Source organism: Podarcis muralis, chromosome 2 (assembly GCF_964188315.1).
Source record: "Podarcis muralis chromosome 2, rPodMur119.hap1.1, whole genome shotgun sequence".
Lineage (NCBI taxonomy): Eukaryota > Metazoa > Chordata > Lepidosauria > Squamata > Lacertidae > Podarcis > Podarcis muralis.
The window spans coordinates 668548-775254 of record NC_135656.1 but is presented as its reverse complement, the minus strand read 5'-3'; the positions used below and the strand labels follow the sequence as shown (position 1 = coordinate 775254).

General features: G+C 45.4%; 1 protein-coding gene and 1 long non-coding RNA gene across 2 annotated transcripts; both read right to left on the bottom strand.

Annotated features, from left to right (window-relative positions):
• Positions 1 to 10589: 10589 nt before the first annotated feature.
• Positions 10590 to 17496, bottom strand: LOC144326854 (uncharacterized). Its single transcript, XR_013391728.1, has 3 exons — positions 14077 to 17496; positions 11840 to 13782; positions 10590 to 10729 (listed from the first exon to the last, which is right to left on the bottom strand). It is a non-coding gene; the product is annotated as an uncharacterized LOC144326854 (long non-coding RNA).
• Positions 17497 to 25550: 8054 nt separating this feature from the next.
• Positions 25551 to 106504, bottom strand: GMIP (GEM interacting protein). The gene is made up of 21 exons (XM_028721151.2): positions 106224 to 106504; positions 95693 to 95786; positions 92558 to 92633; positions 91168 to 91231; positions 89252 to 89377; positions 88565 to 88629; positions 84954 to 85064; positions 84677 to 84757; positions 71907 to 72083; positions 69815 to 69952; positions 61793 to 61983; positions 49957 to 50084; positions 48155 to 48241; positions 45179 to 45271; positions 41206 to 41366; positions 40137 to 40325; positions 39168 to 39305; positions 36619 to 36815; positions 34452 to 34740; positions 31291 to 31402; positions 25551 to 26681 (listed from the first exon to the last, which is right to left on the bottom strand). Exons 1-21 carry the CDS (start codon positions 106243 to 106245, stop codon positions 26287 to 26289), a joined length of 2934 nt encoding a protein of 977 aa, XP_028576984.2. The 5' UTR covers positions 106246 to 106504; the 3' UTR covers positions 25551 to 26286.
• Between the last annotated feature and the right edge of the window lie 203 nt (positions 106505 to 106707).

The following is a 106707-nucleotide window of genomic DNA, read 5'->3' as shown; positions in this document are numbered from 1 at the left end:
TCCAGATAGTGGTTCTCAGGCACAGAGCATTTCTTTTGCCCACTGGTTCCTTGTTGGTTCATTGCACACTTACACTGAGGCAAGTGCAGCTGGCATCTCCCTCCACTTCTTACCCTGGAGACACAGGATGGGTAAATGGGAACTGGCCTTCCCATCATGCCTGCAGTTTAACCTTTCCAAGGATTGAGAATGTTGCTCCCTCAGCCTCTCTCTTGCCTCCTTAGCTGGTCATCACTTAGCATGGGTTTGATAGGGTTGCCTCCTTACTGTTGTCTTTACTTGAAGGTGACTGATTTTTGCATCCAGAGAGAGCCTGCTGCAGCTCTGCTCATGTCCCCCACTACCACCTTTCTTCTTCTTTACTATCACATTTCTCTGTTGCTATTCAGCTCCTGGTAGAAACCGCAGCAGGAGTTTTTATTCTCCAGCTTACAAGTTTTCCCGTTGCTGTCCCATCCCCCACCCTTTAACAAGCCAGTGAATTATGGCCCTCCTCCTGGCCAAAAATCTCTCCAGGGCAGGCAGGAAGTGGAATGGGGCTTTTCCATGAGGCCTTGAAGATGCTGGGGCTCCCCTCTCCGCTTCCCCACCTCCTCCCCATTTTAGCCAGCTGTAGCAGAGAGAGTAATTTAAAACCAGCTTTCTTTAATCACTGCCACATGTGTGAGGCTCCGCCATTCATCTTGCCTTTGCAGGGTGTGAGTCACTCAGCTCCAGTGGGGGCTGACATGAAGAAGAGCTTCCTGAAAACAATAGCAATAACCAGAAGAGTGGCAGGCTTGCAGGTAGACCAGGGTAGGCTCCCAGATGGAAGGAGGGCCAGGGAGAAGATGCTCTGGCTTCCTAAGCACCAGCAAAACAATTATGTTTAGCCCCTTTATACTCTACCTTTCTTCTGTCTTCTCAAGGCAGTTCATGTGGTCTCTCATCCAGACCCAGACCAGACCTAGACCCACTTGGTTGTAGCAAGATGGTTGCTTCAGATGCTTTCAGACCATCCCTGAGAAAGAATGAGATACAGATGCTTAGCAACATACGAAGCACCCAATCCCTAGATGTCCAGGTTCTGATTTGGGATTCCTCAGCCCTCTGGTGCCTCATAGGGAATATGCTGCAGAACAAATAGTGACCTGTCCATGTTTAGATGAAAAGGACAAGGATAACAAGACATTCTGATGCCTGAGATGGAAAATCCTAATTGATCTTGCCTGCACTCACAGGGCCTGGAAAAGTTCTCCCAGGCAAGTCCTGTTGAAACCAGTGCAAGCTGCGCAAGAGCATGGTGGCTTATTTCAGTGAAGCTTGTGCAGGAGAACTTCTCCATGGACTATATCGCACAGTTGGGTCACCTCAGTCTGCTACTCTTCTGGGCCTTCAAAATCTGCAGCCTGAGTTGGCCAACTCCCCTTGCCCAGCAGAAGGTCTGAGTGGGACAGTTGTGATTAACTGACAGATCACTCAGTGTTTACTTTATGACCTCCCTTCCCACCGTATGGTGCCCAATGTGGCTTGCAACCAGCATCAGCCCCATCATAAAAATAGACTGAACCCATTTTGTTAGTGAGGTGAGCATTCCTAAGTTATGGCTGCTCAGTGCCCATCCCAAGGAGGTGGAGGATGCATTGTTGGCAGAGATGCTGAACCTCAGGCAAAGGGGGTTGGAGATCCTTAGCCTTTCCCCAGACTAATCCCCTCTCCAACCCTGTCTTGCCCCCTCCTTGATTGCTAAGCTTTAGCTGGGTGGAATATGTCCTTAGACGCCGACAATGCTACTTGTTCACCTGGAGGGGGAGACAGAGAAGGGTAGGGCTGTGTGCAGAAAATAACCTGCTGGACAAAGGTAAAATCTGCAGCCATTGCTCTGCCCACTTTTGCCTCTGACCCTGCCCACCCCTGGCATGTGCCCCTCCCTCAAAAAAAGTTGGCCTACAGGAGAATGTGGCCCTTGGGCCGAAAAGCATTGCCCACCCACCCACCCATGCCATGGATCACTTGATTGCGTGAGCCTGATGCCCCGGCTGGCCTTGCACTTGCTGCAAGCCAAGACCCTCTTGGTCAGGACACACAGCACTGCAAGGGGCTCCGCCTGCTCCCCTGCGGCAATGAGGCACATCCACCCTGAGCACATCCACCGAGTTCTTCCACACCAACATCCACATGGCTCCCTCTGCTTAGTTCACAGCCGTAACTGGAGGGCACTGCAGATTGTCTCAGGACAGTGACAACCATGTGCTGAAAGGCCCTGAATTCGGGGGCGGGGGGGGGGGGGCGGGCGGGGGGATGCTAGAGTGGCATGAATGAGCATGGGAAGGGGAGCAGAGTCTGTCAAGGATTAAGGCTGCAATCCTATCCAGGGTTTCTTAGGAATAAGCTCAGTTGGACTCAGTGACACTTTGCATCAGAAGACTGTACACACCCATAGGATTGGGTTGCACACACAGTGGTACCTCGGGTTAAGAACTTAATTCTTTCCAGAGGTCCGTTCTTAACCTGAAACGGTTCTCAACCTGAGACACCACTTTAGCTAATGGGGCCTCCCGCTGCCACTGCGCGATTTCTGTTCTCATCCTGAAGCAAAGTTCTTAACCCGAGGTACTATTTCTGGGTTAGTGGAGTCTGTAACCTGAAGCGTCTGTAACCTGAAGCATCTGTAACTCAAGGTACCACTGTATTGTACTGCCAAATGAGGCACCTCTCTATGCACTAGATGTCGTTTGGGCTTCGGTTTGATCCATGCTCAATGTTCTCCCTATTTTCAAAAAGGGGAAAAGAGAGGACCCAAATAATTATCGCCCAGTCAGTCTGACATCAATACCAGGGAAGATTCTGGAGCAGATCATTAAGCAAACAGTCTGTGAGCACCTAGAAAGGAAGGCTGTGATCACCAATAGTCAGCATGGATTTCTGAAAAATAAGTCATGTCAGACTAACCTGATCTCGTTTTTTGACAGAATTACAAGCCTGGTAGATGAAGGGAACACAGTGGATGTAGCCTACCTTGATTTCAGCAAGGCATTCGACAAGGTGCCCCGTGATATTCTTGTAAAGAAGCTGGTAAAATGCGGTCTTGACTATGCTACCACTCAGTGGATTTGTAACTGGCTGACAGACCGAACCCAAAGGGTGCTCACCAATGGTTCCTCTTCATCCTGGAGAAGAGTGACTAGTGGGGTGCCACAGGGTTCTGTCTTGGGCCCGGTCTTATTCAACATCTTTATCAACGACTTGGATGATGGACTCAAGGGCATCCTGATCAAATTTGCAGATGACACCAAACTGGGAGGGGTGGCTAACACCCCAGAGGACAGGATCACACTTCAAAACGACCTTGACAGATTAGAGAACTGGGCCAAAACAAACAAGATGAACTTTAACAGGGAGAAATGTAAAGTATTGCACTTGGGCAAAAAAAATGAGAGGCGCAAATACAAGATGGGTGACACCTGGCTTGAGAGCAGTACATGTGAAAAGGATCTAGGAGTCTTGGTTGACCACAAACTTGACATGAGCCAACAGTGTGACGCGGCAGCTAAAAAAGCCAATGCAATTCTGGGCTGCATCAATAGGAGTATAGCATCTAGATCAAGGGAAGTAATAGTGCCACTGTATTCTGCTCTGGTCAGACCTCACCTGGAGTACTGTGTCCAGTTTTGGGCACCACAGTTCAAGAAGGACACTGACAAACTGGAACATGTCCAGAGGAGGGCAACCAAAATGGTCAAAGGTCTGGAAACGATGCCTTATGAGGAACGGCTAAGGGAGCTGGGCATGTTTAGCCTGGAGAAGAGGAGGTTAAGGGGTGATATGATAGCCATATTCAAATATATAAAAGGATGTCATATGGAGGAGGGAGAAAGGTTGTTTTCTGCTGCTCCAGAGAAGCGGACATGGAGCAATGGATCCAAACTACAAGAAAGAAGATTCCACCTAAACATTAGGAAGAACCTCCTGACAGTAAGAGCTGTTTGACAGTGGAATTTGCTGCCAAGGAGTGTGGTGGAGCCTCCTTCTTTGGAGGTCTTTAAGCAGAGGCTTGACAACCATATGTCAGGAGTGCTCTGATGGTGTTTCCTGCTTGGCAGGGGGTTGGACTCGATGGCCCTTATGGTCTATTCCAACTCTATGATTCTCTGTGGCTACTGCCTGCTTGAGTTCAGTCTGATCACCTCTCCTTGGCTTTGTTGACTATCTGAATCCACCCATGCTGAGGGCTGGAATTTCAGGGGGCGTGCTCAGAAGACGGCCCCTCCCAGGTCCGGCTTCTAGAAGACTACAAGGAAAACATGACTTGACTAAACCTGGGAGGAGTCAGAAATGGGGCTCCTGGGTTTTCTAAAGGACTCGCTATCTTTCTCCCCATAATTAAAGCACTGCCCAGCTGCCAAGAGCACTTGGGGATGGGAAGCCTTCCTGGTTGCAACTGAGGATAAGAGGCTTTCGAGAAGTTTTGGGGGTTTTTGACTGCAGGAAATACCTCCATCCCAGACTAGAAAATTCCAGTTATACCTGATCACTCGCATTGCACTGGCATGTGGTATAAGCAAGCATCTCTGTTAAAAAGGCATCTATGTTTTGATCTCAACACAAACACACACACACACACACACACACACACACACACACACCCTGGGCAGACTGCAACCATTGAAAAAGGACAGTTCCTCATTTTTAAAGGCAACTTGTTTGATTAGATCCTGGTTCTGCCTCCCACACAGGCAAGCTGACTGTAAACACATTTCCTTTGCAGTAAGTGCTGTCTGTTTCCCTGGACCTTGGATTGCATCCCTAAGGAGCTTTCCCTAGAGAGCCCAGTTTACTTCCTTCTCTGGAGCTCATCCAATTTCACTCTGCACAGTTTGCATTCTTGCGCTTGAATCATTCCTGTAGCTCTCCTCTGCACAACAAGCTTTGAAGATCTTACAACAACATATGAAAAACATGAAAAACTGCCCTGTTGGACCAAGTCAAGGTCCATCTTGCCCAGCGTGGTGTGCCTGATTCCTCCCCCACTGTGTGAAAACCAGTGTCTGGTGTTCTAAGGTAAACTGTTCCTATACAGGGAGGTTCCATTGAGGCTAAGAGTAGACCTAACGTCCTTTAAAAGTTGCAGTGAGAGGAGAGTAGTGAGAACTGCAATGTACACTACACCATGTTGTGTTGTGGGGTCTACATTGTGAGATTATGGCATGGAGGGTATTTGCAGTATGCTGGCTCCTCCAAATGTGATATTTCATTTGCTCTAGTGGCTATCATAATTTTCTTCCATTTACACCCCAACTTTCCTTCACTGTGGAACCCAAGGTAATGCGAATTGGGCTTCCAAGGTGGTCTTCCTTCCAGGCACTAACCAGACTCAGACCTTGCATGTCTAAGAGCATGTTGAGCATCCTTGCAGGCTGAAGGTGGGCGATATCTTTGCAATCAGCTGCTGAAGGAAGCTGGCAGTTCTTTCTCACTTGTCACTTCAAAGGCAGGCCTAGCATCTTGACTTCATGACATGCCAATTGCTAGGAGGGTGGGATCAGAGATCATTCACATGCCCTTCCCCAGGGAACTGACTCTGATTCCAACTCCTCTGTTTATGAGGTTGCTTCTTTTTTGCCCATTTTCTGCAAATACATCTGAGTTAACTGCAGCCAGCTTGCCTTGTGACATTTTCTGTCTTTCAATAGCACTGTGCTGGGAATGACTGCAGTACTGCTTGCAGTTTGGGGATACAGTGGGCTCTTCTCCATATGGATTAGTTTCTAAAGCCAGTTCCTATCTGCAGGGCAGCCCAGGTATGTTAGAATATGGCCACAGAGTATGGACCAAGAACAGGGCCGGATTGAGGTTTGATGAGGCCCTCAGCTCCTGAAGGTAATGGGGCCCTTTATATGTCCAGCTGTCCTTTGGCAACAACAAATTGTCCCTTTTTTTTGTGTTGAATATATGCTATATGGTAATTTATGGCCCTAATACAGTGGTACCTCAGGTTAAGAACTTCTGGAGGTCCATTCTTAACCTGAAACTTCTTAACCTGAGGTACCACTTTAGCTAATGGGGCCTCCCACTGCCGCCATGCCGCTGCTGCACGATTTCTGTTCTTATCCTGAAGCAAAGCTATTTTTTTTAAAATAATTTTTATTAACCGACCAATCACATCAAATCAAACCAAATTACATAAATTACAAAGCCGAATTTAAAATTTTTCTTGGGGGTACCCATATTTCAAGTTCCGAATGGGATCCAATCATCTTCTTGCTTCTTATTACTGCTTTAATGTCCACAAATCTGACCATATGATGTTCACAGTACTATCCAGTCCTTTCTTATTGTTTTCCAAATCTCTTCTTATTATTTTCATATATTTTTCCTTTCTCTTTGTGACCTCTGATAGTCTCCACAAGCGGGTTAAAACAGTTTGTAATCCTGTGTGGATATTTTTTTTAATCCAAGAGCCATATCCAGACGTTTTCCGTATAACATCACTTCCATAAATCAGTCTTAGCGTCGTTAATCTTCACAAATCTGTCGCCTTTCTCAACCTCTGAGGAGATTCACCAGGAAAGCAGTCTGAAAACAAACCCATTCCTCCTCCCGGTTATAAATCGGCAAAACCTGCCAAGGTGGCGACTCTGTATTTTTTGCTGCGACATTCCAAAAGCTCTTGTTCTTTACTCAATCTCCATAAAGCATACTTTTGGTTAAAATTCATTTCTACACAGTCCTTAATCATCCTGCTTGGGTCAGTTAACCGACGGTTCTAACGAGGAGGGGTTCGTGGTTAATCACATAGAAGAAAAGAAAAAAAGGTTCCCCCCCCCAATCCAGTCCCGTTGCCGACATACCCAGCCTTTGATGTATCTTCTTCGTAAAATATTCCTGTTGCTCCAACCCGTCGTCTTCTTTCACAGAGGTCCCTTCTGTTAGCAGTCTTCACTCCCCTTCTCCTGAAGCAAAGTTCTTAGCCCAAGGTACTATTTCTGGGTTAGTGGAGTCTGTAACCTGAAGCATATGTAACCTGAGGTACCACTGTAGGTATCTAAAGCCACTTGCGCATAACAAAATATGTATTTTATCAAAGTAATTGTTGAACTGAAACCAGTGATATTTTAGGGAGCAGGTGAGCAGGCGGGGCCCATTACTTACATCATAGGAGCCTACATGTACATCCAGTTTTTACCCCTTTAAATTTTTGGGGGGCCCTTGGCACTAAACTATAGCTTATGGCACTGACCAAGAGGCATTAGATGTGAAGGAGTATAATGAATCTCTGACTGTGACAAATGAAAAGCAGCCCTAGGAGGCTATAATTTTTGGTGGGGTAGTTGTGGGGAGGATACAGCTATTTGTCCCTTTCCCTGCCAGTTGTATCTTCATTCAGAACTGTCCCCCAGCTGCTTTTCTTCCATGGGGTTCCCAATGCTGGTATGCATTTGTAGCCATGGGAGAGGAAGCGCAGGTAGGGAGGCGGCCTTGACTGGGAAACCATGGCTGCCTGGGAAAGGACTAATTATTCAGAGTGGTGCCCTGTAGACTTGAGGACTACACTTCCCATCACTAGCCCTAACCAGCATGGCCAGTGCTCAGGAATGATGGGGACCACATTGGCTACCCCTGGATTAAGCAGCCCCTGTCCTCTCACTGCTCCCTCCTGCCACTGTGTGCAAAAACCATATACTTCTTTTTTCAAAACCCCCCAAAAACATCAGATGACACACATCAGGACATCTAGCAGGGCTTGGACAGGAGACTTTCCTAGTGGATGATGGGGATCAAGCCTCTTATTAATCGGTGTGTGTGCAGCTGCCATTTATCGCTTCTGCCCCAGGCACCAAAATGGGCCCCAGTGATCCCATTGGACTGTCTTCCATGTTTTGCGCCTCAAGCATGGATTGGCAATAAAATCCAACTCACTTGATTCTTGGGCTTTGCAGTTCTCCCTCGTTGGCACATAAAAGCGATGCATAGTGTTGGTGATTCCCAAGAAGTCTGCTGCTTTTGCACACAGGAGAGTAGATAAACACAGCATCTTGCATGGGTCAATATTAGTTCCTGGCACAAAACAAGCCCCCATTGCAGCCCTAATAAAGGTGCCTGTGTGCCTGAGGAAGGATCAATAACTTGCCTTATCACCAAGTCAACAAGGGGCCTTCAGACTTCACAGCTGATCGAAACTCTGATTGGGTGAAACATGCTGACCTCTGGTGGAATTAGAACTTGGTTCAATCGCACTCCTTGCAGCAGGGCCTGAGTGACCAGCTGAGCTGCCCTGGCACTGTCAATGTGTGACAGAAGGGCAGGCGCCTCCAGTCTGCGAAGACGCAGAGGAAATGAGACCTACCAAAATGGGGTCAGGACCCATGGCTGTGTCTGTGCGCACTTTGCCCTGCCGCTGCAACCTGCTTTTGATCCAGTGGCAGCTGATGGCTGAGGCTCCTTTCTCACAAACAGCAGATAAGAGGGCAGACCTCTTTTTCTGGAGTGAACCACTTCAGGGCCAAAGGGCACCTGGGAGGTTAAAGGCATTTTGGCATCTAACCTGCAGGCTTAAAACAAAATGAAAAAAGCATCAGCTGTGAGGTAGGTGATAATTAATGGGATCAAAGTAGGTGTGGAGAAGGATTTAAGCTATTGTCGCCTCCTGAGGGGGTGTGTGCCTCATCTGAAGCCTGGGATTTGCTTTGGCTTCAGGGAGGCATTTTCCCCACATCCCCAAAGTAAGTACAGTGGTACCTCTGGTTACGAACTTAATTCATTCTGGAGGTCTGTTCTTAACGTGAAACTGTTCTTAAACTGAGGTACCACTTTAGTTTAACAGGGCCTCCCGCTGCCACCGCACGATTCTCCTTTCCCTTCCTCCCCCACAACAAACACTCTGTGAGGTGAGTGGGGCTGAGAGACTTCAAAGAAGTGTGACTGGCCCAAGGTCACCCAGCAGCTGCAGGTGGAGGAGCGGAGACGCGAACCCGGTTCCCCAGATTACGTGACTACCGCTCTTAACCACTACACCACACTGGCTCTCGAGGGAAATGAATTTAGCCCAGCCATGCTAAGGATGCTGATTGACTACTGAAGAGAAGAATATTAATGTTAGAAAGAATAAGATGTAACTACAATTCATTCATCCTAGGGATGCGGGTGGTGCTGTGGGTTAAACCACAGAGCCTAGGGCTTGCCGATCAGAAGGTCGGTGGTTCGAATCCCCGCGACGGGTTGAGCTCCCGTTGCTTGGTCCCTGCTCTTGCCAACCTAGCAGTTTGAAAGCACATCAAAGTGCAAGTGGATAAATAGGTACCGCTCCAGCGGGAAGGTAAATGGCATTTCCGTGCGCTGCTCTGGTTCGCCAGAAGCGGCTTAGTCATGCTAGCCACATGAATCGGAAGCTGTACGCCAACTCCCTCGGCCAATAAAGCAAAATAAGCACCGCAAACCCAGAGTCGGTCACGACTGGACCTAATGGTCAGGGGTCCCTTTACCTTTACCTTTACAATTCATTCTTATATGCTGTCTTCCTATGCTGAATTGATTACTCAGTTGGAGACATTGATTTTTTTAAAAAATTGCTTGATAAAAAAGTGCTCTCAAGTCTTTGACTTTCCCTTTCCCCTTTCTCAGATGTAAGGGGATTCTTCTCCTAGATAGAGCCTGGAGCCCTTGGATTGTATGCTCCCAACTCTTTCCTCTGAAGTTGGATCACCTGACGTCATGGTGATGCCAGGTGTCTGTCAAAATGGTCCACAGGGAGGGTGGTGGCTCAAGATCTGGCCCCTCAGCCAGATCCTTTTCCAAACCCCTTCTATCCACCCCTCCTTGACAGAAAGCCCCATTGAGCACAGAGGGAATTTCTTCTGAGTAAACATGCTTTGGCTTGGACTCTATAAGTCATAGGATTAAGACCAGCTGATGCATTTTGAATTGGGTCGGAATGGGTCACAACAGCAGGAGGAGAGGCTTCCCCAGGTACCACTCCCCCCCCCCTGCCCACCGCAGGGGTTGTGAACTTGGCTAGGTGCAGATGCGGACAGGATTCTTCCAGCATCCTTCACAGCTACGTAGGAGGCAGTTCAGCAAGGGAAACCAGCAGGACAAGCTGAAGCTGCTGAAATTCCCTTTTTGCCTGGCTATTAAAGGTCTTTTATTGCACCTGGTCTTACTACAGGGCAACTTGGTTACAGTGAAGTTTTTTTGTTTGTTTTTTAAGGGGGACAGTTTTACACGAACCCTCCGGGACAGACTCTTTGTCTCTCTAGCCCAGCTATGTCTGTTTGGACTGGCAGAGGCTTTTGCTATCAGCTGTCACTTGATCCTTTTTAAATAGAGTTGCCAGGAATTGAACCAGGGATTTTTTGAATGCAAAACATCTTGCTCTACTGTTGACCTAAGTTCCTCCCCAGATGAGGCCTCCTTTCTCAGAGATACCACTGGGTTCATAATATGTGGTAGCATCATAACCCCGTGGCAGGTTATTCTGTCCTACTGATGCTGAATAACCCCTAGTTCTCCTTCCATGGGTTCTACCCCCATTTTATCCCTAAAACAGTCTGGTGAGGTAGGTAAGGCTGAGAGAGTGAGAGTATGACTGGCCCAAGGTCACCCAAATGCGCTCTAGAGCTAAATGAGGATTTGAACCTAAGTCCTTGTCTGGCACACTGACCTTATCCGATGATTCAAGCAGTCATGTTCTGAGTCTTGTGGCTCCTTTAGGGCAAGGGACAGAAACTTTTCCTGGATTTGTTTGGTTATGCTATGACAAATAAATGCCTTTATTTATTAAAAAAAATACTTGTACATCACAATGTCATTTAAAAATCATTTTATAACAGTAAAAATACACACCCTACATTTTAAAATTACAGAGCAGCAGCTAATAACTATTGAAAATGTTTTTCTTAATTGTCTGCAAGAGTCTGACGATAGAAAGGTTTTATGGCAAACATGTAAAGGTTAATGTACAAGGCACCTGCCAAATCTCTCTGGGAAGAGGATTTCATAGGACTGGGCTGATGACATTGAAGGTTTCAGTTTGTCAATAGAGTCTCAACAACCACTGAGGCTCCTAGAGATGATCTCAGTGGTTAGGCTGGGATAGAAGAGATCTAGTAGTCCCTAAGATATCCTAGAGCTCAGGGCTTTGTAGATGTATTAATCTTTAAGTACTGTAAGTATTGTGATGGTTTCTTTTTTCTTTTTTCTTTCTGTTTTGCTGCAGAATGTCTAATGGAATTAGTTAGTTATTAAATTGACTGCTTGTCCACACTTTTGTGGAAATCAAAAGCAGTGTGGAGGCCGGGTGGGGGGTGGAGAGGAGGAGAGGCCCAGCCCAAGAGAGCAATGCTGCTGAAACAGCCAAGGTTCAGCTGAAAACATAATGTATGAACCCCAGGACAGGACCCAGGAGAAGCTGCCAGCCGTTCCCTGCAAGGAATGTGGGCAGGTACTACCCTGTTCTGTGGCCCACACTGCAGAGCACAGTCCTCTCCTTGAAGGGTTGCTGGGTCCAAGTCTGCTTTAAAGATAAAAGATAAGAAGGGAGAGCCTTGAAGCTGCCCATAAAGAGAACCCGCATGTCAGATTGAGCAGGTCACCTGGAACACAGTCTTCCCCAGCGTGATGGGATGCATGTTATTTCTGTTTAGATGATACACATTACTTCAAAGTGTGCATTAAGCCATATAAATTAGCAGATGCAAATTTGATGTAAAATGCTCTTAGAGTCAGGCCTTTGTTTCCCTTTCAGACTTAGCTGCAGGACTGACAGTCTAGTGTTCTCTTACACACACATGCACACGCACACACACACACACACACACACACACACACACACACACACACAGAGTGTGTACACCCCACCTACCTCGGGATCTCCTCTGGCTGCGCATGATTTCCAGCTGTTTGGTTTCTGGGGCAAGATGTTGCCCTAGCTTCCATTACAAAAGGGGATAGTACTTCACAGGCCTTGCAGAACTATTCACTTAACAAAAGGAAGGGTTTGATCATTTTAGTTGTCCTTTTCTGCAGGTCCCAGTCTGGAGGCAGTGAAGACCCTGAGGACATTCAGCCACAAGGCAGTTCAGTTGGGTGGCATCAACAAACAGAAGAAGAAATACTTCGTCAGAAAAGAGGTCACAGATTTGTCTGAAATGTGTATATGCTAATTGCAAATTGGGAAATAATTAACAGGGAAAAAATTTCACCCATATGTGCCTGATCCAGGTGCTGTCTTCTTGTGTTGTGCTGTCCAGGTGTTTGCTTCTTTATCTTTAATGTGGAGCACGTAGCCTTTCAAACAGAGGATATTTCCAAAGAGAGAGCTGTCCTCTGAAACCCCTTCCGAGAGAGGACTGTGAGGAGGACACAGGGCCTCCCCAAACACCAACCAAGGCTTGGTTGGTGTGTGTGTGTGTGTGTGTGTGTGTGTGTGTGTGTGTGTATCGCGCTTCATCTGTAGATCTCAGGGCGGCTCAGCATATAAAAATACAATATAAAAAAACAAAATGCATAAAACAAGAATAACAAAACTGTACAAACCAATATCCCCCCCACAACCACATCTAAAAGTGTTTTAAGATGTTAATCAGCCCAAGACCTGATGGAAGGGGAATGTTTTCGCCTGATACCTAAAGGTGTACAGTGAAGGCTCCAGGCAAACCTCCCTGGGGAGAGCATTCCTCCAATGGGAGGCACACAAAGAAGGGCCTCAGAAGATGATCTTGGGGTCCGGGTAGGCTTGGCAATGAGATAGGCTTTTCCTCTGGGATCTTGGGCAGACAGGTACCATGTGAGGCATTCCTTTAGATACTGGGACACCTGGAGTCTGCATTCAGAGGCAGCAGCTGCATCTGACCTAAAAGACTGAGGATGGTGCAAAAGTTGTTGTTGTTGTTAGCAGCTATATTTTTACAGATGTCTACTGAGAAGGTCCATAAAAAGCAACTGTCCCAAAAAGGAATGATTGTGAAAATAAGAAATAGTTTGGGGGCCAAAAATTTTGCCTTGCTCAGGGCACCATATTACCAAAGTCCACCTCTTACTGGAGCCCTTTTGGGGTGATGGCAGCAGAGAGATGGGCAATACTACTTATGGGAAACGCACGGAAACACCGTTTAGCAAGATGAGCACCACACCCCATAGTGGCCTTTGACTGGACTTATGTGTCCAGGGATCATTTACCTTTTTTTTTTTAAACTACTTATGGAATGCTCTGCTAGGAAAGCTGCTGCATGCAGGTGGGGGTTCCAAAATCCCACAGTCATTTCCACAGATTTGGCAACAGCTCCACTTACAAATCTGGCACCTTTCCTTCCAGGAGAATGAGCCTGGCAAACTCTAATATGGAGCCAGAGCTGACACTAAGGCCTGGCACTCCCAGGAACAGGATTGTCAGATCCCATGAGTTGATGGGTTTCTGCAGAAGCCATCGCCTGTCATTCTGCCACAGATTTAGAAAACGCCCTTGGCTGTTGTTTGCTTCAGCGAAAACAAGTTGAGAGTGTGCTGAAGAGCAGATTTGGAGAGGATCAAGTTAGACGTCCTTTTCAACCAGCTGTTTGTGGTCGCTCCTTGCTCTATCATTTATTTTAAAAAAAGAACTTGCAAAGCTGCAATTCTGGCTTTGCTTAGGCAGCAGGTTTCAGATCGTTAGCAACAAGGGCCCTGGAGATGCACTGGCTTCACAGACAACACTTTCAGAACAAATTTACCTTTCTCCGTACGTGTCAGATTAATGAATGCCGTTGACTTGTTTCTTGCTGCCGAGCAAAGGAGAGTGGCTGTTTGTCACAGGGAGACGCAGGGCTGCTGGAAGGCAAAAATCCATTTCAGAAATAAAAATGCAAAAGACGATTTGAAAGCAGAATGAAATCCTTCTCACAAGAGCTGAATGATCTTGTGTGTGTGTTTAGATTGGCTTCTATTGGGCAGAGAAAAGAAAGTCTTTTAATCAAGGATACTTACAAGGATACTACAAAATAAAATGAATTATTATGAATGGCATCATTCAGATGTATGAGAGACCAGCAAGCATTCAGTGTGTTTCTGTGGCACAAGGGTCAGATGAACCGCACATTAAGAGTTTCAGTGCTGAGTTCCTACCTGTAGCTGAAAACCCAAAGAGATAAAGTTTGAGTTGCAGCAAGACTGATGGGACCAGAATTGAAGTGAAGCCCTTGAGCACAGTCAGAGCGGTCCTCCGGGGGCAGAGTCAAGTCAGCTGAGGAGTCCTTCAAAGGAAGGCTGGAACAAGGATGGAGGCAGGCAGATGAGGGAGATGGCAAACAACTACAGAGCATGTGAGAAGGGAGAAAGAGGAGGAACCAAAACAAGCCAAGCCAGAGTCTGGCTGTGGCTGAAGCAAAGGGAAAACTTGACTTGAACCCTTTATAACCAAGCCAGGTTGTGAGGGATCAGTGGAGTTGCCTGGGGCTCCAGGCTGGATTGTGGCTGGAATATGATTTATTCATAGGCCTCAGTAGATACGAAAGTCGCTTACGCTTCTAACACCCCCTTTGCTCTTTTACATGGATTTGCAGGGGCTTCTTCGCCTTGCGTTACCCGCAGACATGCTTTGGGCCTAAGCAAAGGAGGGGCCTGGCTCTTTCCACCATGGGGGCCAGCGCTGCAGATTTGCCTGGAGGGCTGTTCTGCAGGAGACAACTTTGAAGGCCGTGAGTGGCGTCCGCAGCTGAGCCGAGCCAAGCGAGCATCTCAGTGTCCCATCATGCATTTTGGGAGGGAGGGAGACGTATTTATGCTTTAGCCCTCTGGCCACCGGATGCCACACACGGCCTGTTGTTTTTCTTTTACAGACATTAAGCAGAAAGGCACGCTAAATGACTTTTTAGGGCTCTGCAGGCGTCCGACTCTAAAGCTGATAGAGAGGGGGAGGGAAAGGCGGCTTTTGCAGACATAATTCTTGCAAAAGCGAACAGGCATGTGGAGTCTGGTGCCTCTTATTGTTTCTTTTCTCCCTCCCAACAAAATGGGAAGCCTCCACCCCACTGGATCTCAGCCATGGCCTGAGTGGTTTGAAGCTATGTGGGTCGAAGGGAGCCTGTTTGGGGAGGGCTGTATCCACCTAATTTTTGTTTTCATTGACAATAGCAAATGGAGCCAGAGAAAATGAACTCTCAATTGAAAAGAACTGTCCCGCATGTTACAATTTCACAAACACCACACTTCACCTCAAGGTGACTGCTGAGTCTCCACACAAAGCCATGGATCATGGGCTCCCTCATTTGAGCTGTCCAACACGGGCTTAATGGATGCAGTTACATCCACACCATCCATCCAAGAATGCTGGGAAGCAAAGTTTGTTAGGAATGCCAGGAACTGTAGTTCTGTGAGGAGTAAATTGCATTTCCCAGTCTCCAGTCTCCAAGGAAGGCGGCAGGAGCAGGAGCAAGCGCTGCATTCCTTGGAGGCTGGATCTGCTGCCCCTGCGGATCCTGCTGCCTGAGGCAGCCGCCTCACTTTGCTTCCTGGGTGGCTTTGCCCCTCGATTCTCCTGACTGCACCAAATGGCTCTGAATTCCTTGCCGCACAAGCCAGCTGCAAAGGAAACAAACAAACTGAAGGCTGCTTGCAGTGAGCTGTTTAGCCCTGAACCTTGAACAATGGCAAAGGGCTTGTTGCCAGAAGCATTTGTTTGGATATAGTCATAAAAGGACTGAGGATTATCTTCCCCAAGGCTGATATATCAAAGGTGGAGAGGAGGAGGAAGAATCTGTGTGCAAACTGCAGTATTCCCCTCCCCTGGTCTTGGAAATGCCCAATTTGTTGTACATGGCGCGTAATCCAGATGGACTTTGGGTGCTTCCATTCCATCATAATGCTCCCGATACATTATTTTCTGTTGTGTTGCCATTGATTTTGTTCCACTTCACCCCACACTTCCTGATTCAATGCTGGTCCCTTTGCCCTCTCACAAACTCTGTCTCCACAGTCATTCTTGAAAAGGCTAGAGCTGAGTGATGCAGGATTGGTATGTGGTCTCTGACCAAGTTCTTCTTTTTAATCTGACTTTCAAGTTTTGTGGAAATCCATATTGTGATGATTCATGCAGCATTGATCCTGGATCTTCTGTTCCACCTCAAATGTCAAGAAGTACCAAAACCTCCCGGTTGCTCCAAATAACCCAGCTGCAGCAGCTACTACTGCCAGCTAGAGCCATTCTTTGCACAAAACCAAGAACTTGCTGACTTGCCTGCCCCCCCCCCACAAGCCACAGACCCAGAGCATGATGTTTGCTCAGAGGAGTTTGAGATGCTGCTTTCCCCACCAAAGTGTAAATAAATGCTCCCTTCGTATGCACCATTATTAAAGGTACAGGAGCCCTCTTCTCTAATAATAATAATAATAAAATTTTATTTATAATTGTATTTTATTTATACTGCTTATGGCTCCTGTATTGCAGGAATGGGGAAATCTGTGGTCCTCCATCTGTTGCCTGACCAAAGGCTCCCCACCTCTGCCTCTGGGGCTACAGCTTCTTTCTTTGGGAAGCAAACCCCATCTGATACTTTAAAGAGGGACCTGAGGATGCTGTGCCTCCAAGCAAGTGAAGAGTACCCAAATATCGGGGGTCGGGGGTCGGCTGTGGCCGCATTGTCCCTGGCTTCTGTATCTTTTAAGTTGTGCAGTGACTGCAGTCTTTTAAAAATACAGTTAAAATTGGCATTTTCCACACTGCTACAGCAGGGGAAGAAACCAGATGACATTTTTTTCCTCACAGCCAACTTTGATTCAGGAAAAACTCAGAATGGATATTTATTTGACCTGGCTCCCTAGAAACACACAGCAAGATTGGGAGGAGGCAGACTGCCCCAAACACGAATCCAAATATTAAAAGGCGCCTACTTCCACATGGGCGCACTGTGGCCAAAAACTTAACACCTCCATGACTGACCGAACCCAAAGGGTGCTCATCAATGGTTCCTCTTCATCCTGGAGAAGAGTGACTAGTGGGGTGCCACAGGGTTCTGTCTTGGGCCCGGTCTTATTCAACATCTTTATCAACGACTTGGATGATGGACTCAAGGGCATCCTGATCAAATTTGCAGATGACACCAAACTGGGAGGGGTGGCTAACACCCCAGAGGACAGGATCACACTTCAAAACGACCTTGACAGATTAGAGAACTGGGCCAAAACAAACAAGATGAACTTTATCAGGGAGAAATGTAAAGTATTGCACTTGGGCAAAAAAAATGAGAGGCACAAATACAAGATGGGGGACACCTGGCTTGTACTGTGTACTTTTCACAGTACATGTGAAAAGGATCTAGGAGTCTTGGTTGACCACAAACTTGACATGAGCCAACAGTGTGACGTGGCAGCTAAAAAAGCCAATGCAATTCTGGGCTGCATCAATAGGAGTATAGCATCTAGATCAAGGGAAGTAATAGTGCCACTGTATTCTGCTCTGGTCAGACCTCACCTGGAGTACTGTGTCCAGTTCTGGGCACCACAGTTCAAGAAGGACACTGACAAACTGGAACTTGTCCAGAGGAGGGCAACCAAAATGGTCAAAGGCCTGGAAACGACGCCTTATGAGGAACGGCTAAGGGAGCTGGGCATGTTTAGCCTGGAGAAGAGGAGGTTAAGGGGTCATATGATAGCCATGTTCAAATATATAAAAGGATGTCATATAGAGGAGGGAGAAAGGTTGTTTTCTGCTGCTCCAGAGAAGCGGACACGGAGCAATGGATCCAAACTACAAGAAAGAAGATTCCACCTAAACATTAGGAAGAACTTCCTGACAGTAAGAGCTGTTCGACAGTGGAATTTGCTGCCAAGGAGTGTGGTGGAGTCTCCTTCTTTGGAGGTCTTTAAGCAGAGGCTTGACAACCATATGTCAGGAGTGCTCTGATGGTGTTTCCTGCTTGGCAGGGAGTCGGACTCGATGGCCCTTGTGGTCTCTTCCAACTCTATGATTCTATGATTCTATGATTCCATCACCCAATCAGAGAGATGGGGGAATGACCAGTGCAAAATGAGAACATTTCCCTCTGAAAGGAAGGGGTGGGTGGGCACACATTGAACAACTAGAAGTTTGTTATAAAATCAAGCAAAGTTATGTTACGACTCTTGCAAAGCAATAATTCATTTAAGTGCTTATCCAACACTTCCTCTCTCTCTCTCTCTCTCTCTCTCTCTCTCTCTCTCTCTCTCTCTCACACACACACACACACACACACACACACACACACACTTTCCCTCAGGGAAAACTGCTCTTTAACAGTTAGAGAAAACACCCTGGATTGCCACATGTTCCCAGAGGAGCCCTCAGTTAAGCTCCTATAGGACTACTTCCCGAGAGGCCTAACTCCTCACCCAGCAGCTTTAATTTGCCCAAAAGTTGTGAGGGTAACTTCACCATGCCTCTCCTCTAAGGTAGGCCATAGTTTTACTTTCAGGAGTGTCAGGTGAGTGGGGGAAGAATGCTTCACAAGTATGTGTGCCCCAGTATGGAAGAGTTTACAGCCTTGAAATAACGGAGTTAAAACGAAAAAGCAAACCCTGTACATTAATCTAACTTTCTTAATCAGGGAGTGCAGGCACATAAGCCCAAACAAAGCATGATGTGTGAGGTGAACATGTTTTTCTTGTACAAAAAACAGCCCAGTTTGGATTTAGGACCCACCCTGGCGCAAAGCAGGATTTAGCCTTTCTCTGGCACCAATTCCTCAAGGCACCTCACCTCAAGCTGCAATTGACCACCGAGGAGAAATGATACAGGCACTTCCTTGCTGAACTGACTATACAAATGGGCAGGGGAAGAAGAAAGGGCATTCCCCGAAGATAAAGTTGCTTCTCCATGTCTTTCCTTTAAGTGTCTAAGAAACATACCAGGAGGACCTCATATGATCCTGATCCATGCCCTTCCCTTCTGGTGCCTTTAACCCTGGGCTGCACATCAGTAGGAACTGCCAGTCAAACAGTCTTAAGTTTTGTCTTAAGGTTGGTTGGAGAGGCCCAAACAGCTGCTCTCCTCTCCCCACCCCTGAACTGGCACTCAAGGCAACGGTGTCCTTTGCCCTGTTGGTGGCTGACGCTCAACCAGGGTTAACCATGATAAATTCAGGTATTAACATTACATACAGGTTTAGCAGAGAATTTAAGAGATTGGGAGTCTAAGCAATCACAGGACTCTTCTACTTCCCCCCTTTTAATATTATATATACCGTATTTTTCGCTCTATAACACGCACCCGACCATAACACGCACATAGTTTTTAGAGGAGGAAAATCCGTAGGCATGCCACCCGTAGGCATTCCCTCCATAACACGCACAGACATTTCCCCTTACTTTCTAGGAGGAAAAAAGTGAGTGTTATGGTGCAAAAAATACGGTAACTGCTAGGAAGGAATTTGTAACATTATCTTGATCCAACGTGAAGCCAGTTAAGTGTGAAACATGGAGATGGCCTGGGAGACACCCTGACAGAATGGAAAATATATGTACACACCCCACCCTCTGACTTTAGAGTTCTTGTGAGTCTGGGGCAGCTCCAGTTCAAGAAATAATTTTTAAGTCTACAGCCCTCCCTCCGGTGGTAAATGTGTGGTGGTCAACGTAACAAAGTTTGTTCAAAGTTGAAGGAAATCCATGCTATCTTGGCCAAGACATTGAGGGGAGCAACCAATGCCCCAATATTTACTACTTGTTGATTTACATTTCTAGCCTGCTATATCCTTCAGGAAATGTGAGATAATAAGACCATTTGTTTCAGCACATTCACAGTATCACTACGCTCAACAGACAGTACCACACTTCTAAAAGATGAAGAAGCGATGGCATTGCACTGGAAAGAACATTACCAGCATACCATACCAGCCTAAGTGGCCCAGAGTGCCTTCCTTCAGCTTTGGCTGGTGGCCCAGCTACACCCCTATCTGGACAGGGATAGCCTAACTACTGTTGTCAGGCAAGTCTTTAGCATATACACCACCAGGGTGCAAAGATCCTCCCAGTGCCCCCAAATTTAGTTGTGAGCGCCGTCGTTGAGTCTGACAAGCACCACCATTGTGAATGACAAGCACCACCACTGGAGCAGCACGTCTTTGGTAAAAGAGTGCACAAAGTCGAAAGTCCTTTAGTGAAACAGTAGGTATACATTTTGGTAATACCTAGGTATATACAGTATGTATTTTTTCTAGCTTGATCAAAATTATTATTTCATAATAGGTAGATAGTTAAGAGCTTAGGTGGCTTCAGCGGCGGGCGCCTGGCACCCCCCAGAATTTGGCGCCTGGGTGCCCCGCACTCCCAGGTAAAAACGGCCCTGACTGTTGTCTATGCTCTGGTAACCTCAAGGTTAGATTTACTGCAGTGGTTCTACGTAGGGCTGTCTCTGAAGATGGTTCGGAAACTCCAGTTAGTGCAGAATTCAGTGGCCAGGTTGCTCACTGGAGCAAGATGGTTTGAGCATATCACACCGATCCTGGTCTGACTGCACTGGCTACTGATTAGTTTCCGGGCCCAATTCAAAGTGCTGGTTTTGACCCATGAAGCCTCAAATGGCTCAGGACCACAATACCTCAAGGATCGCCTCTCCCCATATGAACCTCCCTGGACGCTGAGATCATCTTCTGAGGCCTTTTGTCATGTGCCTCCTCCTCAAGAGGTCCGGAGGGTGGTGACACGAGAATGGGCCTTCTCTGCAGTGGCTCCCCATCTGTGAAATGCTCTCCCCAGGGAAGTTCATTTTTGGGGGGAGGGTTATTGGGTTGTTGTTTTTATTTTGATTATGTATTTTGTGGTTTTATATTTAGATTTTATTCTGTGAACTGCCCTGAGACCTCCGGGTATAGGGTGGTATATAAATTCAATCAATCATCATCATCTCCTTAATCACAACTCCCCTGTAGCTGCTGAGGTCCTCTCACAAATCCCGCAAAAACAAATGATAGATGGCCCTGCAATATCTCCAAATCTGGGAGAGCTATGTGCAGCTATTAACGAAATGAAAAACAACAAAGCCAGTGGACCTGATGGGATACCTGCCAAAGTTTTCAAAGTGGGCCGGATTAAATTTACACAACCACTTCACAAGCTCATCAAAGAAATCTGGGAGAGGAGATCCCGGCAGACTTTATGGATGCCAGAGTTATCAATCTTTTTTAAAAAAAGGTGATAGAACTGCAGAAATTATTGAGACATCTCTTTATTAGCTGCAGCCTGCAAACCTCTTGCAAGGATCTTAGCAAACTGTCTCTTAACAATATCTGGGGCGACCTTTCCTAAATCCCAAAATGGTTTTAGACCTTCTAGGACAGGCATCCCCAACCTGCGCCCCTCCAGATGTTTTGGCCTACAACTCCCATGATTCCTAGCTAACAGGACCAGTGGTGATTGGTAGTCCAAAAATCTGGAGGGCCAAAGGTTGGGGATGCCTGTTCTAGGGGGCAGTAGGCATGATTTTCACTGCTCGACAGCTTCAAGAAAAATGCAGCTAGCAAAACCAACCCCTGTATATGGCGTTTATTGACCTTACTAAGGCCTTTGACACTGTAAATCGTAATGCCCTATGGACTGTTCTTCTGGAAATCGACTACCCAGATATATTTGTGAACACCCTTTGGCTCCTCCATGATAATATGACAGCAACTATTGCGGATAACACTTGCTCTCAAAGTGAACCATTCACAGTGGAATTGGGCATTAAACAGGGATGTGTTATCGCCCTTCATTGCCATGATCCTACACATTGTCGAAGCGAAACCTCCCACCAGGGTAGAAATCATATATCAAACAGATGGAAAGTTCTTTAATCTGAGTAGGCTGAAAGCAAAGAGTAAAGTTACTGTAACTTCCATCGGAGAGCTTCAATATGCTGATGACAACGTTGTGTGTGCACACTCAGAGGATGACCTCCAAACCATCCTAAATATCTTCGCAGAAGCTTACAAAAAGCTTGGCCTGTTGCTCAAAATCCAAAAAACCAAAGTGCTGCACCAACAAGCACAAAACAACCCTTCCGCAGCACCACAGATCCAACTCAATGGTGTAACTTTGGAAAGTGTCAATCACTTCTCCTACCTGGGCAGTTATCCTTCCACAAGGACTGACATTGATGCTGAAATCCAGCATCGCCTGAGCTCTGTGAGCGCAGCTATCTCCTGATTGAAGTGCAGAGCATTTGAGTAGTGGGACATTTGCAGGGAAACCAAAGCTATCGTACTACCAAGCTTACTGTATGCTTGTCAAACATGGACCACTTATAAATGCCATCTCTGACTCCTTGAAAGATTTCATCAATGGTGTCTCCAAAATTTTTTACACATCACTTGGAAAGACAGGCGAACTAAGATCAGCAGTGTTGAAGCAATGATTCTTCAACATCAACTTCATTGGACTGGTCATGTTGTTTGGATGCCTCACTATCGTCTTCCAAAGCAACTACTCTATTCTGAACCCAAGAATGGAAAGCAAAATACCGATGGACAACAAAAGAGGTTTAAAGATGCTCTCAAGGCACATCTAAAAGAATGTAACATAAGCACTGATAACTGGGCAACGCTGGCCTGTGAGCCTTTACCGAAGGTGTCATGGGCTTTGAAGAAGCGTGAACTCAGGGCAAAAGGGAGAAATGTGTTAAGAGGAAGGCACTCTTGGCAAACCCTCATCCTGATCAACTCCCACCTGGAAACCTGTGTCTCCACTGTGGAAGGACGTGTGGATCCAGAACTGGCCTCCACAGTCACTTATGGACTCACTGTTAAAACCGTGTTCATGGAAGACCATCTTAGTCGTCTACAAGTGATCTCCTGAGAAGAAAATGATGTTTGCATTAATTGATAAATATGTGTAATGCTAGCTATGCGTAGATGTGTAGCTGGCTGTGGCACCATTGCACCCTGACTGCATGTGGATTTAGACTGAAGATGCAGGACCGTGTGTGTGTGTGGGGAATGGCTGTTTTGAGATCTGCCTTGAGACCGGCATGACTTCAGCCCAAGGTTGCTTCCTGCCACTTTGTGGTGGTACCACTTTGTGGTACTCACAAGCCACCTCCTTTCTTCTCCTGCCTCCTGTTACCAGAATCCAGTGCCCCGTTTCTATTCCCAGTTACCACCACCTGCAGCTACACGATTACGCCTTGAGAAAGATCTGTCCCGTCTCTTTTCCTCTCCCTGCCCCCCCTTTCTTTCGTTCATTGCCACCGGTTTCAAATAAAGGCATCTGCCTGCCCCCTTTTCATCTCGTCGCCTACGGGCAAGATTGAAAGGAATCAGCTGTCCCACTTCAACATCCTTGCTCCACAGCGCCCCTAGTGGCTGGCTTCCTGGTACTGCAGCTATGGAACATTCTGCAAGACTAAGAGCGACAAAGGAGCGAGCTCTCGAAACCAGAGCTTTCACTAGGAACTGCTCAGCTAAGAAAATGTCGCATCTCTCTTCGAAAAATTATTTTTCTTCCTGTAACCTTGTGTAAAATCGCTTGTAAAGGTATGATTTTGTTCCTAAACTGTAGACCAAGTGTGCTACGCCTTGCATCGTGGGAATCCTACTGCCACCCATAATCCCTAAAGTCAGGCAGGCAGACTCTCCAGGGGAAACCCCACCTTTAAGGGCTCTGGCAACTGTTTAAGGATTACCCCTCTTATCCAGGGGCTTCTGCATAATGGGGACCTCTGGGCGCTGCATTGTTGCCTTAATGGGTCACAGGAAAAACCTGTTTCTAGCCCAAACTCCAGAATGTAGCTTCTCCGCCTGGAGGTGTGATGCATCTGTGACACTGACCCCATGGGACTTGGATGTTTGGGAAAGAAGAAGACTTAATTTTTTCTCCTCAATGTAAAGTTATAAAAAAAACATGCACACTTTCTCCAACTTTGGTTGACCAATACACTGACCAAAGGCTTAATAGCCCGCTTTGCAGTGCATTACACCTGGTTGTCTCTTCTTGTTTCTTCTCTGCTCTGACCGAGGAACCTAGCATCCAGCCGGGAGTCGCCTCAGGTGCTCTCTGGCAATTGCTTCACTTGTGGCAAATTTCCCATTCTGCTAGCATTACATTCTGTGTCAGAAATGGCATGTAGCCAGCAGGCGCATACAAAGGCATGTACTTCAGGGCTGGAAGTCCCAACTGGTAGCAGGTTCCCCTTCACATGAAGTAGCTTGCCAGCGTGCAACCAAGGCTTGAACCTTTACTTTACCTTTTGACCTGGGGGACAGACAAGGCAGACATGGATCTGCCCACTCCTTCACTGCCCACTTCTGCCATCCACAGAGGTCACGCAGAGAGCCAGTGTGGTGTAGTGGTTAAGAGCGGTAGTCTCATAATCTGGGGAACCGGGTTCGCGTCTCCGCTCCTCCACATGCAGCTGCTGGGTGACCTTGGGCCAGTCACACTTCTTTGAAGTCTCTCAGCCCCACTCACCTCACAGCGTGTTTGTTGTGGGGGAGGAAGGGAAAGGAGAATGTTAGCCGCTTTGAGACTCCTGAAGGGGAGTGAAAGGCGGGATATCAAATCCAAACTCTTCCTCTTCTTCTTCTTCACCTGCTGTGGTGAGAGAACTCAAAGCAGGCAAGGAGGGGGGCTTACTACACTCCCTTACTACACTCCTTTGCTCTTTCCAGGCATTGTCCACACTTTAAAGCTCTATGCCCGAGTGGTCTTTTTTCTTTTTGGTCTGGAGCTCTGCCCACCAAAACCCACTCTTTAAAGTTCAACCAGAGCAAATGGAAATCCACAGAAAACCTGACTTGATGTTTGCTTCAACTGAGCGTGAAAGAGCGGGTTTTTGCAGGCAAAGCTGGGAGGGGAGAGAGAGAGAGAGAACCACCATGCTGGGACATGGAGCTTTTAAGCATGGACTTGTGCCTGGAAAGAGAGGAGCTAAAGGTAAGTGTGTCTGAGCCCTAAGCATGGAGGACAGAACTGGGGAAGAAATGGTGGGAGGAGTCGCAGTCGCCTTGTTGTCTCCTACTCCATGGATGGCAGAAACATGCAGTAAATGCAACTTCCTGCAAAGAACTGAACAAAGGAATTCCATAATCTATGAAGCAGCCAAAGCTGCACAGAGAACCTAAATATAGATGAGCGCGATCAGGCTGATGTTGAAACATCCTAGCAGCACCTTCTCCACCCACCTCTGCAGCAGGCAGCCTCCCAAGGACAGTAGCTGTCCTGCCTCCATGTGTCCTCTGCCAGTCACGCTTCCCTCCTCACTTATAGCATTACAACTTACCTTTGCCCCAAACTCTGCAATTCTAGGCAGGCACAGAAGAAGAAAAGGCACAGAAAATGAAACTGCAAAGCATTGCTTCCTGAGAATCTGTTCTCTTTTGTAAAAAAAACCAAAAAAAAAACCACACACACACACACACACACACACACAAAAACCAGAACAAAAACAGTTTGTAGCTCTGAAGACTGCAAAGATGGGTTTGGATTTTTTGGGCAATACCCCCTGAAAGCTCAGAAGCAAGAGAGGTAGCTGTTACAAGATTTCCAAAGCTCAGGCAGTGGGGCTCCACTGCCCCCTCGGTATGAACAGCAGCAGTAGAATAAATAATGCACAAAAGTAAGAAATAAAAATAATAGAAGTATGCAAAGTAAGAGAAGTTATGAAACTTTGCTTAATTTGCAAAATTTATATAGGTCACGGAACTCACCTTTCTCAATATTTTGGTATCTTTAAACCTGCCGAATATAGCCCTGCATGTGGCAGTCTGGTCTGGTTGAGCCCCCCCATCATGTAGTCTCAGCGTAATGTCATCACCTTTTCAAACCATACCCAGCCCAGGTGGAAAAACCACCCCTGAACCACCCTGGATTTTACTTGAACAGTCATGCCCTGCCCCCAAACACCCCAAATGTGTTTTATCCCCAACACGACCCCTGGAAAAACAGCCACCCCATGCTGACAAACGACTCCCCTGGGACCTCAAGCAACATCCTGCTATGCCTTAGGCTCTGCCCTTGACTCTTCTTCCCACCAAATGCTCCTGGCTGCCCCCTGGAAGTCGCCCTTCAGCATCAGCCCCATTTCGAGAGACTGCACCAATGGCTTTGTAGCTTACAGCAACCCAGCAGCTCCACACTGGCTCCTCGCCTCCATTGCAAAGCAAGAAATGCAACAGTTAAATCTGGAGGGGGCATCATCCCTCCTAGGTTTCTGTGAGATACACCCAGGGCTGTTTCTTCCCCAGTTCTCAAGTGTACTCTTAGGTGAACAGCAGTTTTTCCTGCTTTTGCAAAGTTAGGGTCTAGTTATTCCAAATTGTTCCTGGAACTAGAATTCAAGCCCTTTGTCTGGTTTGCTTCCTAAAAAATTAAAACAAAAACATTTAAGGCTCAAGATTCAGTCCTGCTTCCTCCCAATGCATCCACAGGCTCTCCCTCCAGTGGGTTTTCCAGCACTGCAGGACAGCAGTCTTGGCTCCCATTCTGAGTCTGGAACTTGGAGACAATCCTGGCAGTCTCCGGAGTGATCTCAAAGTGCTTGCGCTGCCCTCGAGTGTCTGGTGAGTTGCTGCGGCTGTTTGTACCTTGCTCCAGGAGACGGCTTCCTGCCTCTGAGCCAGCCATGGTAGCAGCCAGCAGGGGCAGACTGGACACTATGGGGGTGACAGTGCGAGGGTGCTTCACAGGCATCCGGCTGAAGCGCCCCCTGGTCTGTGGGCTGACATTGGCAGCTTCAGGGTCAAGTATAGCATCATTCTGTTTGGTGCCATCACTGCTGTTCAACTCTGAGTGAGGAGAAGAGACATTATGGAGAATTAGGGAAGCAGACCACCTATTGAATGTATCATCCCAGGAAGCAACATATCTTAACTTGAAAGATGTCCCAAATCTAAGGATTTAGATATCTTATGGCTAAAAATAAAGGAGGAATTCAAACAGAGTGAAATACATATGGAGAAAAAGCTAGGAGAGATGCATGAGTTGAGAGACAAGAAAATAGAGGGAGTAGTAGGCGAACTGTCTAGTAAAATTAAAGACTTAACAATTCGATCAAAGACTATGGAAGAAACAAACAAAAAAATACAAAAAGAAATGAAAGAACAAAGGAAGGAGACAGATAGGATAAAAGATGAAATAGATGAAAAGATGAAACTGAATAGAAATCAAGATCAAGTTCTGGATAATTTAGCGATGATTGAAATGAAACAGAAACAGCTAAACCTAAAGTTTAGAGGAGTAGGAGAAGAAGCAAATGAGAACATTAAAGAAAAAATGACTAAAGAACTAGCGAAATGGTTGGAATTGAAAGCAGAAGAGGTTGCATATACGATGGAAAATGCTTTTAGAATAAAAATGAGGTCTAAACAAGTAAAATCAAAAAATCAGAAAAGAAAAAACGTAACCAAGGGAAACTGCCAAGATCCTTTAATAACCTGGAGGAAAATTTAGATTTAATAGACATCTGGAGATACAAACACCCAATAGAGAAGCAATTCACCTTCTTTTCAGAACCACATAAGAGTTGGGGCAGAATTGATCAAATTTGGGTCTCAAGAGAACTAACATTAAGAACTCTGAAATGTGAAATCCAACCTAGAACTCTCTCTGATCATAATTCGATAGTTTTTGAAATAAAAGGTGTATCACAGGGCGGGTTCAGGTGGAGAATGAATGAATATCTACTGGAGAGTGAAGAAATTATTGAAAAGGCCAAAGTCACCTTAAAAGACTATTTCAGTTTGAATCTTAATAAAGAAACAAACATAGATGTAGTCTGGGATGCCAGCAAGGCGTTCCTAAGAGGTTTTCTCATCCAGCAAAACAGTTATAAGAGGAAAGTAAGAGAACAAAAGAAAGAGGAAATCCTCAGTCAGTTAAGAGAATGTGAGAAAAAATTAACAACAAATCCGAAAGACGAACAAAACATACAAATAATAAAAATATTACAAACACAGTATTCAATGCTAACAAGTCAAGAAGTTGAATGGAAAATTAAGTCAACTTCGAATCAGCTAACAAAACAGGTAAATTATTAGCTTGGCAATTGCGAAGAAGGCAAAAACAAAATGTGATAAATAAGATAAAAATAGAGGAGCAATTGATAGAAGACCCAAAAGAAATAAAGGAAAACTTCCTCAAATTTGAAAATTTTCCTCAAATTTTATGAGAAATTGTATAAAAAGGAAGATGAAGAGATAACCCGAATAGAAAAATATTTAGAAGACTACAGCGGGAAAACTATAACAGAGGAAGAAAGAACTCAATTAAATAAACCCATAGAAGCAGAAGAGATCCAGGGTGTGATAAAGAAGATGAAACCAGGGAAAAGATGAAAATTTGGGAAAAGATGAAAGAGAAAAATTAGAGATACAGAATGGAATCAAGGTGGTTAAAAAAATAAAATATTTGGGAATTTGGCTAACTACAAAAAACATAAACTTAATTCAGGACAATTATTTTACAACATGGAAGGAAATTAAAAAAGATCTAGATACGTGGAACAGAGTAAAACTTTTGTGGTCGGGAAGGATGGCGGCAATAAAAATGAACATACTCCCAAAAATGTTATTTTTATTCCAAAACATTCCAGTGATTAAAGGTTCCACAATGTTTAAAGATTGGCAAAAAACTTTTTCGAAATTTATATGGCAAGGGAAAAGACCGAGAATTAGATTCAAATTACTCACAGATCGGAAAGAAAGAGGGGGATTCTCGGTGCCAAACCTGAAATTATATTTCGAAGCCTCCTGCCTTTGCTGGATCAAAGATTGGATTAATTTGGAAAACACTGACCTGCTAGACCTAGAAGGCTTCAACAACAGATTCGGTTGGCATGCCTATTTGTGGCTAAATAAAGAAAAGGTACATAAAGGTTTTTCAAACCATATTATCAGAGGGCCACTACATGAAGTTTGGGAGAAAAATAAAAAACTTTTGGAATGGAAAACACCCTGGTGGCTATCACCAATTGACATCCTTACAACCAAAAAAGCAAACATGGAAGGAGAAAGACTGACTTATGAAGACCTACTGATAAGATCAGAAAGCGGCTGGAAATTGAGAACATATGAGGAGTTGAAAGATAAATTAACAGGCTGGCTGCAATTTCATCAAATAAATGCAGTATGGAAGGAAGATAAAAAAGTAGGGATAAATGAGAAAAAAATCTAAATTTCAGATAGAAATAATTGACGGTAAAACCAAGTTATTATCTAAAATGTATAACATATTTTTAGAATGGGACACTAAAGATGAAGAAATAAAGGAGGTCATGACAAAATGGGCAATGGACTTGGGACACAATATAGAATATGATAAGTGGTTGAAATTATGGAGCAGTGGAATGAAATTCACGGCATGCGTTACGCTTAGAGAAAATTTGGAAAAAATGATGTATAGGTGGTACATCACACCGGCAAAACTAGGGAAAATGTACAAAACAGGAAATAAGGCTTGCTGGAAGTGTAAAATCAAAGAAGGCAATTTCTACCATATGTGGTGGACCTGCGAAGAAATGAAGAAGTTCTGGGAACTTGTTTATAATGAGTTAAAAAAAATATTTAAATACACTTTCCCTAAAAGACCAGAAGCCTTCTTACTAGGAATAATTGGGGATGAAATTAAAAAAGAAGATAAGACACTATTCCAATACGCAACAGTAGCGACTAGAATATTAATAGCACAAAATTGGAAAAGCCCAAACACTCCAACTATCAGAGATTGGCAAACAAAATTATTTGAATATGTTGAACTAGCAAAAATGACGCAAAAAAATAGAAACCAAAAAAACCAAAAAGTTTATTAGTGACTGGAATAAATTTATGGTATACATTGAAAGAAACTATAGGAACTTAAAAACTACAGAAGGTTTGATATAAATCTTACGATGCGCAAACCATTAACAATTAAAGCTGCAGAAAAAAGAAAGAAGTTTTATTAAGAAGCCCGAAATCGGGAGGGAAGGAGGTCAATAGGCATGTAGAGGAAAGATTTAAAGATATAAAGATATAAAGATTTAAGGAAAAAGACAAAGAATTGTAATGGAAACTGATGCTATTTTTGTGTTATGCATGGATATTTCTTTTGAAATTGTTGATTTGTTTTTTCTTTTGGTTATTTAAGTGAAATTCAATAAAAATAATTTTTTTAAAAAAGAAAGATGTCCCAAAGCAATGCTTATTAAAAGTTAATGACGAGGAAAGCTCCTCTTTGATCACTTCCTTTGTTGGGCTTCCCCAAGCACTGGAGTTGAGGTGGAGAGACACTGGGAGGAAAATGGTGGTTTTGATCCATGGCAGAGATTTAAATAAAGCAGGGATGATGGGACAAGGAGTTGTTTTTTAAAAAAACAGAATAAAACCTAGTTTTATGATGGAAAAATAGCAGAGATGGATGCAACACAGAAGCTAACACAACAGAGCCTTTCTAAACTTCCTTCTTGCTGTACTCAAACCTTGTTTTAAACTGCCATCCCCCCCCCGCAGTGTCACTTCTGCCTGCTCTATTCAAACCTCTGCCATTATTTAAAATCACCAGTGTTCCTCCATCCCTGCTTTATTGAAACCTCTGCCATTGTTTAAAACAACCACTTTTTCCCTCTCTGTGTGACTTTACAGCCCTGTTTCACTCATTTCTCTGCCATTGTTTAAAACTGCAATTTTCCTCTCAGTGTCTCTTTATCTCCCTTTACTCAAAACTTCTGTCATTGTTTAGAACAGTCCCTTCCCCCTGCTTTTGGTGTATCTCCCTGTATCTCCAGTACTCAAACTTCTCCCTTTCCAATTCCTTAGCTGCCTCATGTGAGAGATATAAAATATGCAATGCTCTAAAATACTCCATAGTACTTTCATACAATGTTTTGACAATGAAGGTCCTTTAGTCAAACCTCTGCTGTGGTTTAAAATCACCATTTTTCTTTCAGTTCTCTCTATCTCTGCTTTACTCAAATGTCTGCCATTTCTTTAACCACTTCCCCCCTCTCACTGTCTCTCCCTTCCTACTCCTATGCCATGACCTCTGCTGTTGCGCAACCTGCCTTCACTTTTGCACCCCCACAGCACCATGACTTCACGCCAAACCAGGAGTGATGTGGCAATACAAATCCTCCTATGGGGGGTCATACCTTTCTTATTATATCGAGATATATCATTTGGGTTTGGCCATTCTAATACTAGAGCAGGCAAAATTTAGAATGCAGTGGCTTCTCGAAATTTTGATATAGAAACATTATCTAGAGAGACAGGGTGTCTGGAAGTTATGAGGGAGACATTGTGGATCTTAATGGTTTGGAGGAAGAGTGGGGCACTGTTGAACCTGAAGAATACTATATTCTCTCCCCAAAATAGGAACCAATATTCTTTAAATGCCTGATCAGGATCTAGGAAAGAACTTTACCTATAGTTTCCCCACTTTCAGGAAAGTGGGTTTGCTCCATACACTGCTTCTGCCTGGCAGGATCCACAGCAGTGCTATTGTCTTCATCCAGATACGGCTTAGAGGAGGACTTCTGTTGGAAGGAAAAGCCATGTTTGTGAATCTGTGTATTGTGCTCCCCATATAGCCACACCTGTATGAAGGTGTGGCTGCTGCAAGAAAAGCAAACTTGCTAAAGGACTTTCAAAAAGTTAGAATCAGAGTCAGAGGGAAAGAATCCCATTACTGTGTATGTATATAATCATTTAATTACAGAATTTCATTTAAAAGTTTTAAATTCAAGTGCCACATTTTTTTAAAAAATGTGTGTGGGGGAGTATTTTCATTATTTTATAAATATTTTTGTTTCAGAATGTTCCCTGTTGAAACATCCAATGCTCACATTTTGTTTTCAGAATTTGATACTGGTCACTGCCATTTGTCGTACCATGTGCTTTTGAAATGTCAAAAAATGGATCTATTCTGATAAAGTTGAAATGTTGGCAAAATTTCGCTCCCCCCACCCCCATACACTGCTTGGCAATTTATTTTTTAAAATTGAGATCCTTGTAAAATGTAGAACATTGGTGTCTCCATCGCAGTTTGCACCACAGAGGTCAACCACATGCAGACTGACAAGCTCAGAAGAAAAGATGGAGGCAACAGAATATGAGAAATGAGGGATCCTTGTATGCCCAGTAATCATAAGGCCTGTTACTCATATTGGCAGTAGTCTTAGAACCAAGGTATGTGCTGAGCAGAAGCACATGGATTGTACTGCGCCAAACTACAGATCAGGGACTGCATTTTGACCACAAACTTGACATGAGCCAACAGTGTGACGCGGCAGCTAAAAAAGCCAATGCAATTCTGGGCTGCATCAATAGGAGTATAGCATCTAGATCAAGGGAAGTAATAGTGCCACTGTATTCTGCTCTGGTCAGACCTCACCTGGAGTACTGTGTCCAGTTCTGGGCACCACAGTTCAAGAAGGACACTGACAAACTGGAACGTGTCCAGAGGAGGGCAACCAAAATGGTCAAAGGCCTGGAAACGATGCCTTATGAGGAACGGCTAAGGGAGCTGGGCATGTTTAGCCTGGAGAAGAGGAGGTTAAGGGGTGATATGATAGCCATGTTCAAATATATAAAAGGATGTCACATAGAGGAGGGAGAAAGGTTGTTTTCTGCTGCTCCAGAGAAGCGGACACGGAGCAATGGATCCAAACTACAAGAAAGAAGATTCCACCTAAACATCAGGAAGAACTTCCTGACAGTAAGAGCTGTTCGACAGTGGAATTTGCTGCCAAGGAGTGTGGTGGAGTCTCCTTCTTTGGAGGTCTTTAAGCAGAGGCTTGACAACCATATGTCAGGAGTGCTCTGATGGTGTTTCCTGCTTGGCAGGGGGTTGGACTCGATGGCCCTTGTGGTCTCTTCCAACTCTATGATTCTATGATTCTATGATTTTGAATTTTCTCCCATAAAACACTGCTTGCATATATAAAGCTTAGGAGAAGAGTTCTAGGCTAATTTTTCCCTTGACATGTTAGGTTTTCATGTGCAAAAGGTCATGCATATGTGACTCAAACATGCAATTCCTTTACCTGTAGCAAAAAGGGGTTCAGTCCAAAACAAAACCATCATGTGATTCTTCCACAGCTCAGCTCTTATAGTAAATTCAGAAATGGTCCACATTACCTAGTACCATCAACCTTGACTAGTAACAGCTTGATATGTCTCAAAAAAAAAAGTAAAATAAAAATCACCTGAGATCCTTTAGCTATAGAAACCAATGGTAGCTGTCAGTGAGGTGCCCTGGCTCTCCCAGCTTCCAAGCACCGTATGCCGCATGCACTTATGGAAGGAGCTTGGCCCTGGGCAATACAGTGGAGCCAGTCCATTGCTCTTGCCCTTCTGTGCCTGCACAGTGCTGAGCTCCCTGGGCCTCAGCTGCCTCCCTCCAGGAAGCTGGGAGAGCAGCAGCATCTCAGCCCACCAACAGCGACTGGATACCAAGGACGGAATATGTGGCCACATGTAGGGAAGGCATTTGTACTATAACCTGGCTATTTTCACCACTGTCCTGACCTTAGCAGCTACAGGACAACAACATGGTATGATCATTTTTCTCCTGACCTGGATACAGTCATGTTGTCCCACCAATGTCAAATACTCCTTTTATACATGATGATTTCTATATTGAATCTGGCATCCTGTGTTTTTGCAATTACTGTATTTTTCCATGTATAAGACAATGTTTTTGGCTAATTTTTAAAGTAATAAATTGGGGTTTGGCTTATACAGAGATGGGGGACGCGGGTGGTGCTGTGGGTAAAACCTCAGTGCCTAGGACTTGCCGATCGCATGGTTGGCGGTTCGAATCCCCGCGGTGGGGTGAGCTCCCGTCTTTCAGTCCCAGCTCCTGCCCACCTAGCAGTTCGAAAGCACCCCTAAGTGCAAGTAGATAAATAGGTACCGCTTTATAGCGGGAAGGTAAACGGCGTTTCCGTGTGCTGCGCTGGTGCTGGCTCGCCAGAGCAGCTTCGTCACGCTGGCCACGTGACCCGGAAGTGTCTCTGGACAGCGCTGGCCCCCGGCCTCTTAAGTGAGATGGGCGCACAACCCTAGAGTCGGACACGACTGGCCCGTACGGGCAGGTGTACCTTTACCTTATACAGAGATGGTGAATGCACAGGAGTTTTCAGAAACACTACTTACCTTCCTGCGGCTGCCATGAAAAAGCTGCCAGAACCAGTTCTGCCAGCCATCACAGGCTGATTGCCGGGAGGATCTTTAAATTTTCTAGCAAATGTCTGGGTTGGATTGTGTGTTTGGCGGGGGGACTGGGGGTTACACTTTGCCCACTTGGCCAAAAAAAGCTCAACAACCTTCTGCTGCCACCAATCATCCAGATTTTCACTTCTAGAGATATGGCAACCCTAAAATATCGATTTCTTAATTTTGGGTTCAAAAAAATAGGGGTCGTCTTCTACATGGGAACATCTTATACACAGAAAAATACGGTACTTCCCCTATTCTTAGCACCACCATTTTGAGGGGTGCCCATGGAAGTATATCTGTAGAGGCAATGTGGTAGGGAAATGAAGGGAAGCATGTGCTTGGGAATACCGCCCCCACTCCTACCTCAGAAGGTGCATCAACATCTCTTTCGCTGCTTGAAAGAGCTTCATTGGTAATTGCTTCTTTCAAAGAGTTTTCACGTTCACAAAGCACAGATGGAGGCAGGTCATCCATCCCAAAAATCCTTTCGTAGTTGAGGATGAGAAACTCAATCAGCTGGGACTGGTACCCTGAGTCCACGAGGCACGACATGGAAACTTCATTGCTCAAGGGAGGGTGGATTAGTGTGGGCCCAAATATGATCCCCAGGTTGTTGGGAGACATCTTGTTATCCTCATATCTCTCAGCCACTCTTGAGGGGGGAGGAGAGAGAATGAATCATCAAAGGTCTGAACCTAAACATTTTCCAGAAATGGGAGACACTGAGGTGCTTAGGCTACATTTTCAGTAAGGTAGGTAGTCATTTTCATGTTGTGACTTTGTGGATTCAGGGCTTCTCCACTTCATTCTGAAAAGGATCTCCATGGTTGGCATGCATGGGATGGGTCCTTCATCACTGGTGCCATTCAATAGGGGCTGTGACACTTAGGCAACTGCATTCCACATGGTACAGCAATGATGATAACGTCAGAGAAGGGATCACATTTTCCCAGCAGTGAAATCTGAAGAAGTGTATCTGAAGAAGTGTGCATGCACACGAAAGCTCATACCAAGAACTAACTTAGTTGGTCTTTAAGGTGCTACTGGAAGGAATTTTTTTATTTTCCCAGCAGTATAATATTGCTGCTTGAGTACTGGAAAAATACAATACCCCTTCAGGAGTGCTACCTTGAGGGAAGAGCCTAGACCCTACATAAAACATGAATAACCATTATAGCTTTATACTATTGGTGCAAAAGTAGTTGTGCTAACCTATCACCTGAGGTTCCCCTCACCTTGCAAGGATTTACTCTGGAGTTACCCTCTTCTCTTTACAATCTTCTGTTTTGTAGAAACACAGGAATCTTCCTTATACAAAGTCAGATTATTTGTCCATCTAGCCTAATATTGTCTACTTTGACTGGCAGCAGCTCTCCAGGGCTCCAGGCAGAGATCTTTTCCATCATCTGCTCCCCAATTGTTTGAACTAGAGATGCTGGGGATTGAAAACATGCGTTCTGCACATGAGCCTAGCCAGGATTTTTGTTGTGGGGGCAGTCAAAGTTGTTGAGCCCCCCTTGGCTATGCCCATGGTTCGGCAACTGAGCTGTGAATCTCCCTGCATAAGAATTCCCAAATCATTAGTTGCAGAACTTTAGCAAGATGGAGAGGTTTTTGTATGAGGTTTGGGGCTGACTGGGTCTCATGTGAATGGACTAAGTGGTCTGAATCCTATTCCATGACTGATCTTCTTATAGAGCAACCCCGGGGAAGCTTCTGAGGAACTTCAAGGATCACTGGATTCAGGTTGACCACCATTTCCCTAGAAGAAGATGCCACTAAGGTTGTGTGACATATGTTTGCATCAATGCGCAGCTCTGCCCTTAAGGAAGATGCAAACAGGTTTTTGTGGCTTGTGGAAGCTATTCTCAATTTTTGAATTTTAAAAGCATCTGGGGATGGAAAACATAAATTTCATACAGCACTATAGCTTCGGGGGTGGGGGCTAGCTAGGTTTTTTGCCCTGGGTGAAGCCTCCAGAGGGGCGCCATTGAGGCTCCCAGTCTACGTGTGTGTGAACATAAATGCACATGGGGTGTCAAACTGGGTCTGACTTGCGTGAAATAAAGTCTAGCTTTGCCCCTGGTTTTATATGTTCTACTGGTAGCCTGAGCAGGACACCCAAGTATCATGCAGATAAACACAGGCAGTGGCGTAGGGAGCCCCAATGAGACCTGGGGTGGGTGGGCGCACACTGCTTCATAGGGCCCTGGGCTTTCTAGGTATGAGTGGCTTTGTGTTTGCCCTGCAGCTTTCCCCTGCAAAACACTCTTTATTGCTGAATTGGAAGAAATGGCAATCTGCAGAAAACCCAGTTGCCATTTGGTCCATTTCAGAAGGAAACAGCAGGTTTTCCCAGGGGAAAGTGGCAGGGCAAACAGAGGTGTGGACCAATGGATCTGTATTGAAACTGGATACTTAACTCTTAAGGATATTTATACCCCACTTTAGAGCTTTGCAAAGAGCATCCAAAGCGGCCCTTATTCCTACAAGAAAAGAGCTCAGGAGTCACTGCTGGTCTCCCTGTTACCTGTAGAGGTGAGCAATGAGGTGCCGTAATGTGTTATAATTTGTTGGTAGCAGTTTGCGCAGTAAATCCTTTGTACTCTTGATGGGATCTGCCAAGGTCTTGGCATCAGCCCCTGTTTTGTATTCCATTCTCTGCACGCTCCTGGAGAGAGCCATGAAATCATCATACAGCTCGTACGGGAGCACAGGACTGGAAAGCTGTAAGAAGAAGGGAGGAGAAGATTTAGAAACACCCCCCCTTTACATGCGACTGCAAACGTTTTTCAGAGAAATGAGCGAACCACTTCCAGCAGAAGGTAAAAGCTCTTGTTTTCAAATATACCTTCCTTTTATTTTAATTGTATTGTTTTATTGTGTCATCGTTTGCTGTCCTGGGCTCCTTTGGAAGAGCGAGATAGAAAATAATTAATTGATCATCACAATCTTGTAAAAAATGCTGGTCTCCCAGGAGAAGAGCCTTCCTCCCTCAGCCACAGATCTACCATAGCATCTGGAGAGCCTACAGGCTGCTTTCGATAGTACAAAGAACAATGGAAAATAGAGAGCAGAGCAGATGCAACAGAACCATGGGCAGTCATGGGATGCCCTAACTACTCCAGGCAGGGGTCACTGACATTTTGGGGGGCCATTTGAAAATTGTTTTGGTCACCATAAACCCACACCCACATGCACAAACACTTCAACCAAACCATAGAGATGGGAAGGGAAATTGATTCAGTTTGCATTTAAAGAAGAAGATACCTAATTCACACACTGTGAAAAAATGCAGGTACTGGAACAGAGCCATGCTTCAAAATTCACACTTTTCAGTAATTAGCAGCACAGTTCTCCAGCCCAGCACAAAAATACATATAGTTGAGAAAAATGTGCACAAAACTGCCTATATTAGAGAAAGTCACATGCAAAAATGCATTATATTAGAGGAAACAGCACAGCTCTGGGGGGAAATGTGCATAGTAGAAGTAAGATGGTATACAAGCACATGCATATGAGGAGAAGTTTGCCCAAACTTATGATTTTTATGAGGACTTTAAATTTTTTTTAAAAATTGCAAAGAAATGTGGAATTGTGGAGAACTGAATGTTGGAAAAATGTGAAACCGAAATTGCCCATTTTGCCCATTTCTACTAAGCACACACCACAACCTATTCTACTGGCTACAACAGAATGCTTCTTTCGAGCCTAATTTCAGTGAAAGCTGAGGATCCTGGCGACCCCTGAATTAAGGGTTACTGTGCACATACGCAAGAAATAAAAATACATAATAAAACTAGTTAGAAATATCAGGGAATAAAGGAACAGAAGGAGCAGAATAACTACAGATTGGGGCACGTGCTGTGCAACTCATGAGCAAGCAAGAAGGAGCAGCAATGCCACAATAAACAAGACTAATGTAGAGTGTCTAGGACTTGCCGATCAGAAGGTCGGCGGTTCGAATCCCTGCGACGAGGTGAGCTCCCGTTGCTCGGTCCCTGCTCCTGCCAACCTAGCAGTTTGAAAGCACCTCAAAGTGCAAGTAGATAAATAGGTACCGCTCCGGCGGGAAGGTAAATGGCATTTCCGTGCGCTGCTCTGGTTCGCCAGAAGCATCTTAGTCCTGCTGGCCACATGACCCGGAAGCTGGACACCGGCTCCCTCAGCCAATAAAGTGAGATGAGCGCCGCAACCCCAGAGTCAGTCACGACTGGACCTAATGGCCAGGGGTCCCTTTACCTTTAATGTAGAGTGTGTGGGAGTTTTGTAGTCAAACCTAACAATGCATACCTGTGCTAGTTAGTATGTGAAGGGGTTAAGGACTACAGAGTTCAAAATTACTAGAGTAGACTCTGTGATGTCACATCCCCTTTCCTCCAAGGAGGGAGGAACTAAAGGTTTCATATTCCTTCCCCTCTCCCTTTAAACGGTGTAAGTTGAGCAGATGTCTGAGCCTGGGACTTCAGACTCAGTCCACATGTTTGAGAATCACTTCTGCATTTTGTAAGCAAGAATACCTTACTTGTGTTGTTTCTGCTGTAGCACTGAACAACGCATGAGTGAGACCTGTGATTACTGAAAAAAAGCATTTAAACTTACTAAAAGTTGTGGTCTATTAAGCTCAAGAGGGGCAGAGGCAGGGGAGAACTGTAAGCACTCATATGGGGACATTTAAAAGTCTAACGACCTATACAGTATTTCCCATGCTTTGTAAACGCAGTCTAGATCTGTGTTTTAAACTCTGCTGGGGGCTGCTTTGGCTGAAGTCAAGCCCCACACCCTATTTCTGAATTCATGCAGTCAGCTGTTTTTCTTTGTAGTTCCCCACACATCTGGGACTTCAGGATTAATTGGTATTCACCAGTTATTTCCCAACAGATTGAACCCAGTTGCATGTTTATTTTTTTATATTACATTTGTTTCCACCTTTAGATAAAATAGCACACACACTCGAAAAGGGTTGGGGATGTGTAGCTTGATGAGTTCCCAGAGTCTGCTAAAGACATAAACTTTGGGAAACCACTCTCAGGTTTAGAGAAATGAAATTCTAAGGATGTCTCCCCCTCCATTTCTTACCTCCTTAAGGAAATGTTTAAGGACTCCAGTGATGTCATGAGGTGAATGATCCGAGAGCTCCACCAGCCTCCAGCCACTCTCAAAGGCCTGACACAGCCTCTCCACCCGTGATTTGGCTCCACTGATGCGGTAAATGCCCTGCGTCAAGGACAAAAAAGAGACTGGGCCTGAGGCCACCACACATGATGTATGTGTCAGAAAGGGACCTGGGATTTCTCTCTGACTCAGCAGGGAGGCAGAGGTGTGTGTGCACGAGACTGGACTGCTAGCACATGAAACTGGGAAATCCACATGGACTGAAACTCCGAGGCAGCTCTTGAAGGCCATAAGCAGGCGCCTTAGCTCACCAGGAAGTTAGTGCTACCGCGCAGAGTGAAAGAAAGAGTCTAGGGATGCCTCACAACTCTCTGACACCCCCCTCGCTGTTTCCACCCCCCACTTTCTGCACCTTCCCTGAACTGCTGCAATACAGACATGCAAAGAAGCAGGCAACCTGTCTTTTCTTCATAGGTAAGCACCTAGATCCTGCCACAGCACAGTCTGCTCCTCATTAGAGGTGAAGCTGTTCATCACCTTAAAAATTCCCAATAACTGGGAGCTCCCACCACTGTCTCCTTCTTACTGTGATAGGAGAATGGCGGATATAAAATTCTGCACCAGCAGAAAAGCTCAATTCTTCACCAGAAATCCTGTTCTGGTCCCTGCTTATTTGTGGGATTTCACCAGGCATGACTCACACATTTCTTTAGGATTAATGTCTAGAAATTTTTTTGCTCTGGTTTGCTGCACTTGCACAGAACTGGGGAATACAAATGAGCCAATCATAGTCTAATAATGACTCAATTAATTCAGCCTTTATGTTTGGTCAGCAGACATATGTTTATGTCTTTATGTTTTGCTGCTCACTCTGGGTTCTGAGAGGTATGGAGTTTGAGCACTGATGGATTTCTGCATGCAGGGACAAGTTACCTGCACTCCCAGGGCACGTCTTTCTATTTCTGAGGTACACTTTGCCACAATGAATGGCACTTCTTCTGGGAAATCCCGTGACACTTGAAGGAAGTCGATCCCAAAGAGCGATGCCCGTGCCGGCAGTTTCTGGTGACCACAGCTGATGAGGAGGCTCTCCAGGCATTTCTTGTGACAGGTCAGGCAGCACTGCAAATGGCCCAAAGATCCCGTGTTACTCTGGCTGAACTCTTTCCCAGCCCCAAAGGGGCCCCTTGCTAATTTCTCACATCTCAGTACTCTGAGGCAGGTGTAATGCACCAACAGCAGAGGAAAAGCATTTCCATTTGTGTTTCATTCTCTTTTCCAGGTTCCACATCCAGACATAGGGGGAGTCAGAGCACAAACTCCACCTTCTTTTACATGTCTCATTCACATTGGCAATAAAATCTCATTGAAAAACATTCATCAAGTGGAGTTAACTTCACACAAGTGGAGTGTATGAGGATATGGCGAATGTTCAGGACAGTCTGTCTCAGGGCAAAACACGGAACTAGATTAGTAGATTTACAGCAACATCCTATTTATGTTCATACAGAAGTAGTGCTAAGTATACATACAGTGGCGGAGGAAGCCGCTTGGGCACTGTGGGGCCTCTAGAGTCTGCCTGCCTCCTCCCACTCAGCTGCCCTGCAGCTGGGGGGGGGGGGAGGCAGCGGGTGGACCTTTTGGGCAGTGCTGAGCCTGCGGGTGCTCAAGCCACCGCGTCTCTCTCAGGAAAGACACATGGCTCGGGCGCCCTACAGGCCCCGCAATGAGTGCTGCCTGGCATTTTGTCACCCACCTCAGTGGTGACACCCGGGGTGCACCACACACCCCACACCCCACTTCCTCTCCCCTTGTATACATACGATCGCAACCAAAATCCTAATTATTTCCAGACTTAAAAGTCTAAGAATCTGCCTCAGGGCTTTATGCTGTAAGCTGGGGCCAATTTGTGTGCCTCTCCCTTTCCAGTGCCCAAGTGCCAGCCTGCCTGAGATCTGAACCTCTTGTTGCAGCAAAGCAGTTCCCTTTAATGCTCACTGACCTCTTCACATTCTACGCCTTTGACCACCACGTTCTCACATTCTCTGCATTTTGAAGGGCCCCTCAGCTTCCGCAGATGGTGGCTCTGAGCAGCGCTGGACAGGTTGATGTTCTTAAAGTGGTAATGGGACAAGCCATTTTCAGAGGCAGCATCAGTGAGATCTGAAAAGAGGGTCAGGCATGTGACTATTGTCCTCTGTTAGACTGCAGACATGGCTTCTAGATTAACAGTTAAACATGCACCTTCTACACAGAGAACAGATAGCAGAGGGTGGGAAGGACTAGAATACACAAACCAGTTACAGATAGGTAGCCGTGTTGGTCTGCCATAGTCAAAACAAAAAAAATTCCTTCCAGTAGCACCTTAAAGACCAACTAAGTTAGTTCTTGGTATGAGCTTTCGTGTGCATGCACACTTCTTCAGATACACTGAAACAGAAGTTGCCAGATCCTTCTATATAGTGAGAAGGTGGGGAGGGGTATTACTCAGAAGGGTGGTGGGAATGGGTGATTGGCAGATAGCTGTGATGAGCCTGTTGACGACTCTTAACGACTGCAATAGGTCTTACAGAAAAAAGCAAGGGGTGAGAAGGTGAAAAATGGCTTTGTCATGTATAATGAGATAAGAATCCAATGTCTTTGTTCAGACCAGGTTTCTCCATGGTTTTAAGTTTGGTAATGAGTTGCAATTCAGCAGCTTCTCTTTCCAGTCTATTTCTGAAATTCCTTTGTAGTAAAACAGCTACTTTGAGATCTTGTATAGAATGTCCTGGGAGATTGAAGTGTTCTCCTACTGGTTTCTCTGTTTTGTGATTCTTGATGTCAGATTTATGTCCGTTTATTCTTTGGCGTAAGGTTTGGCCTGTTTGTCCAATATAGAGAGCTGAAGGACACTGTTGGCATTTGATGGCATACACAATGTTAGACGATGAGCAATTAAATAGTCCCGAGATGGTATGTGTGATGTTGTTGGGGCCAGTAATGGTGTTGTCCGGGTGTATGTGGCAGCAAAGTTGGCATCTGGGTTTATTGCAGGCTCTGGTGCCAGTGTCCGTGTTAAGTCTGGTTGTAGTATTATTGTGGGTTAGGAGTTGTTTAAGATTGGGTGGCTGTCTGTAGGCAATGAAAGGTCTTCCTCCCAGAGCTTGAGAAAGAGAACTGTCATTGTCCAGGAGAGGTTGTAGATCTCTGATGATGCGTTGTACTGTTTTAACTTGGGAGCTGTATGTGATGACTAGAGGTGTTCTGTTATTTTCTTTTTTGGGTCTGTCTTGCAGCAAGTTCTCTCTGGGTATCAGTCTGGCTCTGTTGATCTGTTGTCTAACTTCATCTGCTGGGTATTTTAGTTCTAAAAAGGTTTGCTGTAGATCTCTTAGGTGAGAGTCTCTGTCTGTAGAATTGGAACAGATACGGCTGTAACGTAGTGCCTGGCTATAAACAATGGACTGTTTGGTATGTTTGGGATGGTAGCTAGAGGCATGTAGATATGTTTGTCGGTCAGTTGGTTTACGGTATAAGGTGGTGTCTATGTGCCCATCCTGTATTTTTATAGTAGTGTCCAAAAAATGTATTTCTTGCATAGATTGATTCATTGTTAGGTTGATTGTGGGGTGAAAATCATTGAATTTCTGGTGGAAGGTGTCCAGGGTCTGTTGACCATGTGTCCAGATGATAAAAATATCGTCAATGTATCGCAGGTACAAGAGAGGTTTGAGTGGGTAGGAGTTTAGGAAACATTGTTCTAAATCTGCCATGAAGATGTTGGCATACTGTGGGGCCATGCGGGTGCCCATAGCTGTGCCGCTGATCTGAAGGAACAGGTCATCACCGAATTTGAAGTTGTTGTGGGTAAGGACAAATTGGCAGAGTTTGGTGGCAAAGTCCGCTGTGGTTTTATCTGAAATGGTGTTCCTTATAGCTTGTAAACCATCGTTGTGTGGGATGTTGGTATACAGAGATTCCACATCCATAGTAGCTAGTATAGTATTGTTGGGAAGATCATTTAAAGATTGTATTTTCCTCAGAAAATCTGTGGTGTCACGTACATAGCTGGGAGCACTGACATAGTTGGTGGCGCATAGACACCACCTTATACCGTAAACCAACTGACCGACAAACATATCTACATGCCTCTAGCTACCATCCCAAACATACCAAACAGTCCATTGTTTATAGCCAGGCACTACGTTACAGCCGTATCTGTTCCAATTCTACAGACAGAGACTCTCACCTAAGAGATCTACAGCAAACCTTTTTAGAACTAAAATACCCAGCAGATGAAGTTAGACAACAGATCAACAGAGCCAGACTGATACCCAGAGAGAACTTGCTGCAAGACAGACCCAAAAAAGAAAATAACAGAACACCTCTAGTCATCACATACAGCTCCCAAGTTAAAACAGTACAACGCATCATCAGAGATCTACAACCTCTCCTGGACAATGACAGTTCTCTTTCTCAAGCTCTGGGAGGAAGACCTTTCATTGCCTACAGACAGCCACCCAATCTTAAACAACTCCTAACCCACAATAATACTACAACCAGACTTAACACGGACACTGGCACCAGAGCCTGCAATAAACCCAGATGCCAACTTTGCTGCCACATACACCCGGACAACACCATTACTGGCCCCAACAACATCACACATACCATCTCGGGACTATTTAATTGCTCATCGTCTAACATTGTGTATGCCATCAAATGCCAACAGTGTCCTTCAGCTCTCTATATTGGACAAACAGACCAAACCTTACGCCAAAGAATAAACGGACATAAATCTGACATCAAGAATCACAAAACAGAGAAACCAGTAGGAGAACACTTCAATCTCCCAGGACATTCTATACAAGATCTCAAAGTAGCTGTTTTACTACAAAGGAATTTCAGAAATAGACTGGAAAGAGAAGCTGCTGAATTGCAACTCATTACCAAACTTAAAACCATGGAGAAACCTGGTCTGAACAAAGACATTGGATTCTTATCTCATTATACATGACAAAGCCATTTTTCACCTTCTCACCCCTTGCTTTTTCCTGTAAGACCTATTGCAGTCGTTAAGAGTCGTCAACAGGCTCATCACAGCTATCTGCCAATCACCCATTCCCACCACCCTTCTGAGTAATACCCCTCCCCACCTTCTCACTATATAGAAGGATCTGGCAACTTCTGTTTCAGTGTATCTGAAGAAGTGTGCATGCACACGAAAGCTCATACCAAGAACTAACTTAGTTGGTCTTTAAGGTGCTACTGGAAGGAATTTTTTTTGTTTAGAATACACAAAGGAAGGTTTCTTCAAACTCAGGCTAAGGCTCTCAAGTGCCAGGGGGCTGGGAAAGCTGGAGAAGGTAAAGCAGGAACCTCGCCCCTTCTTAACCAGATACATGGAAGTGCAGCAGCACCCTGGGCTGGCCCTCACACGGCGGGTTCACTCACATTTCCACTTGCCTCGTGTCAAGAAAGTGATTCAAATGTGGTTAAATTTCTTGTGGGTTGACTTTCCATTCTGCTTTTTTGCTGTTGATTTCATTGTGATTAGGCCAAGAGACATTACTACCTTGCAATTTGTCCCTCCAATCCTCTTCAGATATTGAGTCCACACAGAAATCCCAGCATCAATAAAGCCCCTTTAATTCTGGCATGGCAGAGGAGATCACGTGGTAAAATCGTTCCTGAACAGTACCATTACATGATCAAATTTCCCCCTCCCCTGTATGAAACATATTACCTTTCCGTAGAAAAATATACATCAGAAAAGGGACACAAGCCCTTCATTTTCCCCAAAATGTAGGTTTTCTCCTGGGAGGCGTTTTTGCTTTTATGTGGGAACATTCAACATGCAGTCTTCACCTGCAGTCTAAAGCTGTACATGCCCAGAACTGATTAACCTCATGATCTGCCATTTGTCTAGCATTTGCAGTTATAGGACTCTTCCCTCACTCGTTCATTTCCCCAGTCTGTGGCTTGTTTCTCACCATGGTCAGAGGCTTGCATTAAATCTTTGCCTTCACAGTCCTCAGAGGAGAACACAGTGCCTGTGGATGGAGCTTTCAACAACTTCTTGTGGCCTAGACATGAAGAACAGATTAAAAACAGAAAAGGAAGCCACTTAAGAGCCAGAAACCAGTTAAATTCAAAGTCACACAGGATTCTGCTTAGGATGCTTCTTCTGTGAAAAAAGAAATTACTTCCTTGAAAAGGAAAGAGTGCGCTACAGTTTTAGGAACTGGGTTCAGTTTAACCTATAGACAGCCTTGTTGAAAATTTAGACCATCTTTGTTTCACTGCAATATTAACAATTTGAAGTGGTTTTTTCCCTAATGTTCCAGCTACTTATCTCAAGGTAAATATAGAGTTGCTCATGGTAACTGGCTCTAGAACTGGAAAAGTTAATTGGTGGAATTCAGCATTGAGTTACTACAGATGTTCCGTCTGTACAAACATCCCTCTTCTGTTCTGGGGTTCTCCTGCTCTCCCAGAGTGAATTGCAGGGGGGGGCACATGGAGTGAGGAGATTGGAGGGAAAGCCAGTTGGACAAGCAAAAGCCCTTGTACATCCCACCCAACAAATTGCCCATCCATTACAGTTCCTGGGTATAGGCTTTCTCCTGGATACAACCAGGAGAGCTTTGTTATTAGCTTCAACATACAGTGGGCGCTCGGGTTGTGAATGTGATCCGTGCGGGATTCACGCTCACAACCTGCAGCGTTCGCAACCCGCAGCAGCACGTCTGCACATCTGCGGGTTGTGATTTGGCGCTTCTGCGCATGTGCGGCCGCCAAAACCCAGAAGTAACCCATTCCGGTACTTCCGGGTTTTGGCTGGTCCATAAATCAAAAAAACGCAACCTGAAGCGTCTGTAACCTGAGGCATGACCGTATTTCTTAGAGAGAAAGAGTGATGTTGACACTACCAAGCATACCCTGGCAAACTCTCAACGGGACCACTGTAATGCACTGTATGGCTACCCTTGAAGAAAGTTCAGAAACTTTTATTGGTCCAGATTTGTTTATTTACATTAAAGTTTATACCTGGATTTCCCTCTCCATACTAAAGAAGTGCAAAGCCACTAACATCAATTAAAGCAAATTTACACAAATAACCTAGTATTTAATCTTTTATTGTTTGCAACATAAGGAATGTTTTAAACAGAAAATCACAGTGTAGAACTTATGTAAGATGATGATGAAATAGACAGGTGGGAATTCCATGGGTGAGATTTGCCTAAGGAGCCCTATCAGAGGAAGCCCTGAGTCAGGGTCTCTGCAGAGGGGCTTTCCGCTTCCTCCCACCACCCCACCCCCAAAGTTGGGTCCCAGCTGGGGTGTCAGGAAAACCCCCAGAACAGTGCATGGAGGAGCGGAGATAGCTTTATCTGGCAAGCTTGCAGGGAGGCATTGTTTGCAAGAGATGACACTGAACTCCACCCCAAGTTTCTGGCACTGTCTAAGTTCAGAACACAGAAGATATGCAATTCTGTATAGACATTGTCAGGGAACTGACATCGGAGCCGAGTGGAGAGGTTAGGCTCCCCAATGATGCCGGAGAAGGAACCAGTAAGGGAGGAGAGCTTCCGCTGGGGAAGGAAGTCAAGGTGACACCAGGAAGAAAGGAGAGGCAGAGAGCACTTCGGAGGGGAGGCTCCGAGACTCTTCCAGTGAAGTCAGTGAGGAGAGTGGAGGACCATCGATAGGCACGCCCACTCTGCGCAGAAGGCTTCCGCGCAGAGAGGCGAGGAGGAGGTTGTCCGTTAAGGAATTCTTATGTTGGAAGAAGTTTAGGAAACGCCCACTGACGGATTCTGCCAGCGACTGAAGCAGCCGTGCCAAGGGGCTGCTCAGCCAGGGAAAGGCGCAACCACCCCAAGCAGTTTGGAACAGTTTGGAGGTTTACACACAAGCAACCCCAATTCCCATTACAGACATCAATTGTGACGTGGGGTGGTATTCAGCTAAGCTTTAATCATAGTAGATTCACTGAAACTAATGAACATGTCTAATCTGAGGCCATTAATTACCCTGAGTAAAATGAAGCTAATACCACTCATGTTTTCCTGCCTGCTATTTTTACATATATTTTTATAGCTTACGTTTCAAGGATGGAGAGTGTGGGTGCTTAAAGCATTGCCCACCCCCCAAAACAGAAAATGCATCACCCCCCCAAAAAAGGACAAAGGAAATGCATAAAATTTGCAGATGCTAATTTATATGTATAGACGCAAATTTAGAAATAATTGCTATAATATAAATAGACTCAGTGCCTCTGCTTTCCCTTCTTAGGGATCTTTATTTGTCAATTGGACTTGGGCTACATAGACCTTCAAATTGCCCTCTGTAAAGCAGGACATGGGGCCACACTAAGAATTGGTTCCCAGTACCTGCGTGCTGCAGGCTTGTACGTCAGTCTCTGCAGGCAACATTTGCAGATCTGTGCTCTCTTTAATATCTTTTCCTTTAGATATGGATACTGCTGACATGAAATTAGAGTATCAATTCAGAATTTTGTTTTAATATTATGGGTATTTTATTTACAGCACACTCTTCCTGCAGACTCCTGGTGGTTTTCCATTCAGGTCCACAGTTACATAGCTGCAGTGAATCTGCGGCATCACTTCCTCCCAGACCATTCATGGGGCTCCAATTCAGAATGTATTAATGCATTAATTCAATTTTAAAAAGATAATTTAGGGATTGCAAAGGAAGCACAAATTAAATTGCCATTCAGTTTTTTTAAAAGGCATATTTGAAATTCAAAGCCCACTTTTGAAAAACGAATTAAAACCTGGAATTTTAAAGTGATTTGTTTGCCCTTAATAGAAGAGGCACATTGCAAAAAAATAGCCAAGCATGCAGATTTACATGTGCTGAAAAACAAAGTTATGTGGAAAAACCTGAAGGCCTCGTGTTAATGGATGTTTATTATTTTGCAACATTTCATACTTTCCTCTCACCTGGGCTGGAGGCAGGTGACTCTAAGGACTGGCCCTCAGTACTCCCTCCCAGACTCTCCGTGTCACTGTGGGAGGATTTGCTGCCACCTGGATAACAGATTGAAACAAAAGCTGTGTGCAACTCATATTTTCACTGTGATGTAGGCAATATGAGAGCACTGTCATCGCCCACAGTTTCAATTCATGCATGCAGCTCAAATGTGTTTTAAGGTTTCATAACCTAGTCAAACTGAACCTGTAAACATCCAATTCCCTTTGCTAATGACGGAGGATTGGGGCCGGCACCACTGTAACAGACAGGGGTAAATCACTGGGGAAATGTGATGTCTTTACATAGTCAAAGAAATGGGGAGCAGCAGCCAGGAAGACTCGTCTGACTTAAAGGAAGCAGAGAACAGCTGCTGGACAGTTCACAGGTCAGAAGGCATGACGAAAACTGTTCACTTTGGCCAGTGCCTACACTACTCGGGGGGAATTCAGTCTGACTTCTACTAGATTGAGGTAATTTCATTGCAGCAAGCTGCAGCAATCTTATAGAGGAGATGCCCTGTTGCGATTCAGTGGCGAATCTACCCTCTAGGCAGCTTCTCCAGAGTTAATCACCTTCTGTCTTTCAGGCAATCTGGACAGGGATTCCACAAACACACAGCTTTCCAGGACAGTATGAAGTTACTTTTTCAGCCAAATAATATAATAATATAACAATAGTTTGGGTGGGGGGAGAGGTGATATGGATAGCTTTCAAATCTTTTATGAAGATAGGAAACAAAAGAAAACAAAAAATAGAATTGTAAAATGTTGGGTGAGGGTGTCTGAGGTAGACATTAGAAATTTTCAGCTGCTGATCCTTGTTCTGTCTCCACCTTATTTCCACTAAGGTCTGAAAGGAGCATCCAAGAAACAGGGCTAAGAAGTGAGGATCCAGGAGACTGAAAAGGAAGTCTGGGGGCTCCCAAAATGACTAGTTAGGACCTGGGACAGGCAGCTGGTGGCCCACAAGCTGGACTCAAGAAGCATTTTTGTGGCCCTACCGACTCTCAGTCAAAGTATGTTTAAGACACTGATCTCTCAGTTTGACGTGCTAGGAAAATAAGATTTTCAAATGGTAACAAATAGAGATATCCTTCACTTTAAGGATACACCCCCTCTCTCATTTTTTATCTTTTTATGTGTGAAATCGTATCTATAAGTTCTGCTAAATCTGAACTTTTATGTCCTCCTTTATATCCAAGCTGTTACTGTTAGAAGACGCCAGAGTTTTAAATGAAGTCTACGAATGCATGGAGAATAGGGTTTTCCCTGATACTACAAAGTTGCCCCCCACCTCAAACTAGCAATCCCAAGGTAGAGTGACCACCTTGACCCCAGTCACTGAAGGGAGAGCATGGGGTTTGGGCAGCCTTGGTCTGGGCGTCAAGGCGCAGCGGTGGTGCCACCCTCTGAGCACTTGCGGTGCTGCGGATCCCTGGACAGGGAAAGGCCACAGTGAGGCCAGGGCATGCAGGTGCACGGACAGGAGCCCTGGACTGGCTCTGCATGAAAGCAGGCCCAACCTCAGCCCCGCCCCTTCCAGGAAACCTGTTGTGATGCCAAGCTGGCCCCACCACACAGGCTGGTGCTGGGTTCTGGACGGGGTGGTCCTTGAAATTCGTCATTGTCTTTCCTTGGCCCTTCTCTCCACTCCAGCCCTGTGAGAACCATTCACTGATCTAGCTGGGCCATGGCAATAATTATGGAACAAAACTGAAGGACAATAAAACAGAATAAAACAGAAAATTGACTTTAATGTAAACATAACTTACTTTGCTCACTGCTTGAGGACGATGGCTTTCCAGAGGCATCTTCTGAGGAGCTGCTGAGGTCAGCTGCAGATGATGAGATACGAGTATTGTGTGAAGCATTCTTTCTTCTCGCATTGGTGGGGGGTGACCTGAGAAAGCAATGCATCTGTCAAGCACTTCAGTTTTCTCAAAGGATGCAAACATTTAATGGTCAGTAAAGAACTTGTTCATGAGTTGGTGCGATGGTTCAATAGTTTTGCCACTGCAGGTGGCAGGCTGGTGCATTTGCTGCTCCCATCATGTGTAGGCACACTAGCCTTCATCAAGCAGCTAGCTGGAAGAAGATATTTCTTGTTTTAAAAGGACAGAAGAGCACCTCTACCTGTGGAGATGGTGCTGCACTTCCACCATTCTCCAACAAGCCAGACTATGTGCAGTAAGAAAAAAGATGGAAGATGTACTGGCAAACCATAGGCAGATTGCAAATGGAGGACAGCTTTGTGTGGACCCTTCTAAGATATCCGTGAACCCTTGTTCTTTTTTTTTTAAAGAATATTTATTAGCGTTTTACAAAAAACATAGGTTTACAGAATAAAAAGAATTAAAACAGTAATTAACATACTAAAAAGAAAACATAAAAGGGAAAAAGAAAAAAAAGAAAAAAAGAAAAGCAGCCAATACCACTTATTTTCAATCCAACATCATTTTAACATTCATTAATTTTACAGTATTTCTGCAAGTAGTCTTTACATTTCTTCCAATCTTCTTCCACCAACTCTTCTCCCTGGTCTCGGATTCTGCCAGTCATTTCTGCCAATTCCATATAGTCCATCACCTTCATCTGCCACTCTTCCAGTGTGGGTAGATCTTGTGTCTTCCAATACTTTGCAATCAGTATTCTTGCTGCTGTTGTTGCATACATAAAGAAAGTTCTATCCTTCTTTGGCACCAATTGGCCGACTATGCCCAAAAGAAAGGCCTCTGGTTTCTTCAAGAAGGTATATTTAAATACCTTTTTCATTTCATTATAGATCATCTCCCAGAAAGTCTTAATCTTTGGGCACGTCCACCAAAGGTGAAAGAATGTACCTTCAGTTTCTTTACATTTCCAACATTTATTATTGGGCAAATGATAGATTTTTGCAAGCTTGACTGGTGTCATGTACCACCTGTAAATCATTTTCATAATATTCTCTCTTAGGGCATTACATGCCGTAAATTTCATACCTGTGGTCCACAACTGTTCCCAGTCAGCAAACATAATGTTATGTCCAACATCCTGTGCCCATTTAATCATAGCAGATTTAACCGTCTCGTCCTGAGTGTTCCATTTTAACAGCAAGATATACATTCTTGAAAGTATCTTAGTTTTGGGATCTAATAATTCTGTTTCCAACTTTGATTTTTCCACCTGGAAGCCAATTTTTTTGTCCAAATTATAGGCCTCTCTTATTTGATAATAATGAAGCCAGTCTTGCACTTTGTCTTTTAATTTCTCAAAGCTCTGCAATTTCAATTTGTCTCCTTGTTGCTCCAAGATTTCCCAATATTTCGGCCACTTGGCCTCCATATTGAGCTTTTTCTGAGCCTTTGCCTCCATCGGTGATAACCACCTTGGGGTTTTATTTTCAAGTAAGTCTTTATATCTTATCCAGACATTAAACAATGCTTTCCTGACAATATGGTTTTTAAATGCTTTATGTGCTTTAACCTTGTCATACCACAAATATGCATGCCACCCAAAAGCATTATTAAAACCTTCTAGATCCAAAATGTCTGTGTTCTCAAGAAGCAGCCATTCTTTCAACCAGCAGAAAGCTGCTGATTCATAATAAAGTTTAAAGTCTGGCAGGGCAAATCCCCCTCTTTCCTTTGCATCAGTTAGTATTTTAAATTTTATTCTGGGCTTCTTGCCCTGCCAGACAAATCTATAAATATCTCTCTGCCACTTCTTGAAACAGTCCATTTTGTCCAAAATTTGTAGTGATTGAAACAAAAACAACATTCTTGGCAATACATTCATCTTTATAGCAGCAATTCGACCCAACAAGGAAAGCTTCAAATTTGACCATATTTCTAAGTCCTTTTTCACTTCTGACCAACATTTTTCATAGTTGTCTTTAAATAAATTCCCATTTTTAGCTGTCATGTTAATCCCCAGGTATTTCACTTTCTTAACCACTGTTAAACCTGTCTCATTCTGAAACCTCTCTTTCTCAATCGGTGTTAAATTTTTCTCAAGGACTTTAGTTTTTAACTTGTTCAACTTAAATCCTGCCACATGCCCAAATTCTTGAATCAGTTCTAATACTCTTTTAGTACTAGATTCTGGCTCCTGTAAAGTCAATACTAAGTCATCTGCAAAAGCTTTCAATTTGTATTGTTTAGCTCTGACCTTTATACCTTTGATCAAATGGTCCCTTCTAATCATATTTAACAGAACCTCTAGGACCGAAATAAAAAGCAATGGGGAAATTGGGCAGCCTTGTCGTGTCCCTTTCTCTATCTTGAATTCCTCTGTCACCACATTGTTAACTATTAATTTAGCCTTTTGTTCTGAATAAATTGCACTTATACCATTTTCAAACCCTTGACCAACCCCCATCTCCTGAAGATTTTTCTTCATAAAGCTCCAAGAAATATTATCAAAGGCTTTCTCCGCATCCACAAAAATTAAAACTGCTTTAGTGTTGATGTCCACTTGCAACTTCTCCAAAATGGTAATTATATTCCTCGTGTTATCAGACAAGTGTCTGCCTGGGAGAAAGCCAGCTTGGTCCTTATGTATCTCTTCCACTAATACTTTTTTTAGTCTTTTGGCCAAAATGTCAGCGAATATTTTGTAATCCACATTAAGCAGGGATATGGGTCGGTAATTCTTGAGTTTTCAGACTCAGTTTTCGGTATAAGTGTAATATATGCTTCTTTCCACGACTCTGGTGCTTTCCCCCCCCTCCAAAATTTCATTGCAAACCTCCTTTAGTGGTTGAATTATCCAGTCCTTCAAAGTTCTATAATATTTTGAGGTTAAACCATCCGGCCCTGGAGATTTACCCAACTGCATGTTCTGAATGGCGCCTTCTACCTCCTGTTCTGTAATTTTGTAGTTCAGCATTATCTTATTTTCTTGAGAGATTTTTTGTAGTCCATTTGTTTTCAAAAATTGGTCTATATCAAACTCTTTCTGAGGCCCTTGTGTATATAACTGTTTAAAATACCTCTGGAAACATTTTCTAATTTCCACTGGATTCTGAATATTCTTTCCTTCCACTTCCAAATTAGTAATAGTGTTAAGCTTTTCTCTTTTTTTCATCTGCCAAGCTAACAGTTTCCCACATTTATTAGCCGATTCAAAAGTCCTTTGTCTCATTTGTTTAATTTTCCATTCAATTTCCTGGTTCATCATCTTCATATATTGCACTTGGTATAACTTTATTTCTCTCAGAATCTCTTGTGAATTTGGTTTCACTCTCAGTTTCTTCTTTGTCTAGTATTCCTGGTCTTAGGGCTCTTGGCTCTTCTTCAACTCCTTTTTGCAGGTCTTCTCCGTGATCTCTCAGAATTTTTTCTTTATCCTCCACTGATCTTATTTTAAACTTTTTGCCTTTAAAGGTAAAAGATAGGCCTTAGGGGAATTCCCACCTGAAGATGGTTCTATTACCTTTCAGCAGGGTCACCAAATCTCCGTAGTTAGACCTCAGGTCCAAAAGATATTTCGGGATGTCCTTAAATATCTCCACTCTTGATTCGTTTATTTTCAAGGTATTCTGGAAGTGCAGACTCAATATTTTGTCTCTCTCCTCTTTTGATCGAAGGGTAATCAAACAGTCTCTCACCCTGTTCTTTCTCCCTCCTCTTCCAAGTCTAAAAGCACTTACTATCTTAAAGTCTTGCTTATCATCCAGTTTCCAAAAGTCTGCAAATTCCTGTGTTAGAAAATCACTTAGGCTGTCTTTCTCAAGTTCAGGCACCGCCCTAATCCTCAGATTGGTCTGCTTCTCCTTCAATTCAATTATAGACAAAAGTGACTGGTGGGCCCAAAGCTGTTTACATATCGGTGGTATCTTTTCCTCTACAGCCACTGCTTTTTCTTTTGCTTCCTGAGCTGTCTTTTGATTTGATGTAGATTCTTGCAGCAATTTTTCAATAGATTCTGAATTTGAGTTCACCTTCTGCCCCAAGTTGTTAATACTTGTTGTGTTTTGGTCGATTTTACTTGTCGCTTCAGTAACTTGTTTGCTTAATTTATCCAAAGATTCATAAATTTTATTTAAAACTGAAGTAAATCCTTCTTCCGATGTCATACCTTTTGCCCCAGCTTGTACAGGGTCTTCCCCTTGTGGTACAGGAGGGCCGGATGCAGATGCTCTGCGCTGCTGCAATGCTGCACTGGTCTGTTGGAGTCTAACCTTGCCCGATCTTGTTGTCTTTTCCTCCATAACACTTTGTCTGAGAGTCTGAGAGTCAAGGTCAGTCCCACGGTCAGGCTTGTTTTGCAGTGGAAATTTCCCTGGCTAGTTAGAAATGGAAAATTCCCCAACCAGTTGTAACAATTTCAGTGAGCCTCTAGGGGGACACAGTAACAGTCAGTAATAGTGTAATAGAGTATCTTCCCAACTTTTCAAAAGTCCCCCTTCAGCAAAATAAATAACAGTTTCAAGTCCAAAGTATCTCACTTGCAGAGCTAGCTGTCAGAAAATTACATTGTCCATAGATAGTGCGACTCTCAATACAGCAGTTCTATTTAATCTTGGCAATCCATTCCCAAGGATTGAGTGGTGGTCTTATATCAACCAATAATGATCTTCAATAAAGACTTCTGTATATAAAGAGGAACTGGCGTTGGTCCTTTGTGAGCTGGGACCTGAGGCAGCTCTGACAGGATTCTATTGATTTGTTGTCACATGCGCATAAAACAGAGGTTTTACCGTTAGAGAATCTATTGCTCAGCACATTTGAGGGGAACACATTAAATCTGGCTCTAACAAATGCGAATCTGTGCGACGCAGCCGATAAAGTAGACAGATATCGAGGAATCTGGGACATAGATGTAATGCCCAGATTTATCAGGGAACATGTACCTCCACCTGTAGTAAGATTTTGTTGCAAATCTACCTCCTCCAGTCTTTGTTTAATGACCTTTTTAGCTGTAATTAGATCTAAATTAAGAATATCAGAAGGAGAGATTCCATAAGACAACAGTTTGGAATGGATTTTTGTTGCCCATGGGCTGGTGAATTCATCTCTCCAAAGGCACTGAATAAGATAGTAGTTTGGCAATTTATGCCAGAGGGACAGCCAATAATTAAAGGCATGTCTCCACATCAGAATCTCTAGGGAGGGGATGTTAAGTTCTAAGCGAATGGCAGAGTTGCTTACACAGGAGGGTAGTTTCAGAAGGCATCTTAGAAAAAGATTTTGCAATGTCACCAGAGGCAAGAGGTTTACAAAGGCGCCCCATAAAGGGACCGCATAGGCCATAGTTGCAATCACTTTTGCACTATAAACTTTTAAGGCGGATGGAACATGCATAGCCCCCTCAGTAAAGAAGAAGCATAATAGAGCATAGATAAGGGCTTTGACCTTATTTTGTAAATATGTTGTCAGGGGCTCAGGAGCAGAGGCGCAGAGAAGAGAGGAAATGGAGAGCGAAGGGGAAGAATCTGAGGGCAGTGGAGGGCAGAATGACAGTGACCCGAGAGATTCCATGAGCCTCTCCAGTGAATCAGAAGATTCCCAGAAGGGAGCGCCGGTGGCCAGGGGAAGGGGGGTCCCAGGGGGGACACACCAGAAACAGGGGGCCAGCGTGGACTCCCAGAGCAGTAGCTGGAAATCAGGGCCAGCTTCCCCACCGGAGCGTAGTGGGGGGGAAGAGTCTCATAGGTCAGAGTCAGCGTCTCCTCTGGCAAGCAGGGAGGCGGAGTCTAGCCCAGCTGGCATCCCCGAAGAGGGAAGCAGCGACAGGAGCAGTATAACGGTCAGGAGGAAAGTGGCAGGCTGGGCGCGTGCGCCAAGTTCAAATGTACAGGCGTGCGGGACAGGAGAAAGCACGGATTGGGAACCAGGTCCTAAAGCTCGCCGGAGGGAGGGGGAAGACTCAGGGGAGTCAGCCTCAGAAGAGTCTAGGAAGGGCAAGGCTTCGGCGGACAAGCGGACCCAGAGGAAAAGGGAGCAGAGGAAGAGGTGGAGCAAAGCTAGGGTCTTAAACTGGTGTCTGGGGGGAGGAGACTCAGACGGAGCTTCGACGGTCTAGAGTTACAGACGTAGGGCTGCGCGCCACGGCTGTAAAACCAACAATGAACTTCAATAAAGACTTTTGTATATAAAGAGATACTGGCGTTGGTCCTTTGTGAGCTGGGACCTGAGGCAGCCCTGACATATGTGATATGCGCTTTCCATCCCATATTATACTGGAAGTAAATTCCTAGATATTGAAATTTGTAAACTTGTTCAATTGGCTTCCCCTCGAGTTCCCATCTACAGTATACAGTTTACGACTCCTGGAAAAAATTAGGACTTTAGATTTGGAATGGTTAATAGTAAGTAAATTTGTTTGACAATATAATGCAAAAATCTTAAGGGCCCTCCTCAAACCGATTCGAGAATAAGAGAGGATCACTGCATCGTCAGCGTACAATAATAAGGGGCAGCGATAGTCTGCAAGCCTGGGTGCATGAATGGAGGTTTGGGCCTCAGCTAGGGGCGTTCTCATATCACTAATATAGAGGTTAAAAAGATAGGGGGCAAGGATGCACCCTTGTCGTACCCCCTTATTTATTGGTACAGAGTTTGTGAGATCGCCCTCGGGTGTTAACCTCACCCTAGCGGCCGTCCCTTCATGTAATTTAATCATAAGCCACAACAGCCTTTTTTCTATGCCCCACTTTGCCAGTTTTTCCCATAACAGCTCTCTTGAGATACTGTCAAAAGCCGCTTTCAGGTCTATAAAAGCGGCACATAGAAGACCATGAGTAGGGGAAGAATACTTCCGCGCCAGATGATATAGAATTATAGCATGGTCAATAGAAGCGCAATTTGGTCTAAACCCGACCTGTTCATGGCCTATCATATTGGAATCTTCAGCCCATTGGGTTAGTCTGGTTAGGAGGAAGCGAGTATAGATTGAATGTTAGAGATGTCTGTTTGGGAGAAATATTTTCTTAGAAATTGTTCCCATGTCGGGGCTGGTATAACTGTCAATGGGTATTTCCTCGATCTTTTGTTGATTAAATTCCAAAAACCGCGAGAGCTGCGAAGCTTAGAGGCAGCAATCAGTGCTTGCCAACGTCTTCGCTGCCACTCGTGCTCGGCTGACTTCTGTGCCTGTTTGTAAGCAATTTTGGCCTGCAAGTACTCTGGGGGGAGAATTTCAACTCCAGAAGATTTATATCTGTTGTAGATACAACAGAGAGAGAGTCTAGCTTGCTTACATTTGGCATCAAACCAAGGTGCACCGAACCTGGGTTGATCTCAGTTAACCAGGTGAGCCAGCATCGTAAAGAAGCTAGTTAAATCTGCAGAGAAGTGGGAGAACCACTCCAGTATCCTATTTGGTTCAGATAGCTCCGCCAATGAAACAATAAGGAATTCAGAGATATTCCTCTGGAAGAATTCTGCATATTTTTGGGCCTGTTTCATAGACCATTTAATGCCTCTTACTTGAGCTGTGGCATTTAAACCTACATGAATTGGGTGTGTACCGCTAACTGGGTGCCAGTGAAGCGTTAGCTTGGCCGCTAGAGGTAGGTGGTCACTGGAATGTACATTATCTACTTTGAGATAAAAGAAGTTTGAAAATAGGTCATCTGAAACTAGAAGATAGTCTAGGACACTATTTGATGTTGAGCCCAAGTGAGTAAATTCACCTGGCACGTCCGGAGGGCAGTTGCCATTTAAAATGTTCAAATTCATACGAATGGCCAATTGATAAAGAAGGACTCCCGCCTCATTCACTCTGTTGTCCTTAGATCTTCTTGATGTAAGAGAGATTAAATCAGATTTTGGGTAGGGGGGAGATACCCACCACTTGGCCTTAATTATCCCATTCCAGTTGGCGGCTGTACGTGCATTAAAGTCACCACCCATTATCGATGGAATATTAGGGTACCTAACATAGCATGCCAATAAATGATCTTCCACACCTTCTTTTTCCTTTAGCCTCCAATCTTAAAGCTTGACCTACTCTCGGGTTGTTGTTTAGTAGCCGAATTGTCTCGGGAAAAGAGGTCAGCGCTCTCCGGCAACAGCTGCGCGGCTTCACTCCACAGAAGTAGCGATCGACTCTCAGCACCGCGCTTTTAACCCCCGCTTCGCTCTGGAGCCCCTCGCAGGGTTCCCTTGCACGTTGGGGGGGCGCTATAGGTGCCCGCCGAGTCCCACGGTCACAGGCTTCACCCGCCTGTGGTTTTCAAGAGGGTCCCCACTTCGCCGTAGTGGCAAGACCCGATTTCCGAGGAGCTTCTCCCTCCAGACTAGAGGGAATGCGCCATTGCCGATGGCGCCGCCTCCGGAAGTCTTGTTCCATACTCAGTGCCTGGTGTAGAAGCAGCTCTTGTCTCATAAGTTATTGTCCTGGGCCAGGGCGTAGCTAGCTGCTAGGGTGCCCGGTGCAGCGTGCGCGTCCTGGGGGTGGGGCACACTGCATGGACCCTCTCCGCTGTCTCCCCCTCAGCTGTAGGAAGAGGCGGTGGGCAGACGCAAGCCCCACGCTGCCGTTTCAGGCAGCGCTGAGCCTGCAGGCGCTCAAGCCACCACGTCATTCCCAGGAGAGACGTGTGGCTCAAACACACTACAGGCCCTGCGGTAAGTGCCAGTCCCCGTGGTGTGGCACCCAGTGCCAGTCGCGTTTCATTATGTTTATTGACTGAACTAAAAAGTTTTTAAAAAGTTTTAACTAACATTTTTGTCATTTTGTCACACACACACCCCACTGATGACACCCGGGGCGGTTCACACACCCCTTCCTCTGCCACTGCCCTGGGCTATGACCACCCTAAATGAAGAAAGGTACCTACACAATCACTAACCATTACAAAAGCTGGCTCTGGATCATGCATCACCTTCAACAAATGAAATGGATTCTCCTACAACCTGTGCCTATTTTATCAAGCAGTCTTTGACATCACCATTTCCCAGACAGTGGACCACTATGGGCCTCAGTCCACTTTCAGGTAGGTCTCCCTTTCAGCTCAGCGCCTCTTCCCTTGATGTCCCCTTGGGGTTGGATGGGTGCCAGCACCAGTGACTCCCCCCATACTGAGCAAAGGTGGCTGGGAGGTAGAGAAGAGAAGGAAGGTTTCCTTCCTATGAGAGGAAAAGGCCAGAGGAAGGAGGGCTGAAGGAAATTAGAATAAGAGATAAAAAGTTAATTTTAAAAATAACAACAGCAACAATAACTTGGGAATAAAAATGACATTTATAGGAGGAATAAGTGAACATAATAGAAGCAGGGAGAAGGGATGAAAAACACTAGTAGTTCATCAGAGATAAGAAGTGTGAAAGGAGAAGAAATCACAGAGAGGGTAGGGAAAACATTAAAAAACAAAACTTCTCCACTTAAAACCCCTGTGACTGAGTCACCTTGCCTCCAGGGCTAATATCTGTACTTAGCTTGAGGAAAACTGAAGAATGAAACTCCTTGCCATGATAAAATTGCTCTGGCCAAGAATCTAGCAATTTCTAAAAAGTGCTATCAGCAGAAAATGCTGTCAGCAATTGTCAGCTGATTATGCTGAACTCTGCCTCCATCTGCCACCACTTTAGGACGCCACGCCCACCTACCCCCCCACCCACCAATTTATGATGAGGGACAGCCATCGCTTTCAGCCCTGCCAAGTAGGCCTCTGGGGCAGAAAGTTTCAAAACTCTTGCTTAACATGTTTCAATTCACTCTGCTGGCCTGACTTGCCTCAGGGTTCTGGGCTCTGGCTAGGGACAAAATGATTTTAAAAATGGCCAGGGGTGGCCTTTGCAAAGGAGAATCTGCTGAATCTGTTTTCCTCATAACATGTAGTTTTGCTCTCAGGCTCTTTGAAAGGTCAATGGCAAATCTATGTTGAAGCAACTTAATTTCTTTGCTTGGACATTTTATCTTAATTTAAATTTATTTATCCCCTCTCCAACCCCCAACACCCAGCAAATTCAGAGATGGCTGGAAAATAAAAATAATGCAATAGATAAAATAGGATGTATTGTAGTAAGATTTTCCCCATAGTACTAACTATATGACATAGTATTGACCTTGCGCCACTAGTAAAGATTTGGCAGTCTTCCTCATGCACCTTTGGCATATCCTGAACCTGTGGGCATCTTTCTGCATCTTGTGCTCCCATGGATAGTTGTTTTTTTTTAGCCCCAAAGGAATTTTGTTTTGTACACATGTGTAGGTGTGACATCCAAAGCCTGCGGCATTATAGAACATAGAATCATAGAGTTGGAATAGACCACAAGGGCCATCGAGTCCAACCCCCTGCCAAGCAGGAAACACCATCAGAGCACTCCTGACATATGGTTGTCAAACCTCTGCTTAAAGACCTCCAAAGAAGGAGACTCCACCACACTCCTTGGCAGCAAATTCCACTGTCGAACAGCTCTTACTGTCAGGAAGTTCTTCCTAATGTTTAGGTGGAATCTTCTTTCTTGTAGTTTGGATCCATTGCTCCGTGTCCGCTTCTCTGGAGCAGCAAAAAACAACCTTTCTCCCTCCTCTATATGACATCCTTTTATATATTTGTACATGGCTATCATATCACCCCTTAACCTCCTCTTCTCCAGGCTAAACATAAAAATACTTTACATTTCTCCCTGTTAAAGTTCATCTTGTTTGTTTTGGCCCAGTTCTCTAATCCAGTGTTTCCCAACCTTTTTTGGGCAAAGGCACACTTGTTTGATGAAAAAAATCTCGAGGCACACCACCATTACAGCCCCGTGACGTCAGCGCGCATGGGCCCAGCTGAGGCGGCGGCGGCTGTTGTGGTGGTGGCGGCGATAGCAGGCGGAGGAGGGGGCGGCGGCGGGGCCGAGGTGGCCGGTGGCGGCGGGTGGAGCAGGAGGGCGGCCGAGGCCGGTGAGGGAGTAGGGTTGCCCGGGGCTTGAGGAGCCGTCGCCGGGAGTTGCTGCTGCTGTTGTTGCTGCTGCTGCCCGGACATGCCGGTCTCCTCCTCGTCCGCTGTCTCGCGCTCCTCCCTTTTGCGCGCGCTGCCCCGCCGCCGCCCCATTGGCCGGGTCCTGTCAGCTGATCCTGTGTTATTTCCTGTGTGTGTGTGTGAGGGGAGAATGGAGAGAGAAACCTCGGCACCACCACCGCGGAGCCGCCCCCGGCTCGACGCGGATCCTCGCCGCCGCCGCCCCGCCTCTCGCCGCCCGACTCGCCCGCCTCCCTCCCACGGCACACCAGGCAACGTCTCGCGGCACACTAGTGTGCCGCGGAACACCGGTTGGGAAACACTGCTCTAATCTGTCAAGGTCGTTTTGAAGTGTGATCCTGTCCTCTGGGGTGTTAGCCACCCCTCCCAGTTTGGTGTCATCTGCAAATTTGATCAGGATGCCCTTGAGTCCATCATCCAAGTCGTTGATAAAGATGTTGAATAAGACCGGGCCCAAGACAGAACCCTGTGGCACCCCACTAGTCACTCTTCTCCAGGATGAAGAGGAACCCTTTGGGTTCGGTCAGTCAGCCATTTACAAATCCACTGAGTGGTAGCATAGTCAAGACCGCATTTTACCAGCTTCTTTACAAGAATATCATGGGGCACCTTGTCGAATGCCTTGCTGAAATCAAGGTAGGCTACATCCACTGCATTCCCTTCAATTACATTGCTTGAGGTGTGGAGGAGGAGTAAGAAATGTGCTTCCTTACCTCTGCCCTGAGGATATAAACTCCTCAAATTTGTACACCTCCACCGGAAGCTCGTTTTTCTGCAGGTTCTGAATGAACTCCAGGTACTTTGCCCCAACCTTGTAGGGCTTGCAGATCTCAGTCAAGTTCTGGTATCCTGCAGGGATTCGCTCTGCCTGGGCTTTCTGGAACATGAACATCCTCAAGGTGACCTTAGGAAAACAAAATATGACAATATGACCATAAATGACTTTTCATCATTTGGAAGTTCAGAACTGAGATTTGTCCTAAATTCTCCTAAACAGTTAATTGATTAATAACTATTTTAAAAAGAACCCTAAATCTAGATATTATAGTTTTCATAAAAATGAAATTTAAATGTAATGTAAAGTTAGCTGAAAACTGCAGTCCTGGAGAAGGACCAAAGACACCTTTCTATTGGCTGCCACAATTATGGCATCACTTCTCTTGTTCCACACCTCCTGCTGATGAAGTTTATAGCTATTCCGTGCTGGTTTCACTCTTTTTTTTTTTTGCTTGAAAGCTCTGCTGTCAGCTGTTAGGGCTCAAAATCAGATTCCTACAACAAGCAAGATGAATGATATTAGAGGGAAGGAAGATGTGGGCTCTGTTCCTCAGCTGCTGTGTGTTTGTCTCCTGCTTTTCTTGTTCACCTGCTTTTACTTTGTTTTTCATCTGGTGGAAGCTTGCACAAGGTGTCCGCACATGTCATTTACATTCCTCCCTTTCTCTCACCTCACTTCAGCTACTCAGTGGTGTTTTGAAGCTGCCAGGCTGCCATGGCTGTTCCTCCTCCCCACCAGCAAGCTTCTTCTGAGTCATTGGTGTTGCTGGGAAGGTGTTGCTGTTTCCTTGTGCCTACAGATGCTCTCCAACAGCCACAGGCAGGCCAGGACCAGCCAAGGGCAGTGAGGCCTCCTGAAGACATGCACCCTCAGGAAGTACCCCATGACACCAATCCTTGAGGCTGGCCCCATCTATGATGACGGTTATCACACACACATCATGAATAAGTGGAAGGAGGTTGAATCCATCCACCATCTCCATATCCCCATAACTCCTAGGCAGCCCAACTTCTGTCCACATCTCTTTTGAACGCCCAGGTTTTCCCCTTGCAACTTCGGAGATGGTCCAGACACCATATAGCACAGCTTCCATGGTCTCTCTTTCCACTTCAGTCTAGTTCTTTCCCTGGATGCTGCTTTCTGTCTTCTGTTCTCCACCCCCCCCAAGCGAGCCCCCAAAGTCCTCCCCTCTAAAGTCTTCCTCATCTTGGGGCTTGGCTGCGGCAACTAGCAAAAGGAGACTAAAGGAGACTGAAACCCAAATAGAACAAGCTGCAAAATGTATCGAGAATTGCTGGAGAAAGGGAACAGTGAAAATCATATCAGCCAACAGGAGGTGTTTTCAATCTATTCTGTTGCTAGGCTCACTTTAAACTAAATGTTCTTGAAAACAATAGCAAGCAATGGTAATGATTCTTGTTCCTCCACCGACTGTGTAGTAATAGAATGCAATTCAGACTGATGCTGAAATCGGACAGTTGGGACTTCCGGAGGCGCCATCGGTAATGGCGGTTTCCCTCTAGACTGGAGGGAGAAGCTCCGCGGAAGCTGGGTTTTCCCGCTACGGCGAAGCGGGGACCCTCTTGAAAATCACAGGCGGGAGAAGCCTGTGACCGTGGGACTCGGCGGGCACCTAAAGCGCCCCCCCAACCTGCAAGGGAATCCCGAGAGGGGCTCCGGAGCGGAACGGGGGCTGGCGCGGTGTTGAGAGTTGATCGCTACTTCCGTGGAGTGAAGCCGCGCAGCTGTTACCGGAAAGTGCTGACCTCTTTTCCTGTGACAATTCGGCTATTAAACAACAACCCGTGAGTAGGGCAAGTTTTAAAGATTGGAGGATAAAGAAAATTAAGACTTAATTTGGCACTGAAGCAGGAAGGTGTAAACAGGAAGTCCACCTTCCAGTTTGTATAAAGACTAAAGCAAAGACTGTTTAAGCTAAGACCGGGAAAGGACCATTAAAAAGACTTAAAATCCAAACGTCAAATCAAAGGAATTCCCTCCCTGAATTGAAGGAGAGGGAGGGAAGAAGTGAAAGTATTTTCTGCCTATAAAAATTTGAAGGGAGTAAGAAGAGAAGGATAAAGGGATATAAGACCACCACTCAACTCTTGGGAACGGACTGTCAAGATTAAATACAATTGTTACATTGAGAGACGCACTATTTATGGACAATGTATCTTACTGACAGCTAACTCTGCAAGGGAGATATTTTGAACTTAAAACTGTTATTTATTTTGCTGAAGGGGGGCTTTTGAGAAGTTGGTAAGATACTCTGTGGCATCCTTATTGACTGTTACTGTGTCCCCCTAGAGGCTTACTGAAAGTGCTACAACAGGTTGGGGAAATTTCCACTTCTAACCAGCCTGGGAACTTCCACTGCAAAAACAAGTCTGATCGTGGGATTGACCTTGACTTAAACAAAAGTGTTATGGATGAAAAGACAACAAGATGGGGCAAGGTCAGACAGCAACAGACTAGCGCAATACCGCAGCAACGCAGAGCATCTGCATCTGGCCCTCCTGTATCACAAGGGGAGGACTCAGCACAAACTGGGGCAAAAGGTATGACATCGGAAGAAGGATTTACTTCAGTCTTAAACAAAATTTATGAATCTTTGGACAAATTAAGCAAACAAGTTACTGAAGCGACAAATAAAATTGACCAAAATAGTACAAGTATCAACAACTTGGGGCAGAAGGTGAATTCAAATACAGAATCTATTGAAAGATTGCTGCAAGAATCTGCGTCAAATCAAATGACAGCTCAGGAAGCAAAATAAAAAGCAGTGGCTGTAGAGGAAAAGATACCACCGATATGTAAACAGCTTGGAGACCATCAGACACAGCTTGGGGCCCACCAGTCAATCTTGTCTACGATTGAACTGAAGGAGAAGCAGACCAATTTGAGGATTAGAGCGGTACCTGAACTTGAGAAAGACAGTCTAAGTGACTTTCTAACACAGGAATTTGCAAACTTTTGGAAACTGGATGATAAGCAAGACTTCAAGATAATAAGTGCTTTTAGGAAGATTTGTAGCAATTGAAATTCAAACACAAGGAGAAAAATTTATGATTGTAGGGGTATATGCACCGAACGAGGGGAAATCTGATTTTTTTAAGAAGTTGCATGAGACTTTGTTGGATTACATGGACTATAACATTATTTTGATGGGAGATATGAATGGAGTGGTATCCACAAATATAGACAAGTCACAGAAACAGGTAGTAACTAAAGATGGCAGACTACCAAAAACCTTTTTTGAACTGACTGACAATATGGACCTGATTGACTCTTGGAGAACTAGGAACCCCCTGGGTAGAGAGGGAACCTTCTTTTCTGAAGCCAAAATGACATGGACAAGAATTGACCAAATCTGGATAACTAGAGGATTGGCACCTAAGATCCGAAAAGTAGAGATCTGCCCTAAAATGTGCTCCGACCATAATGCCGTGAGAATGGAGATGAAACTAACACCAACCGGTTCCTTCAGATGGAGGATGAATGACACCTTGTTCAGATATCAAGAGGTTATCAAGAAGGCCCAAAAAACTTTGAGAGACTATTTTGAGATAAATTTGAACACAACCATTGAAAAAAGAGTAATCTGGGACGCAAGTAAAGCAGTTATGAGGGGGTTTCTGATTCAACCGAATTCAATAAAAAGGAGAGCTCAAAATGAGAAAAAAGAAAAAATCTTGGGAAAAAATAAAAGAGGGCGAAAAGAAATTGAGAGTGAAACCTAACTCACAAGAGATTCTGAGAGATATAAAGTTATATCAAGTGCAATATATGAAGATGACGAGTCAGGAAATTGAATGGAAAATTAAACAAATGAGACAAAGAACTTTTGAATCGGCTAATAAATGTGGGAAATTGTTAGCTTGGCAGATGAAAAAGAGACAAAAGCTTCAAGAAGTGGCAGAGGGATATTTCTAGATTTGTCTGGCAGGGCAAGAAGCCCAGAATAAAATTTAAAATAATAACTGCTGCAAAAGAAAGAGGTGGATTTGCCCTGCCAGACTTTAAACTTTATTATGAATCAGCAGCATTCTGTTGGTTGAAAGAATGGCTGCTTCTTGAGAACACAGACATTTTGGATTTAGAAGGTTTCAATAATGTTTTTGGGTGGCATGCATATTTGTGGTATGACAAGGTAAATGCACATAAAGCATTTAAAAACCATATTGTCAGGAAAGCATTGTTTAGTGTCTGGATAAGGTATAAAGACTTACTTGAGAACAAATCCCCAAGGTGGTTGTCACCGATGGAAGCAAAGGCTCAGAAAAAGCTCAATATGGAGGCCAAGTGGCCGAAATATTGGGAAATTTTGGAGCAAGAAGGAGACATATTGAAATTGCAGAGTTTTGAGAAATTAAAAGACAAAGTGCGAGACTGGCTTCATTATTATCAAATAAGAGAGGCCTACAATTTGGACAAAAAAATTGGCTTCCAGGTGGAAAAATCAAAATTGGAAACAGAACTGTTAGATCCCAAAACTAAGATACTTTCAAGAATGTACAACTTGCTGTTAAAATGGAACACTCAGGATGAAACGGTTAAATCTGCTATGATTAAATGGGCACAGGACTTTGGACATAACATTATTTTTGCTGACTGGGAACAGTTGTGGACCACAGGTATGAAATTTACGGCATGTAATGCCCTAAGAGAGAATATTATGAAAATGATTTACAGGTGGTACATGACACCAGTCAAGCTTGCAAAAATCTATCATTTGCCCGATAATAAATGTTGGAAATGTAAAGAAACTGAAGGTACATTCTTTCACCTTTGGTGGACGTGCCCAAAGATTAAGACTTTCTGGGAGATGATCTATAATGAAATGAAAAAGGTATTTAAATATACCTTCCTGAAGAAACCAGAGGCCTTTCTCTTGGGCATAGTCGGCCAATTGGTGCCAAAGAAGGATAGAACTTTCTTTATGTATGCAACAACAGCAGCAAGAATACTGATTGCAAAGTATTGGAAGACACAAGATCTACCCACACTGGAAGAGTGGCAGATGAAGGTGATGGACTATATGGAATTGGCAGAAATGACTGGCAGAATCCGAGACCAGGGAGAAGAGTTGGTGGAAGAAGATTGGAAGAAATTTAAAGACTACTTGCAGAAATACTGTAAAATTAATGAATGTTAAAATGATGTTGGATTGAAAATAAGTGGTATTGGCTGCTTTTCTTTTTTTTCTTTTTCCCTTTTATGTTTTCTTTTTAGTATGTTAATTACTGTTTTAATTCTTTTTATTCTGTAAACCTATGTTTTTTGTAAAACGCTAATAAATATTCTTTAAAAAAAAAGAACAAGGGTTCACGGATATCTTAGAAGGGTCCACACAAAGCTGTCCTCCATTTGCAATCTGCCTATGGTTTGCCAGTACATCAAGATCTACCCACACTGGAAGAGTGGCAGATGAAGGTGATGGACTATATGGAATTGGCAGAAATGACTGGCAGAATCCGAGACCAGGGAGAAGAGTCGGTGGAAGAAGACTGGAAGAAATTTAAAGACTATTTGCAGAAATACTGTAAAATTAATGAATGTTAAAATGATGTTGGATTGAAAATAAGTGGTATTGGTATTAAGATTAACAAGAATATGCAAATATGGATTGATAATGAATGAAAATATATAGTTATAATAGGTTAAGATATAGAGTAAAGATGGTTGAAAGAGGGTAAGGATTTGCTGAAATGTCTTTGTGAATGGGAATACAAAAAGGGGAGGTGTAAATGAGTCCAAAGATATTGAAAAATGGATATTTTTTCTTTTTAAATTTCTTTTTCAACTGTCTGCTTTTTTTTCGCATTTTGTACCCTTTTTATTCTTTTTTCTATGTGTGTTTTTTCTTAGTTTGTTAACTGTTGTTATAATTTTAGTTTGTTAATTGCTGTTATAATTTTCTCTATTTTGTAAACTTTCTCTATTTTGTAAACTCTATTTTTGTAAACTTACGTGTTCTTTTTTGTAAAATTTGAATAAATATATTTTAAAAAAAAATGAACTCGGACAGTTGGAGGTGCCTGTTGCTTTTGAAAACTGCAAAATCCAACACAGGTTTTACCTGTTGGTTAATGATGGGAGCTGTAATTAAAATTCCAAAGCTCACAGGTGTCCATAGGCAAGCTGTTGTCTCTCAGACTCTCCCCCCGCCGCCCTCAAATACACAACAGGGGCAAAGCAGTGCTGATCATCAGTGTCACAGGGTAATACTTGCAAATTTATCTAAACACGCCAAAACCATGGTACAGTGGTACCTCTGGATGCAAATGGGATCCGTTCCAGAGCCCCGTTCACATCCTGAAGCGAACGCAACCCGTGTCTGTGTGTCTGCGTGTCACGATTCGCAGCTTCTGCCCAAGCGCGTGACATCATTTTGAGCGTCTGCACATGTGCAAGCTGCGAAACCCGGAAGTAACGTGTTCCGTTACTTCTGGGTCACCGCGGAGCGCAACCTGAAGCAACTTTAACCCAAGGTATGACTGTACGTATACGTTGATGGGATGCTGTCTATGAGTGTTCTGAGGACTTCACCTAAATGCCCTGTGGTGCAATACAGATAATCAGCATTACTTTCCCCGATCATTTCTCTCAAGCCTGTGCATTTCTCCAACTGCAGCAGCTGTGCAAGTCTCTCAAAAGTATTTTCCTTTGTGTCTCTGTGTTTGACCTGCCTGGCTCTTTCGTTCCGTTACTTATGTTGTTGTTCCTCCTCCTTCCTGCTTTTTCTCTCCCTTTCCCTTCTTCAACTGCCCTTTTCCAATTCCCCTTTCCCCTTCCAACAAAGGCCCAAAGTTCTGTTCCGTCCCCTGTCTGCCTTGGCCTCTCATTGGAGAGCTGTGTCCCATCCTTCTCCAGACACTTCCAGGTGAGGACTGAGAATCCAGCTTCATGGGGGCCAATCAAAAGGGATACATAGGACTCACCTTATTTTTGTGGTGTTAAGTTGCTTTAAACTGCTTCTTAATATTGTGTTTTAACTGCTGTGACCCGCCTTGGGACCTTAGGCCGAAGGATAGGGTAATAATAATAAGCAGAATAATGTAAGATCAGCTTGCTGCATCAGACCAATGGTCCATCTTATTCAGCGTCCTGTTTAGAGCATCCCAGGGGCCAACAAGGGGCCTGTGGGAAATCTGTGGCAAGCTGGATGTGGGCACAACAACACTCTGCCCTGTCTGATTCCCAGCAAAAGGCGTTCTGAGGCAGATGACCTCTGAGAGGGGAGGGGGAACATTGCCAGTGGGCTGGTAGCCGTAGAAGCCTTGTCATCCATGGGTTTGTCTAATCCTCTTTTAAAGGCATCCGGGTTGGTGGCCAACACTCCCTCCTGTGGGAGGGAGTTCCATAGTTTAACTCTGTGCTGCGTGAACAAGGACTTTCTTTTGTCTTCCAATATTCAGCTTCATTGGATGTTGATGAGTTCTAGTGTTATGAGAGAGGGAGAAAAACTTTCTCTCTCCACTTTCTCTATGCCATGCATAATTTTATAAACTTCTGTCATGTCACCTCTTACTTGCCTTTTCTCTAAGTCAAAAAGGCCCAACTGCCACAACCTTTTCTCAAGGGGATTTGCCCTCTCCCCTTGATCATTTTATTGCCCTTTTCTGAGATTCTTCCAACAGAGCAGAACTGTACACAGTATTCCAAATGCAGTTGCACCATAGGTTTGTAAAACCATTTACGTTAAATAGTGGACAGCCAGACAAGCAGCATAGTATTTAACGGAAACTGAACTGCAGCAGAATGGAAACAGTTATGACAAATGGAAATTGCTGCCTTCTTATATCCCTAGACCTTTCTGCACTCAAGTTTCCTGCCTCTCTTAATTGGTAGGTAATTAATTGGGGTGAGGCCTCCTTGAGTCACTTCTGTCTTTGCACCTGGAGAAGAGTAGGAAAGGGCCAGGGATATTCCCTCAGCACAGATCACGACTTACCCGCCTCAGCACCTCATCTCCTTGGTACACAAGTTTGCGAATGTGGGAGATGATTCTCTCCCTGACTTTCTCCAGTTCCTGCCGGTGGATGTTAGCATCATAGACACAGCTTCGATAGACAACTTCCAGTTCCTGAACCTGTGGGCAGTGAAATAAAAACGGAGGGAAGGAATGGAAAGTGCTGACTTGGAGATGCAAGAAGGGGGTACTTACACATTTCTGAGGGTACCTGAGGAAGTGCCCTATGTGGATACCTCTACCACAAAAGCCAAATTATGCACCCAAAATAAATTTTGTAAAATTTACTTTAAAACTAAGCTGAAATCATACATGCAGTTTTAGTTTGAGGTTCATTGTCACATAGAAAAACGACGCCGTTTGTTGCAGCCTTCCTCTGATCCCTTTGTTAATTTCCTTTGGAGTTTCAAAGTCACTGGGCAAACCCCAAATTTCCTTCAATATCCACATTAGGCAATCGGCTTCTTGAGAGAGGTTACTCAGGGAGGTAGTTGATAAAAGTCTGACGAGAGCAGCCAGAAAGACATGCAATAACCTTTTGGTTACACACAAGCTGAAATCTTCAAACAAAATTAATTTATTATTATTATTATTATTATTATTATTATTATTATTTTGTTATTTGTACCCTGCCCATCTGACTGGGTTGCCCCAGCCACTCTAGGCAGCTTCCAACCAATATAAAAGCATAATAAAACACCAAACATAAAAAACTTCCCTAAACAGCTCTGCCTTCAGGTGTCTTCTAAAAGTCAGATAGTTGTTTATTTCTTTGACATCTGATGGGAGGGTGTTCCACAGGGTGGGTGCCACTACTGAGAAGGCCCTCTGCCTGGTTCCCTGCAACCTCACTTCTCGCAGTGAGGAACCAGCAGAAGACCCTCGGAGGAAGACTTCAGTGTCTGGGCTGAACAATGGGGGTGGAGATGCTCCTCCAGATATACTGGGCCAAGGCTGTTTAGGGCTTTAACACTTTGAATTGTGCTTGGAAACTCCTCTTCAGAGGAAAGGAGAAACAAAATTCTTCTGGACTGAAACTGCATTTCTTATTGTTAGAGTGACCTGTATATCTTCTGAGTTGACTTTTCCATTGAAATGTGTTACCTAGTGAATTATATAAAGTCTGCACATGTAAATAGCCACCCAGAGTAGCTGGGGAAACCCAGTCATCTATAAATTATATCTGGGTATAAATAATTTGTTGTTGTTGTTGTTGTACTGGGAGCCCATCTAGATCCTTTAGGACCTGTGTTATATGGTCCCGGTGGCTACTCCCAGTCACCATTCTAGCTGCCACATTCTGGATTAGTTGTAGTTTTCAAATCACCTTCAAAGGTGATTGCAGTAGTCCAAGCGAGAGATAACTAGAACATGCACCACTCTGGTGAGACAGTCTGCGGACAGGGAGGGTCTCAGCCTGCATACCAGATGGAGCTGGTAGACAGCTGCCCTGGACATATAATTGACCTGGGCCTCCATGGACAGCACTTAATAAAATAATACAATAAAATACTGCCGTATTCTAAAGGGCCTTCTAGGCTTTGCAAACAAAACTGTTTATTACGGTCATAGATGTAGGGTGGAGTACAATAATTTAAAATCTATAAAACATTTTGGAGATCTAAAGAGAAGGTGTATATAAAAGACTATAAAAATATAAAAGAAGCTAAAAGAAGGGTTGGGAGCATTAAATGGATAAGGTAAAGCATAAAGGTTTAGTATATAAAAGGCTATGACTACAAACAGACCAAAGATAATAGAGATTTTAACCAACTAATACCACAGGGTCTTACCACGGGTGACCAGACCAATAGGCCATCAACCTTTCTGTGTGAGTTGCTTTGCTGTCATTTGGTCTCCCATGCAGAGATCCTCCACACCCAGTTTTGTAGCCCACAAAAACTTGTCATTGGCCCTGTTTCCCAACTCACCTTTGGCATCTGAGTCTTTGCCACACATTTACAGGCTCTTTGTTAGGAGGACCTGAATTCCAAAATCCGAGGTCTGAACTAGACCCCAGATTGCAAATGACAAAGGGACAAACTGCATAGGCTTTAGGATCTCAGACTGATACCTTTGACTGCAGCTCATCACGACATCGACGCCGCTTCTCCAGTTGCTTGTTGCCGCTGCCTGCAGTGGCCTGCCATTCTTCTTCTGCTCTGGCACTTAGCACTTTAGCTTTCTCCAGATCCTCGCAGCGCTGGAGGTAGTGGAGCCGTGCCTTCTGCATCGAGGACCTGGAATCATTCTGCAATTGAAGGAGGAGTTACAAGGGCATGTCTGACCAGCTGTGGCTCTGGGTCATTTTTTCATTTAGAAGCTCAGACCTGCATTAGGAGGCATCTAGGGAGCTTTTCTTTCCTTCCTGATCAAAGTGCTAAAACCAAATTGCAATAAACTTTGGGGGGGAAAGCACATTTTTGTGGATTTAAAGTGTGGTTCCCGGCTGTAACCCTTCTAAATCAGGCTTGAAAATACCTATAGGCTTAGTGGCCTTGGCAAGTAAAATTTGCTTCCAGTTGATGGAGCAGGAGAAGTATCCTACAACTGGAAGCCCCCCTCCCCCCCGAGTGTCATAAATGACGATGGGCTCCTTGCCCCACTGCTTCCCACCCCAAAGAAAACCGCTGAATCAAAGCAAATGTCAATGAAGTTTTCTCCAGATTAATGCTTGCTTTGATTTATGGCTAGAGAGTGGATTTTCTGGGGGAAAGGGGTGGGTGAAGAGCAAAACCACTCAGACCTGTGACTAGTAAGCAGGGGACAAGCAAAGAAACCCTCGGACCTATGCTTTTTAAAGTGTCTTTTAAGAAGCACAAGTCTGGATGAGCCCTGAAGGAGGTATCTCTGGGAACTGGGCAAGCAAAACCTTTTGTGAGCTAGTAACTAATTAGTAGGGACGCGGCTGGCGCTGTGGGTAAAAGCCTCAGCGCCTAGGGCTTGCCGATCGAAAGGTTGGCGGTTCGAATCCCCGCGGCGGGGTGCGCTCCCGTCGTTCGGTCCCAGCGCCTGCCAACCTAGCAGTTCGAAAGCACCCCCGGGTGCAAGTAGATAAATAGGGACCGCTTACAAGCGGGAAGGCAAACAGCGTTTCCGTGTGCTGCGCTGGCTCGCCAGATGCAGCTTGTCACGCTGGCCACGTGACCCGGAAGTGTCTCCGGACAGCGCTGGCCCCCGGCCTCTTGAGTGAGATGAGCGCACAACCCTAGAGTCTGTCAAGACTGGCCCGTACGGGCAGGGGTACCTTTACCTTTACCTATAACTAATTAGTAAAAACAAAAGGCTACATTGGAAGTAGCTCAACAGGGGTGGCCATCCAGCACTACTTGCAGATTCATTCTATATTTGTCATCGGCTTATCAGGCTTGGTTTCTCCCATCCACACCATAGGAAACAGCAGCTGCACAAACAGCACCTCACAGGAGTTGCTCACATTACACTTCTAATCACATTTAATAGACATGGAGGTAGAAGAGCAGCGGGAGAAGCAGGGGAAGTCAGTGCAATCTAAATACCAATAGACCAGCATATTTGAAATTATTCACTATATTAAGTGCATGCTATAATTCCTTTCAAAAACTTAACAGCACTGAACAGCCTGTATCATGTGTTTTTCAATTGCCCTGGTGCCTAAACACTCACTGGCCAGAGCACAGGAAGGCAAAATCCAGCAGTATTGCATTGAATTTTCATGAATATGTACTTCAGTGTTATGCAAATGTAGATGACATGACTGTCAATGGGAGTTTGGTTGATTTGCTGTGTTCTACCAGATTCAGTACAGTGGTACCTCGGGTTACATATGCTTCAGGTTACGTACGCTTCAGGTTACAGACTCTGCTAACCCAGAAATAGTACCTCGGGTTAAGAACTTTGCTTCAGGATGAGAACAGAAATCGTGCTCTGGTGGCGTGGTATCAGCGGGAGGCCCCATTAGCTAAAGTGGTGCTTCAGGTTAAGAATGGTTTCAGGTTAAGAACGGACCTCCAGAACGAATTAAGTACTTAACCCGAGGTACCACTGTAGTCTCCTAATGGGGTCTGTTATGCTGCAACAGGGACAAAGCTTGCCTGGTCCAGGGCAATTAGTTTGTGTAGGAGGATTTTTAGGCGGTTAGCCAGGATTGATGTGACTGATTGATTTATCAATGAGATTGGTCAGTATGATTCTATTTTGAGGCTATCTTTGAGTGGCTTTAGGATAGAAACTATTTTGGAAGAGGTTCAGGTTTTAGGGATGGGGAGCCCTTTTGTGATGTCGTTAAATAGGCAGGTCATGTAAGGCATCAGGGGTTCTTTGAATTTGTTGTAGAATTCTGCTGTATAGCTATCTGGGCCTGGGGCTTTGGGTGGTTACAGGTTTTTGAATACTGTCTCTATTTCCTGTGGGGTGATAGGGCTGTGCATGAATTCTTGTTCCTTTGCAGTTAAGGTTGGCATGGTCAGTCCTGTTAGGAATTGTCAGGGGTTCAGGGAGAGAGGCACAGATGAGGGAGGAGACTGAGAGCGAGGGGGAAGAATCCCGGAACGAGGAGGAGGAGGAGGACAATGACTTGAGGGTTTCCATGAGTCTTTCAAGTGAATCGGAGGATTCCCAAAAGGGGGCGCCCCTGGTCAGGCCAAGGGGAGCCACAGGGGGGACTCGTCAGGAGCAGGGGAGCAGCAGGGAAACCCCGAGTGGGAGTTGGAGATCGGGGCCGGCTTCCCCGCCGGAACGGAGTGAAGAGGGTGGAGTTCCCAGTGTGACAGACGAAGCAGAGCAGGAAGCAGAGAGGGGAAGGAGATCGGGGCAAGGCGTCCTGCCGGAAGGGGCGGAGAGTAGTACAGAGAGTAGTGTAGCTGTCAAGAGGAAGGTCAGAGGTAGCGAACGCGCGCCAAGTTCAAATGTGGAGGCGCGCGGAAATGCGGAGAGCCCGGAGGAGGAGTCTGGTCCCAAAGCACGGAGGAGGGGGGAGCAGGCGTCTGGGGACTCAGCGTCAGGGGAAAGCAGGAGGGAAGGAACCCAGGGGGGCAGAAAGACCCTGCGGAAAAGGAAGGACAGGAAGAGGTGGACCAGCAGAAGCCTCTTAAACTGGTGTGGAGGCGGGACTGATTCAGAGGGGACTTCAGCGGTCTAAGCGTAACAGACGTGGGGCTGCGCGCCTCGGCTGTGGAACAAACAATGTACTTCAATAAAGACTTTTGTAAATAAAGTGGACTTGGCGTTGGTCTCTTGTGAGCTGGGACCTGAGGCGGCCCTGACAGTAAGTCCCCTCTCTCAAAGAACGCAAAATTTTTTTTGCAAAGCTCACGAAGTGTGGCAGCCATGAGTGCGGAGGAACAGTTGACAGTACTACGGAATGCAGTCACCGAGCTCTCCACTGCGGTAATAGCCTCTCAGAAGAAGAGTGACTATGCGGAGAAGCGATGCCAGGATCTGCAAGCCAGGTGGGAGCGTGCATGCAGAGAGGGGTTCCCAGGGTCCAGATCAGAGGGAATTGGACTTGGAAGGCGGGGGGGCAGTTTGGTCGCCCACTTCGATGGGAACCTGAAGCACTACCCCAGTTTCAGAGCAGACGTCCTGTATGCACTGCATTTGCTTCGCAATGACTTTAAAGATGAGGAGGAGAAAGTGGGTTTTATTGTGTCTCATTTGCATGGAGACGCCAGAGCGTGGCTGCGCAATTTGTGGCGTGAAGATGGTCCTGCCCGCTGCGATTCTGATGAATTTATCAAAGCTATAGACGCTTGTTTCCAGTCCACCGTGGATGTTGATGTTGCGCGCCGAGAGATGCACGGACTCAGACAAGGCAAAGCCACTGTGCGTCAGTACCATTCGCGCTTTTTTGCGTTGCTGACTGTATTGGGCTGGGAGAAAGACTCCAAACCAGTGAGAGATTTGTTCTGGGAGGGACTCCACGGCTCCATAAAAGATGAATTGGCCAGGGGTGACAGACCTCAAACCCTAGCAGAAGTAGTACAGAGGGCTCTTGCGATTGGAATACGACACGAAGAACGTCCTTGGCACAGTGAGGAACGTCACCAGGTGCGTGCGCCAGCCAGGGCACCTCCTTTTATCCCCAGGGAGTTCGGCCAGGCGCATCCTTCGCCTCTAATGCGGCAGGGGGAGGAACCAATGGAGCTTGGCGGTGCTAGAGCTCAGACAGCAGCCAGAGCCCCAACGTCCGGTGCAGTCAAGGAGAAGCCTCCTAGAGGGAACAGGAAATGTTACATCTGTGACAGTGCACAGCACATGGCTAAAGAGTGTCCCCAGAGGCTCCAGAAGCACACTGCAGCGTTAGCAACGGTCGCAGCAGACGTACTTCACGAAGAGCAGTTTCAGGGAAACGACAGTGCCTGGCTGGAGACAGCGATCCTGGGGCTCAGCCAGGCGAGTCTGTAGAGCAGTCCCCAGCGATTTTGCAGCACACAGACCCCTTACCACCCAAGCCAGCGGTGCAGCTCACTGCAACACTCCAGTTGCCGAATGGAACCACCCTGGAAGTCCCCATTACAATCGACTCTGGGAGCAACGCGGACTTTGTGGGGGTGCAGTTCGTCAGGCAGCATCGCATAGCGCTTCTGCCAGCTACGATGCCCCTGAACGTAGTCACGGTCGATGGCAGAAAATTGCTAGGAGGGCAAGTTGTGCAACAGACGCCTCCCATGGTGATGCAGATTGGAAATCATCGAGAAGTCATTAGCTTCAACGTCACCCGCCTATCAGACACGCCTATAGTGTTAGGCATGAGCTGGCTAGAGAGACACAGTCCAGCAGTGGTGTGGTACCAGCGACAGCTCACCTTTTGCTCATCGTACTGTGCTCAACATTGCATCCAGTCCAGCCAAGAGGAGGAAGCTGGGCAGCAACTGCAACTAGGCATGGTGCAGGCAGTCCCCCGCAAGTACGAGGGATTTTTGGAGGTTTTCTGCGAGAAGGAAGCTGACCAGCTGCCACCCCACAGGCCTTACGACTGTGCGATTGACCTGTTGCCGGGGGCGAAGCTGCCGACTGCAAAGCTGTATTCCATGTCTGAAGATGAGATGCAAGAACTCAGGGAGTTCATAGAGCACAATTTGAAGCGCGGATTCATTCGGGAATCCAAAGCGGTGGGGGGCAGTCCTGTGTTTTTTGTGAAGAAGAAGGACACGCCCCAGAAGAGACTCATTGTGGACTATCGAGCCATAAACTCGATGACAAAGCCCAAGGCCTTTCCCATGCCCAAGATTGACGACCTCCTAGCGACCGTGCGGAAGGGGAGGATCTTCACCAAGTTGGATCTGCGCGGAGCGTACAATCTCATACGCATGCGTGAGGGCGATGAGTGGAAGACGGCCATGTTCACGCCTCTGGGCACGTATGAATACAGAGTTATGCCTTTTGGTCTCCAAAATGGATCCCACTGCTTCCAAGCCTTTATGCATCACGTGCTAGCGGGACTCCTCTACAAGAAGTGTGTGTGCTTCCTCGACGACATCCTGATCTTCTCAGAATCGCCGGAGGCTCACGAGAGAGACGTAAAGGAGGTCCTGCAGAGACTACGGGAACACAGACTCTACGCCAAGTTGCAGAAGTGCCAGTTCGATGTGACGGAGGTGGATTTCCTGGGCTACAAGCTGTCCGACAAGGGACTGGCCATGGACAGCGTCAAGGTCCGCGCGGTGTTGGACTGGAAGAGCCCGCGCAATCGGAAGGAGGTACAGAGGTTCGTCTGTTTCGCCAACTTTTACCGCAAGTTCATCAGAGGTTTCGCGAAGGAGACAGCAGCAATCACGGACACTCTCAGTTCCAAGAAGAAGAAGTTCACTTGGACAGACCAGGCGGAGCGCTCTTTTCAGAAGCTTTAAAGCCTCTTCGCCTCCGAGGAACAGCTGCTGCACGTGAATCCCGGCAGGCCCATGCGGGTCGAGACTGACGCATCAGACAGAGCGGTAGGGGCCGTCCTTTTGCAGGAAGATCCGCAAGGGCACTGGAGGCCCTGTGCTTTCTACTCCCGGAAGCTCAGCAAGGCGGAACAAAACTACACCATCTGGGACAGGGAGTTGTTGGCCATTCACGCGGCTTTCAAAGCGTGGCGGCACTTCCTCATAGGAGCCAAGCACACCGTGCAGGTCCACACAGACCACAAGAACTTAGAGTATTGGCGCACGGCGAAGCTCCAGAGCCAGAGGCACATGCGCTGGGCGGAATTCTTCGCGGATTTCGACTTCCGAATAGAGTACATCCCGGGGGACTCCAATGTCATAGCCGATGCGCTCTCAAGGAAACCGCAATATCTCGAGGAAGCGGCAACAGTAGCAGCCAAGCACATTTTCGCACCGCAGGCGTGGGCGTGCGCTTCAGTCACCGTCGACCTGGACGCGGTGCGACGCGCGCTGCAGACGGATCAGTTTGCACAATCCAATATGGAAGAGCTGCACAGAGGTACAACGAGAGACGACGAGTTCCAGATACGCGACGGGCTGTTAACTCACAAAGGTGCCCTCTACGTGCCAGGGGACGATCTCCGCGCAAAGGTTCTGCACCAGTTGCACGACGCACCCAGCGCGGGCCATTTCGGCAAGGAGAAGACAGCGGAACTGGTAGCCAGGGACTTTTGGTGGCCCCAAATGCGAGGAGAGGTCGCGGATTACGTCGCCAGATGTGACACCTGTCAGAGGTCCAAGCCAGTGCACCAGAAGCCAGCCGGACTACTGGAACCGCTGGAGACGCCACTGCAACCGTGGGAGCGGGTAGCGCTGGACTTTGTTACTGATCTGCCCAGCTCCCGAGGCAAGACGGCGGTACTGGTGGTGGTGGACCTGTTCACCAAGATGGCGCACTTCATTCCTTGCGCGAAGGTGGCGACAGCGGAACAGACCGCCAAACTCTTCATCGACCACGTGTTCAGAGTGCATGGGCTGCCACGGTCCATCCTGTCCGACAGGGGGCGCCAGTTTGCCTCCAGTTTCTGGCAGAAGCTCCTAGGTATCCTGCACGTCAAGATCAACCTATCGTCGGCGAGACATCCACAGACCAACGGCCAAGCAGAGAGGGTCAACGCTATCATGCAGCAGTACCTGAGATGTTACGCCAATCAGCGACCCGCAGCTTGGGTGGATTACCTGCCGATGGCTGAGCTTGCCTACAACAACACGAAGCACGCGTCGATGGGGGTGACGCCGTTCTTCGCTAACAATGGATGACATCCCAGAACCTTCCCGGGGTTCGTAACGACGGGGGAGGGGGCGCCGCAGGGGGCCGACCATTTCGCAGCAGAACTGCAAGAGGTGCACGAGGAGCTGCGGAGACATTTGGAACTAGCTAAACAAGCCTATAAGGTGCAGGCGGACAAACACAGGAGGGCGGGAGAAGACATCCAGGTGGGGGACTGGGTATGGTTAGCAGCCCAAGCGATGCCGGCCAAGTCGTTAGCTAAGAAGAAGCTAGGACACAGGCAGCTAGGGCCATACCAAGTTGAGGCCAGGATCAATCCCGTAGCGTTTCGACTGGCCCTCCTCGAAGGTTCCAGAATGCACCCGGTCTTTCATAGGTCGGTGCTCACCCCCTACAAGGCCCCACACAGATTTCAGGAGTCCAGGACGGCACCAGAACCACGCAGAGAGTCACCCAAGAGGGGGAGGTCACCTAGGGCCGAACCACTCAACGAGGTCACAGAGATTCTGGACTCGAGATGGGGGGAAGAGGGAGTAGAATATTTTCTCGCCAGAGAGGGTACCCCAGCCAGCGCCAACAGTTGGGTGCCGGACTACGCTTTGGACGAGCCTCTTCTCAAGGACGAGTTCCATGCTCTTTTCCCACACAGGCCCATGCCAGCCGAGTACTTTGACGACTGGCTTTTTACGCCCACACTTTCAGCCAGCACCTTCCGGGGGTTTTCTTCCGCGGAGGAGGGAACGCCAGAATCGAGCCCTCCCAGGGGATCGTGCTCGGGGGTGGAGACGGAACCCTCTTATTGGTGGGACGAGCAACCAGAGGAGGACTGGCGCAGGAGGTGGAGGGAGGGGCCTTGGCCAACAGCGCCGGACGAAGTAACAATGGGAGAGGAGACCGAGAACACTTTGGGAGACGAACCCGAGTTCGAGCACACATACACTGAGCTGGAAGCAGAGGAAATCGAAGTAGACGAACTGTATCCAGCATCTACCCCCGCAGAGACGCGGCTCCCAATACCTGCGCCCGACGGGCGGGAGGGGGGAAGGGGGGGCTTTGAGGGGGGGATGGATGTCAGGGGTTCAGGGAGAGAGGCACAGATGAGGGAGGAGACTGAGAGCGAGGGGGAAGAATCCCGGAACGAGGAGGAGGAGGATGACAATGACTTGAGGGTTTCCATGAGTCTTTCAAGTGAATCGGAGGATTCCCAAAAGGGGGCGCCCCTGGTCAGGCCAAGGGGAGCCACAGGGGGGACTCGTCAGGAGCAGGGGAGCAGCAGGGAAACCCCGAGTGGGAGTTGGAGATCGGGGCCGGCTTCCCCGCCGGAACGGAGTGAAGAGGGTGGAGTCCCCAGTGTGACAGAGGAAGCAGAGCAGGAAGCAGAGAGGGGAAGGAGATCGGGGCAAGACGTCCTGCCGGAAGGGGCGGAGAGTAGTACAGAGAGTAGTGTAGCTGTCAAGAGGAAGGTCAGAGGTAGCGAACGCGCGCCAAGTTCAAATGTGGAGGCGCGCGGAAATGCGGAGAGCCCGGAGGAGGAGCCTGGTCCCAAAGCACGGAGGAGGGGGGAGCAGGCGTCTGGGGACTCAGCGTCAGGGGAAAGCAGGAGGGAAGGAACCCAGGGGGGCAGAAAGACCCTGTGGAAAAGGAAGGACAGGAAGAGGTGGACCAGCAGAAGCCTCTTAAACTGGTGTGGAGGCGGGACTGATTCAGAGGGGACTTCAGCGGTCTAAGCGTAACAGACGTGGGGCTGCGCGCCTTGGCTGTGGAACAAACAATGTACTTCAATAAAGACTTTTGTAAATAAAGTGGACTTGGCGTTGGTCTCTTGTGAGCTGGGACCTGAGGCGGCCCTGACAGGAATCTTCTGATTTCCTGTTGCGGGTTGCGGGAGGTGTATAGATTGGCATAAAATTCAGTAGTAGTAGTAGTAATAAATTTATTATTTTTACTCCGCCCATCTGGCTGGGTTTCCCCAGCCACTCTGGGTGGCTCCCAACAGAATATTATTATTAATAATAAAAGTGATAAAATATCAAACATTAAAAACTTCCCTAAACATGGCTGCCTTCAGATGTCTTCTAAAAGTCAGATAGTAAAGGTAAAGGTACCCCTGCCCGTACGGGCCAGTCGTGACCGACTCTGGGGTTGTGCGCCCATCTCGCTTAAGAGGCCGGGGGCCAGCACTGTCCGAAGACACTTCCGGGTCACGTGGCCAGCGTGACGAAGCTGCTCCGGCGAGCCTGCACCAGCGCAGCACACGTAAACGCTGTTTACCTTCCCGCTATAAAGCGCTACCTATTTATCTACTTGCACTGTAGGGTGCTTTCAAACTGCTAGGTGGGCTAGTTGGGACCGAACGACGGGAGCTCACCCCGCCGCGGGGATTCGAACCACTGACCATACGATCGGCAAGTCTTAGGCACTGAGGTTTTACACACAGCGCCACCCGCGTCCCCACATAAAGTCAGATAGTATTCAGCAAATTCTGAGGTTATTTCTTTGGTGGAGGATGTTATGTTACCATGTGTTTTTTTATGTGACACCGTGTATTCTTATGTGTATTTTTACAGTGTATTTTTATGTGACACAGTGTATTCTTATTTTGAGTAATCTTTTCCTACATCTGTTTGCTAATAGTCTGGAGTTCTTCCCCCCATATTCGTAAAAACGTTGTTTAGAATATAGGATGTTAATAATTGTTTTATTGATTTCTAGAAAGTTTATTTTCCTTCTTTTTTGTTCTATGAGTTTAAGGAGTTTTTTTGGCTTCTGTTTGTTTGTAGTGTGATGAGAGGGTTGTAATGTCTTGTTTGAATTTATCAATTTTTGAGGAGGTTTTTTTTTTTTTAATGAATGCCCTCTTCTTTATGAAGGCTCCTCTGTTGACCGCTTTCATTGTGTCCCAAAGAGAGGGGGTTGTAATGTCAACCACATCATTGTCCTTAAAGCAGTTCTGGAGAGTTTTCAAGAGACTCTCTCTAGCTAGTTGGTTTGTGGTTAGGATGGGGCTGAAGGACCATGATGAGATAGTTTGTGCTTCTTCTCCTATTTTGAGGGTAGCTTCTACTGGGGCATGGTTTGTGATTTTAATGTTACCAATGTTTGCTGTTTCTACTGGGGGATCAGGCCTTGTGTGAGCAGAATGCTGTCGAAATCTGGACATTGGGACAGGACGGGCCGGTCCCTCCCCCCATGGCAGCTGCAGCAGCATGGAGACCAGCCAAGCAGCACAGTTGGTGCTGGCAGTCCTCAGGAGCCCTGCGCAGCTGTGGCACTCGCCACCTTGCCTTGCTGGAAGTCTGTATGGCTTTTAATTAAAGTTGACAGAGAAAGGCATGTAATGCCTCTGAGAGCACCTCTGGCTACGGTCCTTGGGACGAAAAAGGATCACAGACCCTCCAAGTGTCTTTATTTTCCAGGGACATCCCTAATTTAGAGAAGCCATCCCAGTTTCTGATTTGATCCTGGTTGGAATGTCCCGCTTTTCCTTAGAATATCCCTATTTTCATTGGAGAACTATTGGGGGATATGGAGTTATCCAACCCCCGAGCCTCTGAAGGGAATTTTTTTAATGTCTAGTGTTTTATTATATTTTTATATCTGTTGGAAGCTTCCCAGAGTGCTCGGGCAACCCCAGTAAGATGTGTGGGGTATAAATAGTCAAATTATCATTATGGAATGGGACATCCGTATTTTCTTTTTAAAAATTTTATTTATGCTTTCACAATATTCTTCTACATTATTCGACTTCCCCACACACCCCACCCTCCATGGGTTCCTTTTTACTCTTAGTTGTGCTACATATCTTTATACCCCTTTTAATTGATTTAGCTGCTATTCATATATCTATTCCTACTTGGAGAGTTATGTAACTGTTATACAGGTGAAACTCAGAAAATTAGAATATCGTGAAAAAGTTTATTTATTTCAGTAATTTAACTTAAAAGGTGAAACTAATATATGAGATAGACTCATGACATGCAAAGCAAGATATGTCAAGCCTTTATTTTTTATAATTGTCATGATCATGGCGTACAGCTGATGAAAACCCCAAATTAATAATCTCAGAAAATTAGAATATTAAATGAAATCAGCAAGACAAGGATTGCAAATATTGGACCTCTGAGAAGTAGAAGCATGCATATATACTCAGTACTTGGTTTGGACCCCTTTTGCATCCATTACTGCCTCAATGTGGCGTGGCATGGATGCTATCAGCCTGCGGCACTGCTGAGGTGTTATGGAAGACCAGGATGCTTCAATAGCAGCCTTCAGCTCTACTACATTGCTCGGTCTCATGTCTCTCATCTTTCTCTTGGCAGTGCCCCATAGATTCTCTATGGGGTTCAGGTCAGACGAGTTTGCTGGCCAATCAAGCACAGTAATCCCATGGGCATTGAACCAGGTGTTGGTACTTTTGGCAGTGTGGGCAGGTGCCAAAGTCCTGCTGGAAAATGAAGTCAGCATCCCCATAAAGCTCATCTGTGGAAGGAAGCATGAAGTGCTCCAAAATCTCCTGGTAGATGGCTGTGTTGACTGTTGACTCTGGACTTAATGAAGCACAGTGGACCAACACCAGCTGATGACATGGCTCCCCAAATCAACACAGACTGTGGAAATTTCACACTGGACTTCAAGCATCTGGCATTGTGTGCCTCCCCATTATTCCTCCAGACTCTGGGTCCTTGGTTTCCAAATGAGATGCAAAAGCTGCTCTCATCAGATAAGAGATTTGAGTAGTTGATCATCACAATTATATTAGTTTCACCTTTTAAGTTGAATTACTGAAATAAATGAACTTTTCCACGATATTCTAATTTTCCGAGTTTCACCTGTAATTCTTTAAATATTCTCCAAAGTTTTCCCACTCATCTCTTATGGTATGTTCATCCTGGCTTCTTATCTTTGCAGTCAATATTGCTAACGCCACATATTCTATTAACTTATTCTGCCAATCCACTTTCATTGGTCTGTTTTATCCTTCCACATTTGTACATAGGCTATTCTGGCCACAGCAGTTGCATAAAGAAAAAGATTTAATACATTCCTAGGTCTCTCAGCCTCTATTATACCCAAAAGGAACATCTCTGGGTCTTTTGGAAATGGCAACTTTAGCATTTTTTAAAATTTCTGTGTATATCTTCTCCCAATATTCCTTAGCTTTCTTACATCCCTACCACATGTGTATACATGTCCCCTCTGTTTCTTTGCATTTCTAACACCCTTTTATACATTTTGACCAATAGTTGGGGTGAGGCCCCCTTTTCTATTGGAGAAATATTGCAGGGTAAGGGATGACAGATAAGAAGACTTGAAAGTGTTGGTGAGACTGTCTTTCTTTGAGCACAGGGGTTACAGGGATGATGTGAACTTGCATGGAAGCCCTGGGACAAGCTCCTAGTCCAGGCATAAGCAAACTCGGCCCTCCAGATGTTTTGGGACTACAACTCCCATCATCCCTAGCTAACAGGACCAGTGGTCAGGGATGATGGGAATTGTAGTCCCAAAACAGCTGGAGGACCGAGTTTGCCTATGCCTGTCCTAGTACTTCCCCAAGCTTCCACTTTCATATCAATCCCAGCATGCATTACCCAGGAACCAGCTGAGAAATACTGCATGGCCCACACCCACCTGAAAGGGGACCTCCCAGTGATTGCAGCTTTTTCCCTCCCCCCCCCCCCCACGATCCTTTCCTAGATCTGCTCTTACCATCCTTTTCTGCTCCTTCTGCCACTGATCTTTGAATTCCTTCCGCCATTTCTCAATTTCATTCCTCTTCGCCCAAAGAGGCTGCAAGGCAAGGTGGGGTGCAGGAAGTGAGATCTCCAGCAGTAGGTTTCATTATTTACAAATCTATGGCATCCAGGAGACACCACGAGTGACCAAGGGACCTGGGCAAATCAGCAGAATGGATTGCAAGCCCAAGAGATATTTTAGTTGCTGCATATGTAAAATGGTGTCTCATCTAAGCTGAGAAACACTGTACCTGATAGTATTCCTTCATTTGCAAAATTCCAGCCGTCTCTATGGCCAAGTTCCCTGCCCTGATGTCATGCTCCATGGTCATGGTGTACAGATTCTGTAAGGGCATACAAGTCTGAAAAGACAAAAACACAGAGCCAATGGGTTCTAGGACTGAGAGTGTTGGGACTGGAACAAGGAAGTTTGGGTTCAAATCCCAGCTTACAGGGAATGCTCAGTCTCCCTAATAGCACAGCGATGAAAGAAGACCTCCTATCTCACGTATGTGGCACTGCTCTGCCGGTTTCATTTGCTGGCTCAATGCAGTAACCATGGAATATGTGAACAGCTCACCCCGTGGATCAGCCACGTCACGTGGCAAGTGTCCACATCAGCACTGCAACTGGCTTTCGAGACTTTTGAAGCACCAGAGCCAATCCACAAAACTAGCTGCATGCCACACAGAAGAGGTTTTCAGCAACAACCCCTCTGCCTGCTTAAAGGAGAAAGCAGAGAATCAAGCTTTAGGAGTTCTAGCTGCAACTTAGCCCAGCCATATTAGAAGATAGTGTCATGGCACTACGATACAGTCAAACCTCAATTGTCAAATGTAATCCACTCTGGAAGACCATTCGACTTCCGAAACGTCCAACAACCAAAAATTGAAAGCAGAAGCCTCAATACAATAGGGAAACTCAAAACGGAAGCCGTGTCAGAAGTTCAGCTTCTGAAAATTGTTTTAAAACCAGAACAGTTACTTCCAGGTCTTTGGCATTTGGGAGCCAAAACATTTGAAAACGGAGCCTTTGATAACATTTGCTGGAGTTTTATGAAGAAGAATCTCCAAGGGATGGGGGTAGGCCAAGGTTTTCAAAACGGTATAGGTGCTATATATTCTAAACAAAAAGCAAAGTTAATTGTAAATAATGTGGTTACGGAAGAGATACCTATAGAAAAAGGTACACGACAGGGATGCCCAATATCCCCTTTACTTTTTATATCAGTCCTGGAGGTCTTGTTAAATATGATTAGAAAGGACCAGTTGGTTAAAGGAGTTCAGGTCGGAGCCAGACATTACAAACTAAGGGCATTTGCAGATGACCTAGTATTGACTTTGCAACAGCCAGATACTAGTACCAAAAGAGTATTAGAACTAATTGAGATATTTGGTCAAGTAGCAGGATTTAAACTGAACAAACAGAAAACAAAAGTGTTGGAGAAAAATCTAACAATGGCTGAAAAAGAGAAGTTTCAGAGTGAAACAGGTTTAGAGATTACAAAAAAAGTGAAATACCTGGGGGTAAATCTGACTTCTAAGAATGTAAACTTATTTAAGGACAACTATGACAAATGTTGGACAGAAGTAAAGAAAGATCTAGAAATATGGTCAAGATTGAGACTTTCCTTGTTAGGCCGAATTGCTGTCATTAAGATGAATGTATTGCCTAGAATGCTGTTTTTATTTCAGACACTCCAGATCTTGGATAAGATGGACTGCTTCAAGAAGTGGCAGAAAGACATATCCAAATTTGTCTGGCAGGGCAAAAAGCCCAGAATAAAATTTAAGATTTTAACTGACGCAAAAGATAGAGGGGGGTTTGCCCTGCCGGACTTAAGACTCTACTATGAATCGGCAGCTTTCTGCTGGCTGAAACAATGGCTACTTCTTGAGAATACAGACATTTTGGATCTGGAAGGGTACGATAATAGATTTGGTTGGCATGCATATATATGGTATGACAAGGTAAAATCGCATAAAGGCTTTAAAAACCATATTGTTAGGAAAGCATTATACAATGTTTGGATAAGATACAAAGACCTATTGGAAAGTAAAACTCCCAGGTGGTTATCACCAATGGAAGCTAAAGAGACTAAAAAACTTAATATGGAGTCTAAATGGCCAAAATACTGTGAAATATTAGAACAAGATGGTGAAAGAGTCAAATTACAGAGTTATGAGAAATTAAAGTCTAAGGTAAGAGATTGGTTGCATTACCTTCAGATAAACGAGGTATTTAAACAGGACAGGAAAATAGGTTTCCAGATGGAGAGGTCAAAATTAGAAACAGAACTGTTAGAACCCAATACTAAGAACTTGTCAAGAATGTATAATTTGCTGTTGAAATGGAATACACAGGATGAAACGGTGAAATCAGCTATGATTAAATGGGCACAAGACATTGGTCATAACATTATGTTTGCTGACTGGGAACAGTTATGGAATATTGGTCTTAAGTTTACGGCATGCAATGCTTTAAGAGAAAACATTATGAAAATGATTTACAGGTGGTATATGACCCCAGTCAAGCTTGCAAAAATTTACCATTTGCCCAATAACAAATGCTGGAAATGTAATGAGACTGAAGGTACCTTTTACCACCTTTGGTGGACCTGCCCGAAGATTAAAGCCTTTTGGGAAATGATCTATAATGAAATTAAGAAGGTTCTCAAATGGACCTTCTCTAAAAAACCTGAGGCTTTTCTCCTGGGCATGGTTGGCCAATTGGTGACAAAGAAGGATAGGAAGTTTTTTATGTACGCTACTACAGCAGCAAGAATTCTTCTGGCAAAGTATTGGAAGACACAAGAGCTACCCACTCTGGAAGAATGGCAAGCGAAGGTGATTGACTACATGGGACTGGCAGAGATGACCGGCAGAATCCGTGACCAGGGGAAAGAGACAGTGGAAGAAGACTGGAAGAAATTTAAAAATTACCTTAAAAATTGTTGCAAAATTGAAGTGTAATGAGATGTTAAGGTGTTAAGAAACAGAGAATTGCAGCTGTAAACAATAAGTTAAGGAAACTAGAATGAAAGTGAATTAATTAATCAGTTGGAGGGTTGCTGAAGAAAGGTAAAAACAAGGATGCAGAAAAGGGGAGGTATTGGGAAGTCCGAGAAGCAAGGTGTAGGAAGATAAGATTATGAAAGTATACATGTTTATATGTTTGTATGTTTTGTTTGTTTTGTTTGATTGTTTGTTTTTATTATATGCTTGGAAAATTAATAAAAATTATTTTTTAAAAAAAGAGAACAGAGGTTTGAGTGTACAACATAGAACAGGAACAGGGAACTGTGTGGTGCTCCAGATGTTGTTGGGCTCCAACTCTCATCAGCCCCCCCCCCCCAGCATGGCCAATGGTGAAGGAAGGTGGGCGTCGCAATCCAGCAACACCTGGGGGTACCAGGTTGCCCATCCCTGACATACAGTGGATGCTGGTTGCTTCTCAGAGCTGCAGGAATGAAACAGACATGGAATCAAAGCTAATAGCATGGTGTAATGCACATAAGAGTTAATTTTGCTCTGTCAAGTAGAGAGGCTAGCTTTCAAGTGTGTCATGTCCATTAACTAGCTGATGAGAACATAATACCAGAAAATAACAGTTGCCTTTGGGTGCTGCATTATTGGAAGTGGCACCCTGGAACACTTGCCCTTGCATGGGTGAATTCATCTTTATACGTACTGGAAAAATGGTACCTGTAAACGTGGGGGTACACACACACCTTATAGATTTAGGCTCTGCATGGGAGAGACTAGCAAAGACCCTACAGATCAGACAACGTAGGGCAATACCGAAACTATTTCACACAGCCTGTGAAATGAAGTCCCAGAAGGGAGCAACTAGGAAACAATACCTGTGGGAAAATGGCACTCCTGCCAGCATCAGCGATCTTCAGGATGTTCTTTGCAAACTCAGTTTCTATGAACAGAAAACAACAATAGACTGAATTTCCAAAGGAAACATATAGTAGGAGCAGAGAGCTTCTTTCTATGTAGCCACAAAAACATGGGATTTTGGAAAGCTGCTCCTACCTTGTGGCAAGATTCATGGAAAGAACTGTGTGTTGGAGTGTTGTGGGTATCAAGGAGTTAAACACTGTGCTTATTGGGAATGCTGACTCAGCAGCATGTGATGACTAAGCATCATGGGGCGTAGCCTAATTGATTCCTTGCCAGCTAGCATAAAGAGGCAAGGTTGTCTTCAGGTGATGGCTTCTTCCTGAATGTAATTCCACCTGTATCTTGTGTATCTTAATGTACCAAGACTGCTTTACAATGCTGCAAGACTGCAACTGAATAAAGCCTTACTGAAAATCCAGCTGGATTCCCGAATGCTTCTTGTATGTTGCAACACTGTGCACCCATTCTAATGTCATCTTCTGCTGCTGTTTTGGCCAGGATTGCTTGTGGGGACATTTTTTATGGCTGCCTAATGTGGAAATATATCACCTGGATTTTAACTTAAAAGAGTCTGTGTTAGAAGAGAGTTTGGAGGGTCTGATGGCCTGTTTAGGTCATGGATAATGCAAAACCAGCCTCACCGTAATTCAGGCGTTTGTCAACCCAGGTCACGAGTTCCTTGACGTATTTGCACCACATCTTGGCATAGCCTAGGGCTGCTTCCACGCCACCAGTGCACTTGATCAGCATCTCGTCGGCCTCTTCAGCTGAGAAAATAAATTGGCAGGTTTCAGGAAGCAGCTGCAGAAGACGTCCCTGTGGCTGACCACCAGCACTCAGCAGCGTGAGGAGGCAAACAAGTCTCCATTGGTCAGGTCAAAGCCAGACTTGGTGTCTAGCCGCTCTGCTCATTGGACCACGGGAAGCCCATTGGCTTCCAGGAGACCAAACATCTTTACCAGCCTCTTGCTTTACTCTACCCCCCTCCTCCGCTGATTGGTGATTGGCCTTTTCAATCCCTGTAGCTTCTCCTTCCTTGTAACATGCACTGCCATTGTAACAAAGTGCCCCGTGTGTGTGTCTCTTGCAGCACCTGCTCCTTGTCTTCCGCCTTCCTGATGCTTGCCTTGCTCCTGAGCCAGACAAGGCTTTCTCTAGTTCACTAGCAGTGCTGCTACCTTCATCTCTTTGGGTACTTCCAGATGGAGCCCTAATATTGTAAATAGGTTATTCAGATTTAATGATTTAATGATTTAATGATTTAAAGGGGTCATTGGCAACAGGTTTGTTGTTCTTGATCCAAGTTAAATGGGGTGGTGAAATATGGATTGGTATTTTGGATGCCAACCAAAACAGAGAAGGTCCTCAATAATATAAGAAACAACAGACAAAATCACAGGAACCTCTGGAAAGAATGACAGGGGTATAAAATCTTATTTGTAAGTGTCCAGCAACATTGGGAGGGATTTTCATACTTAAGGAGCACCAATCCCCCAATGACTCATCCTTTGGACATGCCCTTCTTGTCATCTGTCTGTGCTACTGTTCTGGAACTAATGAGTTCTCCAACTTACAGTTTCATTTTTCTCCCGGCAACTTGGTCCTTCAGCCAGGCTACCTAGCCAAAAAGATCAGTTCTCACAATGAGAGGCCTTTCTTCTGTAGGAGGGCAAAGGACCCCACCTGTGTGAGATATCACACTGAATGTCTGGCTTTTAAGAGTGTGTACATACTTAATAGTGATTGCTCTTAATTCCAGAGCACTTCCCTCTTTGACACCCTTTTAAAGGTAAAGGTAAAGGTACCCCTGCCCGTTCGGGCCAGTCTTGCCAGACTCTAGGGTTGTGCGCTCATCTCACTCTATAGGCCGGGAGCCAGCGCTGTTTGCAGACACTTCCGGGTCACGTGGCCAGCGTGACAAGCTGCATCTGGCGAGCCAGCGCAGCACACACAGAACACCGTTTACCTTCCCGCCGGAGCAGTACCTATTTATCTACTTGCACCCGGAGGTGCTTTCGAACTGCTAGGTTGGCAGGCGCTGGGACCGAACGACGGGAGCACACCCCGCCGCGGGGATTCGAACCGCCGACCATGCGATCGGCAAGTCCTAGGCGCTGAGGTTTTACCCACAGCGCCACCCGCTTGACTCCCTTTCACATATGTCTTTAATACAGTAATGCTTAAACGTGACTTTGATCCTCACAACAGGTTGTGAGTAGCCATGCTGTTAAGTGAAAATATAACCAGAGGGTGGGCTTTTGTAATAATAATAATAAAAAAAAACCATCATTTTATTGACACATCCTCCATGAACTCATCAGATCCCCTTTTCAAAGCCATCTAAGCTACTGGTTATCGCCACATTGTGTGATGGTGAGCTCCATAAATTAATTGTGCATTTTGTGGAGAAGGACTTTCTTTCGTCTGTCCTGGATGTCCTGCCATTCATGATGCCCAAAACTTACAAGAGTCCTCAAGCCCAGCAGCAGATGTAAAATGACAGTGGCAATCCAAACTGAATTTGGCCACCTTTGTTTAACCTCCCTTGTCCTGTTACCTGACATGTTCCCTAGTTCTCCTGCTTCTGAACTTCCTTCACATTTATAGAAAGCTTCATCTGCCTGTGAAACAAAGAGATGATAATATTTTTGAGAATGTTTTTAAATGGGCGAATAACCCCCAAATGCACAGCCCCCCATTTTAAAGCTTCATTTGGTTTGTTTAACACAACTACAGTGCTTTAGGGCTCTTCCAGCTTCTGTTTGCCCCATTGCTTTCTCGAGAGGAAACCCATTCTTCACACTGAATCAGAACAAAGGTCAACCAGGTTTTCTCCAGGTGGACATTGGCTCCCATTTAGCACTTAAAGAGCAAGTTTTCCTGGGGAAAGCAGCAGGGCAAGTGGAAACCCGCTTGTGCTTTCTAGGAATGAGGCAAGTGGAAGTGTGGGCAAGGGCACGAGGTGCAGACTGTGCACCTCAGACCCACCCACCCACATAATCTGCTTCTGATGCAGAAACTTGGGAAGGAGCAGATGGTCATAGCTGTCAACTTTTCCCTTTTCTTGCGAGGAATCCTATTCAGAATAAGGGAATTTCCCTTTTAAAAAAGGGAACCATTGACAGCTATGCAGATGGTAGAAGGCAAGTGATAAAATCCAAAACCTCACAAGATAGCTGAAATATCCTGCAGTGTCGTCTCAGACACCTTTCACACCCTTTGAGCTAAAAAGTGATATTAAGCTAATTTCTCACTATTTGGGGATCCATAAGGATCTGTGCCTTGGATCCACAATTTTACACCATGGCAGCACTAGACCAAAGCACAGGATCTGTGATTTTTGCAGTCTTGTCAAAGAGACAGATATGATTTGTGATTTAATGGTAATTTGGGAAGAACGAGAAAACTTCTTTAAAAAATTATGCCGTTTCCAGTGGATCTGTTTTGCTGGATCTTTGCACATGTACACTGCCCCTTCTCTTCCTCCCACTCTCTCCAATTACATTTTCTCTTTCTTGACCACTTTCTCCCCTAGCCCCTCCCCACAAGCTCCCAGAATCTTCCCTTTCTCCTGCTTTCAGCTTCAGTGCTGGTCTGAGCTTTGAAAAGCACATGCAGCAGAAAAAAAGCAGATGAAGGTGAGAGCCTTCCAACTTTGTCCTCCATCTGTACAGGACTTTTTGAGGGGAAGAAAGGCAGCCAGCCCCCTTCTCTCCTGTTAATGCAAGGGACAGTGAGTGGTATGTGGAAGTTCTCAAGGGGGCCACCGCACCCATAGGCACCATGTTGGCTACCCATTTTGCTAGTTTTGTGGTATTAGACTTTATGGGGGAGTTTATCATGCAAAGGAAGGGATTTGGTTACTTTTGAACTATTGGAACAAATTAGCTTTTCACAAATGCACTAATAGTTTTTCACTCCAGTGTCAGGCTTACATTTCAACGTACCTGTAGTTTTTCCGTCTGCAGGTTTGAGATTCCACTATCATTGTCATTAACATCATCAATGAACATATCAACTGCCCTGCAAATTAGAAAGAGCCAACAAGTAATATTACACACACGGCAGAAGTAAAGGTTCTTCACCAGAACCATACAACACAAAATGGGCCATACAACACAATATTATGCAGAATGGTATAGCTGCCTTGAGTGGTAGATTTTAGGAGCCATTACTGAGTGGCAAATCCTCCTTTATTTATTAGATTCTTATCTGGGAGAATGGTAGCATTTGGATTTTTCCACCCCAAAAACCAGAGTATTTGGGCTCATCCTGACTGAGCAAGATGTGCACTGGCAAATTCATTTTCCCCCCCTGGTAAAATGTACAACATATGTGCTCTCAATAGGGAGTCATAATCCATTGTGGCTCCCTGCTTATATGCACAAATGATGGCAATGACACACAGGTATTTGCCTTCCGGCAACATGAAGCAGTCCTCCATTGCTGCTTGTTCATCAGTTTGAAAGCCTTCCTTCTAAAATCTGCAACGGCAGCATACCAAGAAATGCAACTATTCCCTAAAGTTATGACCATATAAACAAAAGTAGCTTGTCAGACAAGCTGGTTTGATAGAGACAAAAGTTGCATGAAACTCCAGAAACCTTGATTTTCTCTCTCCCCCAAGGTCAAGCAAACCCAGCAGTAGCATCAACTGTGTGGGGCTGGTTGCATTTCCACAGAACAATTTTAGTTGATCCTGCTTCCATTGAAACTGCATTCCTTTGATTTGTTCCCAAAGTAAATTACTCCTGATGTCATTATTCTCTGCTGCAGAATTATCTATTGTCATCATCTTCATTAATCAATTAGTTTCTATAGAGTTACCTCAAGACAATGTACAATGGAAACATCAATAAACAGTTGCTGGGGGTGGTGGGGGTACCAGCAGTTGTGTTTAAAACAAAACTAAAACCATACCAAAGCAAAAACCCATTTAGCCAACTGGAAAAGCCTATAAAGCCTCAGTTTGTTTCTGGAAAGTGTGGATATTGGGCACCTGTCGACATTGGGCATCTCAACAGGAACGCTATTCCACAGAGCAGGGGCAGCCACACAAAAAGCCCTGCCCAGAGTTACCGCAGAGAAAACTTTGGAAACCTTTGGCACTGAAAGGGTAAATTCTCCTGCATGCTGCAGTGATCTGCTGGGTGAGATATAAGGTGGTCTCTCAAGCTCCCTTGTCCTGAGCTATAGAGGGGTTTATATCTTCATACCTGCACCTTGAACTTGGACTGGCAGCAGCTTGGCAGCCAGAAAAAAAATCCCCCAAGTGGCGCGTTATATGCTGCCGGTGGTTTGCTCCCGCATTCTGCAGCGGCTGCAGCGGCTGCAGCCTGTGGACCAACCCCAAGGGCAGCCCCATGGAGTGCACCAGAGTAGTGCTACCACGAGGTTACCAGTACATGGTCAAGTTATCCCAGTCCAAGAATGGCCACAGCTGCCTTACCAATCAAGCTGGTAAAAGGCACTCCTAGCCACGGAGGCACCTGCACCTCAAACTTTAAAAAACCAAAAACCAAAAATAGCATAAAGTACATGTCTGTTACCAACACCTTAGGGCCGATCAGTTTGCTTGAAGGATCCCCTTACCCCAGTCAGCCATCTGGATCTCCCCAACTCGCACTGTTGCAGGTGTGCCAGAATAGCTGTTCTGCATTTGTAAGGAACCCATATTTTGGTGTCACAGCTCCTAAACCCCAGAACTCCCTGCCCATTGACTTTAGGCAGGCTCCTTCCTGTATTTTTTCCAGTACCTGCTAAAAACTTTTCCATTTGGGCAAGCCTACCCAGACATGTAAAGTTGATGGGTATTTAACCCATAATGTTAGCTTAGAATGTATACTTTTAACTGTTGATTTTATTCATTTTGCTTTTTATAGCATGTGTCAGGGGCTCAGGAGCAGAGGCGCAGGGGAGAGAGGAAATGGAGAGCGAAGGGGAAGAATCTGAGGGCAGCGGGGGGCAGAATGACAGTGACCCGAGAGATTCCATGAGCCTCTCCAGTGAATCAGAAGATTCCCAGAAGGGGGCGCCAATGGCCAGGGCAAGGGGGGTCCCAGGGGGGACACACCAGAAGCAGGGGGCCAGCGGAGACTCCCAAAGCAGTAGCTGGAAATCAGGGCCAGCTTCCCCACCAGAGAGTAGTGAGAGGGAAGAGCCCCATAGGTCAGAGTCAGCGTCTCCTCCGGCAAGCAGGGAGGCGGAGTCAAGCCCAGCTGGCATCCCCGAAGAGGGAAGCAGCGACAGGAGCAGTATAACGGTCAGAAGGAAGGTGGCAGGCTGGGCGCGCGCGCCAAGTTCAAATGTACAGGCGCGCGGGACAGCAGAAAGCACGGATTGGGAACCAGGTCCTAAAGCTCTCCGGAGGGAGGGGGAAGACTCAGGGGATTCAGCCTCAGAAGAGTCTAGGAAGGGCAAGACCTCGGCGGACAAGCGGACCCAGAGGAAGAGGGAGCAGAGGAAGAGGTGGAGCAAAGCTAGGATCTTAAACTGGTGTCTGGGGGGAGGAGACTCAGATGGAGCTTCGACGGTCTAGGGTTTCAGACGTAGGGCTGCGCGCCACGGCTGTCAAACCAATAATGAACTTCAATAAAGACTTCTGTATATAAAGAGGAACTGGCGTTGGTCCTTTGTGAGCTGGGACCAGGGGCAGCTCTGACAGCATGTTTCTAACACTGATTTTTATTGACAATTTAAATGTATGTTTTATATTATTTGAAAAGTGCTTAGAGGTTTTATTTCCATTTAAGCAGTATATAAATTTTGTTAAATAAATAAAAGAACCAGGCTAAATGCAAGAAGAATTCAGCTGGGTTATTTTTTCTGGCTTTGCACCCTCTGGTTCTGGCGAAAAGCATAACAACCTGGACAGGTCAGTAGAAATATTCTTCTGACAATTCTAAGCCATTTTCATGGTTGCAGTTGCGCTTTTTTCAGCAGCCACGGTTGATGGAGATGCTCATGCCTCATCTGCGTTGATCTTTCTCCCTTCAGTTCTGTACAACAGTATGGATAAATTTAGCAGTGGTTGTGAGCACTGTGTTAGGAGGATTGCTATGAAACCGATCTTGGATACATACGAATTTCCAATTGAAATTTCTATGGCATCCAGACTCCGGAAAATCTCACTGAAGCGTTTCTTGTTTTCAGTCCCTTTCACTTGGCTATTGAGATCTGGAAAGGAGGATAAAAGGGATAAAAGAGAAATCTCCGTGAGGCCTTGTGCAAACAATGAAAGATAGAATCTAGCCATGCATTCTGGCAAAATTATAGAGAAGTCTTGTCTTCCTTTCAAGCTAAAATCTATTGAAAACTATTTAAATAATTAACAATATGGATGTGTTTGAAATCTTATTGGGCTTAGTGAATGCTCAAACTGAAATAAAGACAGGCACAAGATTTGCAGAGCTGTCTTGAAACTCTCCTTAATACAAACATGCCATTTGCTCCTTAGGAAAAAACAACAGTGATGCTAGTTTGCAGGAAGATCTGGCTTGTCACAGCACTCGGTACTTTTCTTCTGGAGGTACTCAAGGCTATGCAGTACAGGCACCTCCCCCCCCCAAAAAAAAGTTAAAAGTGTGGCATTTACTGTAACAACTTCATGGTGTCCGCCAAGACCCCTTTTCCTTAAAAAGAAAGAAAGGGGGAAAGCACTGACAGTACTAATTGGCTAGCACACATGACATCACCAAGGCATTAGTCCTGCGAGCAGTTTTGCAACTCTTTTAAACATATTTGCATTTTTAAAAACAGAACATGGAGGATGAAAGTATAAATAAACAAACAAACATACAGCATTGTGAAAAGTAAAACTTAAAGAAAGGCTGTAAACATAGGAGAGAGTGGCAGAATTGATGGCCGACCCAGCATCTGACCTGATAAGATCCAGCAATTGTCATGTAAACTGAAAAGTTGCCAGGCTTGTACCACAGACCAATAACCAACCGTGGCTTCTCTTTAAACATTGTGTCTGTCAACCCCCCCCCCCCCCCGATGACAAAAGCAATACTGGATGGGTCCCACTGCTAGTAATATCATATTCTGAATCCATGCAATTGATGGGGGTGGGGCTAGCTAGTTGAGAATATGATAAAGGGCAAGAGAAATCAGTGCGATTGTGTTGGAAGGATATTTACAGGAGGAGAAAGAAAAGTATCTTCACAGAAAAGCAAGGCACATTGTGTTCAAGGAGCTTTAAAGCTCAGAGCAAATGGCACTCTACAAATTGTTGTTTGCTCTGAGTTAGCTTTAAAGAGCCGCTTTTCTCAGGGAAAGCTCTGGAGCAAAAAATGGGGCACTTGGACATGGAGCTTTAAAGTGCAGACCTGTGCCTGGAAAGAGTGGGGCACAAGGTAAGTGTGGATAAACCCTGACTGGCAGTGGCCTAACAGAATTTCAGGTCTTCCCCACACTTCCCCCCAGGGAAAACTACTCTTTAGTGCTCAATCGGAGCAAACAGCAATTGGGGTTTCTGTGGATTGCCATTTGTTCCGATTTAGAGCTAAAGAGTGGGTTTCCCTGGGAAAGGTGAGGGGAAAGGGGTAAACGGCTCAGACCTGTGCTTCCAAGGCACAGGAGAAGCGGAAGTGTGGACAAGCCCTTAAGACATTCCCTGCCCTTCCTGGAGATGTTTGGGATTGAACTTGGGCCAGTGTTCTCTCTGAGGACATCACAACAGTCATTGCAGTGGAGAGAGCTCCATGGGACGTGGGGAACAAATTGTCTCTTTGGTGTGGTCCTGAATCCAGACTAATTCCAGGAGTCCTGTTAAACAAGATCCACCCAAGAAAACTGACCTTATTTTTTATTTACCTATTTCACACCAGTTGCCAGAACAAAGGGGGCAAGGATGATATTTCCCCAGCCAGTGCTCCACTATTTTTATAACGGTCCTGGTGAGATTGATAGACAGCTGGGACTCAGCAAAAATCACTGAGCTCCACTTCTAGACTTGACAAAATTCAGGGGGCAGAAGCAACTTGCCTGTGGAGGGAAGCTGCACTGCCAGATTTCAGGTAGCAGTGCCACTGCTGCTTTCCGAGAGGGAGAGGACAAGGTGGGAGGGAAGCCGGCTTGGTGCAGGCAAATGGGCAGGCTCAACTTGGCACTCCCTCCCATGTGCCCACAATATGCCAATCTCTGTGACACCTTGCTCCTCTCCTTCCTGGTAAGTGGTCTGGCCACCACTGGAAGGAAGCAAGGATGTGCTCCATGCTGGTACCAGAGCTTCTGATGCCAAAGAGAGGCAGTCCTACCCATGGCCATTGGAATCAGGGGCTGCTTGGGAAGTGACATGACAGGCACCAGTAGCTGATTGGTTGATATCAGGGTAGCATGGAATAAAGTGCATTGCATTACTCTGCACTATTTTCAGCTGGATTCCAGCTAGGATATTCACAATGGAAACCTGCTTAAGCCAGAACATTAAATGTGTTCTAAACGCATGCCCCATGCCATCACCAACTCTGCTTCAAAGGGTTGAGAGAATTCCAGTTTTGGGAGGCACACAGGGGTGAGAAGAGGGGCAGGACATTATGTACCGTAGCACAAGGAGAAATACTTGCACTGATGGACCATTGCTGCTCTGCAGAATTTCACCCCTTGGCTCTCCACTTGCAACGGGGGTTAAATTGTGCCAAAATTGCCTTTAAAAGCTCCAAAACCTCAAATTTTCTTGTAGCTTTTACTTAAAATAAGAAAAGCCCAACAACTTTCAGTGTGTCATGGTTTTTACTTTTTTAAATATGGCAATCCTACTTCTGGGGGAACTCTTTGATGGGCGGCTGAGGATTCTCAGCGTTTCACTCAAGGTTACAATACCCAAGATTCTTATCCATAACTGTTCAGCTGGCCTAAAGTCTATATTGGTTTGTAGTAGATAGATAGATAATACTTTATTCGGCTATAAGCCCACAAGGTAAAACAAATCAATAGATAAAATAGGATTTTACAATCTAAAATATCAACTAAAATATTTCAACGCATAATCTCCTTCACATTACTTACAATCTCTAGATGTACCGTGTTATGGCCTTGAAGATAAAGATGGTGCATAGAGTTTACTGGATTCTTAATAATCATGCAGCATTCCATGAAGTCTTTTACATGAAAGAACTGAAATCAGGAATCTAGCAACCTGTAATGTTCTATAAGAGTCAATGTCCTGAATTGGTTTGTAGTACTATAAACTCTCTTCCGACCTTTCCTTTTTCTGCTTATTCTTCTAGGGAAAAACTTGCTTTACTTTCCTACTAATTTTGGTCTGTTGCCGCCTCCTTTCCTGCTCAAAGGTGCTATTTAAAATTGGACAGAAGAGGGCAAAAATAGTTCAGTAGGGTTGCAGCCATCATTGGTGCAACCCAACCACATTATGACATCAGTGCTGCCCAACCAATCCCTATGAGAGGCTTTATCAGGGCCACCCCAAGACATTTTGGCACCTGGGTGAATGCCCTCCCCAACAAGGAAGAAGGGGTGAGGGAAGATCAGGAACCGGGGGAAAGAAAGATCAACATCAGGATTTGCTGCCCCCGTGGATCCTGCCGCCTGAGCCGGTTGCCTCACCTTGCCTCATGGGTGGGCCAGCCCTGGCTTTACCACAAAGTCACTGAAAGACACGTGTATCCAGTCATGGTGCAGCAGCAGACCAGGCACGCTGGGGCTCCCTCAGGGCCCTTATTGGCCCCACAGCCCTCACCCATGGCTGCAGCACCGCACTCCAGCAGCCTCCTCATGGCCTGTGGGGCACAGCGGATGTGCTGAGCAACACAGGGAAGGAGGGAAAAGGGGCTGCCAAACTCCTCAGGACACTGCTGGGCGTCTGTTCCCCCTTGCGCCCCCGTGGGCACAGTGCACCAGCCGCCTCATCATGATGATGGGGTGTGCCAAGGGTGAAGCAGCAAGCAGAGAGGAGCATGCATTGGCGGCACAAACCTGTGCCCCCCCCCCCTCTAGGCTTCTCCCTAGAGTCTCACTAACGTCCAATTCTGTTTCCTGAAACAAACACATGGCCTGGCCTGAGTGCTTGTGCAGAAGACTCAGGTGGGGGACTTGAAGTGGTGGAATCTAGACTTGAGCACTTCAGACTGCCAGGGGAAGAGGCCGTTTTAGAATGCTTCCCCGTGGAAACCACCAAGCAACAATTTAAAAAGAAAACACCCTATATGCTCATAATAAACCTGGATATCAGGATGCAGCATGTGTAAAGATGGCCTAACTCTGGGTAAAAACCCTTTGCCAAACCTTTAAAACAAGGCATGTGCTTCTTCATACCATAAACAGAGCAAAATCTCTCTGCTCTCCTTCCCCCTCCTCCAGAAACAGGATGTGGTTGCCTTAAACTCAGGGGGTTGCTTCACTAAGCAGCAAGCGATGGGAGGAAAGGCTTGTTTGTCAGGCACAAATGAAAACGAAAAGAGCCAGCAATGTTGCTCCAAATCATTTTAACTCAGCTGGGTCTTGCACCTTCTTGCTTGCCTCACTACTGCAGATTGCCCAGTTGAATTTTAATGGGAAGGCAGCCAATAGGGAAAAGACAAAGACTTGAGTTTAGTTTCGTCCTGACAGTATTGGCTGACACACCTTGGCCGACCACGGAAATTGCACGGGTTGGAGGAAGAGGTTTTGCTGGCCTGTCTTTGTGGACAGCATGCATGCTAAGTGCAGCAGAATCCAACCATCTCTGCAATCTGAGAATTCTCAGTGTCTCCAAACAGCACAAACCCCTCTGTGCTGTTGATACTGTTGTCAATGTGAAGGCACGCCTAGGAAGTTGGCTTTTGCCCTTTGGGGCATGATATGCAATGCTGTAGCTGGCTCTGTACATCTGCAGCAATAATCCTAGCTCTGCATAACAAAGTGGAGTGTGGGGTTCACCTTGCTAGTGCTGGGGGACGTGATGGTTAATGGGGAAGATTGGTTGCTAGGCATAGTCCAGGAAGTGACCCTTGGTTTTCATTTCTGGAGACATCTGCTTGAACTCTTGTAGCAGAACAGTGTAACCTCCTCCCAACATCCAAATATCTGTGTGTGCAAATTTTGGGCATTCAAAATGGCTTGACTAGATGGACTGGGAGGTGCAGACTGTTTGTTCTAATAGGTGTATCCCACATTCCTAGCTTAATGGGTTCTCCAAGTGGCTTGCAATCCATTTAAAAGAAAAACAATTCATACAGAACCCCCATCAGAAGAGAACCCTAGAAATTGGAGCAATGTAACAAGACCATAGAATATAGCAAACCAGCTGTCCGGGATACATAAAATAGGCACAATTCCACTAAAAACAGTTATGCTAAAATTAGTCTTTAACCCTCTCACAGTGCAGTGACAGCAATAAAATGCCAGCTCTCCAGGTGATTCTCTCTAGGTAGAGTCTCCAGAGGGAGGATGCCACTACGGAGAAGGCCCTGGACCTAGTAATTGCCTGCCACATTTCAGACAGTGGCTGAAATGAAGGGCACAGTCATGGGTGCAGCCAGGATTTCTGCAGATCCAAGCTATCGGAGACGTGATTGGTCAGTTAGTTAAGTATTTTCATTTACTTACTTGATTGGAGGGGCAGCTGCCCCCTGTGCGTCTGACTATGCTCATGGGCACAGCTAAAGTAGAGTAGGGATTTGTGATGGACATGCCTGGTGGTGATGACTTCAGCACTGTCCAGTGAGAGTCCATGTCTTATAGCACCTCCCGTCCAAAAGTAGCTATAGGCTGGTTCACACTTACCTTGGCTTCATGCTTTCCAGGTCCAGGTCTGCAGGGGAGGGGGTTATCCCAGCGCTTTCCCTGGGAAAACCTGCATTTTATTGCTAAATCAGAGCAAACAGTAATGTGCAGAAAACCTGATTGCCATTTGTTCTGATTCAATGGTAAAATGCAGGTTTTCCTGGGGAAAACACTGATCCCAGAAAACCCCAAATCCAATAACAATACTGCCCAGACCTGTGCTTAGAACCATGCCACAAAAAGATGTGTGGATGAGCCCTAAGCTTGCCTGCCAGAGAGTCACTATAGCCAGCACTGTCAACGAGCCATTTAAGTGCTGTGAAACCGACCACATCAGTGCATACAAGGACCACACTGTCTGCTAGAAGAGTGAAACCAATGTGTGAAACCAGTGTGCCCTTCTTACAGGGTCCACACTCCACAAGACTTCTACAGCTTCTCCCCCCACCCACTCATATTTAATTTTGATATTCCTCCCTTCCTGGAAGTCAAAGCAAGTCTACTAAGGAGAGATCCCAAAGACACCCATGGTTGGATTTGCTTTATATCAATACAGTGGTGCCTCGCAAGACGAAATTAATCCGTTCCGCGAGTCTCTTCATCTTGCGGTTTTTTCGTCTTGCGAAGCACGGCTATTAGCGGCTTAGCGGCTATTAGCGGCTTAGCGGCTATTAACGGCTTAGCGGCTTTAAGAAAAAGGAAACAAACTTGCAAGAACTCGCAAGACGTTTCGTCTTGCGAGGCAAGCCCATAGGGAAATTCGTCTTGTGGAACGACTCAAAAAATGGAAAACCCTTTCGTCTAGCGAGTTTTTCGTCTTGCGAGGCATTCGTCTTGCGGGGCACCACTGTAATTGACATGTGCCATTTGACTGATATAACCATCTCTCTGAGCAGTAGACACTGAATCATATAAAAGTTGTAGGAAGACCAAACTTTGCACTGTCAGGCTATGCAGGGCTATATGTACTCTATGCTTTAAGTTGGCATGTACCAAGTTTATTTTAAAAAATCTGTGTCAAGTTGAAATCAACAGCTCTTATAAAAATTGCATGTATTTGCCTAATTTATTTTGCTTTGTCCACAGAAATCCTTGCAGGGCACTGAAACTCTGTTCACTCAGCACTGGAAATCTTTCCCAAAACACACACTGCCAATTTCACCTGGTAGTGCTCACACGTTCAAGGCTATTTTTGCAACCATGAGGACTAGACACTTGGTTTTTTAAAATGGAAGCTGAACAGACAGTATGCAGAATATTGTACTTAATACCAATTTTTACATCTGTACAATATGTGTTCAGAAGCCTAGAATATGCACAGTCATGAATGTATTTTATAACACTGATATCTATCTTAATATTAAGGAACTCTATAACTCAAGAACTCTTCCTAAAATTTAGCCTAAATGTCTTATTATATAAACATAATAAGCGTGCCTTGCCCATATCTAGGGATGGGCAAATCTGTCAATTCTAGTTCATTTCTCATTTTTTCAGTCTTAGTTCAGTTCTTCACATTCCACATTTGCAAATTTTTTTATAAAAAACACAAGTCCCTCATGAAGATTAATTACATTTTAGTTGCCCTTTTCCTAAAGCAAACACGAATGCCTTGGGCATGCCTGGTAACTACTACGCAGGCTCATTGTAATTGCTTATAATTCTAGTCACTCATAAGTCTCCAGGTGCCAAAGTCTAACAACTCATCTCAAGATCTCCAAGGGATGAAGTTTAGCTCTCAGAGGGAGAAAATAGTGGTGGTTCCAGACAACCTGTGTGTTGAACATTCACCCTGATTTGTTTGTAGAGAACTTAGATAACAATGGCTGTTGACTGAGCATTAATTCCAGATTATTTGCAGGGAAGTTAAATGATGTTGTGTCAAAGCAAGTGTCATCCAATACTTTCCCGTGCATTTTCCTTATTATAAAAGTCTGATCTTTTGCAGAAGCAACTTTGTTGTTTGAGACCTCTAAACCAACATTAATTGTACAACTTGAATTTGTGACAGAATTTCACCTGAAAACAGTTACTGTCTGGATGTGCCTATAGCATGAAGACAGAAACCAGCGGATAGGCTATTTTCTGTTTGGCTTGAGTATTTTTGCTATTAGAGCCACTTGTGGCTATGAGGCTTTGCCCAGAAACTACTGGACACAGGCTGTTCCCACTGCTCCCAGGCAAAATCTCTGTCTATGGCCAGGTTCTGTCCCTACGCTACCAAGGCCCACCCCTTATTTCTAAGGCTCTGCCCCATTAATCTTAGTGTGGGATTTAATTAATGAGGTGCATCCACGGAATTGGCTCTTGCTTGTACAGTGGCCTTCCCGCTCCTCCCCTTGAACCCTGAAATTGGCTCTGAAGGGGTTGGGAGAACCCCAAAAAGTGCACTGGAGGAGGAGAGGGGGGAATTGTTCCATCTGTCAAGCCCAGATGCTTGTCCTAATGGAATAATGGCCTTAGTGCAACGCTGAATTCCTTCCTCAATATCTTGTTTTTATGAAACCTGGTAACTTTGTAAATCAGTGTGTAGAACTGCAGAACTGGCTGGACGGGATCCTGAAACATACCCCTCTCGTTCTTAAATGGTGCCTCTAACTTCTGCCCAGAAATTAATGCAGAAACGCATGGATTCCCACATTCCTTTGCATGTACGTGTCTTGTCCGGTGTGTGAATTTTCCATACATGGGGAACAGATCCCCCCACTGTCCTCCAAATGCTTGCTTGTTAAGCAGTGTCGACATCTATTCTGTGTGTGCCAGGCCCAGGACCGGAAATAATGTTCTAATTGAGGCAGGGAAAGATGCTGAGTTGTTTTTTGTGTTTTACTATTTGACACTTTCTGTGAAATGAGGTAAGAGCAGCACAAAGGGAAGTGGAACTTCTGCCTTCTTGCTGAGCACAAATGAGCTGTAAAAACATCCACCATGGAAAAAGAGAGCCAGTGTCTACGGAGCCTTGTCCTCACTGTCCGACAGAATGAAATGGAAGCCTGATATGGGATATGAACCATTCGCTTAGGTCATACAAGGGGGCTGTAGCGCAAGCTGAAACAGTGAATCAGAGGCACATAGGAACATGAACCCCTAAGAGTGCTTAGGAGAACCACACCCATCCAGTACTGAAAATGCCTTGTGGCTTTTCTCTGTGAGACTATGTACCGTAATTCCCTTCCAAAAGAGGCAATGGCAGCTTTTAAAAAGGATCAGGGAAATTCACTGAGATAATGTGTTTCAGTAAGTCCTAACCTGGGTGGCTGTGTTCTCCCTCCCCTGTGGGAGGCAAGAGGTCTCTGAGCGCAGGTTGCTGGAACAGTGGCGTAGCGTGGGGGGTGCAGGGGAGGCCGGCCGCACCGGGCGCAACATCTGGGGTTAGGGCAAATCCACAGGTTAGGGGGCGCAAATCCACGGGTTAGGGGGCGCAAATCCACGGGTTAGGGGGCGCAAATTACTTGCCTTGCCCCGGGTGCTGACAACCCACGCTACGCCACTGTGCTGGAAACAGCCACGAGGGAGAGAGGGCTGCTCCTGCTCAGCTCCTGCTGACGGGCTTCCCATAGGCATCTGGTTGGCCACTGGAGGCGGGACTTGACTGGCCACCGGCCTAATGCAGCCAGCTCTTCTTATGACTATTGTAGCAGACTCTGGGGCTTAGAAATTATTAGCCCTGGGCTCTGCTTGTAACACAACATTGTGATCTATGGGGTAAGGTTCCTGTATCTGAGGATTGCTGGAAGATGAATATGGTGCATGTGAGACCAAGTCAGGGAGTCAGGTCACCTGACCGCTATATCCTTCCCAGCTCTAAGATGCTCTGTGATTTTGTGTCCAATGTGTAGGTGTGTACGTACAGAAGGGCAGTTAGGCAAAAACAGCCAAGAAATGGAAATCTGTGCTGATGACAGCCCTGAGCATGGCTGGCAGAAGATGGACCATCCTGCAAGGGCTCCTCAGATGGCCTGAATAATTTCCACTCAAACATCTAGTGCAACAGCTGAAACAAATCTGGGGAGGAAAGTTTTCTAAAATTTCACGTGTGTGTGTACATATAGAATTTCAAATCTGACATTTCTGCTACAAAACTTTAAAAGCATTAGTTTTAAAAGTTGCTTTTTTAAGTTTCAGAATTAGGGTTCCAATTAGTGTACCTAGTGCTGTGTGCACATGCCTTCAGTTTCAGAGATATAACTTAAGGGTCAGCCTTTTAAAATAAGTTTTCAAGTAACAAATATATAATATATACAAATATATAACACCAACTACCTTTTGAGCCCTCTTCCCAACTGTGAATACAATAAGAATATAATAATGATTTCTGAAGCAATTAATAACTGCTCCTGCTTTCTAAGTACTTCTGAAATGAACACTGCTATACTCAATCTGCCTAGTTTCATTTAGTTTCCTCTTTTTTGCACCAGCCACAACCAAGGACTGCATACTGACCTTGGGTAGAGACCCACAGGGGCTGTATTTGCACAGCAGAGGTGGTGTTGCCCATTGCAGTACCTCTTTGTCCCTTTTGCCTCAGGTTGTCTCTGGTCAAACAGGTTTTGCAGGCTGTTGCTCCCCACATTTGGGGTGGAGGGAACTGTTAACTGCAGAGGACGCCTGGCTGAGTGTGTATATACACATGGTCTCTTTTGTGCTGTCTTCGGTTCCGAACAAAATCGTTGATCCCCTGGCCCTGAATAAACTGCTGATCTCATCCACTCAAGCTTTACTCTCAGAGATCCGGCCCCAAATAACAGTGAGAATTTTCCAGCAAGTGCACAACCACACCTTCAGTGCAGCCCCAGATTAGAAGCCCCAGGACCTGCCTCCTGACAGTGCACTAAGAATGAGCTTCATCCTTTTTGCTGAAATAGATCAGAAGATTGCTTCACCTACCAGCAGGTTCAGGGTCTGCCATGGTCAAGTCCTCAGCAGGAAACACAGGGGTGAATCCCAGCCCAAGTCCCCGGACGACTCAAAAGCCACAGGCTCTGGGAGGTGGCCCCATGGGTTCTGCATACTTTGCAGAGCCTTGCTGGTCTGCCAGAGCCCGCAGCCGCTCAAAATTTGCTGCTTCCTGCCGACAAGCATTTCCGTGTGAGGAAACTTGTTTGTCCCTTTGATTTGCATACTTTTCTTCAGCTTGCAAGAAAGAGGGCCCTGTGGCAATCCTACTGGCTTTGCTATCTGCAGCTGCACAAGGCCTCTTGGCTTTGAGGTTTTCCGAGATTAACAAACCTCACTTTCTGCTCCGGGGGAAAATAAAATAAGCATTGTAATATATAATGCATTGCATGTGCTTTGCCATCTCTGAACCTGTGTTCAGTGTCTTGAGGACCTCCTGACAGAAATATGGCTGGTGGGGATGAGCTAAAAAAAG

What these genes read in the sequence shown, in the direction of transcription:
- GMIP (XM_028721151.2), bottom strand. Translation starts at nt 106,245, where the DNA reads ATGGCAGACCCTGAACCTGCTG. An exon ending in GGAGTGCCATTTTCCCACAG is followed by an intron (nt 85,065 to 88,564) that starts GTATTGTTTCCT and finishes TTGTCTTTTCAG; the next exon opens with ACTTGTATGCCCTTACAGAA. An exon ending in TTAAACATTTCCTTAAGGAG is followed by an intron (nt 36,816 to 39,167) that starts GTAAGAAATGGA and finishes TTCTTCTTACAG; the next exon opens with CTTTCCAGTCCTGTGCTCCC.